Source organism: Parasteatoda tepidariorum, chromosome 8 (genome assembly GCF_982258835.1).
Source record: "Parasteatoda tepidariorum strain Cologne lab strain chromosome 8, Ptep-v5.0, whole genome shotgun sequence".
Lineage (NCBI taxonomy): Eukaryota > Metazoa > Arthropoda > Arachnida > Araneae > Theridiidae > Parasteatoda > Parasteatoda tepidariorum.
The window spans coordinates 18,808,590-18,924,544 of NC_141762.1; the positions used below are offsets into that span (position 1 = coordinate 18,808,590).

At 30.2% G+C, this 115,955-nt stretch overlaps 1 protein-coding gene across 3 annotated transcripts; it reads left to right on the top strand.

Annotated features, from left to right (window-relative positions):
- Window positions 1–44,361: 44,361 nt before the first annotated feature.
- On the top strand, window positions 44,362–112,244 carry LOC107451344 (protein C-ets-1). Of its 3 annotated transcripts, XM_043051222.3 has the most exons (9): window positions 44,362–44,749; window positions 52,990–53,101; window positions 69,456–69,627; window positions 92,234–92,350; window positions 93,398–93,598; window positions 100,270–100,440; window positions 107,496–107,717; window positions 108,956–109,276; window positions 110,763–112,244. In XM_043051222.3, the coding sequence occupies exons 2-9, from the start codon at window positions 53,000–53,002 to the stop codon at window positions 111,101–111,103; spliced, it is 1,647 nt and encodes a 548-aa protein (XP_042907156.1). In that variant the 5' UTR covers window positions 44,362–44,749; window positions 52,990–52,999; the 3' UTR covers window positions 111,104–112,244. The 3 variants fall into 3 exon arrangements, with proteins under 3 accessions (XP_042907156.1, XP_042907157.1, XP_042907158.1); XM_043051223.3 differs by lacking the exons at window positions 44,362–44,749; window positions 52,990–53,101 and adding an exon at window positions 68,338–68,484; XM_043051224.3 differs by lacking the exons at window positions 44,362–44,749; window positions 52,990–53,101; window positions 69,456–69,627 and adding an exon at window positions 77,713–78,789.
- The last annotated feature ends 3,711 nt before the right edge of the window (window positions 112,245–115,955 follow it).

Consider the following 115,955-nt stretch of genomic DNA (forward strand, 5'->3'; position numbering starts at 1 on the left):
TAACTCCAATGAAGGACCTAACATGATCAGAGTTTTTGGGAGTTTTAAATTTTTCTACTGCACTAATATTGTCTTTATCAGGAAAAACTTTACCTTCGGTTACTAAGAAGCCTAAATATTTTATTTTTGTTTTTAGAAATGAGCACTTTGACGGCTTTAGTTTCAATTTGTGCTGGCGAAGGCGTTCAAAGACTAGTTGCAATTTATTGTAATGTTCTTCTTCAGTTTTCGAGGCTATTATAATGTCATCCAAATATACGGCTATTTGTAAGGGTTTTAAACCTGATAAAATTAAAGACATTAATCGTTGGAAGCTGTTTGGGGAGTTTTTTAACCCAAAGGGTACCCTATTCCATTCGTAGAAACCGTGCTCGGTGGCAAAAGCGGTCTTATATCTGTCACTAGGATGAATTTTCATTTGGAAAAACCCACTGCATAAATCTAATGAGCTAAATAACGTTGCGTCAGCCAGATTATCCACCAAATCAGTAATGCAGGGTATGGGAAACGAATCGGGTAAGGTTTTTAAATTTAATTTCCTGAAATCGGTGCATAAGCGGTATGATTGATCTTTTTTCTTCACTAAAACCACGGGGGCTGCATATGGTGAATCACTTGGGCTAATTATACCAATATCAAGCAATTCATTAATTTGTCTATCAAGTTCTTGTTTTAGATGGTGTGGTACTTTATAGTGACGTTGCCTGACAGGAATGTCATCTGACAAATCAACTTTGTGTAACAGCGTTTCACATCCCTCAGATAAATCTGTGACCGAGTGAGCAAAAACATCCTTGTAAACTTTTAAAAATTCCAACAATCTATCCCTTTGTTCAGCATCTAAATGATCAAGCTAAAAATTTCCACCCCAACACTCAAAATCCTCTCCAAGTTGAGCTGTGTCAATGCTATTACATTTTTCTTTATTTGATACAAACAAACATTCCATTTTAACAAGAGACGCGTTTTTATTAATATGGATAGGGGTTTCACCTACATTCATGACATTTATAAATAGTTTATCAGAAGCCAAGGAAACAGTCCTTGCAATTAAAAGATTGTCTATATTTTTGTTGGGCAAAAGAAGTATTTGTTCAGTATGTTTAATTAATTTGTTTTTAGAACGAACAGGAACTGCTAACTGCGAGAAAGGGGGTACAATTATTTTCTTATTTGCATAAAAAGGAATTCCCTCCTCTGACTTGCAAGCATTACAGGTATCATTAGAATTTGCATACATTAGATTCACATTAAGCTCATCATTTTTCAAAATTTTGTTTTTACAATCTAATATCAGTTTATTTTTATTTAAATAGGGAAAACCCAATATCATATCATAATCTCTAGAAAGTTTAGGTAGGACAAAAAAATCTGCCGAAAATCTACTAGTATCGATTTTGAAACTCAAATTTATTGATTTGTTTATGCTTACACGACCTCCATTGAAATTCTGTACCTCCACTCTACAATTCTTTTGTTTACTAGTCAAACTTAATTCGTCTAAAATGTGTTCGGAGATTAAATTTACAGTAGATCCAGTGTCTAAGAGAGCAAAATAATTTAAATTTTTAATATTTACTCCTATAATGGGAAGGTTTTTATAATTGTTAAGGCTGGGGACAAACTCTGGGCTTCCAACCGAAAGTGTACTCCTTTTTATATCTTGATTTAAATTCTGATAATCTTTAAACACCACATCGGGGATACCAACAGAGACAGGTGGTGCAGCGGTCTCTCCCCCAATTAGTTTAAACCTTTATTCTTTTTAAAACAATTATCCAATGAATGTCCGCTACGGTTACAAAAGTTACAAAATGGAATTCGGCAATATTTAGCTATGTGGCCTAATTTGTTACACTTAAAGCATTTTTTCTTTGACTGAGCCTGAAGATGATTATTAACATTTCGCGTCCTGTGTGAATTTTCTTTATTTGAATGAATGCTCTGTGCATTTAGTTGAATTTGCATATCATTTAATTTTACAGTAAGCTGTTCAATTTTATCAGTAAGACTATCTATTTTGTTATCTGATTTTTCTCCTGCTTTAGCTTGTATAGTAGCTGCTAGCCCTAGCGGTTCAATAACCTTAAAATTTTCTTCGAATGTTAGTGCATGCTTCTTAAATTCATTATAGCTGTTTAAAGCTGTTGAGGCAATTCCTCTCAGTAACTCCACCCTCAGACCCTGTTTAGCAGCTGACAACAAGAGTTGTTGTCGATAATCCTCAAATTCAGTACTATTATTATTCGGTACACAGTTGTATGATATACCTTCTAAGCGGCTAAAAAATTGCCTGGCATTTTCGCACGGCAGTTGATATGCCTGTGTAAGTTTAGTGATATTTGAAGCCATGTTTGACTTCGTCTCAAACCTATCCCTTAAAGAATTAACTATTAAATCAAAATCTTTCGCTTGTTTTAAATTTCGTTGTGTGTTTATAAACTCTTGTGCTTCGCCAGTGAGGCGTAAAGATAGTGCTAAAATTTTATCATTTGCATCCCAGTTGCAGTATTCTGCAATGGAATTGAATTTGTCGAAAAATCTGGAAAAACTCGAATTCCCATCAAAATTAGGGATAACGGGTAAAAATTCTGAGATCGTGTGGCTTTTGACCACAGGAATAATATGAATTCTGTTTGCTGCAGCAGGATCCGAAGACGAAGTGTCTGACCGAGGTTCTGCCATTTTCGATAAAAGGCTTAACTAATAAAATTTATAAGAAATTTCCTACCCCTGAAACGCGCCAAAAATTACATAAACTTAAAATAAAATCAAAGGCTTTAATATTTGTGACTATATAAAACATAAAATAAAATCCTGATTGATATTACAGATGACGTTTATCTATTACATTCAATAATTAACCCTATCAATTTATAACACGTGCAATCCATGTTTTCTTGTAAAAACTCAAATATCTCATGAAAATCTAAAAACATTCCTACTACACAAAATATATAAAACAAGTTGGGATATTGTTTTTAACCCTAAACCTAAAAGTACACGTGATTGACTAAGATTATGAGGAGTTAAGATTCTATTCAATTCTCATAAAATGAACACAATTATACAATTAAATACAATAATCCTTAACAATAACAAGAGAGTAAAAATGAAGCATACGCAGATGTAGTGCTTCGACAATAATAACGCGATCATGTAGCAGTAATAAAAATTAATTTAATCAAGATTTAAGCAATCATTCATATATATACTATATATATTATTAAAAATTATTTTTGGTAATCACAATTAAATTTAGCATTATTAGTTTCATATTACTTAAAGTTAACGACCAGCAAGTTAATTTTTTAATCTTAAGCATTAACACGTGGCCGCTGGTCAACGGCACCAATTTGTTATATCTTATTTTTGAATAGAGAAAAAAAAGTAGATTTAAGGAATCAAGAATGATTTTTCAAAAAAAATAATTGCGTTGTGAGAACATTTAACTTTAACTAACAAAATTTATCAGATATAACAAGTAGAAGTAATTTAAGTTAATTTAAAACTATTAGCACATTTAAATTTACAGCAATAATAATCATGGTGATCTGGAAGATAAAAGCAAATTAAATTTTAAGGATTCACATCCAACAGCATAATTAATCCAGACTAAATATTTTTATTCAAAGAACTTAATCATAATTCAAATAAGTTTACAATTTAAAAATGAGTTGCTTCACTGCTACATAACTTACATTTTAGTTCGACAGGTTATTTAAAAATAATCATTTCTCTTTAGTTACGTCATACCAAAATTATACAACAATAAAAGAAATTACGGGCACATAAAAATATATTAAAAAAAAAAGGTAAAGGACTTATCCTAGAAGCGCGCGTGGCCGGCCACCCCGCATCCTTCCACAGTTCACGTTCGATCTCAGTCGTCAGCAGCAGGGCATACCTAAAATCGAACTGCCGCTCTTTCCTCCCGCTCATGTATTCCTCCGCACCGAAGGGTGGCGCTACTATCGCTTTGACTATTCACACCTGTGAATGAATCCATCCTCAAGTAGGGGTGAAGGAAGGAATAATGGAAGGTGTTGAAGGATAGGGGTGTAAGTGAAAATCAGATGTGGTTGTTGATTAAAGTAAAAAAATATAGATTAAAAAAAAATGAGATTATTTAAATTAAAACGCGGTGCCCAAAAAAAGAATTAAATAAAATTGTGCCCATAAATAATTAACAAAAATAACTTAAACATACCATCATAACATTCCATCCCGGTAAGGAGAAAAAAAAAATTCAAAGAAATTGTTTTTTTTTTTTTTTTTTTTTTTTTTTTTTGATTATTACTTATTTGAACTAAACCTAAACATAAAATGATTCAATGGAATATCATGACGGTGTGTATTTGAGAATCGAGTTGTTTAAAGGTCTAAAAGTTACAGGGGCATCTTCGGTTCCTTGAACCAATCAACACAGTTCAACATAATTCAAAGCTTCTCAATAGACTTTCTGCAGTAAGTCCAGAGGAAAGATTTTGTTACTCGTGATGTGTATTCTTGTGTGTGTTAGGAGTTTTTCCTTCAGAAGCCTCCCATCTGTATACTGTCTTTTATCACATTCCATGTCTTAGCTAGCTGATCACATGGCACTTTTCGATACATGTACTCTCACTTCAATAGTACTCTCACTTGGATAGAACTCTCATTCATGACTGTCACTTTTCGACACTATATAACTTAGCAGAAAATCATCTACCGACCAGGAACGGCAAAGGGCCCTTTTGCTGCCCCAGGCAGTAACGTTTCTTGCGTAGTAACCATCGTTGCTTATGGAGTGTACGTTGCTTATGGAGACTAACGTGATTTTAGTTCTGTTTCTCTGATGAGACATTTTGTACTTCCAAACACACACTTTGAACACAGTGAAATGTCCAACAGTTACATATTGTTAAATACGCTTAACAGTCTATTTAGTTGAAACGTCTTAGCAGGTAATGTCCAACAGTTACATATTGTTAAATACGCTTAACAGTCTATTTAGTTGAAACGTTTTAGCAGGTAATTATAAATCCATAGTTGCACTTCCTACCATCTATATCCCCAAACAACTCAATTCTCAAAATCACAAAAACATTGAAAAATTTAAATGACCAAAAAGAAATTTATAATTTACTCTCTTGCCAAGGATTTTAGAAAAAAAAACTTATACAATTCATGTCAAAATTGATCATAACTTTTGTGAGTTTCACTCACAGAATAAAAACTTGGCAAAATATCCTTAGATATATTTGCGACGATAATACATTGAAAACATACATAAAATTTTATATAAAAGTTAGATATATCATAGAAATATAAAAACAAAGTCACATTTACTTTCTATGTCTGAGATTATAGTTATGGGTGTTATTTCTATTAGTTGTCGTTTTATTAGAATTATCAGTGTCTTGTTTGTTTGCATTTGTATCACAAAGGTTAGGGAATACAATTTTCTCTGGTATTTTCGCTAAGCGATCTACGTGCACCACCTGTGTCCTATTGGTGTCACAAACATCCTCAATTTCAAAATTTACAGGTGATTTTTGACTTTTAACCCTAAACGGACCTTTATTGGGCTTAGCAAATTTTTTTGTTAACCCTTGTGACAGTTGAGGAGTGTACACATATACAATATCGCCCACCTGGATATCCTTTATTTTGCTGATTTTGTCCCGCCTTTTTTCTTGTTTGGAAGCAGACAGCTCTAAGCTTTCTTTGGCACATTGAAATGAATTTTTCAACCTTAGTGACAAATCATATGCATATTCATGGTGGTCAGCATAAGTAAATTTCGCATCATTGGTTAAGATATCCTTAGGAAGTTCTATTTCACGACCATACAGTAAGGATGCTGGGGAATAGCCTGTAGAAGAATGGATAGCACTACGATGAGCCATTAGGGCGAAAGGTAAGTGTCTATCCCAGTCATTATGTGTTTTATTGACAAGGTGGCTGAGTGAATTAATTAGCGTCCCATTTAAGCGCTCGACTACACCATCACTCTGTGGGTGGTAGCTGGTAGTGGAATGTTTTTTAATGCCTAGATAGTCATATACCTGAACTATTGCCTTCGATAAAAAGCTGGATCCGCGATCGGAAATGATTTTAGATGGGACACCATGACGAGAAATAAATTCTTCCAAACTACGTGCCACTGTGTCAGATTTTATATCGGAAGTCGCAAATGCTTCCGGGTAACGGGTGAAATAATCACTCATTACTAAGATAAATCTATTGCCCGAGTAAGTTGTAGGGAGAGGGCCTAAAGCATCGATTGCTATACATTCTATAGGTTTAGTTGTAACTGGTATTCTCTGCAAAGGGGCTAACCTGTTAGGTTTGTGGGCTTTTTTCCCAATACAAGAATTGCAAGTTTTTACATGGTTCAAAATATGTTTGTACATTTGGGGCCAATAAAAGGACGATTTTACTCGTTTCAAGGTTTTTGTAAATCCCTGGTGAGCAGTAGTGGGTGAATTATGACATAAATTTAACACTTCTGTCACTAAGGTTAAGGGAAGAACTAATTTATCAATGCTTTGACTTTTTCCATTTTTAGGGGTACAACATAGGGTATCATCTTTAAGGAAGTAAATTACTGGCATCTCTGACAAAATATTACTACCAGTTTCTATTAATTTAAGAATTTTAATACAATGTGGATCTTGTTTTTGATGGATCTTCAATCTTTCTAACAATGCTGGGGAAAATTGAGTGCTAACAATATTATTAGTATTTTCTACATATCTAGATAAGTAATCTGCGGTCAGATTGGATTTTCCTGGTTTGTGAATAATTTTATAGTCAAACTGTTGTAAGGTCATCACCCACCTCGCAATTCTAGATGTAGGGTCTTTTACATTTAAAGCGTAGGACAAACTAGCTTGGTCACAGTATACCGTGAAATGTTTTCCATATAAATACTGTTTAAAATGGGTAACACCAAAAACGACACCTAACATCTCTTTCTCAACTGTCGAATAGTTTATTTCGGGATTTTTAAGTTTTCTACTGGCATATGCGACGGGATGGAAAAATTGATGTTCATCTTCCTGACACAGAACGGCGCCTAACGCATATTTAGATGCGTCAGTAAATATTGTAAATGGTTTCTCGAAATTTGGCAAACTTAAACAAGGCTGTTGTGTTAAAACAGTTTTTAATTTATCAAACGCGGATTGTGTTTCCGGAGTCCATTGAAATTTACAATTCTTTTTAGTTAGTTTAGTTAATGGCAATGCAATTTTTGCATAGTTTTCTATAAATCTGCGGTAAAAACCGGTAACTCCAATGAAGGACCTAACATGATCAGAGTTTTTGGGAGTTTTAAATTTTTCTACTGCACTAATATTGTCTTTATCAGGAAAAACTTTACCTTCGGTTACTAAGAAGCCTAAATATTTTATTTTTGTTTTTAGAAATGAGCACTTTGACGGCTTTAGTTTCAATTTGTGCTGGCGAAGGCGTTCAAAGACTAGTTGCAATTTATTGTAATGTTCTTCTTCAGTTTTCGAGGCTATTATAATGTCATCCAAATATACGGCTATTTGTAAGGGTTTTAAACCTGATAAAATTAAAGACATTAATCGTTGGAAGCTGTTTGGGGAGTTTTTTAACCCAAAGGGTACCCTATTCCATTCGTAGAGACCGTGCTCGGTGGCAAAAGCGGTCTTATATCTGTCACTAGGATGAATTTTCATTTGGAAAAACCCACTGCATAAATCTAATGAGCTAAATAACGTTGCGTCAGCCAGATTATCCACCAAATCAGTAATGCAGGGTATGGGAAACGAATCGGGTAAGGTTTTTAAATTTAATTTCCTGAAATCGGTGCATAAGCGGTATGATTGATCTTTTTTCTTCACTAAAACCACGGGGGCTGCATATGGTGAATCACTTGGGCTAATTATACCAATATCAAGCAATTCATTAATTTGTCTATCAAGTTCTTGTTTTAGATGGTGTGGTACTTTATAGTGACGTTGCCTGACAGGAATGTCATCTGACAAATCAACTTTGTGTAACAGCGTTTCACATCCCTCAGATAAATCTGTGACCGAGTGAGCAAAAACATCCTTGTAAACTTTTAAAAATTCCAACAATCTATCCCTTTGTTCAGCATCTAAATGATCAAGCTGAAAATTTCCACCCCAACACTCAAAATCCTCTCCAAGTTGAGCTGTGTCAATGCTATTACATTTTTCTTTATTTGATACAAACAAACATTCCATTTTAACAAGAGACGCGTTTTTATTAATATGGATAGGGGTTTCACCTACATTCATGACATTTATAAATAGTTTATCAGAAGCCAAGGAAACAGTCCTTGCAATTAAAAGATTGTCTATATTTTTGTTGGGCAAAAGAAGTATTTGTTCAGTATGTTTAATTAATTTGTTTTTAGAACGAACAGGAACTGCTAACTGCGAGAAAGGGGGTACAATTATTTTCTTATTTGCATAAAAAGGAATTCCCTCCTCTGACTTGCAAGCATTACAGGTATCATTAGAATTTGCATACATTAGATTCACATTAAGCTCATCATTTTTCAAAATTTTGTTTTTACAATCTAATATCAGTTTATTTTTATTTAAATAGGGAAAACCCAATATCATATCATAATCTCTAGAAAGTTTAGGTAGGACAAAAAAATCTGCCGAAAATCTACTAGTATCGATTTTGAAACTCAAATTTATTGATTTGTTTATGCTTACACGACCTCCATTGAAATTCTGTACCTCCACTCTACAATTCTTTTGTTTACTAGTCAAACTTAATTCGTCTAAAATGTGTTCGGAGATTAAATTTACAGTAGATCCAGTGTCTAAGAGAGCAAAATAATTTAAATTTTTAATATTTACTCCTATAATGGGAAGGTTTTTATAATTGTTAAGGCTGGGGACAAACTCTGGGCTTCCAACCGAAAGTGTACTCCTTTTTATATCTTGATTTAAATTCTGATAATCTTTAAACACCACATCGGGGATACCAACAGAGACAGGTGGTGCAGCGGTCTCTCCCCCAATTAGTTTAAACCTTTATTCTTTTTAAAACAATTATCCAATGAATGTCCGCTACGGTTACAAAAGTTACAAAATGGAATTCGGCAATATTTAGCTATGTGGCCTAATTTGTTACACTTAAAGCATTTTTTCTTTGACTGAGCCTGAAGATGATTATTAACATTTCGCGTCCTGTGTGAATTTTCTTTATTTGAATGAATGCTCTGTGCATTTAGTTGAATTTGCATATCATTTAATTTTACAGTAAGCTGTTCAATTTTATCAGTAAGACTATCTATTTTGTTATCTGATTTTTCTCCTGCTTTAGCTTGTATAGTAGCTGCTAGCCCTAGCGGTTCAATAACCTTAAAATTTTCTTCGAATGTTAGTGCATGCTTCTTAAATTCATTATAGCTGTTTAAAGCTGTTGAGGCAATTCCTCTCAGTAACTCCACCCTCAGACCCTGTTTAGCAGCTGACAACAAGAGTTGTTGTCGATAATCCTCAAATTCAGTACTATTATTATTCGGTACACAGTTGTATGATATACCTTCTAAGCGGCTAAAAAATTGCCTGGCATTTTCGCACGGCAGTTGATATGCCTGTGTAAGTTTAGTGATATTTGAAGCCATGTTTGACTTCGTCTCAAACCTATCCCTTAAAGAATTAACTATTAAATCAAAATCTTTCGCTTGTTTTAAATTTCGTTGTGTGTTTATAAACTCTTGTGCTTCGCCAGTGAGGCGTAAAGATAGTGCTAAAATTTTATCATTTGCATCCCAGTTGCAGTATTCTGCAATGGAATTGAATTTGTCGAAAAATCTGGAAAAACTCGAATTCCCATCAAAATTAGGGATAACGGGTAAAAATTCTGAGATCGTGTGGCTTTTGACCACAGGAATAATATGAATTCTGTTTGCTGCAGCAGGATCCGAAGACGAAGTGTCTGACCGAGGTTCTGCCATTTTCGATAAAAGGCTTAACTAATAAAATTTATAAGAAATTTCCTACCCCTGAAACGCGCCAAAAATTACATAAACTTAAAATAAAATCAAAGGCTTTAATATTTGTGACTATATAAAACATAAAATAAAATCCTGATTGATATTACAGATGACGTTTATCTATTACATTCAATAATTAACCCTATCAATTTATAACACGTGCAATCCATGTTTTCTTGTAAAAACTCAAATATCTCATGAAAATCTAAAAACATTCCTACTACACAAAATATATAAAACAAGTTGGGATATTGTTTTTAACCCTAAACCTAAAAGTACACGTGATTGACTAAGATTATGAGGAGTTAAGATTCTATTCAATTCTCATAAAATGAACACAATTATACAATTAAATACAATAATCCTTAACAATAACAAGAGAGTAAAAATGAAGCATACGCAGATGTAGTGCTTCGACAATAATAACGCGATCATGTAGCAGTAATAAAAATTAATTTAATCAAGATTTAAGCAATCATTCATATATATACTATATATATTATTAAAAATTATTTTTGGTAATCACAATTAAATTTAGCATTATTAGTTTCATATTACTTAAAGTTAACGACCAGCAAGTTAATTTTTTAATCTTAAGCATTAACACGTGGCCGCTGGTCAACGGCACCAATTTGTTATATCTTATTTTTGAATAGAGAAAAAAAAGTAGATTTAAGGAATCAAGAATGATTTTTCAAAAAAAATAATTGCGTTGTGAGAACATTTAACTTTAACTAACAAAATTTATCAGATATAACAAGTAGAAGTAATTTAAGTTAATTTAAAACTATTAGCACATTTAAATTTACAGCAATAATAATCATGGTGATCTGGAAGATAAAAGCAAATTAAATTTTAAGGATTCACATCCAACAGCATAATTAATCCAGACTAAATATTTTTATTCAAAGAACTTAATCATAATTCAAATAAGTTTACAATTTAAAAATGAGTTGCTTCACTGCTACATAACTTACATTTTAGTTCGACAGGTTATTTAAAAATAATCATTTCTCTTTAGTTACGTCATACCAAAATTATACAACAATAAAAGAAATTACGGGCACATAAAAATATATTAAAAAAAAAAGGTAAAGGACTTATCCTAGAAGCGCGCGTGGCCGGCCACCCCGCATCCTTCCACAGTTCACGTTCGATCTCAGTCGTCAGCAGCAGGGCATACCTAAAATCGAACTGCCGCTCTTTCCTCCCGCTCATGTATTCCTCCGCACCGAAGGGTGGCGCTACTATCGCTTTGACTATTCACACCTGTGAATGAATCCATCCTCAAGTAGGGGTGAAGGAAGGAATAATGGAAGGTGTTGAAGGATAGGGGTGTAAGTGAAAATCAGATGTGGTTGTTGATTAAAGTAAAAAAATATAGATTAAAAAAAAATGAGATTATTTAAATTAAAACGCGGTGCCCAAAAAAAGAATTAAATAAAATTGTGCCCATAAATAATTAACAAAAATAACTTAAACATACCATCATAACAGTTAAATAGAAAAATAAAAATATTACACTAACGTGCAAAAGTTTTTGGTCAACGCGTGATAGTCATTTTAACCTTTCTATACGGTTTTTTTTTTTTTTTTTTTTTTTTTTTTTTGTGGAGATGATTTACGTTTTATTTAGTAAGTCAACGTATATATTAAACTTGATTTCAGAATTTTTACTTTTCTTGCAACTTAATAGAAAATGTAGTTTTCTTTGCGTTAAATTTAAATCTTTGCACTCAATTCAGTTTATTTCTTGTTTTATATAATTCGTGTCTTCTAAGAACTGATTCTTCAAAAATAAATGTCAATAATAAATTATAGTTAAAATCACGATTTCCGTAAATAAATATGCAAAACTTATGCTTATTTGCTAAAATTATATCTTTCAATTGTATTTTCATTCAATTCTTGGAAGTAAAAAAATACCCAACTGATATGAAAATTGCATATGATTTAAAGTAACTTTCGAAGTAATTGATAACAATGTTAAGAATGTTAAATAAAATTATTCATTTACATTTCCTATCAACCATCTATAATATTGAGTTTGACCAAAGACTTTTGCACGCTAGTGTACTTCTTGTAATTACCGAGATAATTAAAGAATAATTAAACTGATATTAATGCTAAATAACATGTTGATATCAAGATAGAAGTCTCCTATTTTCGATAATGTGCGTCTTAACTGATTACAAGGAAAAACTAAAGCAGTTTTATTTTATTACTAGCCACCTTAGGTGACTATAAAAATAATTGTTTTTCAAAATATCAAAAGCAGTGAAATACTCCTGCAATAATTTATTTGCATTTTGATATTTGGATAAACATTTCTCAGCGTTTGAAACCGGAACTCACTTTTCTCTAAGCTTTAAAATACCACTAGAAATGAAACAGAATTCATCATGAAAAGTTGGGGAAATGTTTACTTAATATTTCGTAAGATTTATTATATTGAGTGTTGTTAATTGTCAGAATGAACAGCAGACAGCTACAGCTAAAATTTAAATTTTCCAATGATACCTTAAAAATAGTAATGTAGATGGCAGCACGATAACTACACTTCATATTAGTTTTCCCTTGGTTTAGTTTTCCTAATTCTTCGTTAATTATCTCAATAATTACAAAAAAGTAATTTCCATTTCCTTGTATAAAATAACTCCAGTAAAATATCTCTGAGAGATATTGCATTAAACTGCAAATATTTTTCGCTACATATTTATCTTAGCATAGTAAATTATAGTCTATAAATCTGTAATTTCTTATTAAATAATTTTATACTAAGTGATTACTTATTAATAACTTTTTATTAAGAGAAATTTTCATTAGGCAAAATAGCCGTTTTAATTATTTTTTATACAAAATAACTGTTTTGATTTTTTTTTTTAAAAAATAAATTATTCTTTTTTTTATATATAATTTATACTGCTATTCTTAGCCTTATGTTGCTAATTAAGTAGATTAGTGATAAAGTATAAATCTATCCAAGTTATAATATAATAACTTCAAAATTCTCCTTATAGTATTCACAATGAAAATTTATATTTTATTATTTTATGAAATAAAAAAAAATCATAATAATAATTAGGAGACTCTTAGATTATTAATTATGCCTACTTTGATTTTGAAACTTTTATACAAACCTAATAAAAAAATTAATAAATTTGATAATTTTTTTATTCAAAAATAAGACAGATTTTTAAAAAAATAATTATACTTCATAATTTTTCTTCATAATCTTTCTTGTTTATCAAAAATCTAATTGATGGCGCCACCAACGCAAAATGAAATCTTAACTTAGTTTTCCATGAGTAAAAATACAGTGAATTCGCGATAACTCGAATCTGATAGGACTGACGAAAAACTTCGACATATCGGAAGTTCGACTTACCGTTAGTTTCGGTTTTGGACTTTCAAAATATTGTCGGATTATTTAATTAATTCTTATTAATCATTTTTCTGACAAGCCATTTACGATAAGACTGTTTGAATCACTTTATGATACCCTGGTCCATCGGCTGCAACTTTGCTGTTGTGTTTGGCGGGAGAAACTGCAAGTTTACTGCTTTCAAATTAGGTTGATCACTATGTACTGTGCATTTATCCATAAAGAGCACTTTTCTTTTTTTAGCGAAGAATTTCCGATCCAATTTTCTTACATAGTCTTTAAATAAAACTGATGTCATCCAAAACTTTTTGTTAGACTTGTAATCCAAAGGATACGTTTTCACATTCTTGAAACATCGGGGTCTTCGGTTTTTTCCGATAACAAGTAAGGGCAATTTCGTTGTCCCAGACGCATTTCCTCCAACTAGGACAGTCAAACGTTCCTTGCTTATTTTACCCCCTGACCAGTTTTCATCCTTAAACATCATACTCTTATTTGGAAGACATTTAAAAAATAAACCCATTTCATCAATATTGAAAACATCATTTTAACTGTATCCTTGAAGTAAATTTGGTAACGTTTCATTTAACCACTGTTCGCAAACTTCAAGAGGGACAGCTTTATCTTCTCCATGAAGAGTGCGAAAGACATTGTGAGTGTGTGTTGCAAAGGAAGGGTCAAGATATCAGCTCCTAGGTTTTTTTTCTTGCTTTAAAAAAATCCAAAAAAAATCGAGTTAAAGGGAGTAAAATTCGAGTAATCGAGAATAATTAACATGAAATTGAAGATAAAAGGGTCGGGACCTCATAAAAAAAATCGAGTTATAGTAATATTCGAGTTATCGTACTTCGAGTTATAGCGAATTTACTGTACTTGGAACCCGTATTCATTGCAGCCTATTCGCAAACAATTCAAAAGACAAGTTTATTAGAAAGATCTCTAATTTAAGAACTTACATCAATTTTAAAAAAAAGTCTTATTTTTAATATATTATTTCTATAAGTATTATTTCTATATATAATATATTAATAATATAATAATATATTATATATAATATATTATATATAATATATAATATATTTAATATATTATTTCTATAAGTATTCCAAGGGACGAATTTTGGCATGACCATATGTAGGGGCTCTCTTAGAAAATGCATCATAATTTTTTTTTTTTAAATTCTTATATTTTAATTAAGTATTCGAAATCTACTTAAATATTACAACTCTAAAAAACTGGATAATTTTTAAAAAAATTTTAGGAAGGTTAAAATTACAAAAAAAAAATATGATTCGCTCTTTTGCACTCTTTAAACTAGAAAAATAAAGCTGAACGAGAAAGAGTAAAACAAAATCATAAATTTTGTTTTGTTGACAATTCAGAAACATTGGAACCATAAATACAACTCACTAATATCAAATGAACCAGAATTCAAGATTCATTGAATTCAAAAATATAATAGCAGTTATTCTATTAATTTACTATGTGAATTATCATCATATTTGACAAAACAGCCCAGGGTGGGCCAAGGTCTTTTGCTGAAGACTCATTCTAAGCAGCCTATTTTCAGACCTCGTTCATCAGCTCTTCGCCCCAACCATTTAAAAAAATCGAATCATCACATTCATCTGCCCATGCGTGAAATGAATTAGCCGTTACAAACTTAAAAGTATACATATAGTTTTTAAATATTTTAGTAGTTACTTTAATTAATTCGCAAAATTAAATTTACAAAAATAATAATTATAGGCATTCATTAATTTTTTGTCAAATTTTTAGCAAAACAAAAAGTGAATTTCTAGAACATCTTTTTAAACATCGCCCAAATTGAATAGTGTTTTTTTGCTGGAGAGGGAAAATTCTACAATTAACTCAAGTTGATCGTATTGAAAAAACATTGTCGGAGAAATCGTAAAACCATTTTAAGAATCCTGTTTTGCAGAAGAGAAATATGCAAGCAGAGATTTATGTTTGAAAAAATATATCGCCTAATAATTATTTTTTTAACAAATTTGACATTGGGGGGGGGGGGGGCATGCAGCTTCTTTCTAACTTGTACGAAATATTTATCAGCAATTTTTTTTTAACATTTCATCAAAAGCACTCAAGTTCGAAGACCGAAAGGATGTTCAAAAGGGAGAAATGTTTGACTTCAAACCAAGTCTTAAAAAATTATAAATTTTATTCTAAAATTTTTTATTTTCCTTTCAAAAAATTTGATCCTCTTTTTTCTTTTTTTTTTTTTTTTTACTTCAAACCCCCATCAAACTGCTATTAGTCAGCGAATCTTTTATTTTTTCAGTCTTATCATCCTTTCTTTTCCATCTACAAATAGGTCACTTTAACTAAATTTACTTTTTGAATTTTTATTTTTTTTTTCATGAAATACAGTTTACTCTCTATATCTCAAAGTTGAAGGGGGCTAAAAAAATTCGAGATAGCGAGTTTCGAAGTTCATAACTGAATATGTTCTAAAAAGTGTAGAAAAATATATTCTAAAATATTACTCTAAAAAGAAGAGTCGTGAAACATGAGAATAACAACTATATATGTAATGATAGTTGACTAGAAGTTTAAATACAACAATGATAATTTTATTTTTAAAAGAAAGACAAAAATAATTATGCATTAAATAGAAAATAATTGGTTTACAAATGAACTTACATCGTGATTTTTTTTAAAAAAAATTAATTTTCTACTTGGAAACAAAATCGACACTGCAAGATTTTGAGAAGGAACCCTTCGACATAGAAATTCAAATTAACATTAAGTGGATACGTAATGCCGAGAGGAGAAATATTTTTTTTACATAACAAGGTTTTCGAAATATCGAGAGTGTACTATCGTATAACGAGATATTTTAGATTAAACATGACGGAAACAGGCACCTTAGAAAGAAAAAAGGGCTGTAGATTAAAAAACAATCGAATTATTCGCTGGAACAGTAACATACTATACCATTCCCTATCTTTCTCATTTTGCTCACGCAGAATTATTATTAAACATATATTTTATATATTTTTTAATTTGTTTTCATTAATTTTGGCCATAATATATTATATTTCGGATTTTAATAATTTATGGTAATGAAATATCGCATAAATATGGTCTTTTTCTGCATTAAATCTAAAATCTTCCAAACACGACTCACTTCCAAACGATAATTTTCAAAATTTGTTCCTTTTTGCAGTTATTAGATCTAATAGAAACAGTTATTCATCAATGAAATATCTTTAATTTTCAAAATCAATTATTGATAAATTTTTGAATATAAATGGAAAAAAAATTAAAACTATTTATTTATTTATTTTTTTGGACATAATATTTTAGTTCAAGCATAATTACCATAATCTAACAGGTTTTTTTTAACAATTATGAGACTGTTTTTAATGATTAAAAAATACCGAAATATATTTTTGCTTGTAACTAGAGCGTCAGAAAAAATACTTAAAAGGGACACCGGTGTCCATTCTACTTCAAAGGGTTAAAGTACGCACGCAATAATGCGTTTTATTGTATCACCGGCGCTGAACAGCCAAACCAATTTTGCGTTTACAAATACCTATGTTCAACTCCGTAGGCTTGTAATTTTGAACCAAAAGCAGAAGACAAGTAAACTCCTGTTCAAGTATTGGGCTACACGAAAGCGAAAACCACGAAAACCTCCCACGGTTAGCCTGATGGCAAGGGGACTCTTACGGATGATCCGTCAACCACTTAGGATATTTTACGTCAGCACTGAGGCAGAATTCGTATCGGATGACAAGTTTGTAAACATACTGTTATTTAATCAGTTTTACGCATTTAAAATTCTGAGTTCATTAGGAGTATTACATTTCATTAGGAGTTTAAAACTCCCATTCTTTTAAAATCATAAATTCTAATCAGTAAAAAAAATATTCCATTGAAATTCCAATATAAGTGTAAAAACTCTACCGTCAAGTTAAAATGAAGAGCGTATTCCTTGTATTCATGATTGAAGTGTTGAATAAACTTTCAATTTGAGCCCCATTATGAAAATGAGCATCCATTTTTCTAATTGCGTATACACACCATCTTCCGGCAAGTTAAGTTTCCGGCCATTGATAAAGTGCGCATATCCGGTACCTCATACTGTTTAGCAACTCTTCTGAATTGCGATACAATAGCATATTGACCTCAGCTTGGGGCGGCACCCAAAAATAAATGAACTTGTTCGATTGGGGAAGGGGTTAAGTTACTTTCTTATCTAATGATAACTTCTGTCATGATAATCAGTTGTTTATTTAAAAAAGTGAAAGTATTAATTGTAAAGAGGCAAGTTTCACTTTCAGACGATATCAATAATTCGCCCACTTTAAAATCGCTTGCTTCCAAGAATTGGGTTTTTCCATCTTAAATTATTATATTTCAATAAAATAATATTTTAATAAAACATTAACTTAAAAATGATAATAATACTACAATAAAATAGTATCAAAAACTTAATAATCATAATAATACTTAAATAAAATAGTAGCAATAACTTAATATAGTTATATAGTAATAATAATAAGATTGACTTTCAAACGATATCGAAAATTCGTCCTGTTTAAAAACGCTTGGTAAAAAAAAAAAAATTGTGTTCTTTTTTCCAATTTATTTTTCAATAAAAATAAAGAGACACTTTTCAAATAAAAATTTATTCCGCCGTGACAGATTGTAAATTCTCCAAATTATGAAAAGACATTTGAGCATATTTCGTGCACAAAATAGTAATGACTGAAAAACAGAAATATTAATATGGTATTCATTTATCAAAACATGAATGCAATGCTCCGATGAACTGCATTCATATTAGTTCATTGAATATTGCTCAATGAATATTGAAATATTGTTCAATGGCAGCGATGTTTTGATACTTTTTTTACGCGTAATTACTAACCTAATTACTAAGTGTCAACGAGCATCTTTAATCCAGTGCTCTTTAATAAGAGCACTGAATTAAAGATGCTCGGAGTATAGGAATAGCCCGAATTATAAAAAATTATTTTCACTTCTTGTCATATAGCCGGTATGTGAAAACAGTTTCTTAACCCACGTAATAACAGTAAGTAACCAAATTAAGTAAGTGCATAAAATTAATTAAGGCATGCATAATGAAACAAATTTGTGAATTGATGAATAAATCATCACATCAATGGATGGGCATATCAACACATCGGTGAATCAGCCTAGGTGTTTCAATTGTACATAGTACAATACTTGACTACTATTTACGCGTGTGATAGATTATTTAGACGTGTGAAGCATTGTGTTCTTTTTTTACGCTAAATCCTACAAAATGAAAAATTAAGACAATAGTAATAATAGAAGTAATGATAGTTTTAAATGTATGAAAATTACAATTTTGAACTTCATGATTATTATTAATTGTTCGAATCCTACCAGCCGAAGAAACGCCGTGTGTTAAATGATGACTGGTGCACGTTAAATCTGTTGGGGTCACAAAGTCCTCCAAACTGCTATAACAAATCTATACCTCTGGGGGTACTGAATTGGAGATTGATCGTCCTCTATTTCAGGTCAAAATTACGATATGTGATTGAATGGATGTATGAATGGGTCTGCCCTTTAAAACGGGCTGTGATGTGTGTATGAGTGGCTGAAGTCATATTCTTGGCTATAGATGGCGTCATTGAAAAACTAGAAACGTACCCTCTGCCTTAAATTCGCTTAGCTTCAAAAAGCAGGCTTGCTGGTATTGGCAAGTGGCAATAGAAGCAGCAATAACATGATTATTAATTTATAAATTATGTAAATTTTGAATTACAATTTCACTGCTGAAAACCTTATAGCTGCAAAACTATTAGTTATATTGACTTAATTTTGATTTAATCTGATTTGGCGTACGAATATTCACAGGAAACTGTGTCTGGTTTGTAAATAGGAATAACTTCGAAACTGTGCTTTTTATACTAAAAGCTTTTAACAATGTTTAAAATAATAATTCTATCGATTTTGCTTTGGTCTTATCAATTCATCTCATCGTAAAAAATACACAGAAAACATTACTTCACTTGAGTAAGTATCAACGTCATATGCGTTAATAAGTGTTAAGTAGTTAATCCTTGTTAAACTTCATTTGTCGTTATAGCAAGATGTAAGTCTATCCCCTTTTTAACTCTTTTCCTCCCTCTAATATAACTAGTAGATTTGGAATGTAAAATGACCCAATATCTTAAACTATTGTTCATAACGCGAAGGAAAAAAATTTTTAATTTTCTTCATGGTAACAAAATTTTATTTTTCATCACAAAGTAAACTTTTTTTTTCGCTTAAACGCCCGCACTATTTCATATAATTTTGCATGAGGAAAAGCTAAACAAAAGATACTGCGAGAAAGAGAAGTAAGTGAATAACGACATTTACGTCGTACAATTTAGTGTATCATCATTTCTTATTCATCACTTTGCAGATTTTCACAATTGCAGATATTCATTGTTAATATTGAGTGAAATTTTTTTAAAATCTTTATTGCTAGTTTTTGTCATTTAATCAATTCGTATAAACGTTATTGCCATTATAAATGAGTGACAATGATATTCAAAATCTTAACCCTTTCGGCCCAAACAGGACATATATGTACCACAAACGAAAACCCCATTGGGACATATGTGTCCCGTCTATACACCCCAGTGGGGCGCATGTGTCCCAACCCCCACAACTGCCGAAATTTGTTCATTTTATTTGGGCAGAATCTTGATATTTTTACTTCATTAGATCTATTAAATTCGTAGTTTGCCTTTGGAAAAGAAAAAACTGGTCTTAAAAGGGGTAAGATACAAAAGTGATATATTTTCATAATTTAACTGTGATAATTTAACTTTGATCCCCAACCAAACTCACCTCCTGATGTCAGGTCCGTGGCGATTTTTTTTATTGCAGATTTATTAAACTACCATTTTTTTATTGCAGATTTGGATTTCCCAGAAAAAAAAGACTTCAAATTGATTTACAGGTGTTGCATTTCAGTTCATAGGCGGGATTGTAATTGCAATATGAAGTTTGCGTAAAAATTGTTTAAAATGGAGCCATTTCCTGAAATACGTGTCAGGTGACGAAAATAAAAAATAAACTTATTAGGTACTTTGAAAAACCTATTTAATGAACTTGAAATCCATAGGGAAACAAACTTGACGCTCTCTTGTGCAACACCGAAGCAATTATACAAACATTCACCATTCAAGAGAGAATGGCGACATGCATTCTGGTTTTCGAGATTCATAGTAGTGATAATTATGAATCTTTAGCATGCAAGATTATCGCAAAAATCATAATGAAAATAAATAATCTGAGTTTTCTCAGAGTGAGAAAATTTCTCAAAATTATAATTATCAATTTTTGTTTGTTTTTAATAAAGTGGCAACACCTTACTTATAAAAATAATGATAAATAAATAAAGTTGAGCCGTAGTGGCTCAGGGTATAGAGCGTTCGCCTTCTAATGAGGTGAACCAGGTTCGAATCCCGGCAGTGGCTGGTCGATACGAACACCGCATCCGGCTTGAACCGACCACAGTGCTGACGTGAAATATACATAGTGGTAGACGGATCATGAGTTAAAGTTCCCTTGCCGTCAGGCTAACCGTGGGAGGTTCTCGTGGTCTTCCTCTCCATGTAACGCAAATGCGGATTAGTTCCATCATAAAATAGCTCCACGAAGGCATTTTTCTCCCATTACCTGATCCAGTAGTTCCCTTGTCTTCTGGAATGGGTTCAAAATTACAAGACCAAGTAGTTGGAAAAACCCGAAAATTGGGTCGACTGTTTAACGACGGTTATTAAAAGAAATAAAGTTATCTTTGAAAAATAAACTATTTACTTTTAATCATCGTCAAATTTGAGAAATTTAAAAATTTAAAAAAAAGTTGGAAAAAAGAAACATTCAGATTGTAAACAGAAGAAAAGATATTGCTTCAGCTGAGGCAATTTGTGCTCTGACAAAAAATGAGATAAGATTTCGTTGAATTCGAAATAAGCAAATGATTTTACCGAGCACATATCTTTATATTTTGAAATTCAGTTAAACAAAATCTCAGAACGATTGTTTGTTTTTAATAAAGATATTACTAGTTATTTGTGGGACGATAAGATAAATATTTCTTTTGAAATAAGCTTAGAGTAGATAAGAAAATTTTTTTTAACCTACATATCTATTGTTTTGTTTGTTTGTTTTTCAATTTGCATATTCGAAGTGGGATTTTTAATTTTTAATGAATTTCTAGGTAAATATTAAAAAAAAAGGTCTCTCTCACAAATTTTCTCAATTTGAATTAATTACAGTGCCGGCAATCAAAAATTTAGCGTTTCTGTGAAGTTTCATTCTTACAATTATAAATTTTATGATTTCGATTCGCTCAAAATCACATTTGTAACAAAAAATTTTAAAAAAAAATTGCAAAATTTAAAATGAAGTGCTGTTGTAAAGAACATCTTGTCAGCACAGAGACATCTTGTAAGCGCTCCTTAAGGAAAATTTGACCTCAAAAACACCATAAGATATATGGACCATAGGACACTATGAGAAAAATTTTCCCTTATGCAAAAAGCAAATTTAAGGTGAGCTTTTTCACATGGGCTATGGCATACCTTTGCCGACATTTCACCATAGCAATAGGGCAAAATTACTTTAATGGCGGTCAGTTGCAGCATTTTTAACAGTGGCCACTTTTTCAAAAATTTAAACGATTAAATTATATGTTGAATTATTATAAGTTGATATCAATAATGTCAGTCATTTCTTTTTAAACATTTTTAAAACATGGATTCAAAATGAAGAAACACTTAAAAAACAAATGAAAAATAAATTTTTTTTTCTCCCAATGGCCACCTGGATAATGACCTGTCGTCATACAGGCAGGCATCTGAAGGGCAGATTTGTTGGCCACTCTTTCAGGGGCACCATATTAGGTGGGCCAACGTTCCTCCTACAGTAAGGACAGATAGTACAGAGAGTGAAAGAGCATCCATGCCTTGCCCAGGATTCGAACCCAGAACCTTCCTGATTCAAGGGCTGTTCTCTGACACCTACGCAGGCCGGTCAGCCTCCTAACAAAGGTAATGTAATATTCAGTTTATTTTAAAATACTCAAAACTACGAAATTCAAAGAACTACGAACGATGATACCCCAATGAGGTGGTGCACCATTTTGTTGCAAAAAGACATGTGACTGAAGCTCTTCTAGTTGTGAAAATACGAAGGTATCATCGAATACGAAGGTATATGTGGGTATCATCGTTCGTAGTTCTTTGAATGTCCATTTTCCAGGAAGATGGATTGGGCGAGGAGGTCCAATTCCTCGGCCACCCAGATCACCTGATACAACGCCGCTGGACTTTTTTCTTTGGGGATTTATAAAGGACAATGTTTACAGGAGAATCGTGTCGAACATTGATGACTTAAATGCCAGAATTACAACCGCAATAGCCTCTGTGGATGCTTGCCGCTATCTGGCGTGAAATTGACTATCGACTTGATATTCTCCGTGCGACGAAGGGGGCACACGTGGAAGTTCATTGACAAGGGTCATGAAACTTTTTGAGTCTATCTAACCATTTATGTTATTAATTTTAATCTATCTTTATTATTTTATGAGTTATAAAGCATCAAAATGGGTCCGGGACTTTATAAACACCCTGTATATTAAAATTAATAATAATAATAAAATGAATTTTGGCGAAAAAGTAGCGATCGAGTGGGCGATTGACGGACAATTTTTTAATCGCCATTTGTTACATTTAGTACAGCCTGTAACTATGGAACTTCAGGGTTCCGCTGAACACCATTTGGGGAACCGCAGCTCTAACCTTTAAGTAACATTTCGTATGAAAAATTAATCTCAATTTGGCGAGCACCCAAAGGTTTGCTATGAAATTCGAAACTGTCCTTGAAATAGTTCTTAACACAATTGCGGTGAACTTTCATTTTGTTTGCAAACTAATAAACTGATAACTGCAACATCCTGTCCGATAATTGTAAAGAAATATAATCAGTTACACAACTAACGCCATTCATAGCTTTTTTAGAATAATACTGAAGTTTCAATGACAGTTTAGAAGTGTAGATAAAAAATTAATTTGTACTCCAAACGTTTCCAAGATAGTTTATTAGGGAGATTTATGTAATGCCCCCCCCTCCTCATTGTGAATAAAAAAGAGATTAAAACTTTAAATAAAATTATTAGCTGCAATTTATAACTTTCAAATTACAATTGAAAACGATACTTAAAGTTTTCTCAATAATTCTTAAAGTTTTCTTAATAATTTTTAAAACTAGCGTCAATAGTTATTTTTTCAAATTTATTTGAACCCTTTGACACAGAATTTTTATTTAACATATTTTTCATTCTTATTTTGTATTAATATTGGTCAAAATAAGTGAAAAATATTATCTGTAGCATTTAATTAATTTATGTTTATGAGATACAGCAAGAATCAAAAAATCCTCCAAACGTGGCCTCACATACGAACAATAATTTTTCAAATTTGAACCTATTTGCAATTATTTAGATCTTACAGAAACAGAAATTCATCACGGAAATTTCTTTAATTTACAAAATAAATAATTGATAAATGTTTGAATAAAAATGAAAATAAGTTTCGTCAACTACTTTTTTTTTATTTTATATTTTAGTACAAATATAATTCCAATAATCTAACAAATGTTTGGGTAACTATTAGACAGTTTTTTATAATAAAAAATTCAAAAATATATTTTTATTTCTAATTAGAGAATGAGAAAAAATAAATAAAGGGATACCAGTGTCCTAATTGAGAATAAGGGTTAACACGCAAATTTCGCCTGAGTAAAAAGCATAATTTCAAAGTGATAAAATAAATGTCTGAAAAAAGATTAAAATCACACATTAACAGAAATTTTTTTAACAAAAGGTTAAAATCACACATTAACAGATGTTAACTATGTGCAATGACAGGTAAAATTAAATGTATGGAATGTGTTATAATGACTTAATAGCCAATAGGTCTTATTGTTTCTATTATAAATGATATATATAACTAAAGGTAAGAAAATCAAATACATATGTAGTGTTATAATTTTTTTTCTTCAGTAAAAATCCCAAATATTTTTTCTATTTTAGCAAAAAAATACTTTTTAAAAACTTATATTGATATCTCACGATTTTTTTGAAGTGATACTTCTTATGCGACTTCCAACAAGGTTGCGTTAAACGTTTAACGCTACATTTTTATTGGCCGGGAAATCACGTGGTAGGATCCAGTTTTCCCTCATTCATTTCCATATTGTTTTGGTTCTCACTAGCATAAAAAATAATAAAAGTCATAAGAGTATTCGCGATCGCAACGCTCGAGTACGCCGTCTAGCGGGAGCCTGTAAATATCGGACATTAATTTATCACGTTTTCATTTAGTTCCATCAAAGTCATTGACTGAATCAGACGCCATTTTTTAGCAGCAAATAAGAAACAAAATTTCCCTAAGGAAAAGGCCGAAGAACTTGAAAAAAATCTCCAGAATATTAGTAAATCTTTCAGGAACAGAACACGCCAAACATTTGAAGAAAAATTCCTCAATAATTTTTAATTTCTATTATCAACAAACTTGCAACTGATGACTTCCGATTTCGGATACTGTTACAGATGTGTGTATTAAGGTAAAATGCATTTCTTCTGTCTTCAATTCATTACGAATTAAAGTGAAGTCAACATTGCTTTCGTCATTCCAGTGAATAAATATGAATTCAGAACATACAGAATTGTAATAGTTATAGCATATTCTTCTTCGTTATAGAATAGTATATGTTTCTGTATCCATATAATTCGGAAAACAACAATAAAAAATTATCCAAGTTACTTGAAATAGTGCCATTTGTGCTGATTCTTAATTAATTTAAATCGTTTTCTTGGTAAGTTTTTTTTAATTTTGAAAGAATAAGTTCAACTAGAATTCAGCTATTCTGTTTTTAGCTACATATTCAAATTCATATCAATTATAAAATTTTGCTGTGTAGTATGTTATCTAAAAGTAATGAAGGTATAAACTATGTATCTATTATTTGAGAATAAAGTTTTCAAACAAGGAACTTATCATTTTGGAATTCTCCGGGAATCATAAATCAGGTAAGTGCAATGATTTTTACAATAAAAAATTTGCTTGTAAATATTTTTTTTTCATTTGATGATGGTTCTCTACAGAATGGTTTTTTACGTCTGATTAAGAACTATAAGAATAATAAAAAAAGAAACAATATGAAAGTTTTTATTTCAATGTTAATAATTCTTAAAATCGTTTTTTTTATCCTAAGAATTCTTTATTTTCCGTTTTTTAGTTTATAATTTTTTGATAAAAATTGTTCTCAAAATACTTTTGAAAAATTAAATGGTATAACATTATGTGTTTATGTATACTTCTTGTATATTCCAATGTTTGAAATAATATGATTCAGAAAAGTATGGAATAAAAATTCGGTACTTACGACGTATTAACGCCACCGCCGCTACAGATTTGGCGGTTTTTAAGTGCCGCCAATCTACACTTAAAATTTTTGCGACAGTTCATAAAATAAAACACTTTATTTAAAATCAAAATAGTTAATTGGATTTCGGTGGAAAATGAGCCGATATAGAGTTTAGCATAGATTCAAAACAATCATATCGCCATATGAACTCTGATGAATAAGATTCCAAATGAAATAACATTTCCAAAACGTACATTTGCCAAGATAAAGTTTTATGTTGTGGGAATTGGTACATTTTCGTTTTTTCGGTAAAATATTTCCCTCCTGAAAAAATAAAATTGCATCTTGTTTTGTTTTTGGCAAATCCCAAAGGCGAATATTCGTAGCACTAAAAATGGCGACAAAAAAGAATTTTTTTTTTTTTTTTTTTGTTTTTTTTTTCGTCAGCATTCTTTATTTTACGTTTTTTAGTTTCTAAATAATGATTTTTATTGAAACTTGAAATTTTTTGATAAAAATTGTTGTCAAAAAACGTTGTTTACAAAATTAAATTTCATAAAATTATGAGGCTTATGTATACTTTTTGTTCATTTTAATTTTTGAACTAATATGATTCTTAAAACTATAGAATGTAAAGTTTAAATGGGCCTTTCATGTTATATCATTAAATTTAGTAATACTATTTCTCGGGCATTAGGTTTTAACTCTTATAAGAATATACATATTTTTTTCTGTTAATGTACAAATATTTTTCCGATGTGTTTTGGATATTCCTTCTCTAATAAAAAGAGATACCATTTTGTTTTCGGTTGTACAAGAAAGAAGATCAAGCATTTTTCTTTTTTAAATTTAATAAGCCACATTAAAGAAGGAACGTTGCAATGCTACACGCTACATTAACGACGTCTCCAGAGTAACTGAATGACGGTTCATATGGAAATCGCAGGTAAGCGTCTCATTCAACAACGCCCCCTATAGTTCGTTGCGATCGCGAATTGTTTTTCTATAAATATTTTAGTTTGATTTGATACACATATAATTTAATAGGGTATAATTTTTAATTTTCAAACTTAGTAGATAACAATTGTAAAAAATGAGTGAAAACAATCCCACGGACAATGCGACGGATTTAAGGTTATGTCAAGGTACGTCTCTTGTGAATATCAATTGATTGTTAGGTTTTCTCTTTTCTAATTGCCATTTATATTTCACCAAATGCAGTCATGAGGGATATTAAATTATTTATTCCAAAATCTTTATTGCCACTATCCACTGCAGGTTCACAAGCTCTGGCAGACGTTACTGGTGAAGAAATTGATTATTGTGAGCTGCCTGTGATCCTTGCAGGAGATTTTAATGTGAATTTCTCGTTACCGGAAGCTGAAACATTATTTACCTTCCTTAAAGACAAATTTGGATTGGAAATGATAAATGGTAGGAATGATCCAACAACCAAAGGGAGAACTACCATTGATGTAGTTTTTGCAAGAAATATTGAAAAAATAGAACTCAAAACATTTCGTATCTTACTTTAGTTATCATAACCCCATTGTAAATTTTATAGATTTGGATATTTCTGAAACTCAAAAATGATAATTAAAAGATGCGATCAATTGTGAATTGTAAGCATCTATCTATCTATCTATATTATATAAAACGCTAATACGTACGTATGTATGTATGTATGTATCAATAAAACCGATGATATTTCTTTTCTCGCGCTGGCAACAGTTTTCATTTTTAATTGATTGGATTCGGCGCGCAAGAGCACGTAGTGAGCAACCAGATAACAATAACCAGAGTGAGCATTATCAGGTTGTTCAATTCAGATTCATGCAATATTTAATTTAAACTCAATTAGGAATTAATTAATTAATTGAAGTGAGAATGCCTTAAAAGGCCGCTGTTGAATTGATATTTTTCTACTGGGAGCTACCTAAACGTCTAAAAAACGTTTAAGTGTTTGTATTGAATGCATTGAATTTTTTTATATTTCGCGTTTATTTATGCATTGAATTTTCACGCTTTAAAATGCAGAATGTTAGTGAAGCAATATTTGATAATTTATTTTGCTAATATGTTTCTTATTTAGCTAATGTTTTGATTTTTTCACCATGTACAATTTAAATAGCTAATATACTTTTTTAAAAGCCAATAAGAACATTGGTAGAATTCTTCTACATAAGTACAATACTATGTCTTTGATGATAAAATACTATGTCTTTGATGATAATATATTATGTCTTTGTGCTAGAACATTGTGTTCATTGGCGAGCGAGCGCAGCGAGCCATGGTTCACGGCGTGAACCACATAGGATTGCGTAGCAATTCTCGGGGGTTGGCAAGCGTTAGCGAGCAGGGGGCGGAGCCTCCTAGTATTATATAAAATGCTAATACGTACGTATGTATGTATCAATAAAACCGATGATATTTCTTTTCTCGCGCTGGCAACAGTTTTCATTTTTAATTGATTGGATTCGGCGCGCAAGAGCACGTAGTGAGCATCATATGGCTAATCCATGTTATATAAAACGCTAATACGTTTTAATTGATAGGCTTCGGCGCGCGAGAGCATGTAGTTAGCATCATATGTCTAATCGGGTGAATTCTCACCGAATTATCAAAAAAATTCTCACAAAATTATCTTCATCGAAGCCGATGCTTTACATCCGGCGTTCAGTACTATTTCATATTGTTTTACAACACATGGTTTTAACCCTCTGGTGGGAAAGACTTTAAAACAAAACTTACAACAGTTACTTTTCTCAACAACTGAAATTTAGAATAGTGTGATTAAGAAAAATATGCGAATTGTTTTCAATCTCAAATTAATATTGAAATGCACCGGTTTAGAAATTTCTACAGGGAAAAGTTTTCGGAACTTCAGTGTTAAAAAAGTATACAAAAGTTAGACGTTAAGAACGTATCCAATGAGCGAGCAAAGCGAGCATCGGATTGCGAAGCAATCCGAAATGAACTGCGAAAGCAGTTCCGGGGGTTGGCGAGCGCCAGCGAGCAGGGGGCGAAGCCTCCTAGTTGTTAATAAAGTTTGTCTTAAAGAAACAATATGATTTCACTGAAAATCATTTTCTACCCCTTCCTATTTTCATTTTTACATTACGAAGTTTCATTTCTTCCGCGCGGAGGGACTCCACGCACTATTTTTTTTTTTAAAAAAAAGCTCTAACAATGTCAGATTTTCACATCGATATACTAATTGTTCATTGATATTAAGCTCGCAGTTCTTTATTTATTTATCAGTTGTTGACAGAAAACGAAAATGTAGCCGTAAAGGTCCGAAATCGCAAATAGCCTGACTCTCCCTTTTTGCACATTTATTGAAGGTACATAATCACGATAACAATGTTTCGAGAAATACATATCTTCGATTTGAGAAAAATAAGAAAGTAAAAAAGAATTGTTTTGGAACACGTTATCAGATAAGAATCGATTTTACTGAAGCAACAAACTGAAAAGCGTAGGTTTTCCGAGTATTTTCTTTGAACGAGTGTTTCTATAAATAATCGATGACTGAATCGGTGATCGTTTCATGTTTAGTTTATGACCAAGTTAGGCTTGACAGTTTTTTTAAAGTACCTAATTTTTTAAAGAAAAACATTTTTTTCTTCTTAAATCAAAAGGAAAGGGAAATGCGCGTAAAAATATACTCAAATTGAAAATGATTAAAAATTAAAAAATTTAAAGAGCACTATGTTTTGAAGATTTATAATAAATAAAACTGAATTTTTTGTCGTAACAAATTGAATGATATTTAAATTATCTGAGAACAAATCTCTCTAAAAATAATTAAGGACTGAAAAGATGCGTTTTATGTCTGCTTTAGGACAAGTTACATTTGCCAATTTTTCAAAATACTTAAAATTTTGAAGAGAAAAACTTTTGATATTTTTTTTTTTTTTTTAAATCAAGAGGAAAGCAAATCTAGAAAAATGTTCTCATAATAAAAATGATGGAAAAAAATTAATAAATAAATGGTTCTTATTTTCTTCTTTATTTCGCAATTTCAGTTGAATACTAAAAATCAGAATAAAACTTAGTCGGAGTTTTTTGTCTTAACAATTTTACTGCGATTTAAAATTTCTAAGAACAGTTAATAAAGTGTCTAAAATTTTTATAAACAAAAAATTCTGATAAACATATCTGAATTCAGAAAAAAAGGAAATACTTGAGTAAAAATGTACTGAAAATGAAAACGATAAAAATAAATAAAATAAGTAGCTCTCAAATGGGTATAATATGAAAAAAGCACAACTACTTCCACTTACTAGGAATAACATTTACCTTTTAGTTTAATTAATAAACTGAGTTTTAAATATGCTTACTAAATTCATAAACTTCGGTAAAACAACAATATAAATTATTTCCAACGGAACTAGACTAATACAATTCCAACCTGGCGAGTAGCGACTTATAACAAAACACTTCGTTTGATGCTTTTACTTGTTGCTAGAAATCAGGTTCGCAGAAAATGCTGTTTACTAGTTAAATTTAGTAGGAATAACACGATCTGTGACGTAGGCTATAGTATACCCAATTTTGCAGATGGAATCTTTTGGAATGAATATTCCAAGTGATAATGTAAACCAGGTGAAAGATATTTAGCTAACATAATTGAGTAAAACTGGTTATTATAGTTAACGGAACTAAACTGTTTGAGTCAAAGTTTTTTTTATTAATTTCTACGTAATTTCAATTTTAAAACATTTATCATATGTAAATAAATTAAAGAGAATATCCTATACCTTATCATTCTTTAAAATAAAATCTTTATTTCGTCATTTACGACAATTTTTTTAAAGTCGTTTGCACGTTGTCGGAACTTTGTTACGGTTCCTTTATTTTTATGACTGATATGTTTAGATTTTATTGTTTTCAATCTCTTTGACGTAGCCGAAATGGATAATGAAATTATTCTTTTTCCAAAACTGAGTAATAAAAAAACGTGGAAATAGTTTTTGAGTGAAATTAGCATTTTAATGCGTTGATGTAACATAAAAAAAGTAACATAAAAAAAGTATAAACATGCCATTCTACTAACTCTTTAAAGTCTATAGAGTAACATTTAACGGAAATTCTGATTTCATATTGCCAATGAGACTTTAATAAATTTTTTAAATAAATTTTACTTTTTCCAAAATTTACAACTAATAGCTCTAAAGTAACTTGTTCCCACGAAAAAATTTTTAATGGAAACTTTTTTTCATAAACGATTTTCTATAATAATAAAATGAAGAGTTCGTCTGTGTGTCTCTCTCATAGCTCCACAATCGTTTGCTCTATCATCCTGAAAATTGAACAGCAGTGCAATTTCTGACTCGGTTCCTAAAAATTCGCGAACGCAACGACCTATAGGGGGCGTTTTTATTTGAGTCAAAATGTTCCGAGCACTCTTTGTCAGGACGGAAACGTGGATAACACGAACATAGTATAACAGGCGAATAGATTTTAAATATTATTTTCCTCTAATGTCTTGCCGTAAGGTCAAATATATGAATTTGATTAGTGAAGCTTTTATCGTTCTATATCTTCTAAAAATTATAAAGAATGTCAAAAATGATCAAAGCAGGCAACGTATTCAGGACGAAACATGGGCGAAAAACGTGGCATAATAAGACGAAACAAATTCAGCAAAAATTGAAAAGAATAATAAGAGATAAAAAAAAAAAGTGAAATAATTAAAAATAAATAATTTCTTATTTTTAGAAGAATCGCACTTCCTTCAAAAAGTGACAATATTTAATTCATTTCACGAAGTTTATTTCAATAAATTAAAAATATTTTATAACGTGAAATTACATGTATTTTGGCGCATATGTCCGACAAGTGTTACCTATTGTTTTCTTATATTGTTATGTTATTGTTAAGTTAATTAGTTATTATTGTTAATTTAAACAAACTTATTTGCTTTATTAAATAGCTTCCCTATTTAGATGTGTAGTTAGATTAGTTAAATAAATTTCTAAAATGTCTGAAAAATCTCCAATGGTTTTCTAACTTTAATTCATTTTGTAAGTAATACAATATTTTGAAAAAGTTCGTACTTCTCCCATACTGTTCTAAATTTCAATCAATAAGTATATAAATAAAATAAAATAAATTTCAGATTGCATTTTGTTCTTTATTCATTCATTTCCAAGAAATGTTTTTAAAATGGGTGAGCGTCTACCATAGCTTTCTAAAATTTCAGAAGAATTCCTGATAGCAATCTAACTTTTATTTACTTCCATTTCATATTGATCATTTTATTTATTTTTCATTTCATTCATTATTAACATTTATTTATTTTACTTATCCAAATGACATTTATTCACATAGATTAGAATATTTTGGTAAATAAACAAGTGTTTAAATTGCTCCCTTTAGATTATTGAGTTTTAGTATTATCTTATTGAATTTAAGTATTATCAATTATTTGTTTAGGCAGAATGCACATCCAGCATAGAGGCATAACCATTCCATTCCCCATCGAAAGTGTAAACAGTATCTTATCAGATGCGTCTATTAGTTCACAAACAATATTCTTCAGACTAAAAATATGTATTTATTTATGAAGAAAAAAATTCTCAGGCAGATACTTACAAGTCAGAGGGTTAGTTTTCGATGATTCTCTACTATTAATGAAATTTCATTCTTCAGTAATATTCTTCAGATAATCTACCTTACGAATGCATATGTACACGTCAATGATTCAACTTTCGATAATTCTCTAATATCAATGAAGTTCGAAATGATATTTCATTCTTCATCAATATTTTTCAGATAATCAACCCTAAGAATGCATATGTACACGTCAATGATTCAACTTTCGATAATTCTCTACTATCAATGAAATTTCATTCTTCAGCAATATTTTTCAGATAATCAACCCTAAGAAAGAATATGTACATGTCAATAATTCAACTTTCGATAATTATCTACTATCAATGAAATCTGAAATAAAATTCCGAAATTTTTAATGAAATTTGTTATGCGTAAGTGCCTGTACCAGGTGAGACGAACCGTTTTGTTTTCTGGAATGCTTATGTACCAGTGTATACATGGTTGTTGGAAAAAGCAAATTTTTAACGTTTAACTTAATTTTATGGAACATTATTCCTCCAACATTCTTCAAAAAAAGTTTTATATTGGTAGCTAATAAGCTGTAAAACAAGTAGCTTAATTTTAGCTTCTATTTTAACTTCCCAACTCAAGGTAGATAAAATGTGCATAGGTACTAAATAAAACCAAAATTATTAACAACTTAATTCAGAATTTCATCAGTCACTAATTCTTTCCCTACAGAATTAATTTATTTCATGAATAAATTTTTGGGGAAAAAACGTTAAGCATAACAAAAAGAATCATATAATATACTTCAGAATTTATTGCGTAGAATTATTTTTATTATAGCATTATTTTTATGTATAAATATTTTTCAATTTTAATGGTATGTATGAATAATGAAATAATACTTAGACTGTAAGATAAATTTTCTTATGCAATTCAAATATAGATTTTTATAGGTAAAAATATATTTTAAAAAAATTGCATATTTTGGCGAACGAAAACATACCTTACATTTTCCTGTTATGTATTTATGAAAATGGTATTTATACAATCTAAACCTAGATATTTAATAGGTAAAAAATAGGGATACTTAGACAAAAAATAAAACATAATCTACCTAAAAAAAATAATAATAAATGAAATAAAAAAAAGATAAGAAATGCATGATACAATGCACATTTAATTTTTCAAAACCGCAACTCACACTTTGAAATTTTTTAATATTTCATTTTAATAATAATTGCTAAATACTGAAAATTGTGAAATTGATAAATTGTGTTCATCAAATTAAATGTTAAATAAAATATGCAATTTACAATTCTTTTGATTCATTTTCTTTCCTTTTTTTGCCATGAATCTAATTGAAATAGAGACTGTTTTCTCAAATAAAACTTAGTAGTAGGTTTTGAAATGTGTAATTTAATATTGTTATCCCAGAATATTATCCTGACTAACACTCTATAAGAAGTCAAACGAATCTCAAGAAAACGTGTCATAGACAATAATATAATCATAGACATGCTTGCTGATACAGCTGCCTTTTTGAATAATTTGTTTATGGAAAATTCACCGCCAAGTTTGTTCAGTTTGGCGCAATAACAGGTGCACAGCGGCCTTCCAGAAATAATATAGACTCCTCCGCGAACTAAGAGATAAAACAGATCAACGGCATTCATTCATTTTTTTTTTCTTCTCTCAGTTACTTCAGCAATCAGAATCTAAACGGTGATTGGACAGAGAAATATGAATGAAACAAGTTTCTGTTTCTTCTACGATATTTTTTTTCTCTTCTCTACAACTGCATCGTTCACTTTAGGATTGAATGAAATAATCGTTTGGGAAGAAATGGCTCGAAGAACAAGAAGTGGGTTGTCATAGCACCGAAATATTATTCGAAAGTGATTTTTATGAGTCATAAATTATTTATTTAATGGAAATTACTTTACGTTGTAATCTATTGGCAGGGAATATTGATAATACTCAATATTTAATTACCGATTGTCATTATTTTTGTTACTGTCAACTTTGCTAAGGAGTCATTTTGCATTTGATTTGAAATTAAGAACTTTTCTTTTTGTTTTAAATTTCTAGAATCTGAAATATCGCTCTCAGAAATGCCACATCACTTACGATTTTAGTTATTCCTAAAAAATAAATGAATAATAATAAAATTAAATGAAACATGCATTTTTTATTCACAGCTAAAAATGGCGATAAAATGAATTAATAACGTCGTTTTTTTTCTTCCAAATACAAGTAATATTTAACTTAGTATAATTATATTATCAGTGATTGATTTTTGTGGTATTAACATTCGTACTTGAGTTAATCTAATATATATAATTCTCTTACGTGGCTCCCAAATTTTGGCTGTATTTCTTTTTAGCCGGTGGCAACGTTTGCTTTGTTTTGTTTACGTTACTATTTTTTCTTAAACGGCGACAAAAAAAAGCCTCATTACAACTCCCCGAATGGCAACGTTAGAAAATCGACCAATGATTGCAGCTGAAAATGTCACATGCCAAATCTAGCTGAGGTGGCTCAACATATAGCGCTTTTAAAAACGGAAACTGAAATAACCGGAGAGCATCAGCTGCGGCAATCTCATACTATTAAGCTAGGCAGAAGTGAGTAGTCTTTGTCAATAGATCTCTATCTTAGTATTTTGTCGAAAGCACTTTTTTTCACGAATTTATATATTACGTGATTTATTTGATGACGTCGTTTATTTGAATTCAAATTTATTTTAATGACTTAGTATTTACTAAAAAGATGTAATTTTTTAAAAAAAGAAAAGTTTTTATATGGATTTGAATGATTGCTTTGAATTTTTAGAATTTTGCGCATTTGCAATGTACCTAAGTTAGTAGCGAGCTTGGTTTGCGAAGCAAACCATATAAGATTGCGTCAATTTTCGGGGGTTGGCGAGCGTTAGCGAGCAGGGGGCGCAGCCCACTAGTATTGTTATATTTTATTCATTGATTTATTAATTTTTGTTTGAAGATGTTTTTACTGATATCAAGAATGTAGTGTTATAATGTGTTTATAATTATTTGAATTGTTTTATTTATAACTAAAGTAATTCACACCCACAACAGTCAAGGGAATAATAAGGGTTAAGACTCCAAAGTTTTTGGAGCAGCGGCAAAAAAAAACTGCAATAGATTAGCACTGTGTACAAGCTGCCATTGAAGTAAAGAGCTCGAACAACAATCAAGCACCCCCCCCCCCCCAAAAAAAAAAAAAAAAAAAAATTTTTTTTTTAATTGCACATAATTTACTAAACACATATTAAATAAATGAAAATTTAGTGAATCTAGAGCGAAGCTCCGATATTCTTTATTATCGCAATGACGATTATTTAAATGTTTATCTTGAACATCATGTCTTATGATAAATTTTGAGCTTACCACATTACTGATATCATTATACGTAACTAAAATTATGAATATCATGATCGCTACATTGAAGTGATTCGAATCATCATATTTGATGCGAACCAAATGATTTGAATTAGTCAATGAATCTAGCGATACGAATCACTGATCCTCTGAAACGGCGTGGTTGACCACCAATCCATATAGCAGATATATGGCTCGATTCAACTCCATAGCCTAAGTGTTTAATCAATGTTTTCAAAACACTTACGAAGCATATTTTTTTAAAATAAGGAAAGAAATAACAGTTTTATGAAGGTAATGTATCCAAAAAAAATTTAATGTACCTATAATTTAGGGTCTTGCGGAAATAATAGTACAGATGTAACTTAATCCAAATATTTCAAAATTATATTATTTTAAATTTAAAAAAAATATATATTCAGAAAAATTTAAAATAACGTAACACTGGAACAAAAATGACGATAATTATGCATTCTAGGTTTAATGCATTAAGTTATTCGTTTTTCTTTAGAAATATTTACTTTCAAATCGATTTAAAAAAAAAAAAAAACATTTATCTAAAATGCCAAAACCATGTAGAAAAAAAAATTTCTATACATTTCCAGTCTTTTTTAAGGCCAGGAAAAATGACAACTGAAACGTTTATGCAAAATACGTTATTTTAATCAGAAACAAGCTAGCATTAATTTAGCGTGAAGAATCTTTTGTCAAACGTAAAAATATTGCTTGTCCCCCACCCCAAAAAAAATTTTAAAAAAATAAATCTCCAAAAAAGAACCATTCTCAATTATCATGAATTACGCTTCTTTTTTTTTCTTCTTTTTTTTTTAATAACGAGACACGAGAATACGCACACGTTGTTGTGTAAAAAAAAAAGAAAAGAAAAAAAGAATTCGAATACAGAAAGCATCACCTCTGTTATTTTTCCGCAGATTTTAAGAAAAACACAAGTTTTTCCATTTCATCAGCCTTATCATAAAACTTACAAAAGGATATAAGAATAATAATGTCATTTTGAAAACTGATGTCCAAACAATAAAAAAAAAAGTTATTTTTTCTCATAAAACAGAAACCGGTTTCTTCCCTATTTTGAGGTTGATGGTGAGTTTCTCATCAAAATTACACTTAGCTGTTAAATTTTCTTCCAGGGTTGTAGGAAATAAACATCATAAGCACTCTTTTCACTTGTTACATGGAAATCGAGCCAAAAATAACCCCAAACTCTCGCCAACACGTGCGATTCCGAGATTACTAAAGAAAGATTGTTTTTGTATGCATTGATTGGATTATGTTATGAATGTAAAAAAGCGCATTCCTGGTCAAGAAATTGAACGAATTGGCAGGGCCTCATCTTTATGTTCTAATTAAGGATTTTTTTTTCTTCTTTAAATTATCTAAGAAAAAAAAAAAACTATTTGAAACGAGGATTTAAAATAATGTTCTTCATGAATATTGACTAAATAACTGATTGACTTTTTTTCATTTCATTTTTTTTTCTTACAAAATAAAGTTTTAAATTTATTTCAGGGACCATTTTTTATGTCATAAAGAGCTTACTTGGTTAACATTGAAATGAGATTTGGGGGTCAATTTGAAATTCTGGGCTTGTGCCCGAAACAGGGTCTGATTAAAAAGTAGGCACTTACCGTAACCTTAAACCAAATAGTGTAATAATAATTCTGAATAAAATGTTTCTGAATGATTTATACATTTATTAGGATACAATTTGTGCAATGAATTATGATACATTAAGGTAATTCCAGCTTAGATTTATTTCAATTTTTGTTTATATAGTTGGAATTTTTCATGGCGAATTCTATTTCACCTCCATTGATTTTAAAGTTCGGAGAAGAGTCTCTTAAACTGTGGATTTGGCATTAGAAATAAAAGAATTAGTTTTCTGATGAAAAATCGCATGTGTAAATAAAATATGGTCTCGATTTTCATTGAAATTTAATTGCCTCTACACTTTTCAGAGTATTTTTAAATTATCACTGCCTCGAATTAATCCCCGCCATTGATTGGAAAACTACATTTTTGTAGTTAACTAGAAGAACAATTACTTTATTAACAATACAGTTAACTACAACTAAAACAGTTTTTTTTTTTTTTTTAATGCTACAAACTACTTTTGAAATGTAGTTACTGCTTCACTACTTTTAGAAGAAGAATTATGCTGGAAACACTAGAACTGTTTTTTTTTTTTTTTTTAAAGATGTAGCAACTACTAAACTAGTTACTACTTCACTATTTTTCGAAGACGGATACTAGGAACTTAATTTACCCCCATGTTCAAAATGGTTTTAATACAAAATTGACTTATTTAGACATAACTAATTATTAAGAAGTATTTATTCGTGTTAACATGAGCCAGTCAGTTATTCTAAACCGGGGCGGATCCAGAAATTTTTCCTGGGGGGGGGAGTCATACACTGAGATCCCCCCCCCCACAAATTTTTTTTTTATGAAAAAAAAATTTTTTAAATATTTTTTTTGAAAAAAAAAAATGGGGTTTTTAATGCTAGTCTTCTCATTTATTTTTTTTTTCATAATGAACAATAGAACAGTACAAAAATAATTCAAAATCTTTAAATAATAAATGTAATGAGTTTTATAGAAACTTATTATTATTATTTTTTTTTTTTTTTGAAAAAATTATTATTATTATTCTTTTTTTTTTCAATTTTGGGCCCGCGGGATCGGCCATTGTTCTAAACCATTTTTTTACGAATCTGCTGTTTTAACCTTCAACTTTTTATGCCATTTTCAACGGCGAATATTCTATTTAAGAAATACAAGGTAAATATCAAATATTAGCAATTTTGTAAGTACTTATTGCTCTTTTTTTTCTCTAAAAAATAAAGTGCATAGAAAATTTGCAGAGAAAATATGTTTTCTTCCAATTAAATAACATCAATGCTTCATGTGCGTACATTCACATTTGAAGGCTGAGCTAAAGTGAAAAGTTAAATATTATTCGTAACAATTAGTTTAAATATTAGTAATAAGTCATTCTTATTAACATTCGACTACACGAACATAACAAACGTTAAAAGTAGTTGCCAAAAACCGCAACTAACTAATGCTTTTTCTTTTCTTTTTTTGCATCGCATTTCTTACTACACGACTTTCTTTTTTTTAACTTTTTATAAAGTAACACTATATGCAACGAACTACGAAAGAAAGTAACGACTACAGTAGTTGCTACTTGTAACACTCTACTTCCGACCACTGTTCCCTGCATATATTGCAACTCTTTAAGGCTTTCTAATTAAAAAAAAGATTGATTAGAGAGCCTCGAAGACAAAAGTAAAAACATTAAAAAATAAAAACAGTTCTAGTTAAAATGTTAACTGTTTTGTTTTTAACTGTTAAGCATCTATAACAGTTAAGAGAGAATCTATATCTATCTATAACAGTTAAGAAGAAGCACTTTGAAATTGATGGTGGGTATAAAGTGCATACAAATCCTGAACCTTAATTTGTAAGGTAAATTTACTTGGGCATCTAATCTTTACTGATAATAAACTAATTAAAAAAATATTATCAGCTGTTTTATTATGAATATAGGTTTTAATTGCCGTATAATAATGAAACTCGATATCTCATATTTTACGAAACAATAAGATGTTCCAAGTCTTACCAAGGATCATTTGAATCTAAATTAATGAAAAACATCCCGGGCGGATTATTTGGAATATTTGGTTAGACTTTGTATAAATATTTAAAGCTCTTTTCGGCATGGCTCAGTGTGAAACTAACTGCAAAAGAATAAGGAAAGAATTATTATTTCAGATTCTCCATTGGATTAGTTTTGGGCGTTTGAAGGTAAATACTGGAAAAAGGGGTACCTGAGGTGGATAGCGGAGGGTATTTGAAGGAGAAATTTGTATTTCCTTTTTTGGGTATTTCAGATCTGTTACAGAAGCATATCTATTCCAAAAAATAGCGCGTTACTTTCAAGATATCTGCTGCAAAATTTGTGTCGAGTCGAAACTTGCAATTAAATTTCGTGGTAAAAGTAAATATATAATTTTTCTACTTATTTAAAAATAATAATTCTAACCTCACAGTTTCCAACCAGATAGAGCTGCAAGTGGTCTCTTTATAGTCACTTTACTATACCTGGTTAATTGGACCGGATAGCCTGGCTTTGGGCTCATGTCCAAGTGCTCTTGAGTTCGATCCCCACCGATCGAAGATACCTTGTGTACTAGTGCACGTTAAATCACGAAGTCCTCAATGTCCCCACAACAAATCTTACCTCTGGGAGTACTGAATTTGAGATTGATCATATTTAGGTTCAGGTCAAACTTACAATCTGTGGATGAATGAATGGGTTCACCCTGTAAACGGATAGTAACGTGTGCGCACCCTCTATCTTAAATTCGCTTGGTTTCACCAAGCAAGCTTGCTGATATTGGCATGTTGCATTAGAAACAACATCACTACACCCAGAGCATGTTTTTATAATTATATATGCTCTAGTGTGAAAGTTACGAGGGTCATAGAGACTATAGTGGGTGCCCGTTTAATTCTTGATTGTCCCGCAGTGTTGTGTATGAATTACTTACCTTTTCACTAAAAACCTAAGTACTGTTTCGATCAGGTTATATTAAAGAGATTTTGCACTTTCACTCCGCATGTTAATCGAAACCGCAACCACAGTTTTAATCAGGCTACAATGCAGAGGTTTTGCACTTTCGAGTAACATAGACCGGACGCTCAACTGCGATTTCAATCCGACTACATAAAAAAGATTTTTCACTTACACGCAGCATTTTAATCAAAAACCCAATCGAGGTTTTAATTAGGTTATTATTCAGAGAGAATTCGCGTTATTTACCGGAAGCCTAATCGCAATTTTTATCTGGCTGCATTAGAGAAATTTTGCAGTTTCATGTTGCACTCCTCGCACTCGTGTTCTCAAATTCTGCTCTCGCTGAATAGAGAACTCAGATTATTCTGCTACCTATACGTACGTGAACGAACGGGATGCTACGAGAAGGGGAAAATTATTATTATATTTTATTTTATTTTATGTTATCCCCAGCTGTGAACAGCTGACCCAAATTTGAGTTTACGGCCACCAATGTTCAACTCCGCAGCCTTGCAATTTTGAACCTAATCCAGAAGGCAAGGCAGACAAATATTGGGAGAAATGTGCCTTGGAGGAGGACTTTTTGATTTGCGTAACATGGAAATCTCCCACGGTTAGCCTCACAGCAAAGGGACTCAAACCCATGATCCGTCTACCACTGAGGATATGTTACTTCAGAACCGTTGTCGGTGGAGCCGGGTGCGGAATTCGTGTCGACCAGCTATCGCAAGGATTCGAACCCGGGTCACCACATTGGGAGGCGAGCGCTCAAGAACGCCAGAAACAAGTTTCATGATGGCAAATAAATTAACGATACTTTACTTGTTGTTTCCTAAAAATATCGTTTATGGGAATATGTCTTAGTTTTTACGCTTCTTCCTCGATACAAATCAGTCTACAACTTGGCGACTTAAACACAATAAATCATTTTCTTCGACTACGCAACGAAAAGGAATTAAGACACCAATAAGAATGCTGAGATAAACACAAAATATGTGCTTTCGTGGAAAAACACAATAATTTATTATTCTAAAATAGTGCTGTGTCAAAATGAGGGAAAAACATGTTTATGTTTCCATTTGAAGTTAACTTGAAGCTTCTTAGATCAATCTAATGAGTTAAACAAGTAAAAGTTATGAAGCCATCATAGTAAGTAGTATGCAAAAAAATGCAATTTGTTAAAAAAAAAAAAAAAAAAAAAATTAAATTAGTTCAAATATTCGATTTTTTCGCAACCGACAGTGTATGTTAAATTAATAGAAAGAAGTCTTTTTTTTTTTTTTTTTTTTTCAATTAGGCAAATTTAAGTCAAAGACTTAGACTGAAGCTGAAGCATCGGTGGGGGCGATTGGTTAATTTTTGAATACATTTTGCAAAATTAATCACCCATTCATCCGACAATACGTTCTAAAATTATTGGTGAGAGTTCAACTTAAGCCATTTTATAGAGTTTCTGGATTATAAGAATCAATAAAATTTGAACTTATGAAATTGTAATTTGATAATTTTAAAAATAAAATTATTACTTTTAAAATTTCTTTGATAAAAATACCTCAGTGACGTGCAGATGTGTGTGGACCCGGGGCGCTAATTTACAGTCCAGCGAGCTTTAACGACTCGCGCTCTTGTTTTGGAGGAGCTTTTCCTCTTGACTGTAATTTGTACCATTTATTATGCAAGGTTTTATTTCTATTAAAATTTATTGCCTTAACTAAAAGAAGAAAAAATCAAGTTTCAATTCAGAAAATGCCAAACAGGTGAGCATGTCGTTAAAGTCTGTTCGATAGGAAAATAGCACCCGGGAAGAACTCCTCGATTAAATGCCCATAAAACGAGTAAGTGATAATTGAAATACTATATTTCACCTAAAAATTCGAAAAAAAATCACAATTTATAAAATTTAAAACCAATTTTTAACATATCAGAAACAGAGGTGTGGTAAAAATAAATGATTTACACCAAAATAATATTCCTCACCCCCCCCCTTAGGCATAATTTTTTTAATTTTACTGGTGATATTTTCTTTTATTTAATCACCCAAAAACTACGCATTTAAATTTGTTTTTAAACTATAGCACATTTTCCATATAATATTTAATTTGAGCCAAATATTTATGTCTTAAAAGACTTGTTTTTGTTATATAAATATTAGCAATAAAATAGGTTTAACATTTTAGCCTCTTTAGGTGTCGATTAGATGCACATTTCTAGCTGGATGCCTAAGGCCGTTGTCCGCTCTTTGTTTGCCACTGAAAGACCCTCATACAATCTCCCAGCTTTTCCTGGAGTTGATCCGACAGAGCTGCAAGACTCTCTGGTCTGAATTTACTGTTTGTCAACATTGTTTTGTTTAAACAAGTTGTTTTACTATACAGTCACAGTAGAGCGGGAAGGGCTCAGGGGACTGAGCATCCATCTCTCAATGAAGACCCAGGTTCAAATCTTAGCACCCTGACCCTAGTACAGGCAATAACTTACCCAAGAGTCGTGGTGGCCCAGGGGATAGAGCGTTCGCCTTCCAATGAGGTGAATCGGGTTCAAATCACAGGGATTGCTGGTCGATGCGAATTCCGGCTCGCACCGACCACAGTGCTGACGTGAAATATCCTCAGTGGTAGACGGATCATGTTTTAGGGTCCCCTTGCCGTCAGGTTAACCATGGGAGGTTTTCGTGATTTTCTCTCCGTGTAACGCAAATACGGGTTAGTTCCTTCAAAGAGTCCTCTACAAATGCTAGTTTGTCCCATTCTCAGAAGTTCTCTTGTCTAATGGGTTAGGTTCAAAATTACAAGGCTACTGAGTTGAACACTGATAGACATAAACTCAGAATCGGATCGGATGTTCAACACCTGTTGAAAAATAAAATAATTTACCCAAGTGCTCATCGGTAAGAATCTCCTTGTCATCGGACTAACCGTAGGGGTTTTCATGGTTTTCCTCGTCATGTAACGCAAATATGAGTCAGTTGTACTAAAAAAGGTCTTCCAGGAAGCCGAGTTTTTTTCTTCCAATGCTGGATTTAAAAGTTATCTACTCTTCTTGGTAGGTATCAATAAGGCTTCGGAGACTAAAATTGAATATTGATGAAGCCGCATTCTGATATGGTTCCGCAGTTCAATGCCAGTAATTAAATATAAAATAGCATTAAACAATTTTTTTTTTAATTTATATTTTTATTTATTTAATAATTGTGAAGAAACAGAGATATATCTATCAACAGTATCAACCATAATTAAATAGTTTTAAAATGTATATTTTAATCAAAAACATGATAAAAAACATTTATTACTGGTGTTACGAATTTTGTTTTCAAATGAAGAAATTTACACTCTCAACCCTAGCAGCAAAATAACTCGGGACCTAATTGGACCAATATTCATGAATCTTGACTTAATAAGTGTTCAGACGGCCGGTATTTTTCCGATATTGATCCAATATAGAATTATCAGAGTCACTCGATATTTCAAATTCATTATTTAGCCAATATAGGTAATTCTAGAACCAATATTAAAAAATCTATGCATCATAATATTGGATTCTCGGTGCATGTTCCTATAGAACACACATTGCGCTAATTTTTTGCCGAACTGGGGCTAAGGTAATTAAAATTTAATTATTTCTCAAGTTATAATATATGAAACAATATGAAATGACAATAATATAATATTATATAACTTAAATGATAAATAATGATTATGAAAGTGCTAACGAGGTCGAATTGTTTTTAACTAATTTAAAATTCGGGGAAAAAAAACCTAATGAAAGAGAAAATCAAAGAAGATAAATAACAACTTTATTTTTAACGTGATTTATTTTCAATTTTATTCATCTCACAGTTTAGGAATGAATTTGAAAATAGCTAATCTATCATAAGGATATGATAAATGTCGCCAAATCTGCAATAAATAATTGTTCTGTATCCCCCTACAACTTTGTTGCAAACCAAGCAGTTCGTGAACTTACGAGAGTGACGTCACCCATTCCCTCCCTCTTTTCCATTCCAAGCTTCAACTCTTGTCCAATCACAAGAGTTTTCTTCCCATTCACTGTCTCTTACGAAGTTCTCAACTTCTGAAGTCAAGCTGTTTTCTCAATGAGAAGGCTTAGCTGTCTTTGTATAGTTTGTTGAAATTCTACGTTTGTATACCAAATTCCGATCACCATCGGATAGATGTGATCGAAAATTCCATTATAAATGATAATATTGAATTAGTAATTTCATGTTTAATTTGATTGACGAACTAAATAGTGGTGAATAATCACACCAAGGTCGTTTGTTACGTTTGTCTCAAGTAGACGCGGTGAGTTGAGAGAAGAACGCATAAACTTCCATAACGCCTAAGGTTAGTACTTATTTATTTCTATGAATGGACTGCAATTTCTTCTAAATCATGAGTTGAGTCATAAAGTACTTTTCATTTACTTTCTTATACCATAAAGTTGTAACAGTTGTTGTATTCCTATTTTTTAACATTTTGTTTACATTAAGAATGCCTTTTTATAATTGTTATCGGCTTGTTTACTTTGTTAATCATCTTTCAAATTCTTGTAACGCATGAGTTACATAGCACTTTTCATTTACTATTTAATCATATGGTGACAATTTTTAATTTTTTTTCTCCAAATATTTTGACCACATTCGAATAATGTTTAAGAAATATTATTTTTGCCGTGTTTACATTGTTAATTAGCTTTCAGATTAATTTAAATCACAAGTCATGAAGCTATTCATTCACTAATTAAATTCTAAATTATTACACTGGAACATTTATATATTTTTAAATATTTTGACCGCGTTGGAATAAGATTAGATTTTCAATAATTGTATTTTTACCTTGTTTACAATATTAAAAAGCTTGATGCAGATTATTGAAAATTATAGTCATGAAATTACCTTAATGGTTGATTATTTATTTAATATTTCGATCGCATCAGAATTATTTGTATATAGTTATGGAAATATTTACATTGTTAATAAGCTTTCAGATTTTTGTTCATCAAACATCACAAAGTATTTGTTATTTTAAACTTGTTTCACAGTTATTTAACATTTAGACCTCACTTGAGATATTTTTGATAATTTTAATTTTTGCTGCCTTAACATTGTTAATAAGCTTTCATAATTTATGTAAATCATAAGCAATTAGATTGTTATTTTTTTAAAATTTAATATATCAACTGCTTAAGAGTTATATTTGACAATGAAAAGCTTTCAGATTCTTGTAAAGCTTGAGTCATAAAATATTTGCCATTTAAATCTTAAATGTGTTAACTGCTTATTTGTTTAATGACTTGACCACAAAAGATTGTTAATAAGCTGTCAGAGGAAGATTTCCATATGATCGAAAAAATTTTCGTATCTTTAATTCGTGGAAACTCCTGGCCGGTGGTTTACGAGAAACTACAAATAAAATCATCACACAAGGGGCCCAGATCCTAGGGTTTAATTCGTAGCCACTCCCCGGCAAACTTCTACCTGTTTTTTTTTGTTTTTTTTTTTTGTTTTATTATTTATTTGTTAAAAAATTAGCACTTTTAAAATCTATTTAGAGCCTTGGCACTTGTAGTTGGTGCATCAGATCACGATACGGAAATATCTAATTCCTATAAGTCATTAATGGCAATTCTTCTCAATTTCTATTTGTATCTAAAAGCTGAAACAGTTATTTTAAATATATTTTGACTATATCAGGATTATTTTTACCAGGGTTGGGTTTTTGACGTCAAAAAGTGGTTTTTGACATGACAAGGGTATAATACTGGTTTAAACCGTCAAAAACCCGTCAAAAATGTCAAAAACTGAAGTTTGCCAAGAAAATATATAAACTTCAAAACTACCAACAGTTGCCATGCATTATATTGAAATTTAATTATACTATAGGTAATCAGCAGGTTTTAAAATATTTTTTAATTAAAATTAAGGTAAAATAACAGATTTAAAATCTCAGAAATTTATATTCAAATGCATGTGCAGAAAAATTTTGCACAAAAATTGTTTAAATATTTATATTTAAAATTTTTTTCTTTTTGATACTTAAGAAAATTAAAAGTTTATTACTATGCATTTTTGACATATAAGGAACATATAACTAATATTTATAAGGAACTTACAAGTTATGTTGTATAAATACAAACTTGATACAAGATACAAGTGTATAAAAAAAAATTTTAATGTTATACCGAATATCTTTATTATCCAGTATATTAATTTGAATTTAAAAGTAGTTATATTTATGAATAATGATAAATATAATTCATATTGTTTATTATATTTATTTATAATTATTACACTTATCATTTTAAAACAATTTTTATCTCTTAATTTTTTTTTCTCCACTCGTATTAAGAATACAAATAATGCATATCTTGAAAGCAAGAAGTAATTATTCAACAGCTGAATATTTAGATATTCAACAAAACTATATCATATTCAGAAAAATGAATAGGCTGAATATACTGTAAATCGACACTAACTACTCTGTGTATTTAACAGAAAGCACTTAAATTTGTATTGTCTTATGTTAAAAAGATTATTAAGAAGATTTAAAAAAATATTAAAAAGATTTTTCTTTAAAAGAAGATGTCTAATGTACAAAACTGCTAATGTTTATCTTTGAAAATGTCTAATTTTTTGTATAATCTATACCAGTGGTGCGCAAACTTTTTTCGACCGCGACCCCTTTTGTAGAGAGAAAATTTTTGGCGACCCCTAGAGATAAATGTTCACAAATACGATGTATATTTCGAGCATTACTTTCGTTTCCTCGAATAAAAACATCATCATATTTGACTCATATTAATTTTATTTATAATTTTAAGAAAATACTTTTTGTATAACACAAAAATCAGTAAATTGCCCTTTAATGAGATGTATGTGGCTGCAAGTTTCTAATTATCTCATTGATGTTTGGATGTATGTTGCTAATTGCAATTCACATATCATCTTCAGGTTTTAAACGCGAGTGGTATTTAGTTTTTATTGAAACTAGCTTGCTAAATCCAGTTTCACATAAATACGTTGATGCAAATTGTATTAACACTCTGATGGCATTCTTGCATAAAACGGGATATTGTTTTTCCACGGATAACCAAAATGTTTGGCAAGGCTGAGTCTCAAATTGATTTCGAAGAGTATAATCACTAATCAGATCTATCAATTGCTCTTTCTCACTAATTTGAAGCGTTGAACTGCATATGTCAAAGGAAAATGTATCACGAATCCAACCAAGATCGTTTTCAGGAAAATCCTCGAATCTTCTCGAAAAATTTTTCTTTAACTTTTCAATGTGATTGGAAATGATGTTTTTAAATGTAAATATATCGATATTATTTTCCTTGATAAAATCGTTAAAGCAAGGGAACATGTTGCTGTTGTTTTTATTCAGTTCAGTTTGCCAGAGACTAAACTTATTCTTAAAAGCTTGAATTTTACTGGCTGTAGTTATGATAGTTGAATTCTCACTCTGCAAGCTCAAATTTAAGTCGTTAAGTTTTTCGAAAATATCAACTAAATAGCTCAGCTTCCCTAGCCAAACTTCATTGATCAAACTTGCCAATCTATGTTTCTTTTCGATTTAGAACATGTACACTTCATTTCTCAAATCAAATATCCGTCATAGTATTTTCCCACGTGAAAGCCATCTGACTTCGATGTGTAACAGTAATTTCTCATACGTTGAGCCCATCTCATTGCAAAGTATTGAAAAGAGACGGCTGTTGTGGCTGTTGCATTTAATGTAGTTAATTGAACTAACAGCGTCTTGTAATACGTTGTGCAACTCTTCATCCATATCTTTTGCAACAAGAGCTTTCCGATGAATCATACAGTGATTAAATACCATATGAGGTGCCACCTTCTGAATTAAGCCTCTGAGCCCTTTATTCGAACCTGTTAATGCTGCAGCACCATCAGTACAAACCGCAACACAGTTTGCCCAGGTAAGGGACTTGGTTTCAAAATATTCATTTATTACTTCGAATATTTTTTCTCCAGTTGTTTTTCCTACCAAATTTTTGCAACATAAAAACGTTTCTGTTATATCTTCATTAAAAATAAACCTAACGTAAATAATTAGTTGTGACATTTTAGTAATATCGGTAGTCTCGTCCAGTTGTAAAGCAAATACAGATGAATTTTGTATGCGTTTTATGACTTCTGACTCGATATTTCGTGACATTTCGAAAATCCAATTGCAATTAAACAGTGAGTGATGGCGCTTCACTCTTTATATGTACACTGTATGGTATGCAGCATGCAGGGATAATGCATTTCCTAAAAATTTGGCGACCCCCAAAAAACTTCTGGCGACCCCTAGTTTGCGCACCACTGATCTATACTATACACTAAATTTGGTTATAAATAAATTTCTTAATAATATCACTGCAGATTTTCAATAACACATGAAAATGAATACATAATATTACAAAAGATGTGAGTTTTCAAAAGTACAAGATTTTGGTTACTATTCAAAATATAAGTGTTTCTTCAAAATTTTAAACTTATTTTTTCTAGAACATATTTAGAAACACTATCCTTTAAAAAATATATAAATTTTATGTATTAATTAAATTTCACATATGAATATAGGTTTTTGACATTTTCGACATTTTTGACAATGAGGTTTTTGACATGACGGTTTAAACCATGGTTTAAACTGTCAAAAACTGTCACATGTCAAAAACCTGCCAACCCTGATTTTTACTAATTTTTTGTATGTTTAAATTTTTAAGAGACTTGTGGAAATATTTGGTATTTGAAATTATTCTCTGACTCAATTCAGGGTTCAAAATTTCAGTATTCTATTTTCATAGCTTGATTATCACATGATGGACTATCAAGGTGCCATGATGTGGGCTTTTGAGCATTATTGACATTTGAATGTATAACTAAGGTTATTGTATATTGTTTGGGTTCTTCTCAATATAAGTCACCCTGTAGTTGAAGTTTCTAATACAAATGAACCTTGAATGGATAGTTTGATATTTATGCAAGAAAATAATTTTACGAAGATGTATCCAGACTGATTTGTCTATATATACCCTATTATTTTTTTTTTTATTTAATATACTTATGATTCTTTAATTTAATGTACCCTGTGAATCTTTCATTCAATGTACCCTATAAATCTTCATTATTGGAGGTTTTCATATTTTTTTTTTTTTTTTTTTTTTGTGTCTCATGAGGATGTTGTGTTCAGAATTTTTTAATGGAATAGTCCTAGTTTATCTTAAAAAAGTAGTTTTCATTATTATATTGTAATTTGCTTAAATTGATTTAACAAATACTTTGTGTTATTCTGTGTACCGTTTTTTTCCTTCTCTTTCTGTCCCTTTTCTATGGAAACAACACAGATACTTGATTGTTTGTGTTTATATGCTTTATTAATATATCTTCGGGTATGAGGGTGTTTAAATGTGCTATGTTTAAAAAAAGCAAAGACCTAAACGCCATAATTACTTTTGACCAAATGGTTAGATTTACTCGTTCTTAGCCTTTATATTAATTTTGACGGCCTAACCTTAAATATATTAAACTATATTTGAAGTTTCAAAACCATACATAAAAACTTATATTTTTTTGATAGATTATCAAATATGGGGTAGATATCAAAATATGGGAGTAGCCTATATAGGACTTGAATAAACGACAGGCAGCAGAAAATTTAGTCTAAAGTCTTTCTCATAGATTTTTCTTGGTGAAAATCCTCAAATCTCAAATGATTTTCTTTAGTTTGTAAAAGGCTTGTTATATAATGAAAAATATATATTGTTAGTTAAAATAAATCAATTTATATCATTTGTTTCACTTTCTTATCATTCATTTTTAAATACTTGATCTTACCTTTTAGAAAATAGTTCCTTATTTCAAAATAGCTTAAGTGCATTAAGCTTTTACGAGGGTTTACTTATTTCGTAACAAACAATGTTTGATTGAATCAAACAGTGTCTTTTATTTTTTATAAATAGAGATTTCCAAAGTTCTCCCAGGGAATAAAAAAAAAGGGCAGAACGCTTCTTTTCTGAAAAGAGAAGTCACTTAACTTTGTCAATATTTATCAAAATGTGTAATATTATGTCAAAATATTACACTTCTAACAACTAAATTTTATGCTCAACAATTTTTAAATTATCCTCTCAGACTATTTTATGAATATATATCAAAGGGTATTTCTCTCTTATTATCAAAATGAGAGTAAAATTTGTTTGTAAGAATAAATAAAAGCATGCTAAAGGGCAATCTCAGTGCATAGAATTTTTTTTTAAAAGTAAACTAGCATAAAATGATTAATTGTTCGACAACTTGAAAGCTTTTTTCTTTAGTTTAAACTGAAAATTATGAGTGAGCATAAAGGTGAGTTTATTATTATTTTTTGTTGAAAAAAAGGGTATTTATTTTTAAAAAAATCGTTTTAAAATAGAACATCACTTAAAAAATCCCCCTCCCCCCGAAATAAGATACTTATAAAAATTTAAACCAGTTGGGAATAATCTTAAAGTAAATATTGTAATATAAGCAGAATTAAACCTATAAACACATATAATTTTACCAGTGTGTGGTTATTATTTAAACAGTGAATTATTTTTTTTTCAAAAAGGAATCTGAATGTAAGGCATTGTTCTTAAGATATGTCAGCTTACGTTTAGAAAGAGGGTGCATTTATTGGGATCAAAGGGCAAGCAGGGCGGGCTTTCTTTAAAAAACACTTAAAGAGAACATTAGGAATTCACTAAATTTACTCCTATTATAGAGCTAATTATTGAACAATTCCACCTTGCATAGGACACATTCATGATTAAATTATTAACGTTTTGGCTAGAAAAAATATTTTGCAAATATATATCTGCTCTGAAATGTCTTTGTACCTGATTTGAACTAAATCTAATAATATTTTTATTCTTATTTCTAAAAAACCTTAATATGTCCTAAATATCCTATATGTCTTGAATATCCTTGTAATATCCTAAAAATCCCTAATATGTCTGATTCCCCCATTTGTGACCTGCAGTGTCATATTTCACAGTAGGGGTATATTAAATAAATAAAAAAAAGTGTCCTTGTGTTTTATAAAATACATTCATAATATTCAATTCATTCAGCAATAATTATTTCATTTAGACTACTGACTTTAACAAAGATCTACAGCAGCAGTTAACCAGGGATGTTACATTTAAATCTTTAAAATATTCTACTTGATACTTTCTTCTAATTTTTTAAACATTAAATACAAAAATTTTTTAACAGTAGGAATGTTCTTTTAACTACAATTTTTTAGCAATTTTTAGACATTCTAATTCTTTAAAATTAAAGCAGTTTCATATCCTCTCTGTCACTTGTAATTAGGGGTTGAAATGTAATGTGTTCAATAGTTTTGTTTATTCAGTCTGAACTCTTTAAAATGACCATCAGATAACTTGTATTTTTACATTCTTTTGATGAAATGAAATAAATTTTTACAATTCAGAATAAAAGTTTTTTTTTAAGGGAGATTAAAATGTGTTTTTTGAACAATCTAAAACGTAATAATAAAAAATTTAATGATAAGAAATAAATACACTTTAAATATTTTTAGAATTAAAAAAATAAGTGTTGTCAAAAGGGGTTTACCTATAGTCTCATAATTTTCTAATGGCAAAAGTACATTTATTTGATTAAATATTATAATAAAAGAAATTTTGTCTATTTTTCTTTTTAAATTTGGAATAACTATTTCTTAATATTACTGTTAGCTTATATTTTTACAAATATTTGTTAACTGTTTTGTTCATTTCTTTTTTAAGCATTTTTGTTCTAGAAAATAAAATAAAAACAGTTTTCAACACTTTTATAATTCAGGGAAAAATTTCAATTTAAAAATCCAGGTAATATAATCACGGTTAAAACGCATCTGTGAAGCAGAATGCTAACACTTATAGGGTTACGGGAGAATTCAAATCTTCAATGAAATATAAAATTTAAGATTTTAAAGTTTCACCCTCACATAGCCCCCAGGGAGGGAGTGGGAGATGGAGTTGGATAGCCTTTAGAAAATATTGATTGCGTCATTTTCACTTTTTCGATCCGTCTCGAGATATTGGACAGTTTCCTAACTTTTTTTGCACCCTGTACATACTGTCTTGTTGTAAAAAATTCATTAGACTTTAAAGAAAAATTATTTAAAACCTTTAATAATTATTAAGCTTACACAAAATTAAAGAAAAATTATTTAAAACCTTTAATAATTATTAAGCTTACACAAAATTGCTGCTTTGGCAAAATTTTTCCTTCTTGAGAAAAATTTTAAATCAATGAATAATTCCAATTTTTACTCACTTTTTGAAGCCAAACAAATCAAGGTTGTAGTAATTTTGCAAATATATTTTTACAGAAAAATCTATGGCTTTTTTTTCTTCATATTGTCACTTTGTGCCATTTTTGATGGGCAAAACTGTTATTGGTTATTTTTATTGGTGTTAAGTTAAAACGGTCATGAATATGGGTTTAGAACTTGCAATATTTATTCATGTTATGTTATTTCATGTAAGATAACAAAGCTTTGATAGAACATTCTTAGAATCTTAGTAAATTTTTACCCTTTTTTTTCAGTTGAAGGAAAATGGATGTAGAATTTTACGGTGACCATAATTTGGGAACCTTCTACTCGTCTTATAATAAAAGCTACGATATGAATTTAAGCAAAAAGACACGTGTTCCAAAGGTATGTATGCTTAAAAATATTGCTTTCATACTTCATGAGTTAATTTGAGCGGTTTCTTGTGCATTTTCTACTGAGATCGATTCTTTTAGTAATTTTCGAAGTTGTAGATGATTCCTTTTTTTTTTTTTTTAAATGATATTTTCTACTGATTCGTTAAATCTATTTTAAATATTGATTCTATAATAATATTGTGCAATTATTTGGATACTTACTATGTAATTTTCATAATAATTAAGCATTTTAATTTTTCTTAATTAATTCGTTTCCAGAACTTGAATTAGTTCGATTACTCAAATGCGACGGAAGTTTTTGCATAAAATAATTTACTCTCGTAAGTAAAAGTAAAATAGTATATTTAATTTTGATTGTGAGAAAACGATTTTAGAAATTAATAACATCCTTTTATTTTTCTTTCTTCTTAAGAGTAATTTCCTCTTGTTTTTCTCAATAGTTTTTCTCTTTAAGAAATGTAATCGCACCCGAATTATTATTTCCCCACTAAGAAAAAGTTTTCATAACTTATTTATTTTAAAAAATAATATGAATCAATTAAAAATCAAGTAATTCCAATGATATAATCGTTTGCTCTAAAATCAAGTGTTTTCCCCCCATTATATCAATACTCTATTTACAAAAAAAATATAATTTTATTAAAAGAGCTCTTCAATATTTTTTTTAATAACAATATTTTCCCCAAAGTTGTATGTAATTTAATACCTAGATTTTTAGAACATTTTATATGAATCAAGTTACAAAAACCAAGCCCCATTCACATGGTACGTAGCGTTTTTAAAAAGTGTTTAAAGGTGCTTATTTTCGATTTTTAATAGCCTTAAAGGTGCATTTTTCATTGGGTATATATAATAATTTCTTAATTTTCCCTTTTCGAAAATGAGATTTTTTTTTCTTTACCATGTCGATTTTCGCAGCGTATAATGGAAAATCGTGGTTTTCACATTGTTCTATTCAACGTTTTCACAATTCATTCACCCACAATCCATATAGGCTTACCGTCGGTTCGTAACGTATGACAGCGCATATCATGTCCAATCATGTTACATATTGGATGAAATACTTGGGAGTCCGCATGTACGTCTACTGAGCTGGGTTCGGTGAGATTCTGTGCGACTCAGCTACATTTCTCAAGATGTTCTCAAACTTCATTTACCTCCCTCTGAAATCAAACCGAAAAATTATCGATTTTTTTATGGTGGCTAATATAATCAAGAAAAGAGTTCTTTGTCAGAAACTAGTTATTTTATCATGAGCATGTAAATTCTTGCAAATTTATTTTGCATTTTATTAATGTATATAGTGCTTAAAAATATTTGTTGAGTGCTTAAAAAGTACTTTAAAGTGCTTATTTTTTGTTGAGAGAGGCTACTCACCCCGATTAAGAGTTTCAGACATTATCAGTGAGTGAATGTACTACTTTTTACTGATTGACTCCTTTCACACATATATTATATTGTTGTTTTTACTTAAAGTAATAAATAATTTAAAAAAAAATTATTTTCTCTTGGAAGTTTTTTAAGGGGAATTAAAATTCGATTCTTGATACCAGACTCAACTCCTGCGGAAAATTATGTGAGGCTGATGTGCTGTTTAAAGAAAATGAAAAAAAGAAGGAAAAAATACAATTATGATACATTAATTACCTATACATTCTTGTTTTGTTTAAATACTCCTCTGATGCTACTATTTATTCAAGTTGATCAATTAATTGTATAGGGTTGTTCAATTGATTTCTGTCACATCAAGGGTCATCACATTTATGGAGACCGGATATTGTTAATTGTTACTCCGGATGCCCTGAAGTTCTTTCATTTCAGACATTTTTTTCCTGACGTTTTTTTTTTTTTTTTTTAATAGTGTGAAACTCCCCCTCCCCTCTTCCGTAGCTGTGAGGTGTTTTTTTTTCTTGTTTATACTTATCTAACTTCTCGTCTTATAATTTCATGTTGTCTAGCATTCCCCAGATACTTAACTGCGAATTTTTGTATAAGTTAAAGGAATAAGAATTTTCACAGTCTTAATTTTATTGAGTTTTTTTTTCTTTCTTTTTACCGTTTGATGAATTATATGATTTTAAGTGTGTCAATGCTACGTATTAAATTTTTAGTTTAGTTACTTATTATTCGTTGTTATCTAATTTATATTTAGTACATAGACTAATTTATATATTACATACATAAATACATTTACTAATTTATAGTTTTACATAGTGCCAACTCTACTGGATTTTCCAGTAGACTACTAGATTTTGCCAGTTTCTCCTGGTCTACTAGTTAAATAAAAATTCTCCTGATTTTTGTACATTTTAGAAAATTACCTAAAATTGATGAAGTTTCCTTAAAAATTCCCCATTGAAATAAATTTTTGTGCAGATTATTGCTTATTTGAGTATTTAAATAAGTGTCACTAATACATAATTGGGCGAGGCTCATTTATAAAATTTAGCTTACTTCTTCGATGAATTAAATGCCTATAACTATTAAAATTATGAATAAGCATAATACATAACGTTTCAAGATCATTTAATGTGAAATCATGTCTAGAAAATATTGCAGTTTTTCTATTTTAATGACTATAAAATCCCTAAAATGTAAAGTATTTAGCATATTTTGCAACAAATATATTTTATATTCAGTATATATATTATATTTAGTATATTTTACTGGATTTTTTCCTAATCTTGTTGCTGTCCCAGCTATGAGTTTATCTTATATAATCCATAATGGACTTTTTTCTTCTTCGTATTTCCTCTATGTTAATCTAATAGTTTAATTTAAATATAGCGTATTTTTTGAACTAATATATAATTTAAGTAAACTTTCATAAGCACAGAGGTTATTGCAGATTTCTTGTGAAAGGTCCGTTTCCGTGAAATTGTCAGACATCTTTCATGGTTTATCAAATTTGTAAAAATCTGTTTTTCTTGTTTTTTTTTACGAATTTGTGAAAATTCAATATTTTGTGAAAATACAAAACTACTTCAAAGACATTTTCTTTCTAAAATTTTTTGAATTATAAACGTCTTCGACTATAATTTTGACGAAAAACACTTAGTAAATGGTTTCGTTTGCACTTAATTTAGGGATGAAAAATTTTCTTAAGGGGGTGAAAATTTGTAAAAAATGACAACTGATAATCAAATTTTTATATATTTATCTGGTTATTACTGTCAGTTTAACTGTAAATTTTTTCTTCGTATGTTGAAAAAAAAATCTAATTATTTAAACGCCGCGTTGTGCATTCTCTTTAGAAAGTAGTCCTAATTACGTATTCCCAACAGATCTAAAACAAAGAACTCGTTTCCTCTTGGCGCGATTTTCACTGTCTGCTTACAAGTGACGCTTAAAATCATGTTCATTTCTTAATAAAAGTGTTCCAGTTTTTGTGATTGGTTCAATTGAATGAAAAACGACACTTCTCGTATATCAGAACGCAATTAAGGAAGTTACTTTGAATGGAATTATTAGAGCTAAATGTAGAAAACGTGTCTCAATATTTTTTGCAGCGTGTATTTTGAAGTTGCTTTTTTAACCCACTTATGTTTGCCTTTATTGAATCCATAAAAGTCGAGCATATATCTTGAGTATTTTACTAATTGACATGCTTGTTAGGAAATCATTTGCCCCCCTTTTGTTAAAAATTTTTATTTGAAAAATAATTTTGAATTAAACTTTTTTTAGAACTAATTAAAAAGATTTTTCAAGTTAAGTAGTTATTTGAAAGGAATTATTTTTATTTAATTGAAATTAAAAGAATATTTTCTTTTAAAATATAGTTTTCTATATTTTACTTTATACCAAACCAACTAAAAAAAAATTTAAACTAAAGTTTGCTAATTTATTTAAAATTCTGTTCCGAATAAACTTATCCTTTAGAAAATAATTTATATTTTATTTGAAATTAATTGAAGAACTTTCCAATGGAAAAATAATTTGTAATATAGTATTTTAATTTGTTCAAAATTAAAGATTTTTTATTTATTATTATTATTATTATTTTTTTATTGAAAGATTGAAATGAAAATAATTTTCCTTTTGAAAAAGAATTTATAAAGAAATATTTTAAATTATTTGAAGATAATTCAGAGATTTTTCCATTTTGAAGTTATTTATAAAAACTGCGTTAAAGAATAAATAAAAATATTTTTGTATTATTTATTTATTATTATATATATATGTGCATATATGTTTCTTAAAGATAATCTAATTGAATCATAATTAATTTTCAATTTTAAAAAATCTTAACAATTCAAAGAATAATTTTTAAAAATTTTTTTGTTAGGAAAATTCGCATTTTAACTAAGTATCAAATATTCGCCATTTTGAAAGCGATAAATTGCGTTTTAGAATTGCCTGTTTATAAATGGAATATTATCACGGTCTGCCGGATCGTTGCTACCTCTTATTTGGCATTGATCTTTCCCAAAAGGTGAATCGCCAACCATTATACATGGAGTGACTTAATGTACCGTTGAGAAGTGAATATTCTCGAATTTGATTTCTACCTGCCAGAATGTTTGAATAAATGGTGGAAAAAATATTTATGACCATCGAATTCCACTGGGCAAGGAAACCGAAAGTGACTTCTGTCAATCAACGATATATTCTGCAGACCTTGAAGATTGGATTCAGCCGACTTTGAAAAGAAGGACCTCGCTTGATAATCTTTACTTTCGCCGTAAGGTCTAGATCAGTGTGGCATGCAGTTCGGTCTACTTGCTACAGATGGAATTCGAATCTTCCCTTGCACTTATCTTTTTGATCTTATTGAAGCATGAGGCTTCATCTTTAGTTACTCTGAATACGCATCTGTTTGGTAAACAATTCTTTAAGTGTGTTTTTCGAAGCACTTTCGCCTAGAAGAAAACAAGAAAGCTCCTAAAATATAAATTTACCATCTTGTCGCTAAGAATTATCTGAGATTTTGAACGCGTAAACAATTAAAAAATTTTCTTTCAAAATTCAATTTTTGATGCTTTATACTATAGCATATTTCCATTTTAGCGAATAATATGCTTTTTGAAAATTGTTTGCAGTTAGGAACTGTTATTCATGGCTGTTAGGCTAATATTACCCTAGCTCTAACCAGCGCCATCTATATTTCTGAAATTGGTAAAAAAACACAGTTTGTGGAAATGAAAAGCGTTTGTGAATGCTTTTTTTAAATGTATTTAAAAAATCGCTCCAACGTTGCTTTGTTTGCTGCTCATATGTAGAAATTGAAAATTATTCATTGATCTTAATGTTCGTAATGTCTTAATGTGCGGAAAAAACTCGTCAAATCGGTGTTTTTTTTTTTTTTTAAATCTTAATAATTCATTTAAATATTTTAGCTTTTTGTCCGTTTTAAAGCCTAGCTTTTTCCCTACAGCAAAATAGTATCGATAGTTAAAAAAATTCAAATTTATTTCGAGTTAAAGACACTTGAACTGTTTTTTTTTTTTTTTCTTTCTTTCCCCATTTCTCCCATTTCCTCTGGCGAAACAGCTTCAAAAAATAGGACAGTGTTTTTCCAGTTTTTTCTCATCTTGGAAAATCAAAAAAGCCAGACTTTGTTTACGTTACGCTTCAAGCAGAATTATAATTTTGAATATTATATACCATTTTGCCGCAAAGAATAAATTTGGGCATCAGTAGGAGAAAAATATTTTAAACATTTTTCAACTTTTTTAAAAGGTGCCGATTTTGCCAGATTTTCCGACTAGATAAAAAATTACCAAAATCAATTATTCTACCCTTTTTTAAATTTTTTTTTTTTAACTAGGCTGAATGGAATGATTTTTTTAAATATTGAGAAATAAAAAGTCAAACGATTTTCATTTGTATGAAACTGTGGTTTTTCTTTACTGATGTGCCATTTTCAGGATTGGCATGTGCAACACTGGCTTGAAGGTGGCTTAAATTTAACCTAACAGTCATAAATAGTTGTTGAAAACTCATAGCAGTTATGGAAATAACGTATTATTGGCGAAAAAGCATATATCCTAAGATTGTTTTTCGAAGGTCGCATGAAATTAATGTTTTTTTGCGAATAATATGCTGTTTTCATAACTGATCTGAGTTTACAACAGTTACTCATGACCGTTTAGGTCAAGTTGAGCTAATCTTCATCCAGCATCTTCTACATTTATTGTGAAAATGGCGCAAAACGTCAATATAGAGGAGAAAAGGCACAACTTTTAGAAAATGAAAAGCGTTTGTGATCTAATTTTTTAATATTTAGAAGCTTACTCCAATGCTGCATTATCGAGGCTCGTAAAAATTTCGGATTGGTTTTGATACTTTTCATTTGTATGGAAAAATGTAGCTTAATTGGCAATTTAAAAAAAAAAAAGAAAAAACTTGATAAATTTTAAAATATTCTACTTATTAATCCGTTTTAAAGCCCAGATAATTCTTTACAGCAAGATCGCATATACAGTCTAAAATTACAGCTTTTCTTCAAGTGTAATGGCATTACACTGTGCCATTTTTTTTTTTTTTTTTTTTTTTTTTTATTGTCGAAAGAGCTTCGTAAAACCTTGTTAGTCTTATCACTCAGCGAAATTCTAATTCACTGCTTGATGAATTAAAAATAAAATAAAAGTTAAGTAAAAGAGATTTATTCCTTCCTAGGACCTCGATCCGATTTAATATTTGATTACATTTAAGTGCATATGTGATGTTGAGGAAAGGCTTTTTTAAATTGTTTTACCATTTCCATGCATCTTCCATACTAGAAAGGAGGAAGACATTTATATAAAACATAAAATAATGTCCTTTTCCTGTGTGTTGATTTTTGTCGGTCCTCCTTAGCCAGCCATCTGTGTTTTGGAATAATGGATCCAATTGAGAGTTCAGTACATTTTAATGTGCAATAATGTAACATTTCCTAATTTCCTCGCCAACGCCCATTTGGTTCTTATTATACGTTTTTATTTCATCTAATTTATCTCTTCTTTTGGGTTATACTTTTTTTAAGTGGTTTTGTCCTTTTTTTTTTCTTCTTTTTTTTAATATAAATTAATAAGTTCTCTTATCCATCCTATTGGATTTATTAAGTAAATATTTTTATCAGTATTTTTAGCATGTTCCTCTTCCGCGTGATATTAAAAGTTATTGTAAGTTCTTTCTTCCATCCTAATAGAACTTACATAAATATTTTAACAAGTTTGAAGCTGTATTTTACAAAATTCCTTTTTCTTGTGGCATTAAAATGTATTCATGAAAGTTATTCCGTTTTTCCGAATGGAACTTTAAAAAAGACGGACATTGGAAGACATTGCGAAACACATTTGTGGGTATCTGTGATCTACTTCTAGTGCAAGTACCCAGTTGTGAACATATTCAACAATAATATGTAATATTTTATTTTAAGATCATTTAATAAGATAGAGTATAAGATTCATAGTTTTAGCATTTAATCTTAAATTAGATTTTATCACTTACAGCTGGATTCGCTGAACTGGACTTTGTCTAGTCTAGTCTGAATTTGTTTTTGATGTATATACATAAACTGAAAACGAATAAAATGAGCCAAATGAAAACTAAAAAGAACTACTATAAATGTTGAGAATAGTTATTAGGGAAACATATTCTTTTTTTAGCAAATTTTGTTTGATTTAAAAAACCCAGTTGCAGTTTTTTTTAAATACGTATCTTTTGTATACGTCTTTAAATACGTATACGTATTCCAACATTAATTATGTATTAAAAAATTATGTATTTCTTTTTTTAAAATAAGTACCATTTCTTATTAATTGGCATTGCGGTTAGAATAGTTTCGTATGGGCAACCGTGATTTTAAATAAGTAATGACTTATCGATTAGATTTAAATAATGATAAAAGTACCAAAATCATTACGGATTAAAAAAAAAGTAATAATTTGGGGAACCCCTTTAACTCTTCCACGGAATCCTAGGATTTCGCGGAACTATCAGTCTTCAGCTATGTCTGAAGATTGAAGTAAGAACTTTTCCTCTTAAAATATCCTTGTAATTAAATATTTTAGAAAGAGCAAATTGAATCTTATTTGTATTTCTACGCATGTGAAATTTTTATTTGGTGTCTTTCCAAGGAAAGAAGATATTTTAGCGATGCTTTTCATATCAAACTAAAAAAGCGCGTGCAGAAATGTATATTTAAAGATGACGCAAGTTCTACGAATAGCTACTATAATAGCAGCTTATTTTTTGAAGGTCGACCGGTGTTTATCTTAAGAGATTGAAACATAGGCTCTTAAGTATTCACAAATCATTTTAACTTGACATGAGAAAAGTACAAAACCGTGGGAAACATACGTGGACGTCAAATAGATTTAAAGGTGCCTTAAATTTGGATTTAAAATGGATAACTGGACTTCAAAAGCACCGAGTTGTCAACACTTACATCTCTTTTTTCAACCTCTTGTGTTGTTTTTAGTGAGAAGATAATGATTTTTTTTTTTTTTTTTGTATTAAACTCTTCTCGAAGTCACACTTGAGCAAATTTCGTTATTACTAATATTACCTGCCTTATTATTTGAAGTTTTTTTTTCTTCTCGTCTGTTTCTCCTTTAATAAATCAAGGGCCAAGGTTAGCTGGTGTTGATTGATCGTAATGTTGTAATCAAATATCGATATTGTTGATATTATTTGTGAAGAAATGTTCGTTTTAACCTTCATTGAGTTTTTAATGTCTCGATATTTATTTTTAAAAAAAATCTAAGTTAGGTCCTTGGTGGATCCAGAATAAACGTTTTTTCCTCCATTTTGCATTATGTGTAATTTTATTTACAATATTTTGAAATGCTTTTGGTTTTATGGCTAAATTCCTAATGACTTTCAAAGGTTGGGGTTTTTTCACTTTTAAGTTTCATTTTGATTTAGCATATCTTATCTTTCTTTTTCTTATACGGGTGTTAAAGTATTTGTTGAGTTTATTAGGGCAAAATTTTGGTTTGAAATGGGACATTTTTTAAAGGTAAGATAACTTTGTTAATATTTATGCTTTTTCTGGTCATTGTATTAAAATATTTGGTTTTAATTTCTTCAGATAGAAACTTGAATTATTTACACGTGCTGAAAAGTTACCGAATTTGGAACGTTGCCTTGTTTGAACCACCTTTTGATATTAATGAAATAAATGCATTCTGACTTCAAATTAACCTATGCATTACCTTGGCATCGCTTTAGATCTAAATTCGGTAATTTTCCATTATGAATCTCTTAACTTGTTATATCGTATGCAATATTACTCTTGTTTGTTCTCGATTATATCGTTCCCAAATAACTTTTTAAATAAAGGTACGGTACATGGGTGTTTATTGTTAGTAATTTACTGTAATATGTTTTTCTCATTTTGTGTCTTTAAAAGGTTTTTATTTCACGTTCAATCCAATTGAATGATTTTGACAAGTTCAATAATTTCAAGATCAAATATAGATATAGACTAGATTTTTTTTTCATTCAAGACAGTCTTTCTCAATTACGTTGAGGTCAAAATCATTCTATAGTATTCTAACACAATCGATCTTTATGACGATTACCATCGCGGAGTAAATACATCGGAAAAATCGGAGCAAGAAAATAAATATCGATGGCGAGCTCTCGCAAACCTGGGAATGAATTGTAAACAGTGAACTTGCTATCGTCAGAGTGTAGGAGTATGTTAATTGCCGGCAAAGGAAGATATTTGTGTAGGAATTTTCCTTTACCACACACTTTTGGAATGCTTTACTTCGATTGTTATTCAAGGCACGCAGGATTTGGAACGAATCCAATTTTCATACATTTGCTGGGAGATGAAATAAATGAGGCAGACGAATTTGAGAATCGAGCAACTTTATTTTTCGCCATGTATAAATTAAGTTTATTAGCGACTTTAGTGAATTCATGATTGTCAGTGATTTTGTTCATGGATTTTCATTAATTTTTAACAATTTCGAGTATACATTTTTTATGAAATACGTTATCTTATAATAACGTGCTAAGATTAAGATCTTAGTAGAACGTGTTAATAGGCATTTTAGTGAATAAATATCAGTTGATTATGTATAAGTATTGTAATACATTTTTGTGTTTTGTCAATACATGTTTTGAGATTGTTTGTTTTAAGATTTACCCCAATCAGTTTGATGTTCCGTACATAGCAAAACCTGTTTTTAAAACAGTAAATCGGAGTGCATTAATTTGTTCTTGCTCTTAGATTTTTAACTATTGTATGACCTGTGTAATTTTCTGTAGACTTATCTCCCCCCCCCCTCTCTCTCTCTCACGGACACAGAGTTCAAAGTTAAAAATTATGACAGTTTTGAAGTTGAGTGAAGTAGCAATTTTCATTAGTTTTTTGAACTGTATATAAAGGAAATTTTTAGGTTTTTGGAATAGCAATTCTTATTGATTTTTGTGATGTGTGGAGTTGCAATTTTCAATGGTTTTGGAGCTTTGGGGTATCAACAAATTTGATTTCCTATTGGCACTATTTCTTTGTTTTTAGAACTGTTTGGCGTCGCAAATTTCATTGTTTTTTATAGCATTTTGAACCGTTTGGACAGCCTTTTACTTTCCAACATGGATGTTGCAGGGACCAAATTTTGGGGGGAGGGCGAACTTAAATTACGCAGTCGCAAGAGTTCTTTAAATTTACTTGACAAGAAAAATAATTCTTTAATGTGATAAATAAATACCTGCAAAAAGTTTAATTATTTATTCTCATTCTTATTTTTAACTTTAAGGAATTGAATGATAATTCGAGAAAACTTAATTCTTATATCTGAAATATTGAGGGGAGTTCATAAGAGATTTCTAATTATTGAGGGGGTATATACCCACCTTTTCCCTCCCTGTCAATGTCGCCTATGCTTTCAACTCGAATCTGAAGCAATTATTCGACCTGGGATTATTTTTTGTTTATTTATCTTGTTTATACAAAATTTTGATATTTCGAGAAAAATTGTAGGTGGTACAAATTAAAATTACTGATTTCTCTTCCTTAACAAGAATTAATTTTCTTAAGACTAAATTTTTTTTATAAAATTCGTGAATTATACGTAATTTTGATTTTTTTTTTTTTTTTTTTTTTTTTTTTTTTTTTTTTTTTTTAGAAAAGAAATACTTGCTCTGTAGTGTAGATTAAATGGGATAGAGTAGGAAAAAAAAAGAGCTTAGTAGCAATTTTGTGCATATGTTTAGTGCAACTTATGAGGGATGTACTTCAGGCTTATAATTTTACCTAATGTGAAAAAACTTTTACAGGATAAAACCCTTTCAATCCCAAGTAGATTTTAGAATTTGTAACTTGAAATAAAATCATCCAAAAGCTACTTGAATTAGCACTAATATTCAGAAAACCCAAAAATTTTTGGAAAGAAAAAAAAAAAAAATTCGTGCATATTTTCTGTGCCTTTATTTTGTCCAGCTTATCACATTTTATTTAATTACTTTATTTCTTGAAATTTTTTTTTTTTTCAATTTTTTATTCTTATTAGTTTTTTTTAAACTTACTGTAAAACTATATTTTATTTTCTGCAAAAGTTTACCCCTCAGATAATTTCAATGCAAATGTTTGGCAACAATGCATAACAATATATGACAATTATGATTTTCATTTATTTACTTAATTTTGAATTTATATAATGACTAATAATATTTTTTAAAAGTTATTTAGGAATGCTGAAGCATTTATTAAAAACCTCTGTAAATATTACACACGGCTGAAACGCAGACAAACTTTTTTTTAACCTTGATAAAACTTATTAAACTTCAATGCTAAGGAGCGTTTTTTTTAATCTTTTTTTTTCAATTCTTATTTAATCGTGGGTGGAGTAAAGAGTGATAGTACAGCATCGAACATTCTGAGGACAAATTTTACGTATCATGGAGAAAAAAATGGAGGGAATGTCATTTTAAATGCCTGGTGCTTAGTTTATAGTAGTCATTGTTATGTCTACGACACTAAAATGACAGTATGCACACGTTGCTTTGTCTTCCATTATACCGTTTTTCCCACGCTTTTAATTTTTACTTAAATATTCGATTGGAAACACATCACTGATCAGGAATCCATTCTGCCATTCAATCAATATCCCTAAAAAAAAATTTTCTCTGAAACTCACATTTATGCGGTTATAGTTACACATCCCCTTCTCTATTTTCTATGTTTTCCAGCCGTTGCCTTTTATTTGACCTTTCCGGTTGGCTGAGAAACGGCTCTGCGTCAGTATCTTGTTGGAAAGAACCTGCTAGTGATAGTTAATAAGTATTCAGTGGGAGAGATTTATACAGGGTCACACAGCGTTTCGCTCTATACGCCCATTTGCAAGGGGATTGTCTCTAATGTTCTTTTTTTATTATTATTTTCTTTTGAAAACTTAAATTGCATCGTTTATTATAGATGTTATGAATTCGGTTGAATTATTTTTTTTAATGGTATGTTCGTTAATAATTAATTTTATGTCTCAAATGAAACATGAAATGAATAAAAAAATGTCCCTAAGTGTAAAATGAATTAGTTATTTTTGATACCCTACTGTTAAAGTTGCTGAAAGTAATTAAATAGTTAACAAACAATTTAATAGTAGATTTCTTATTCATCAAATTTACCATCACATCTTTGTCATTCCCTAAACTTGTCAGTTTTATTATCTCATTTCCAATGCTGCGAAAAGTAATGAACTTTTCAATAATAATTAAAATAATTAAGTAGATTCTTATTTTTCGAGTTTGTTATCAGTTCCCCCATTCGCCATTGTCTAAGATTGTTATGTAAGTTTTGTTACCTTAATTTTAAAACTTTAAAAGTAGTAAAATATTATTTTAAAAATGTAAGTAAGTATTATCATTGTTCATTAATTTTGTCATCAGTATTTTCTTTCGCCATTCCCTAAATTTGTCAATTTTGTTACCTCACTGTTAATGTTGCAAATAGTAATGGTGCATAGTGAATTGATTCATTTTTAATCAAGTTAATCAGTTTTTTCATTTATCATTGCCTAAAGATTGTCAATTTTTTTATAATGTTATTAATTCGGTTAAAAGAGCACAAAATAATAAGGAAGTATTCATTTAAAACAAATTTTTTTTAGATTCATCAAGTTTGTCCCCATTTTTTTTTCTTTTTTTTCAATCGCCATTTTCTAAACTTGTCAATTTTATTACCTTTCAGTAAAATCTTCTTAGTGTAAAATAAATGTCCATTTAAAAAAGGAATATAAAAGTTAAATGTATTATTCATCATGTTTCTACACAGTTTCTTTATTCGTCATACTCATACCCTGAACTTCTCGTTTTTATTACTTTTCTATTAAAGCTTCAAAAAAGTACTAGTTTGAAAAATATTTAGATTCGTCATTCATCAAGTTTGTCAATAGTTTCTTTATTGGCCATTCCCTAAATTCGTCATTTGTGTTATCTTATTGTTAAAGCTGCAAAAGGTAATAAACTGTTGATTTAGAAAAGGAATTTTGAGTGTAAATCCGTTTAACAATTATTTTTTCTTTATTATTCACAAAAAGATTCAAGATGTTGTCTTATTAGTGGTAAATATCACACTCCTATTTTTGATTTTTTTTTTCCCTTCCATCTATCGTAAACAAACTTAGCCAAGTTTTTTAAAATATAACTATTGGCTTCTGAACAAATGCCTGGATTTAACAATTGTCTTATTAAGGAATTAATCAGGATGGTACGAATTATGTTCTAAAAACTTAGCATGGTACTTAATTTATTTTATAACCGTCGTTGAGCAGCCGACCAAATTTTGGGTTTACGGCTACTAATGTTCAACTCCGTAGCCTTGTAATTTTGCACCAATCCAGAAGAAATGGAAACTCCTGGATCAGTACCCCCAGAGGTATGATTTGTTACGGGAACATGGAGGACTTTGTTACTCGACAGATTTAACTTGCGCCAGTCACCATTTACTACTCGGAGAGTCTTCGGCCGACGGGATCGAACCCACGCCCTCTTAGACATGGGGCCCAGTGCACTATCAACCAGGCTATTCCGGACCATTGTACTTATTTTATCAAAGACTCTGAATCATTACAGTATTTAGTGTGATCACATTAAAAAAAAAGTTTTCGACATACAAGTGATAAATTCTCTTATTGCCTTTAAAAATTATTGACTTCCATTATTTATTGCATAAATTTTTTTCTCTAAGATTAGATTTTAATATGGTAAATGCTCCTATTTTCGGTTACTATTTTAGTTTTTAATAATGCTTCAATTCTTTGTTACAATTTAATTTTTAATTTAAATGCTCCGATTCTCTGTTGCTATCTATATTTTTCACTTGGTTTTTGAAAGCTCTTTCGTTAAGGAAAATAAAAGAACCTCATTTAAGTGCCTTACTCTTGAAGCATAGCTATCATTTTATGTCATATGTAACATCTTGCCGTGAAGAATTATTTCGGCTTTAGAACACGCAACTTAAATATTTTAAAAGTTACTAAACTTTTTAGCCAATTCGGTGACATTTTTCCACCAAGATGAAAAATCACTGCCTTATTCAAAAAACTCAAATGCTTTTCATTTTCACTAAACTGTAATTTGTTTCTCTCCTTATTAAGGTTTTGCGCCATTTTCAGAATAAACTTAAGAGAGCGCTGGCTTTAGACAGACTAAACTTACCTGACAGTCATTAGTAACTGCTGCTAACTCACAGCAGTCTTGAAAATAGCATATTATTAGCAAAATAGCACTGTATATGACGATGATTTTTTATGACTTTAGAATAGTTTGGAATGATTAGCAATAGATTCTTTTAATGCCGTATTAAGTTCTTTCTAATTTTATTTGTTTTCCCATATGCTACAACAATTTTCTGAATTATAGTGTTATCTTTTAAGCATGTCTTATAGTAACAGTGAAGGTGAAATTTGACTGCGATATCAAGACTAGAAAAAGATTCTTTATTTGTACAATTTTTTCATATTTAAAATGTCCGTCACTTAAATGTTCAGTTTGGACATCAAACAACACTAAACACCAGATGTGTCACAACCGTTCACCTTCCCGAAGTCAACAAAGACGCGTTTGTGGAAGAAAAAAAAAACTGCTGCCAGGTTGATCATCTACCTGCGGGTTGTTTAGGGGTGAATATCTGCATCTTGCAAGGGATTTTGGAGAAAGAGAGGGGACATATGCTGACGTGTTTTTCCCACGCCTGGGGGTTTCTTGGAGGTCATAACGTCTACCCCAGAACCCTATCGTCTGACCCCCGCCCGCCCCCTCTCTATCGTCTGGAGTGTGTATTGCTTGGGGGGGCAGATAATCCCGCTAAAGGGAGTTCATTTTGTGGTTGGGGTTATTATTAGGATCATAATTAGATGGAACGGTGGAGGATTATAAACTTGTCTACCCCACAAAAGAAAAAGAAAAAAAAGAATGGTGTTGCTTCGAGTGAAAGTAACCTGACTGCTCTTTTGTATTTGTTTATCAAAATTAAGGAAATTTAGCTCTTGTTTGTATTTCATGTTTTGATTTTGTATTAAAATATATATATGTGTGTGTGTGTGCGTAATACAATTATAATTGAATATAATACTCTCCTATTAAGATAGAATTTAGACAAACTAAGACTGTAAAAAAGTAACCGTATATTGTTATTTATGCATTGGTAGAATAGTTTTTAGGAATTGTGCTAGTATTTTTCTTTTACCAATAAAGATTGAGATTTTCAAAGGAAATAAGGCAATCAAGCTGCATAATATTTTTAACTTATTTATCTTTTTTATTAGTCTTTTATTTTATTGATTTATTTTCATTTTTCATGAATTTTTTTATTTTTGCATCGAAATCTAGACTGTTTCTCTGATTAGAGGGTTCCCTTCTACCACGAGCAGCCAACTTACGAAGCACAAACAAAGGAATTAATAACTTAAAATAGAATGCACCCTGATTGATTTATGAACTGATGATGGGTTCCTTTTGTACTTAGTCACAATCTTCATGATTTGAGAGGCGTACCTCGAATATGCTAATCTATTAGTGCAGACGATAATTTGAGCAATGAAATCAGGCACTAAAAACGTACTTTCAAAAAAAAAAAAAAAAAAAAAATCCCCCCCCCCTGCTGTTTGGAAAATATGGTTCGAATATTTCAGCTAGGCGAGCGATCACAACAATTTAAACCCCTTTAAATTTTACTTTTTTTTATTGAATCACATCTTTAAAACTGCGCAAAGCGTTACATTTTTTTAAAAATAAATCAGTTTATTTTTATTTTTTTTTAAAAGTATTTTTAAGATTTGATTTCTCAGAAACTAATAGACCGATTATCATAAATCATCATCAGATAAGACTAAATTTTACCTTTTAAGAACTGGAAACAATTGTTTGCATTGAAGGTGTGATAATTGAAATTGTTCTTTTTTCAGATTAAATTCGAAATGGATTACCATATACCAGAAGCTGATCAACAGATGAGCATAATTGCACCTGACGCAATTAAAAAAGAAATAGTTGACGATTCTTGCGTACCGGATATGCCTTACAAATCTATGAGAAAAGTTCCTTCCATAAGTGATTTGTCAGAAGAAAGTTCTCTAGGTAAGTTATTCAATAATTTAAAACGAACATTTTTTAAGGAAAAAAGATTTTTTCTGATTTTATCTCAACCAAAAAGTTTTTTTTTAAAAATAATATTTTTAAGCCAGTTTAATTTACTAAGGAGTACCAGGAAGTTTTATTAAAAAAAGAAGTCAAATTTAAAATTAAGGGTTATTTCTATAATGTGTTTTTAATTATTTAATTTGTTTATAATAAATATTTGCAATTTTTTGAGAAAAATTTACTTATAATTTTCTATATCTAACCATCTTAATATGGTGTGTGTTTTAATTTCTTCCATATTAAGAAGTTGTAGTTTTAAAATTATGAATTAATGACACCGCTTTTTGTAATCGAAGAACATTGTGAAGGGTCTATTAACGGATCCAAATTTCTCCTAATTAGACTATAGACAGCAGTAACGCTCGATTATTGCCAAGTTGCGGCGCCCTTTTGAATTTTACAACTGTTCTTTGTAGTTATTTTTTTCTTCACCATCCTAATTTTAATTGCCTATCCGAATAATTATCCGCATTATCCCGTTAAATGTGAAGAAAAAAAATATTCGAAACACATGCTGTTAACTTGCCAATGAAATGATGCGATGAAAGACAAGTATCGTAGTGGAACGATAAAAAAAGCTAAGTTGTGAATGAAAAAGTTGAAAGATCCAGTGTCTTATCAGTTGGTGCATTTGCTTACACAAGGCGAGCGAGCGCCTGACGCACCATTCTAAATTTGAACAAAGAAACCTTCCACGGCGCATGCGCGCACAGTAACGCGATACGTGGCTGAAGCGGTTTTTTGTTTTCTTTATCTTATTAAAATGTTCGTGGTAACAGCTGTAGCTTTAAAACACTTGGATTTCTGCCTGCCAAATGCCGTTTATGATCCACTGCGTTGATTGGATAACGTCTGTAAAGAATTAGAAAGAAGAATAAAAAGCAGGCTTCTGTCTTATGTGAAAAATGAAGACTCCGAAGAAAACTATTTCGTTCTTTGTAATCTTGATCAGAGAATAAACACTATATTGCACTGTTTTAGGCATCGTAAGATATACATCTCGCTTTGGAGTTTAGATACAACATCAACACTAAAGCGGGGGTTTAGAAGAAGACAGATTGCAAACGATAAATTATGTCCATTTATTGTTAATAATAAAATGTTTTATGTGCTTCGAGCTACCCAAAATTAGCTGAGGAGTGATTTAATATCCTATTCAAGCCATCAATTTTATGTTATGATCCACGGAGTCGTTTGCTAGAGTGACTCAAAAATTACGTGCAGTATAAATATAGGACAGTAAAGCTGTTTTTTATATTTTTATTATAGTTTTACCTCGATAAATTATAAAGTGACTTCTTGTGTTTTAATGAAGAAAGTGTATATGCGGCAGTATTAGAGTGTAAAAGGATATGTAATTTTTTGTGGATTTTTAGAAAAACGATTTTTTTCCCTTCGAATTTATGATCAAATTTAATGTGTTTGCTGTATTTTTATTTAAGTTTTGTTTTCATAACCGATTGAATGAATAACTACTAAAAACATGTCTACAAACGAATAGAATTTCAAGTTAATATTGATAACCCATTTTTGCCTAGCATCCTTTTAGAAGAATTCTCTTTTTTTCTTTTTTTACGAAGTTAATATAATATATAGCAGTTATGTGTATCAATATCTCAAGTTTTTCATTGTTGGAATTCGATTTAAAAAAACCAGATAATTCTGTCCAATATAATATATATATATATACATATTTGGATCAAAGCGCAGCCCTTTTTAAAGCTTAAATATGAACTACCTACCATATTTTTACAAAAATGTTTTGCATTTTTTCGGCCAGCGGCTCCAAACTTCGTTAGAAGATAACATGACTGCTTAAAAAAATTTATTTGGTAGGTGTAGATATTAACATTAGTATTAGAGAATGTAACAACCAGAAAACAAGGTGATTTATACTGATATCTCTACATAACTCGTGTTTCATTTAAATACCCATCGAATTTATCAGCTTATCAACAATAAATAAAATATATACATACATACGGGTAACTACAACATACTTTTAAACCTAAAATTTAGCACTTATCCTATCCGTTGATACTTATTCCACCAAAGCCCTTCGACTATTCAAAATACTATTGGGATTGCATTTCATCAACAAAAAAGAAAAAAAAAAGCTAACGCCCACGGCTATTTTTTTTTATTGTAATTAAAATTATTAAAGCAAATACTAATCTGAAAATTCACGGTTTAATGAAAAGCAGTATACAACAGCTTACTTCTTTCGAAACTTGATACGTTTATACTTTATGGAAAGTAGATGGAGATTTAAATAAAGTAAAATATCAATTTGAAATACAGCAACATTAATGTTTTCCTACAAAATTTACACTTCTAGACAGATAATTTTTCAATTTCTGATTATTCAGCCATTGAGTTTGTACGTGATTGTATGAAGTAAGGAAAATTCACTGGAAATTTCAGAAGAGGGAAAAAATCACTAATCATTAAATATTCTCTATAAATGAGGAGGTAAAACCGTGCGAATATAATCAATTGTGGTTTTACAATAAAATATTGCACAATGTAATTAATATAAACACGTGCGAGTTGGTGAGTCAGGCTACTTTTTCGGTTGTAAATCGTGGGATAAACGTCAAACTAAACTGTTTCTCCTAATCACGCGTCGATCTATCTCAAAAAAATTTCCTGTTAAGAAAAATAAAGTTATTTGAAAACTGAAATTAATATCTGACATTCAACCTTTTGAAACAATAACTCTTTGTAGTTTAATAATTATGTCCAAATGAAAAAACTTTTTTTTTAAATGACATTTTTCAAATGACTTTAACATTAGATTTATGCGAAATAAAAGAGGACTAGAGGAATTTTATGGAAAAGCATTCTGTATAATTTTTTTCTTATAAAAATTTTTGATTTTTGCAATATATAAACGACCTTCAATTATAGTTTTTATCGGCACAATGTTAAGAAATAATTGATTTCCTGTCCCGTTTCAAATTTGAATATTCAAAGATGTTTTTGATTAGATTTTTCAGAAATTCCCCAGAAAAGAAAAATATTTTTTTCTCAAACTTGATACATTTAATTTTTTTTTTTTTTTTTAAGTGCTTGAGGAGTTACTAATAACTTACCTCCACTAAAATCAATTATTGTGAGAAAGATTTTCAGCTTTTGTGCAATAGTTGGCGTTTCATAATAAACATTTACGTTTAGGCACAATGTTTAATTGTTTACTCCCTTGTTCGGAATGTTTTTCAATGCTTGAACATAACGTGAATATTGATATATCCTATTTTTCTCTGGCCTATTTTAATATAGCACTATGTCCTGATTTCGGACGGTTTGTTCGCCTCTTCTACGGGTTCATGAACACCGAACTTTATATGACCCAAATAATGACTTCTAAAAGAGGGGTAGAGCTCCCTTCTGCTCTTTTTCTTCCCCCCACTCCCGTGGAGCTGGAAAACCAAGAGTGGGCGTGAAATTTTGTCGGGGCCTCTGAAGCACCTGTCGTTTTGGGGGAGAGCTCAAAATGCCTGGACGCTCTAGGAATGGAATAGCTAAAGACAGTGTTGTATTCCATTTGCGTGCACAATCGTCTGCTTTCGTATTCGAGTGTCCCTCCCCCCTTGCTCCCCCCAACGAGATGCAGTTCCCACGGTAGATATTCCCTGTTGGAAAAATCTGTTTTTAGTGCTTCATGATGCTCTCTATTCTTTTTATTCGTTCTATCATTCTCCCCCTCTGATGTCGCATATATTGTTTTTAATTTATTTTTCGTATTAGTTGTAGAAAAGAATATGTAGAAAACGGTTGAATCATTTCCATATAAGTATTACTAATATTTAAAAATTTGTAAATAAAAGCCTCTATTTCGTTAGAAAAATCTCCTTGTTTACTTTTTTCCTCCTTTTTCTGTCGCCTAATTCGTTAACGTAAAAATCGTCCCAGTTTTTATTTTGGAGTTTTCAAAATATTGTCAAGTCTCAGTAAACTAGATGCTATATTTATGTATACATAAAAAAAAAAAATAATAAGGGGAAAAAAACAGCTTTTTGAACTAATTTATTTAATGAGAATAGAAAATTATTTTAATATTTATATATTTCTTTTTAATTGAAAAAAGAAAGTCACACTTCAAAATAAATTAATAAATAAATAAAAAATTAAAATTGTAGTGAAAGGAGTTTAAATTTAATGATGAAAAGATTCAATTAAGTTGATTCAACCTACCTAGATGTATTCTTCAAATTGGAAAAGTCACAAGAAATTAATTTGATTTTTTTATAAATTAATGCTAGTCATTTTCAAACCTAATTATTTTCCTTATTAGAAAATTTCTGCACTATAAAGTTGTCGCATTACAATTTATATGCTATTTTCTCACTTACACTTTGCACAAATTCTATTGAATAAATAATAATCATACAGCTGTATTACTTATTGAAATTATTAATATTTGCTTGTGCAACAATATTGGAAATTGAAATTAAAGCTGCTGAATTCCTAAATACCAGAAATTTAATAATTTATTTTTTAATTTGCCAGTTTTCGGCCAAAAGTGCTTTAACGCACCATTTCAATAAATATTTTTTCATTAACACCGTGACTTTTATTTTTAAGTAATTTTATTTTTCTGCTATTGTCAAGGATTCTGAAGTTATTTATAAAATATACAAATTAAGTTGAAGTAAACACTTTCTGTGGAGAAATTTTCAGACTACACTAGTTTTTTCTTTTTGCTTGAAATGGTTATTGACGAATTCGACTTACATGCATGCATCATGTTATTTCTTTAATAAACTATTATTTTTCATGGACGAAACTTTTTAAGTGTCTTAATGAATACTATTTAAGCATAGCTAAATGAAAATACTACCAAATTTTATTAAAATTTCTATGCTTGACCTAAAATATGAGTTAAATTGATGCGTTGAAAATAAATAAAAAATAAAGGAAGTAGTCATTCAAATGTTTTTCATCCATTTAATCTGTTTTTGTGAAATTAACATGATTACATTATAATTATAGTTGGTTAATTAAAATATGACTGAATATGGAATGAAATTTTTAAAAAAATTGCCAAATCTGAATGATTATCATTCTAAATTTATAAATTAGTGTAAAAATGTTTTACTTAATTGAAATAATTTTACTGTTTAAGTCAAGCATACATATCTTATAGAAATACGTGTCTTTAAAAACAAAAGTATTAAAAAAAAATGTAAGTAGCATCATGATATAGTATGTCGGAATGAAGAGTTAAAGGGTTAATATAACACTTAGGTAACATAGGGAAAATATATTTTGGTAACATGACTTAGGTAACGTAGCGTGGTTAAAGATAGTTTACCCACGACACGCTTTTAATACACCCTACAAGTCAAAAGTAGTTGCAATAATATTACATTCTTAACAACTTTTTCGTATAGATTATGTAATACTAAAATTCAATAGTTTATACTTTGATAGTTACATCTGGACGCTACCAAACTCAACTGTCAAAGGGGTGGAAACTGTGGGGAGAAATTCTATACCACGTAATTAATCTTGAAGAATAAGCGGATGATCGGTATTTACTCTATTCCGCAGTTTCTTTCGATACATGTAAAATGTAAGACTGTCAACCAATCAGAATATGAGATATTTATATTTTAATGCTTAAGCATGTGGTACTTTAGTTAGACTATCCTTTCATTTTTTCCGACAAAATTATGCCAGTACGTTTCTGCAGTAAACAGTTTTTGACAGGTATTTAAATAGTATACATTTACTTGTTTTTAGATTTATGATATTTCTTTTTTGTTTTTAGCATTTAAGGAATTAGCATTAGAATTTTTAGCATTTAATAAAATTAGATTTAAGAAACCGAAAGCTGACAAGCTTATAATTTTAAATTACTCGAAATCACAAATAGCATCATTTTATCAATTTTTTAGGAAAAATTAATAGAAACTCTAAAAATTATCAAACGCTATTTCTAATAATCTAAAAATGGCGCTCTTTTATTTTCTTCTACCTTATTTGAGTAGTATTATTGTCTAATAATACTATACTATAACATCGAATGTTAAGTACCAAAAATATCAAGATAACTCAAATTAAAAATTTGACCTAAAATCCAAGATGGCGAGTGTAGAGTTCTCTTAAAGATACCTTATGATAGAACAATCATCGAAAATACATCAAATAATCGAAATACAATAAATAATCGAATCTAAAATAAATAATTGAAATACAATAGTACAATCATCGAAAAAACTTGCTTATTGGGAAAAAAGGGAAGATTTTTGACGAAGCAGTGATTCTTCGCAATAGAGTGTTATTAAGAACTAATACGAATGTTGATTCTAAATAACATTCAAATGTTTGATAATTTATGGGAAGTAAGAAAATTCCAGAACATATGAGTTTTTCAAAATCTAGCTGTATCCGGCAGCTGGGTTTCTCGTACAGACTCGCCAGTTAACCTGTACCGAAACCAAAACCGGAAACAGAACCAGGCTACCTTCGTTTCTCATGATTCAAGCTTTCGTTAAGTCGTACTACTGTTATATCGATTACAAAAAAAAAAATTCTCTTTGGGGCGATAAACGGCAAACGATATTTGAGGGAATAACCCGTATGATTGTGACGTCACATGTGAAAGTCTTTGCGTTCGAAAGTGGAGGTCGTTCTCGTATAGTACGTAGTAAAGTTTTTAGTTCTTTTTTGGAAAAAAAAAAAGAAAGACGGAAACAGCTGTTTTGTGGGGTAGAAAACAGAATAGATGCTAGTGGTAGTCTTTATTTATTTATTTGTTATTATTTTATTTTAAAGTCAATCAAAGATAGTATGCAACAATTTCTGTGAAATTGTTATTAAATTTTAGCGGGAAGGGGTTAGTTTATTAGGTGGTTGAACGATTTCTTGTTTAATTCTTTAGAGAAGGGGATATTTTTTAATCTATTTTAATATTTATGATTAATAGAATTATTTCAAGAAAAATTAAACATTGACGTTCATCGGGTCTTCAGTTTTCGGCCTGTATTGTGCCTAAACGAGTATTGCTTTTGTGCTAGTACAGAGCTATGTTGCTTCGGTACTTCGTTTTATTATGTAATTGATTAAAAAACATGCTTCCACACAATTGCAATTGTTGTTTTAAATTGACTGAAAAATGAAAAAACTGAATTGTGGTACTACCATGTTTTGTAAGGCTGTTTTCTCCTATGTCACTCGATTAGAAAATGCATAAACAAAAAGGGACATTTTAGTCTTAGAGAAGCTTTTAGAATCATTTGCTCGCAATAACATTAGCTTTCTTTCTTCTTTTTTTTATTTTTTCCTTTTTTCATTTCCACATTTAATATAGATTTCATTTTTGTGGTCCAATAAAATTCAAAAGATATTACTGGCGTATTCTTTGCAGAAAATAATATGAATAAAAGAATTCGTTCGTTCAATTCGTTCAGTTTTATACTGCTAAAAAAATAATACATATATATTATAAACAGAGAGAACGAATGTTAATTTTTTAAACACCTATTTCAGTTTAATTAGCTTTGTTTGTTAAAACAGAAATTTCAAATTTTAATTGCTATAACGTTATCTTGAAAACATTTTTATTTGTTGTTGCTTAATACCAGCAAGTGACAAAGTGAACCGCTAGTTGAAAATTTTCCTTAAACATACTTAAACTCATACATACTTAAATCTCATGTCAGATAACAAAAGAATTATAACTGTAATAAAATATTTCTCTTGTAAATTGTAACTCACTACAACACATCCAATTTCTCTAAATATACAATATACAAATTTCACAGACTTTGCTATTTAAAATATTAGTTTAGAGTCATAAGTCTTTTACGCACTTACATTATATTTTTAAATAAGAGAATTGTAAAAAAAATCTCAAAAGAACGGCTGCTAACATTCCCCATTTCCGCCCATAGTACCTGCAGCTTGGTCCGCTTTTTCGCTATCTTCTCACGAAAACCACCGAACCATCCACCCCCCAAATGTAGGCCTCCCCTCCTTCCACCATACCTTTGTATGTTGGTACTCTCTCCCCTCGTCCCCTTCATCTTCTCAGAGCGTAACATCACACTGTTGATTCTCCCCCATCCCTTTTTTTTTCCAAGGAATAAAATTGGAAGAAAAAGGCTATAAAAAAATCACGCAAAGTTAGCGCACTGAGACGAGCACTTCATTCATAAACAGGAGACTGCGCAAGCTCCGTGTTTTTAAGACAACACTCCAAGATACTTTCCAATGTTTTTGTTAAAATAAACCGCACTGACTCTAGTTGTCGTGCATAGTTATCTTTTTTGACGTATTAAGTGTTTTAAAAGTGAAGACGATAATTGGTAAAATTATTAATGGAATAAAAAAAAAATTATGCTTTATATCGTCTGATTGATTCGAAAGTGAAAACGATAGTTGATAATATTGGTTACTGAATTCAAGCTAGACTGCATTAAATCGTCAGGAGTACGAAACGATTATTTTAGTTGTTTATGGGATTAAAATTTTTAAAAAAAGATTGATTTAAATCGTCTGAAATGCTACAGTGGATATAAAATTGTGTTATTTGTTTTATCGTCTGTGAAATGTGTTGACAAGATGATCTTCTAGTTAAAAACGATTTTCCCGACAATTTGAAAATGAGTTATATTTCTTTCATTTGCCTTGTTATGTGGATCTATCAAATGGGCTGAACTTTTTTGAAGTTATGGAAAACTTGGCTGTTCTTATCGAAGTGAATGCTGTGTTTGTACGCTCTGGTGCATTGAAGCAAAGAAATATGAACTAAGCAAAAACTTTTTTCATAGTAAAATTACTAGTCAATTAGAGAATTCTAGCTATACCAAAGATAAAACTCACTTTAGAAATAATTTTTATTTATTGAAAATTGTATATTATTGTATCTAGTCTCCCAGAATATCTTAATATATTAATTGAAATCTTTATAAATTAATCGATCAAAAAAAAAATCGTAGAATCTTTGATTAACTACTGAATTGTCTACCTCAGGAATTTGTCATTAAGAACACAATTTTGCTTGATTGTGATTAAACTGTGATATTATAAACTATTTCAAAATGATGCTGGCGCCGAAACCAAAACTTATCGCTCCTAAGCCACCGAAAGGTATGTATTATGAATTATTTTTGATTCAGATTTCTTTTAAAACTTTGTTAAGAATGTTTTAAAAGTTTTCGGAACTTAATCATGGCTGAACTTGCTTTTGTTCTTAACTCTTTTTAATAACAATTTTTAGTAGAAGTCTGTAGTTTTTTTTAAAATTTCTTATAATGTTTTTATCTCTTACATTGTTTTGAATCTTAACTAAAAATAACTCTTAACTCTTGTTAAGCATTTTTTTTTTTTTAATATTAAAAGTTGCTGTGAAGTTTTATTTCATTTAAAACATTTCTAAAGTCATTCTTTTGTAAAAAAAATTTTTTTTAACAGTTAATCGTTAAATAAGAAAATTTGGTAATTTTGGTTCCTTTCTAATGTCGACAATATGTTAGTAATATTTTTATAAACGTAACTGTTAAAAAAGCTTGCGTCATGTTTATTTAGAACTAAATAGGCTGTTTCTGTATTTGTTTTTATTTGACACTTTTTGGTGTTTGCTGCAGCTCTGTTTACATATCAGTCATTGCTTTCTTTAACTTAAAAGGAAATCCTAAAAGTTAAATATCCGGTTGTGGTTTTTCCCATTTTTTGTCAGTTAAAATTTACAATTCATTAGAAATTTACAACTACATACTTATTCTGTTTAATACACTGTAACTAAATGTTTAATACATAATTTTAATAACTTTCTAAGTTTTCTATTAGCTTTAGTAAGGCAGTTTGAAAAAAATTCATCTGATTTGAAGGATTATAAATTGTTCGGAGTCTGATAAAAATATCCATTATTATTATCGTTTTCTGTATAATTTTTATGAGGTATTAAAGGTTTCAAATTTTGATACAACCACACTTAAGTTAATTCTAAATGAATTTTTTTTTTTAAATTGAATGAGCATTGTCGATTAATAGTTTATTTAAACAACTTTGCTTCATAGATTTATTTATTTTTTGTTAGATTTTTCAATACTTTTTAACTTTATCAGTCTTCTAACTTCTGTTCTATTCTTCTAACTTAAGTTCGATAAATTTGATATTCCATAGCCTTCCACTGTTACTATATGCACACAGATATATGAACGGTTGGAATCATATATAATAAGCTGCATTTTCAAATCTTCTAACAGAACTTTTTTTCATTTTTAAATCATTTTTTTGGTTAATAACATCGCTATTTTGATGTGCTGTTAGTGGATATAAGGAAAACTTTCTAGATATCTAGCTGAAAACGATACTAGTGAACTGTTTAATATAAAAAGAATTTACCTTTTGAATGCATTCTATCACTAGACTGCCCATATCCCTAGCTCTTCATTACTATTATTATACAATACACACACACACACACATATATATAATGTGTTTTTTGGTGTTTATATACATGTGTAAAGAATTTTCTTTATTATATTGCGGTAATTTTTTGCTCTTAGTAATAAGACCTTGAACTTCGAATAAAATGTCTCTTAAACTCACTAATTAGCGCACTTCTGTTGCTGCCAGCTCTAGCTCATTCGCTGACGAAGGATAATAAAAAAAAAAGGAGGCGCATATAATTTAATTATAAATTCCGTTTAATTGCGCACCATATGTTCGAAACCCTCACAGTTGATGAATGACGGCAGATGTTTTCCTTGCTGTGGAGGTAATGAAACAACTCGAACGTTGTTTGAGGCTCGTGCAAACGAAGGTCACTGGTCATGAACTGTTCATTAGAGGGAGACTGCATTTCTTTTAATACACCTACACTTTTTAGTACTTTATTCAGTCTACGCTATCGGCCTCATGAGAGCTAGCTTAGTTTTTTTTCCTTCTTTTGTTCCTACATTGAAGTACCTGTGACTGTGGCTAGAACTCTTTAAATACTTGTCTATCAGAAAATCATCTACAACATATTTTTTTAAGATCTGAAATCTTTCTTATTCACTCTAGTTTAAACAACGAAAATACGGACAGTTTTGAATAAAGGACGGGGGAAAAAAATCCTTTATTATTATTTAAAATCCCTTACCCCGTAACACTTTTCTCTGTAAATGGAGAAGATCCTGTATTTTTTCTCATGCGAACTTATATTATATTAATTATTCAGTATTTATATTCAAAGCAATTTTCTTTTTAACAACTTTCTTCGCCTTCCAAAGAGGTGTCCCTGGCTCGATCCCCAGCGATGCCTGGCTGATTCGAAATCCGAACCCGGCTAGCACCGGTCACAGTGCTCCTGAAAATGAAAATATCTTAGTAAATAGATGGATCGTGGGTGTGAGTCCCCTTGCCTTCAAGCTAACCGTGAGAGTTTTCTGTTGTTTTCCTCTCCGTGTAACGCAAATGCCGGTTAGTTCCACCAAAAAAGTCCTCCACGAAGGCAAATTTTTAACAATACTTAATCCAGGAGTTCCCTTGTCTTATGGATTGGGTTCAAGGTTACGGAGTTGAACATTAGTAGTCGTAAAATATTGGATCGACTGTCCAACGACGGTGATAAAATAATGTATATACGTATATATATTGTAGTTTATATTTGAAAAAAAAAAAAAACTTGCAATTTAAGCAATAACATTAGAATCTCTCAATGTCATTTGGAAAAAATAGCTATGTACGTGATTACAAAAAAGCATGGCTTCAGACTAACATCCCTGACTTCTTAAATTTTCTCTTCTTTATTGTTATTATATAAGTAAGGTCCAGCCTTATTTATTTGTGACTTGTATGCAAATTTATAAATATTTTGCGTAGGAGAAACTTCAGATTGCCGAAAGAACATCATCTAAATTGCATAAGATTAATTTGAGATTGTAGCAAAATTTCAACATAAACATTACTTAACTGACCAAACTAACACCAAGATTCAGCAATGGATTATGTTTGTTTATGCCATGGTAGCAGAAATATGCATAATCCATTTCTGAATTTTCCATTCACTTATACAATGCTTCGTTGAACCAAATTTTGCAATGGATTATAAAAGTGAAATGAATCCCGTATTCGTAATTCATTGTAGAATTTCAAGATAAACCTAACTAACCAAGTCAGCAACGAGAGCAAACAATAGGCTGTGCATATTGCCATGGTGGTGTTGTCTGTCAATTGTTTTCGAGGTTTGATTTCCCATTATCTTAAACATTCTAGCAATGCTGGTTTGCAAAAATTATGCAGCACTATAATAGTTCGCCATTTTTTTTTCTTTTTTTGAAATAAACAATTATAAAATAAACGTTAACTGACCAAACTAACACCAAGATCCAGCAATGGATTATGTATATTTATGGCATGGTGGCAGAAATATGCACAATCCATTTCTAAATTTTCCATTCACTTATATAATGCTTACACCAAATTTTGCAATGAATTATGAACATGGAATGAATCCCATGTGCATAATTTCTAGTTAAACCTAACCTATCCAACCAAATCAGCAGCGAAATCTTGTGCATATTGCCATGGTGGCAGTTCATGTCATTAGCATTTGATTTGTCATTGTCTTTAACATTATAGTAATGCTGATTAACAACTATGCAGCTCTTTTTAAAGAAACAGTCCCCGTTTTTTCTCGTTTTCTTTTTGAAATAAACCAGTATGCTCTTTATTATCCTTGAAAATTTGGATTTTCCGAACTATTTTCCTGCTATTCTTCATCATTTAAGTTAATTGTATGCCCGACGGTTAGAATATTATGCGGGTATGTTCAGCAAGAGTTTTCATTTTTTTTCGGAGCCAGCCCTTTTGATAGCACACCTATTGGAACGTGCTTATAATTTTGTTGTCAAGCTTTGAATTGTGTTATTTTTTTGTGGTGCGTAGGCGGCCGAGATGTTTCTTGCCCTTTCAACATGCACCTGTAGTTGAAGGCTATGAATAGGAAGAAAAGAAATATTTTCAACGCTTCTTATCATGTCCCAATTCCTTTTTTCTTTTTCATATAAATTTATTTTTTAAAAATTCTTTCCTTTTTGCATTTTTTTTTGGCGAGGTTTAAAAGGAAAATCATCTAATGGAATACAGAAGCCTCAAAATCTTTTAATGAAAACCGCGAACATGGGTAACAATCTTGCAAACCTATTCACTGCTGTAAATATTTTTTAAGCATTTTGTTAAATATGTAAGAGCTTTGATACATTCCTAGACGCGTAGGTATGTGGGTAGAGGCGGAATTGGGACAGACCAAGATTATCTCAATTGAGCGTTTTTATGAATTATTTGAAAGGTGAAATTATTTGAGTTCGTAAAGAAGTAAGCAGACCTCTACATTGTGTGAAATCTTTAAAGAAATTATGTATGAATGAGCTATCGTTATAAAAAAGCTAGATGAAAAAAAATATTTGATTTAGTTGAAGGTTATGAAGTGCCCTTGTGCGAATGGTCCAAGTTTTCTTTATACAATTTTTATTTTTAACTTTAAAAAATAGTCTCTTTCTGTAAACTTTTGAATGCTTAAGGGAAAGAAAAATTCGATTTAAACTCTTTATCTAATTTGGGTGTAAGGCTAATAAATTGAAGTTTTTCTTTAAAATAATGAATTCAATATTTTGTTTACGTAGAGCATGGGTTTCATTTTTAAATAAGCTTTTCAGTAGATAAATTTGGCACACTCAAGGGTACCACTCTTCAGTCCTGAGGATTCAATAATAAGGGATTAGTTTCATTGAGAAAGTCCTCCACCAAGGAGAGTTTCTTTGTCTTCTGGGTCTGGTTCTAAAGTACAAGGTGATTGAATTGAATACTGGTAGCCGCAGATCTAATATGGATTGGGTGTAGAAACGGCGATGATAAAACCTATCAGTGAAGTTCGTGAAATAAACAAAAACCTTTTTCCAAACTTTAATTAGAGTTGAAAACTGTGAAATTTTCTGTTTGAAATAAGGGAAAAGGTTTTATTCTAAAAAGAATTAAATGCTTGCTATGTTCTTCTAACTGTCTGGTGATAATTGCACATGATGCATATCTTTCTTCGCCAAAGTGGAAGGGTATAATTTTTTATATTATAAAAATTCCGTAATGTTACTATTTACGATTGTGGCCTTCTATGCTATAGGGTATTGTAGTACGAAGATACGTATAGTTCTAGTAGCACTGTCTGCAAATTTTGAGAAATTCTTGATCAATAAATTCACACCTGCTTAGTAGGTAAATACTGAAGTTAAGTCTGCATAAAATTATTTATCGTGCTAATCCTTTCTTTAATATCTTTACCCCCTGCAATCTCCAGCACATAAACGCCTTAACATTAAAAGAGACTCACAAATTCTTGTGTTCTTTAGCCGTGGTGACTCAGGGGATGGAGCGTTGGAATCCCAGCTATGGTTGGTCGATACGAACCCGCACCCGCCTCGCACCGACCACAGTGCTCACGAAAATGTCCTCAGTGTAGATGGATCGTGGATAGAGTCCAAGTGCCGTCAGGCTAACCGTGGAAGGTTTTCTTCGTTTTCCTCTCTATGTAGCGCAAATGCCAGTTCCATCAAAAATTCCTCCACCAAGGCGAAATTGCTCCCAATACTTGATCCTGGAGTTTCCTTGCCTTCTGGATTGCGCCCTCAAAATTACAAGGATACGGAGTTGAACATTGGTTGTCGGCTGTTCAACTGACGGTTGCGAAACAAAATAAAATTCTTGTGCTCTTCCCTAGCATCTTAAATATGCACTTAATTCTGGATTTTAAATTCTCTATAAATGAAAATTATTCATAATTTTTTTTTTTTTTTTATGTAGAAACAATTATTTTATGTAATAATAATAGTTTATTTGCTCAACAAGTAATATTTAACCTAATTTTATTTGGTTTTTATCCCAATTAATTTATAAATTTTTAGAGAGGGGGGAAAAGACCTCATTCGATTGAACTGCGTACTAATATTAACTAATATTTTTCATTGTTTAACTAAATGTTGCTGCAATTTAATCGAAAGAAATGTCCTTAAAAAAATGACAAAAGATCATATTAGTTATTTTAAAGTATAGACATCTATATATATGCGCAAACAATAGAGTAACAATATTTTTGGAGAGCTTAATTACTTCGTTTCTTAATATTATAGCCGGGAAATTCATTTAATTCCTGCGATTATTTGACTACTGGTAAAATTAAGTTTTATTTCCTCCGAATTTTAATTTTTCTAACCCAAACTACGATATAGGTCACAGCGTGCATTTAATTGCTCTTCTTCATTACTAGAAACCATCCATAAAAAAAAAGTATTCATTGTCTTTCTGAAATACAAAATGAAGAGTTGGATTATTAGTTATCAGTATATGGCCTTGTAACACCGTCTTTTCTCACGATATTCTACATCCAAAATTTCTTTCCTCTTCATTTTCGTCTCCCCTTCCCCTACAAATAACACACGCACATTTGACCCCGAAATAAGTAAGAACACGTACAGTTTTTTTTCCTTCTTTCGAGTAAGAGCTGGTTCATTCATAAAAATCTATCGTAGTAGTAGAAGAGCCTTGGGGCAGGTATAAAGAAACGTACGCTCAGTTCCATTCATTCATTACGTTTTCTACACACGCGCTCACACATACGTTCGGGGAAAACTTTCATTCATTTCAGTTGTTGCGCCAGTTCTGCTTCACTCCCCTCCCCTCGCTTTTGAGGAAAGCTGCGATTGGAGGAAAGTTTGAATTGCGTGACGGAGCCTGGGAAAACAGGTGTTGACCGTTTCATCTCCCCCCCCCTCTTTTTTGGAAACTCTATGCTTCTTACCTGTTCTTTTCTTCTCACAGTCACCTTTATGGAATAAAAAAAAATCATTTTTATTGTATATAATTTTATACAGTATTTAGAACTTAGACGCCATGTTGGTTTTGATGAGTTATTTTTAAACTTTCCTCATGTTAGTTTAACATTTAATTTACAAAAGTGCTTCATAAAAAATAGGATTTTATTTTATCTTATTGTTTAAAATATGTAGATTGATTTTAAATTCTTTGAAATATTCAATGTTCATAGTTATTTTTAAAATTTCCTTATCGATTTATTTTTATATATTGTGCGGTTTTTTAACAATATTTTCATTGAAAGTTGGGATTAGGTTTATTATTTTTTAATGACAATTACCCTCTTTTTATAATAGGATTTCATTTTTATTACTTGAAACACAGAATATGATTATTTTAGTTGTTTTTCTATAAGTTTTAAAGGGAAGACAAGGACCATTAAACAACGTTATAATTTCTTGAAAATTTTGTCAAACTATAAATAGAAATCAGAATCAAAATATAAGAATCTCAGTAAGAAAGCTCATTTGAAATTTATTGAAAATTTTTAAATCTATTGTCCGGCCCCAAAACTCACCGACTTAATTATTCTAGCAAATAGAAACTAATTGCACTAACTTCAACTTAGATTCGAAATTGATAATGGTCCACCAAATCTCAACAATAGATCATTCCTTTAAAGAGCCCGCTGTCCTCATTACATTGCAATTTTTTTTAATTAATTTTTTTATTAAAAATTTTATATAGAGGGTAATCCGTATTTACACCGCTTTAATAACTTTATATTTCTTCAAAGAGAAAAAAAATATCAAAATCTAACGAAACAGTTATAATAATAGCGCTATTTAAAGAAAAATCAAGATCTGTTTGGTATTAGAAGAAGATAATCTGAGAGAATTGTTCGGCAATCAAACTGGCATTGAATTTTTACTTTCCACCTTTTACCACCTTCCTTGTTAAGGAAACGTCTGATTTTGATAACGTTTTTATTTTATCCTAGTTTAAGGCATTATTTTGCGACCCCTTAAAAGCTCCGAGTTCATTTTTGACAATGATTCTAAGAAATGTATTTAAGGCAGGGGTTGCCAAACTTTTTTGATCATCGACCCCTACATAATTTTTCGAAATCTCCATCGACCCCCATAAAAGTAATTTTCTGTTAATTAAAATAAAACTATTAGATACTGTGTTTGTACATTTATTTTATGATTTTGAACATTTATTAAAGTAATAGTACAAAGTGTAACAATAGTTTTATGGAAAATATATTAATGTTGAAATATAAATACCTTAATATTTATGAAATAATAAGTAATTATAAGTAAGTAGAAATAATAAGTAAAGTAACTACGGATCTACTGCTTCTTAATCAAAGACATGGGTGTGTCTGGAGTTTTTTTTTTTTTTTTTTTTTGCAAGGTTCGTTATATTGGGTTCAAAATTGGTCAATTTTAATCTTAAATCCCCTCGAAACTCCACATTTAATTTATTTCTGTTCTTAATTAAGATTGAATTTACGTGACTGAAACCGGCTTCAACCATATAGGAACTTGGAAATGCTATCATAAATGGCTGAGCCACTTCGTAAAGTCTTACATATTTTGGCATTAATATTTGTCCAAAATTTGCTTATTGTTAAATTTTTAAAAAGCGTCTTTGCTTCAAATCCCCATAATAATTCAGCAAGCTCATCTTGCAGGTTGATGTCCACGTTTTCAATTTGAGCAGAAAATGGCACAATAATCCAATCCCGGATGTCAATGTTTTCCAAATCAACAAAACGCAGTTTAAAATCGTCGCTCAATTTTTGAAGTTTACCTGTATATATTTCCAAGTCTTCTTCTCTTATTTCTAATTGTCACATATCTGAAAAATACTGATAATCCTTCGACCAATCGACCCTTCCGGGGCGGATCGACCCCCTGGCTCAGATCGACCCCTGCTTATGTTAAATAGACCCCTGGGGGGCTATATAGACCACTTTGGCGACCTCTGATTTAAGGTATTACGGAACACTACAAATTGCAAGGTGTGTTAAGGCGAACCGGGTTCAAATCCCAGTCGATACGAATTCCGCATCCGTTTTGCACCGACCACAGTGCTGACGTGAGATATCCTCAGTGGTAGATGGATCATGGGTTAGACTCCCCTTGCCGTCAGACTAACCGTGGAAGGTTCTCATGATCTTCCTCTCCGTGTGACGCACATGCTAGCTAGCTCCATCAAAAAGTCCTCCACGAAGGCAAATTTCTCCCAATACTCGATCCAGGAGTTGTCTTCTGGGTTGGGCTCAAAATTACAAGGCTACGGAGTTGAACATTAGTATTCGTAAACCCATAAAATTTGCTCTGCTGTACAGCGACGGTCATTTAAAAAAAAAAAAAAATGCACCGTGTTTATCATACGCCAATATAAAATTGTCAAATGTTGTCGCTGTTATCGTTAGAACTAGGTTTAATTAAAGCTTGGTAAATATGAATGTGAATTTCAGAGAAGAACATTAAGCTAGACAACTAAAGCAAGATGAAATGGTAGCGAACTTAAAATTATCGTTTTCTGAGTCACCTAAGTATCCAAACACTGATCATTTACCTCCCATAAATTTTGTTGATGTTAAAACATTTATTGGGCGTTGTTGATATTTTCCCGTGTTTGAGTCTTTAGTACTTACTTGGTATATTTAGAAATAATTCTAGTTGGTGTGGGAGTTACTGTAAACACTTTCACTAGGTATCTGGGATCCATCTTTCAAAGAATTTGTATCTAATCTTTTGTTTCCTTTTGAAACATTTGGTGAAGATAATCCCCGCTATTCTAGTTCAACTGAATTTGAGTATATTGATGAAATCTTGTCATCTTATTTATTTTTTCTTTCGTTATTGAAAAAAAAAATTCATTTATTGTTTACATTATTTTAATTTGTTAGGTTTTCTTACCAATTCTTCCTCATACAGCGGGCACGATAAGTGATTGAAATAAATAAGATAAAGAAGAAGAGTTTTAATAAAATGCATGGTATAGCTACAGCTATGGCGACTGTTTAATTTGCGTGTATATATAAGCTCAAATCTAATTCCCTGCTTGATTTGGGCAGATTTGTAAGCCACTCTTTCAGAGGCACCATATTAGGTGGGCCAACTTGCTCCCACAGTAAGATCAGATAGACAGAGAATGAGAGAACATCCATGGCTTGTCCGGGATTCGAACCTAGAACCTTTTAATGTGAGATCAGCTCCCTGACCACTTCATTATCAGGTCGACTTAAAGACTTCATTCGCTTCAAAAATATACTATTTGGACATAACGGTTGACGTGTTTAAGCTCTCACAAACGGGCACCCATTTTCAAAACTCAGCTGACGTGAATGAGAAGAAACAAAAGTGATTTGAAATATAAAACGTGAAGTTGCCAACGTAGCCGTAAGAGATACAAGATTAAAAAAAAAAAAAAAAAAAAAAAAGTATCCGAGAGGGGCAAAATTTCAAATGTCAGGGTATTATATCTCAAATAACTTAAGTTTCCTCTCATTCACGTCTGGCAAGTCTTGAAAATAGGCGTTTGTTTTTGAGCGCTTGAAATATATCGATTGCAATTTCAAGTAATATCTTACCTCTTCAGTTTCTTTTATTACTTATTTAAAATCCTTACTTATTAGAATGTGAAAAAAATACTAAAGTAGAAAATAATCTTATTCTGTGTAGATTTGATCAATTAAAGTACACACATACATGTGTAGTTAAAATGAATGGTTATTTTCTATTACACAGATCTATGTCTAAATCTAGGAAGTAGTCTCTCAAAATTGTGAGAGCATGTCTTCGGATTATCCTCTGCGATGTTTCCCACACCGTCGCCATTATGCAGCTCTTGTTCGACGTAAATAAAATACCTGTATATAACTTTAACTGTTTTGTTACAATGAAAATAATTTTCATGCATTTTCCGTCGTTTTCTTAACTCCTATACTTTTTACTTCTGTTCCCAAATTAATGTTCCCTGTCTATTGTATACAGTTTACGTTATACCCGTAGGGAAGAGTAATAAAGACTGCATTTAAATTTTCCAACTAAATTATCGCTTTAACCTTACTCATTAGTTTACTGACCTCCACACCACAGGGCTCGTTTCACACGCGAATTTCTGCAATTTTTTTTCCTTCATATTCCGCCTCAACAGGAGTGGCAATTTAGAATCACTTGACAACCTGAAATTCTCACTCGTCGTGACCGATTCTTTCTCACAGCAAATAGTCCGTTCTTGTGACTTCACCATGACCGGCGGCTATTTCTACTCCGGCGTAAAACCAGATCTTTTATTTATTTTTAATTACTACAATCTAATTTCCCACGGCAGCTAGTCTTCCATGGGGGGGGGGGGGGATTTGGAAGAAAAAAGGAATTGTAGAGATCTTATCGATTGACTTCTTGAGCGTGACTGATGAAACGATCCTTTTGCTGATTTTGCGAAATCAGTAATTTACAGTTACTTTGGGGTCCATTCGTCAGTGTTAAAAATGGGCCAGGTTCACGATGCTTTTTGACATTATTGAATTTTATTGTTGTCTTTTTTACCCGGAGGCTGAAAGTGCCCCAAAAAGGGTTGTGTCAATAAAATTGAAATGTAGTGTGCCAACTAGTTCAGAGATCAGTTTAGATTAATCTCTGATCTGGTGTCATTAGTAAATGGAAAACATTTAAGATTCTTTTAAATGTGTTATTTATCTAGTTTTCTTCATTATACATATTAAAAATCTTCCCACTCTTGCTTAGAAATTAAAAAAGCTGAGCCAGTTCAGTAAGCAGCAGTGCTAAATAGTTTATCCTTTTCTTTCTTTTTCTTTTTTTCCTACAGTATTAAAGTTGCTTACCTCATTTTAATCAGTTATTCGCTTAATTTGAACCTGCTTTGGTCTTTAGTTTCTTCTTTTTCTTTCTTCCCAGCAGCAGATCCAAACTAACTAAAAAGGAAGCGAAAGCTCATTTAGTTAAGGGATGTGCCTGGGTTTGTGTTCTGGATTCTGAAGTATCAAAATTTTGAATGAAGCCATTGGTCATTATAATGAAAATTCTGTTTTCCAGAATTTCAGTTTCCTTCTACGTTAATATACTTTCATCATTGAACGACTTTCTTAAATAAATAAATCGATGTGAAGAAGTGACCAATTTTTTAAAAAAAATTAAATTTGCCATTTTTTTATTGTTGAGTGGTTATTTTCAGGTCCTCATTTACCTCTAGGTTCTTATTTTTCTGACATGGTATGCATTGCATCCTTTCCCTATTTTATGATCTGAAAATGTGCTTGTCTTATTATATTATATATATAAAAAAAATATTTCTCATACGCCAAGCCCTTGGCAGCGATACATCGAAAATCCCTTGGTCCATCCTTTGGTGCATTGAAAAGAACAAAAAAGATAGTGATATTCTCGTTCTTGATTTTTTTTTTTTTTTTTTTTTTTTTTTTTTTTTTTTTAATATTTATTAAAAAAAGAAAACAAATGTCACTTATCTAAAACAAATGTCACTAATTGGACTTACGAATACAGATAACCACTCTAGCTATATGCTACTTAAATGTTGAGATTTGAAATCATAAATTTGATGTTTAATTTTTCTAAGATACTATAAAGATTGTTTTATTTCGAATATTCTGCCTAAATTATTTTGCATATAATTACTCAAATAAAATCTGTAAAGATTATCCTTTCTAACTTTCTATTATGTACTAGAGTGGTCATCTGTTATCTTCAGTCTAAAATGTTTTATTTAGATTTATTTTATTTCGAACATTCCTTACAAATTATTTTGCATATAATTACACAAATAAAATCTGTAATTTAAATATTATTTTCCTTAGAAAAATTTTTAATCGATTTTTTTTATACCTAATTCCTAGTAATTGATTAATTTTATTTCTTCTGATTTATGGAATTGTACTAATTTTTGCGAGGTGTGCATATAGATTATATAATTGTATAGATTCCTCAGTTAATAATGGGCATGTGATTATTTTACAACTTAAATGCGGTGCATAACATCTGAGTAGTTATATCCTATGCAAACCAAAATTAAATATTTTTATTTTATTTAAGAAAATAAAAAAATAAAACTAATCATTCAACGAAATTGAGGTGTGTTGTTTAAAACCAATTTCCTGTTAGGGTAAACTAAGACATTTCAATTCGGATTTTGCGTGATTGTAAATTTGAAGTAAGGTCTTATGATAAATTGAAATGTATTTTTCAATTACGTTTTGATTCAAATATTTCTACCCTTCGTATATATTGTTTTAAAAATCGTACTTTAAAAAAAATAAAACTCTAATTTTAATTTTAGTATTTTCTTTACGAAAATCTATTGGAGGGGGGGGGGAGTGCCGTTACTGAAACCCTTTTGAGTTGTTCCGCGTAAATAAAAATCTATATTTGAAGTGACACTACAAACAACCGCGTATCATCTATGACGAATTAAAGAATAAAATGAATTTCCCAACGCGACCTCTTTTTCGAGAACAGAAATCTTGAAATTTAATTCAAAAACTGCAGAATTTCCAACTCTGTTCCCTCCATTTTAAAATCACTAAGGCTGAGATATGTTTAAAGTTTGAGAACTTCTGGCTGCGAAGTACCTTAACATTATATTTATTATTTTGTTAAAAACACTGTGAATTTCGCTTGTGTGTAAGTGTTTGTATAACTTGGTCTTAAAAAATTATTTATTTCATATTTTTGTTCTTTTACAGATTTACCTACGCAGGTGCCACCGCTCACTCCTGGCACAAATCAGAAGATGGCACAAGCGCTTAGGGCCAGTTTTAGCAGCTGGGAAAAAGATCGTGTACAGAAAAATATTCCTAAAGGTTAGTTATTATTATTGCTGTTAATTATATCATTAAACAGAAAAATGAAATCGAGTTATTATTCCAAATTATTCATACTTTATAGAATGAAATGTGATACCAGGCATCGATTATTAGGAATTAGTTTAATGTCATTTTTTTTATACAGTGGTAGGCCATATTGTTAGACTGGTATACGAGCAATTGTGTTAGAAACACTTGCTGCAAGACTAGAATGACTACATATTTTCATGAAATTTCTGTTCGAGTTATTGCGCTGACAGAACTCTAATGCAATTCTTATAACTTATTAACTCTAAATTATGAAGTTTTCAGCGACTTGAAAGTCGAAACGTTACTCACAAATAATGCATGCGTTCGACATTTCTGACTTATATCAGATCTGATTTGTTTTTTATTTTATTATTTATTGTAAATAACGCAATAATGTGTTGTATTTATTTAAGAATATTGTCGATTATTAGGACGAAGAGTAAAAATTGATTTTTTATAAATAAGAGATAGATTTTTTATACTTTTTTTTCCCCAGCTTGATGAAAATGCATTGAATTAAGTAAATGTATTTCATTTTAAATGTTATGATTCCATTATTAATAGCCATGCTGAGATTTTTAACCATATAATTAAAGTATTTTCATCAATGAATCTTATGGCACATCAGTGTTGTTAATCCTCCAATTTTTCATTATCCTCAATTGACATTAAAATCCACTTAGAACATATATTATCTTAAAAATATTTAATTACTGATTATCGACTTTTATCTTAATAATAAATTGTTATCGCGATTTTAATATACACAGAAAAAGCTGATAATTTTTTTTTAACACTGACTTTTGGAAATAGCTAACTTAAAGATTTAGTCGTTAAGTAATTGTGTGGAGTTGTGGCAAAAAAAACTTGAAGTCAAACATTAAAAAAAAAGATGAATGTCGCCATATAAAAAGTACCTACCTTATAAAATAGCATATAATCCTAACTTATTCAAAGTATAAACTTTATATGTTTAAACCTAATCGATAAACTGTTTTTTTTCCTTTCTTTTAGATCCTCGCTTGTGGAAAGAGATGGATGTTGCCCATTGGCTAAATTGGGCTACTAGAGAGTTCAGTTTGGAGGGAACATCCTTACCTAATTTCAATATGTCTGGCAAAGAAATGTGTGCCCTGTCCAAAGAAGCGTTCTTGGCGAGGTCGCCACCATTTATGGGAGACATTCTCTTTGAACATTTAGATATTTTACAAAAAGGTGATTATTTTTCCTTTCCCTAATATGACAGGACTGGACGATAGCAAAATTTGAATGTCAGGAAATATCGTTAATTTGTAGTTCCTTTTATCATTATGTTTTTGTATTTACTAAAAACACGTTTTCGTTTTATTATATTTACTGCTGAACTTAAAAATTGTGCTTCTTTAGTTATATCAAGATAATTTGTGCATGAAAGAATCTTAATTCATTTATATTCTCCAGGGTGCGTAGCGTTTTTAAAAAGTGCTTAAAGGTGCTCATTTTCCATTTTCGTTTTTTAAAAGCCCTTTGAGGTGCTTTTTTCATTGGATGTTTTTAAAAAGTGTTTAATTTTCCCTTTTTTAAAATGAGATTTTTCCTTTACCATGTTGATTTTCTCTACGAGTTATGAAAAAAGACTACGAGGCACGCAGTTCACATTGTTCTAAAGTGCTTAAAAATATTTTTTGAGTGCTTGAAAAGTGCTTATTTTTTGTTGAATAATTTGGCTACGCACCCTGTTCTCAAGTAAACTTTTTATTTTGTATCTAGCTCAAAATGAAAGCTGAAGAAAGCAGACAAAGCTTGAAACGCAACGCTTGAAAAAATGGACACAGTTAAAAATGCACGTTAAATTTAAAAAAAAAAAAAAAAAAAAAAAAAAAAAAAAAAGGCATATTGAAATGCATGTAAAGAAAATAGACAGTAAAATGCGTGTTTCAGACATAACTTAAAATACGAAAGCCATTACAGAAAATGATCATGTCAGTTGATTTTCTAAAGCTACTGTTGCGGACTACCCATGAAATTTTAATAGAAATAAATAATATGTAATGATTGTTTGAAATTAAATTAAAAAGCTAATTTAATTTTAATACTATTTTTGAGCAGTAGTAACGTTAACATTAAAAAAGCGCTTTGAGCAATGTTTTTTTTTTTTTTCCTCCTGCACGCATTTCCAATTTCATTTATTTTTTCTTCTTAAACGGACATTTTTATTAATGTTCACTTTTTCGAACGTACGTTTTCAGCTATGGACTTTGATTTATATTTCAAACAAATAAATCACCAACGATACAATCATACTTCAACATTAAGTTAAATTATTTCTTGCAAATAAATGAATGTGACATATCATTTTTAGAACTACTTGCTGCTATATAATGCCGCCAATTAAAATCGCCATCCCGCGGTTAACGATTTCCTCTGTAGCTCTCTGCTCCTATTATGCTATTACTTTTAATCACCAACTTCTCCAAATGATCCCGAAAAACTGGGAGTTAGTGCTTGTGAATTCATTAGGGGTGCTACACACCCTCACTTTTTCATGCACCTGTTGATTTCCGGCTGATCTGATTTCGCTTGGCAACCGAGAACGTCACTTCCTGCTTTTTCTCTCATTTTTTTTTTTACCCAAAAGAATTTCAAACTGTTCTCCTCCCCCGTCCGGCGGCCTCGGACACTACTTTTTTTATTATCGACTTCTTTAGTGGACCCCGTAACAATGGGGAGGATGTGGACTGATAGGCACAAAAGGCGGGAAATGACGAAATTTTAGTATTCCAATGCCATTGAGCTAAAGATTTGGACGTGATGTGATTAAGCGAATGATGCCTATCTGGAACTGATTTCTATATTTAAATGCACGCATTAAAATGAAAAAATAAAATAAAATAATAATAAAAAATTTAAAAATAGTTAAAAATAAAAATTGCCTCTGGATATTTATATTAACGTTTTTGGTAAAGAATAATAGATTTACTTCACGTAACTGATAGATTAACTGATACCGTACCAGGTAGAATAATTTACAAACTATGACATGTAGTAGATAAATTACTATATTTAAATGACAGCATACTTATAAATTAAAACTAGATAAATGAATTAAAAATGATCTTTTTAAATTACTATATTTAAATGACAGCATACTTATAAATTAAAACTAGCTAAATGAATTGAAAATGATCTTTTTAAATTACTATATTTAAATGACAGCATACTTATAAATTAAAACTAGATAAATGAATTAAAAATGATCTTTTTAAATTACTATATTTAAATGACAGCATACTTATAAATTAAAACTAGCTAAATGAATTGAAAATGATCTTTTTAAATTACTATATTTAAATGACAGCATACTTATAAATTAAAACTAGATAAATGAAGTAAAAATTGTCTTTTTATTAAGTATTTAATGTGTATAAATGAAAATTTCATCTTGAAGTTCACACGAGTAAAAATTTTGGCATGTTTGTAAAAAATAAAAATTCAATTTCTCGTAACCTTTTTTAACTGTACCTATCTATGTAGAATAATTAACAACTGTTCAATTTTTCTATATGATGAATAAATTAATTAAAAAATTTGGCTTTTTTTGGATCCCAAATTCGCTTTTCTATCACTTCGGAAGCTAAGCAATATGTACTTTTATTTGCAAACTTTCTCCGTTTTACCCAAACATCTGATTATATTCCTTTATCTTTAAAATCTAGTTGTTAAAAATGATTTTTTCTTTCTTTAATACTAGCAAGCAAATGTCATAACATAAACAACTTCAAAAAAAAAAAAAAAAAAAGAGAGAGAACATATATCTTAACTTTATTTATTACTAATATATTTTAATTGTGAAAAAAAAAAGATTTTGAAATAAATAATAAAAAGCTAAAAATGATTTTTGAGAGGAAAAAAAAAATCGAGTTTTAGATGAAACGTGATAGTATTTTATTTTTGGTCTTGTATGTGCCAGTTTTATTTATTTATCACTGCTGTTAAAATGTAAGTTTTCGAAATAAAATATTGCCACAACTGAACAGTAGGAGATAACTGATATGAATCTGATGGCTGAGTTTAATTTACTTTAAAACTAGCTTGTTTCTCATATTTTAAATTTATTATATATTTTTTACCGTTTTCTGTTTTGAAGAGAAACATTTATTGAGATAAAAAATTATCAAAGTTAACATTCTCATTTATCCTAAATCGGTTTACTTTTCTAAGAAAGAAAAAAAAGAGCATAAAAATTCAGCGCAATTATTTAAATTTTTTTGTTACTAAAATAAGGATCAAAATTTTTAATTGAAGTAGTGGGTAACGTATTGGCTTCTACGAAATATTTATGATCCACACAATGTTTATCCAATAAATTATGTATTGTTTTAAACTTATTTAATTGATAAACACAATTTTATGTTAGAAGTTATGACTTGGTCATGATGAATTATTATGATTGCTTGAATGTTAAATTAATAATTATTATGCCATTGTTTTGGGCGAACCTTCTGGACATTAAATAACAAAGCCGAATCGTTAATAAGTAACGTGTAGAACGAATATGAATAAATAAGTTTAAAAATTCGCAATAATTATTATTATTATTATTATTTTTTTTTTTTTTTACTTTTTGCTTTAAATTTGGCATTTTAAAAACAGACGTATGGTTAATTAATAATCCCGAAAAGTAAGTTCGAAATTTATTTGAAGTAAATTACAAGTTAAAGCTTTAGAATAAATGTGCTAAAAAATTTTTTTTTAATAATTAAATATCACGATCAAATAAATACACGATCTTTGATCTAACATCTATCGCTTGTTTTGAATAAGCCTTTAAAGAATTATGAAATAATTTAATTAAGTAACTTGCTATGAAAGCTCTTATACAGCTGGAAAAAAAAATTATTAAAAACAGTTATCAATTGGAGATTGGATCATATCTTATGACATAGTTTACTGAATTTTAAAAGAAAACGATAATATCCTTTAAATTGAACGCTTATCTTTGTACCTTTAAAACTACCATAAAACTGAATTTAAAGTAACTGGTATGAATTCTTATACAGCTGAAAAAGTTATTATTAAAAACAGTTATTAATTACAGTTTAGATCATATTGTTTTACTTAGTTTAAATAATTTATAAAAGAAGAAAATATTCTTTAAAAAAAAAAAACTTATCTTTGTAGCTTTAAAATTGCCCTGAAATAGAATTATCAAATATCTATTCAAAAAAACATTTCTAAATCCTCAATTATTTTTATGCTTGTAAAAATTAAAAAGAAATCGTAAAAATCATTCCTCTTCAGCATCCCAGAATGAAGCGCATTGGAAAATTGGGCGTTTATCCATTATTTTTGACCTATGTCATCTCTCGCCTCCATTTAACCATCAGCCCGTGACAGCATCCCCCTAAAAACATATACACTATTACGTACAGGCAAGTATGCAACCATCCGTAATTCCTCCCACACACTGGATAGAAAGATCGACAGGAATACACTGTTGGACATGATCCACCTGTGCACTGTCCTTTAAGTCGCCACATCCTGACATTCCTCCTCCTAAAACAATAACAGTCTGCCTTGTAAACAAACTTCTTACCATTATTATCAATACGCGCCCCCTTCATACCCAGGAAGAAAGTACCCGTAAGTATTTCTTTATACTTAATCGCCGCTTTTAATTTAGAATTTAATAGGGTGACAGTTATAAGATTTTTCTAGAAGTTATGTAGTGTTTACATTTTTTTACAATGCTTAGAAAAGTGGCATAGAAAGATATATAGAGAATTATTCTTACCTTTAGCTTTGAATATCCGAACTAAATCGATAATATAAGAAAAATCAATTTTAAAAAATTAGCGCTATCTTTTTTACAAACGAGCTAAATTATTATCCAGAAATGATCACTAGTAGTGAGGATTATTCATCATTAATCCTATGTATGTTGAAGTAGACATCTCTAACTGCGAATTTTGGAAACTAGATGTTTCGTATTTACAATCCAACTTTGGACTCAAAACATAATTTTGATGAATACCCACTTTCGCAGATGAAATCTCTCCTCCAGAGTCACCTAATTCAAATACTTTGCTTTTATGTCATTCGATTCAGCAACATAATCCACATATTTTGTTTTTATATCTTCTGGTTTAGCAACATAATCCAAATATTTTGCTTCTATATCTTCTGGTTTAGCAACATAATCCAAATATATTTCGCTTTTATATGATTCGATTTAGCTATCTTCAAGCAATTTATCGTAAGACAGAATCACCGAATTTTGCATTCAGAATTGCAAGAATCCGCACATATCGTGATGTCATACCTAGTTCAGGCATAGTTTAACTCGAAAGTAAATAAGTTTTCTTCAAAATTGGCCTCGTTGCATAGCGTAATCCTTCAAGAAATCAAATTTCGAGACATGGTCTTAGTCTAGCTGTCTTCTCTAATATTCTCTACCTGGCACCCGTTGCTGGCAAGAAAGATCTCTTGACTGGAAATTATGTTTGGGATGTTTTTCCTTTTTTTAGAATTTTATACAACTAAAATAAAGGGGGGATGCAGGGGATTTTAAGTATTGTCGGTATTGACTAAGCCTCTTCCTTCCTCAGGATATAGGATGGCGGGATATGAAAGCAATTTTTGTCTGAATATCCCGATTGTGGACTGTCCGGGCATCCGGCGGATTCAGCATCCTTCCCTTTCCATTTCTGTGTGGGAGGATACAGAAGACAATTAAACGACATGATTTCAAGAGATTGCCATGTAGAATTAGTTGTTCGGATTTACAACAAAATTTATATTCAATGTAATTTTTACTTGTCCAACATTACCGTTAGTTGTAATCAAAGCCAACTGGGCCATTGTTTGTTGAAAACTGTTTCCCATCAGTCTCCAGTTTAGGATCAGTATTGCGTTCTAGAGTCTATTTTAACTAATATATATATATTCAGCAAAAATAAAATATATGATAAAATGAAATTTAAAAATTTTGTAATTTAAATTTTGATTTAGAAATTTCGTTTATGTCCTTTATTTTCCTAGCAGCAAAATAACTTGGGCCCTCATTGGACCGATATTCACGAATCTTGGCTCAATTACTGTTCAAAGGGCCGTGATTTTTCCGATATCGGCCCTATATAGAATTGTCCTATTCACCCGATATTTTATAATCGTTATTCGGCCAACTAAAGCCCTATATTGGTTGTATATAGTCCGGTATTGGTCCTATATAAGACCAATATTGAAAAAATCTAGACTACCCAATATTGGTCCCTCGGTGTATGTTCATATAGGACCAGTTTTAAGCCCGACTGGAACCTAGATAAAGTTGTTGCTGGGGTTTCTTCATAAACTTTAGTTATTATTATGATTATTAGTTTTAAGGTATAGTTGTATTTTCCTTTTTTATTCCGTATGAGCCTATTAATTTTTTTAATCTTATGCTTCATTTACAAATTTCTATGTGAGACTTAGTTTATGAACATCTCTTAAAGAACTGATTTTTTTCAAAAGTTTCGGAATGATTATTAAATATTTCCAAAAGTATGCTTTCTTTATACAAATAAAAGTTAAAAATAAATAATTGTAAACATACAATGATCCTTCTTTCGGTAATAAATGGAAAACGAAAAAATAAATTAAGAAAAATAGAATAATAAAATCATGTTGTTATTGCTTAAGATTTTTAATGAAAATTGTGTGGTGGTTTTTAACTCGTAGAAAAGGTGAGTTCGTGTCTATTGGAAAGGAATAATCACTACTAAATATTATGCCTGTTTTTTTTTTTTTTTTAAAAAATCGTTTTGTACCAAAATAAATCTTACCGAATATAACTATTACAAGCATATTTTGATTGTGACTTGGTGAAATATATTTCTTTAATCTAAATTAGTAATTTTTTTCTCCAGACGTTGAAAAAGACGACCATCCCAACCTGGAGAACGTACCTGCCAATCTCTACGAATCCGTATGCATGCCTGATTTCAACGAGTTTTTTCAACAAGGGGAAGGCTTCCCTCTCCAAGACAGCAAGAATAACTCTACAATGAATAACGGCAACCAACAACAGTATATGGACAGTAAGTAGTGTAGCATTAGTGCTTTGATTATTATTATTATTATAAATTTTTTTTTTTTTACGAATCGTCTTTTTATATATCAAAACTACGTGCGTGGATTCATTTAATTAGAGAAGTATGATAATACAATACTATATGCCTCTGACAAAGTTGATAAAAGGTGTCGTTGTAAATGGGTACAGAATGGTAATAGTGAAACCTCCAGGAAAAACCACCTCCATAAAGCAACCACTCTTCTCGAGTTGCAAGTACCCAATTGACTAGACTTCAGCAATTATATTAAACGTTCAAATAATGAAGATGGTAATTTGGCGAGATTTTTACATGACCGTGAAAAGCATTAAAATCAATGAAAAATTCTCAAATTTTGCATATTTTTATGAACTTAGGCCATTCAGCAGTCTTAAGTATTCTCATAAGAAATAAAGGTATCAAAAATTCTTTCTTTTCAGAAAACTGACTTCTTTTTTTTTTTTAAGTTGGCATTTATCGCCATTTTCATAAACCGCCTAGAGGGCACAGGACAAAAGTCATGAATAACAGTTACGAAATCACAAAAGTTATAAAAATAGTTTTATTATTCGAGTAAAAGCGTTATTTCATGAAACGAAGGAGAGCCTTCGGGGAACAGCATGTACTAAGATCTATAACAGGAAGCCGGCGTTGCACACACTCACTGTTTCCAGAATACAAATGCTTTTTTATCTTAGCTTATTGGTGCTAAGTAACATTTTTCTGATTTCCAGAAATCTCTGCACTGGTTGACTGGCCCTATGGGATGGCTGTTTTTGTTCATTCAAACAAGTGTTAATTTTCATTTAAAGTTGCTTCCTTTAGCTCACTCGCCATATGTTCATTCACAAATCTTCCCTCCCCTCCCCCTACCACTTCCTGTTCCCCTCACCCGTAGTGTTTGGTCTCAGCAAATCGGTATACTTTACTTCGTCTGTACTCTCTGTTCATTCATTAATAAGTTTCCGGTGTCAGTAAAAAAAAAAGAAACCCATCTTCCCCGCTATAACTGATGTTTTCATGTATTTTATACTATTTATATGAATGAAAGTTAATAATATTGCTATGTATCAACTACTATCATCGCCTTATTTTTAGAACTTAAGCGTTATTTTTTATGTGCGTTTCATTACGATTTATTTTCTAATTAAAATATCAAAAACAATTAGTTTCTGTGTGTTTTTTTTTTCCAGACATAAATTAAAGAGTTGAGTACTAGAACTTGCAAAAGTTCTGTTGTAATTTGAATGAAAATCTAGAAACTTTTTTTAACGTTGGAAAAAGAAAAAAATCAGACTAAAAGGATTTTTAATAATTTTGATAAATCTTAACTGATTTTTAACTCCTCACTATTTATGGGTTGTAGGCCGTTGCCTACCGGGCCTAGGCGTTGAGAGGCACTTCCTCTCCCGGCCGGACTCAACTGTCGAAGGGATAAAAGGAGAAAAAATTCTTAATATGCTCTTTATCCTCGTTACAAATAAATTAATTATGGATATTTACTCTATTTGGCAGCTGTATCTTTTGATACATGTAAAATGCAAGGCCGCTACCCAGTTACGATTTGAGATATGCATGCAGTTTCAGATTTCCTATTAATTTTTTCCGAAGATATAAATCCGCAATCAACCAGTTTTTGGTAGGTAGTTGTAGAGTGTGCAGTTGTATGTTTTTATATTTTTGATAAGTATCTTCGTTTTTACTCAGCGTTAAAATAAATTTTTAGCTTCATATAAATCGATTTTCATCAGTTAGAACTGAAGTAAAATTAGATTTTGTCAAATCTAAAAACTGATAAACGTGTAGTTTTCAATTCCACAGTCAAAATCACAAATCGCATAATTTTTTTGCTTTAAAATTATGGGGAAAAAGTTCTAAAAACTATTAATTGCTATTCCTCCGAATTAATAAAGCAACCCTCTTTATTTTCTACTTTTTTTTAAAAAAATATTGAGCTGCTTAATAATATTTTATTTTAAAACCGTCGTTGAACAACTGACCCAATTTTGAGTTTTCGGCTACCAATATTCAAAGCCGTAGCCTTGTAATTTTGAACCCAATCCAGACAGAAACAGAAAACTTCAGGATCAATCAAATATTGGTAAAAATTTTGCTTTCGTGGAGTTTCTTTGATGGAACTAATTTGCGTTACACGGAGAGGAAAACTACAAAAATCCTTCACGGTTAGTTTGACGGTAAATGAACTCTTACCACTGAGGATATTTTGCATCAGCATTGTGTTCGGTGCAAGCCGGGTGCGTAATTCGTATCAACCAGCCATTTCTGGGATTCGAACCCGGTTCGCTTCATTGAGAAGCGAACGCCCCATCCCCTGAGCCACCACTGCTCTGCTTAATAATATGTCATATAGTCTGTTTAGTACCAAAAAATAACAGGAAAACACAAATTAAAAAATTTAATAATAACTCCTAAATCAAAGAGGCCCCTTAATCAAGCTGTGGTTATTAATATTATTTGATACAAAAAATTAAGTTCGTTGTAATGCTGAAAGCTAATTTTTTCCTGCATCATTCTTTGGAAAAAAGTAACGAATCCTTGTTTCCGAACTTCATTACATGGAACTATTCTCGTAACGTATCTGCCATTATTATCTGAGTAATGTTTTTAAAAATCTAAATAGATAGTAATGCTTCTATTATACATAACAGTGGGCTGTGTAAATTTTATAACTTTTTCAATACACCGTTCCTAAATCTTGTCTTTTAGAGCTCCAATTAAATTATATCTGCCCTTTATTTGATTGCATAACACAAAACTTAACACCGATACTAAACGGCCAGAAATAAAATATGTTTCGACTATTCATTTCTACGGGGAAAAACAAGAGCAAAATTTCAAACGGAAACGATTCGTTACGGAGTGCGGAGAAAATTCCCCTCTTTTTAAGCGATTATATGCACAATTCCCTGGTACTGTAGTTGAACAACCATCGCTAAGAACATTAATATAGTGTGTGACACTTGTTTTCCAATGGGCAGGGTGAACTGAATTTCCGGTAAACAAGGAGGGAGTATGTACTAGAATATTGGAACTAAATTATTTGTTCCGGTGACTCATGTTTATCGAAATCTGGTTTTCTGTTTCATTTTCTAAAACTGAGCTGTTTCTTGTTAACTGATAAGGGGATTTGGTAAACTTTTGAAAGTGGGTTCAACTTGTTTAGTGAAGGTATTTGGTCACTTAGAGGATAAATAATACACATTCAAAATTGCTCTGAAAAGGGTTATTAAATTTACTCAGATAAGATGTCAATATTTATCTTTGTACTTACTACAGATTGTTTAATTCGCTTTTGGCACTTAACCCTCTGCATTCCGGTGTCATCTCTTAGGAGCCATTAACTGTCTCTTTTATACCCTAATAATTAGTTGCCACGCTATTTTAAAAATTATAAAAAACTTCATTGTGTATTTTAATGGATTTAGTGCTTATAGTATTTCGAACGGCACCTTAAAGTACTCGGAGGGCAAAGAGAAATATCTTTCCGAATAAAAACTTTCATGGCTCAAAGCTGTCCTTAAATGTCCTTAAATATTAAACATTTCAATTAACAGAAATTTTTGTGATTTTTCCAAACTTTTGTTCAAGTTAACAGGAAGAATACATATTTATCTGAGAAAGAATTGAAGAAATTTCAAATTCAAAAATTATGTTATATGCCATGAAAAAAAGTAACTAACAAAATGAACGACAAAGTCTTCATTGCTCGTCAAGTACGATAATAATTTACTTCTAGTGTTAGAGACAATTACCCTTTATTTGAGGGTATAAAAGCATTCGATGTGAGAGAAATATATAAAAAGCTCCTTTCACTCAACTCCGCCTTTATCTCCAAATCATCGTATTTTGCTACTACTAAGATTTTCAATAGACTATTTTTTTCTCCTTTTTTGGAAGAAAAAAAGTACGTAACGTTTAAAATAAAAGTGGAGGTTTCCCCGCTCCCCATTTATGTATGCGCAAGAACTAAACCATTACAGAATCAGCATCCTTAAATTGTCATTAAGATTTGACTCAATTTTGTCTTAATTTTTATATTTTAAACTTCTAGCCTGAAACTTAGGTTTTAATATGCATTCCGGACTGTAATTCAGGTTAACCAAATTTCATGTATACAGTTTTAAAAAAAGAAAAAGAGTTATTTAAATTCTATTTTTGATACTTTAATTTTAAAAGCAAGTTCCTAATTTTAAATGTGTATGCTAGTTTAATGTTCAATTCTTTCTTTATTTATTTTTACTATTTCTAAGAAATTATTAGTTAAGGAGGTGGAAGAAAATAATTTTTTTCGAGTTTTTATATATTAAATACTTTTATCCTGTTATTATTTTCCCTTTTAATCCTTAGGATTGAAGTTGGTTTTTTAAACTCAACTGATTCGTTCCTTCCGAATTCGTTGAAAACGCCTAAGAATCTTTACTTTATATTAAAACTATTGTATATGCATTTAATCTATAATCTTAATTAAAAAAAATAAGCAATGAATTTGAAATAATTAACAATAATTCCACAGACTCGAGCACTGCCTTTTACGCTACGAAAAAAAATACCTTGACAAGAAGATGGATTGTATTTTACTGTGCGTATGCGGAAAATCTGAACTTAACGAAAATATTTTTTTTTTTTAAGCTTTTAATCTAAGTTTATTTTCCTATTTCTTACAATCCAATATCTAATATATAAATACCACGCTTAATAGTTAACATTTGAAGCAAAAAAGTCCCTAAATATTCACCAGTGAAGATGCAATACAATTCTTCTTAATTTTACTGGGCGTGTCTATAAACCATTAAATCTCTCTTTGTCCCTGGTCTTGTTTGCTATAAACTACTATTTAACTCCACCTTCCAAGGTTACGTCAGGAGAGATTTATGTTCGAAGTATATTTTTCGAATCAGAGAACAATAGACTGGGCGAAACGATATAGCTAAGTGACCTTAGACATCGTGGATGGTTACTTAATATCGCGATTTCTTTTTTTTTCAAACATACCTTTTTTTTGAGGTCCCTCTTAATGTCCCATGTCCAGCACTGCTAAACTGAAGAAATAAGTTTCTGTTTTGAGAACGTTTCCGCTCCATTATTTGCGAACGTTATTGCGTAAAATATTTCACGTTTTTGTTCAAAACAAAATTAGTTAAATACTTGGAAGAACAATAAGAATTTTGTATTATTCCGTTAATTATATTTACGAAGCGGCTCTGTTTTGTGACATTTTCTGTAGCCCAAGAGTTTTATTAGATTTGCTTAATGGTTGCCTATTGCTAAAACTTTCATCCTGAAAAAAAAATGGGGTTCGATTTCCGGTGGTGGCTTGTAGCCTGCCCCGCTTCAGATCGATGGGTACCTACTCGTTTGGGAAGTAAAGACAGTCGTTGCGCTATGTTGACCCCGTTGCCTCTAGCCGGCCGTTGGTCAAAAAATTCTGCAACCTTAACTTCTGCCAGACACATTTGCCAACAAAGGTCCGTAGCTAAAATGCTTATCAAAGAAATTAGGAAATAAACACTATTTGGTTAATTTATGGAATTAACAAAATTAAATTACTATCAATTTTTGGGCCATGATGGCTCACGTACCCGCCTCTAGTTTAGGTAACCCAAATTCGAATCCCAGCGATGGCTGATCGATACGAAATTCTGCTCCACACACTCACCACAGTGCTGACATGAAATATCCTTAGTGTAAGATAGATCGTGTGTTAAGAGTCCCCTTACGTTGGGCTATCCGTTTGAAGTTTACCTCTCCGTGTAACGCAAATGCGAGTTATTTTGCTGTATAAATCCTCCAGGAAAACAATTTACATTCAAATGCTTGATCTAGAACAGTGTTTCCCAAAGTGTGGTACACGTACCCCCAGGGGTGCGGGAACAGTTTAGTGGGGGTACGCGTTCCTATGCGAAATATCTTGCAACAAACTAAAATTTCAAAAATTTTTATTTAAAAACAAAGCTAGCCATGAAAATTACAACTACGTATTTTTCTATTGGCTATTTTTTGCAGAGTTAACAGTTAATAATTAGTGGTGCCAACGGCCAGTTGTGATTTTTAACTTTTGTGCAATTTTTTTATAGTAAAAAATACATTTTTTTTATTAGTGGTACACAGCGTTACGAAAAATTTAGAAAGGGTACACAGTCAAAAGTTTGGGAAGCACTGGTCTAGGAAATAGTTTGTCTTCTGGGTGAGATTCAAAATTACAAGGCTATGAATTTCAACCTTAACAGTAGTAGTAAACTCCTAATAGGGTCGAACATAAATATATATATCTAAACAGTTTATGTTCATATTAGGAAAACGTTATATGTACCCAATTTTTCTCAGGCGGGGGGCATTTTACCCAATCTTAAATAAAAATGAAAGTTCTGAGTATTAGAATAAGTATATATACTATAGATGAAGACAAAAACGACTTTAAAATAAAGATGAAAACCTTAACATCAAGCAAATAAGTAAATAATTTTTATGAATTAATTTATTATTTGTCTTCACCTGAAATATTGGGTGTGTGGGTACTTGCAAAAATAGCTCAAAAACAAACAAAATAGTTAATTTAATACTAAATTTCATTAAAAAAAATTAAAAATAGTTTTTCCTATTAATTATGTTATGTTTCAGATTTCTTTAAGGTATTATAAAAATGTTTCAGATTTCTTTAAGGTATTATAAAAATGTTTCAGATTTCTTTAAGGTATTATAAAAAATTAATTTTCAAAAAATTTCTTTAAAAAAACAGTATTTTAAAGGAAATATAATATTATATTTCCAATTCTGTGAGTAAACAAATGAATTTATATTTTATTATTTGGAAATTAATTTATGTAATAAATTAAAATTATATGAAACTTTAAAAAATCATGCTTTAATTGAATGCAGAAATATTATTTAGTATCTCTATTTTAGGTAGTATAAATAAAGGTATAAATTTTATAATGCCGAAAAATAAAAAAAAAATTTAATGTATTTTTAAGTTTAGTCTTTATATTGAAAGTGTTTCAATTTTATCTTTAATTTATTTTTAGATGGATACAACCATGTTGCACATTCTATGCATGGCTTACATGATGTTAGTCACGAGGACATGATACATTATGATGATAATCATGACTATGGTTTGGAAACTCCCAATTCTCACGCTCATTATATAGACAGCAGCCCTGAATTCTACCCTAATCAACAATCACTAAATATTGGACAAGATACCAAGTTCCAACCTACATTTCACGGAAAGAATTTTTCACGAGGTATTTAATTTAGAATGTTTTTATGTTAAGTAACTGTATTTTTAACGTTCACCATGAATTAGTTGACAAAATCTTTAAAGAAAAACATGGTTTAAATATTAAGATTTATGGAATAGTATAGTATACACCAACATTTTTAGATAATTCCCTAACCTAATGTAAAAAACGTTAAAGAAAACATGGGGCCGTTCAAAAAGTATGTACACAAAAATGGAGAAATTTTAACACACTCCCCCCTTCGTGCATTACCGTACATAAGGTTTTACTCCCCCCCCCCTTAGAGTACGTACATTTTATTAGTCTACCCCCCTTTTTCATAAAAATTAAAATAATTATGTTTTAAATAAAAGTAAATATTTATTTAAAATAATTTATTCGTCAAATTTAAATTTGGTGTATGCTTATAATGTACGTACTTTGTATAATACCTCCCCCCTCCCCATTGTACAAAATAGCAAATCCCCTCCCCCTCCGAGATGTATGTACTTTTTGAACGGCCCCTATTTATATTTTATGAAACTTAGAAAGTATTAGAAAAGAAAAATAATTATGAAAATGTCCTGTTTATAAAATTTCTTGTCCAAAAAAGAGTATTTTTGTAATTTTATAAATTCAAGCAACTAAAGCTGCAGTGTACTGTTTTGGAAGCAAGAAAATTTATTCTAACCACGTTATTAAGTTATATATATATATGTATATATATATATATATATATATATATATATATATATATATATATATATATATATATATATATATATATATATATATATATATATATATATATATATACATATTAAATTTATGCTGCTCTGCAGATTGTTTGACACTTTCTTCAGCTTATTTCTTCACCTTCAAATCTCACTTGGGGGTGGGGGGTGGATAATTTTAAAACAATATTTTTTTACATATTATAAAATTAATTTTAAAATCGAATAATAATATAAAATGTAAATTAGCATACAGAGTGTACTTTTTAAGTGCAAATATTTATTGTCTGCAGGAGTTATGACTTTGATTTGTTTTTTCTTAAATAATTTTAAAGCTTTTCTAAAAATAAAAAAAATAATTTCTTTTTCTAATATTCTATTTCTTTTACTAATTACACTCTTAATATCAATTATTTTTGTGTATAATATTACCTTATCACTTTAATTAGCTGGGGAATTTAACATGTATTCTAACTGAACTTTGGCTTTTGGAACTGATGTAATTTTTTTTCCTTCCTTTTTTGATAGGTCGATTCACGCCACATGACTTAGGTTTGCCTGATGGTTATAATTCTCATCATTATGATTCAACATTTCAAACAGTACCATCATCCGTACCTCCTTCACCCGACCAATGGCCTGCTGACCTTAGCCATGGTACAAACAACTCTATTCCCAATGGTCATCACAACTCTCATCATCACCAAACTCATCCCGCATTTGCTACACTGCAAACTAGAGAATCCCCTTTATCACATCTGGGACATGTGCAAAATTCATCGCCTGGCCACGTGCAAGGTCAACAGGGTTGTGATGTTAAGCCTGTAATACAAGCCGCTGTTCTTGCTGGTCAGTACCTACGTGTTTAACATTTTTGAAGCATTATTCTGTGCAGTTTTTTTTTTATTAAATATATTTAGTTTTGATGTGTTTGTAAATATATATATATATATATATATTGTTATTTGAAATTACTTAAAATTGCGTAGTAATGGTATTTTATACATAATGTAATATAGTAAATCGAATTACAGAAAAATTAATTAATTTTTCGCAGTAGCTCACTATTCAGAGGTTTATGAAGGTTTAAAATAGGTTTTGTATTGTTTGTTCGTTTTGTTCTGCAACTTTTTTGTTATTAAAAATATAGCTGAGTTAAAGCTGAGTTAGAAAAATATGAAATGTATAGTCTTATAATAGATATTTAAAAAAAAAAAGCAGGAAACTTATACAATGTGTTCACAAGCTATAACTTAGTTATTAGTATAATCTAGAACTTAGGTTCCGAACATTTTTTAACTCAACGCCTACTTTGCATTATTTTTTTCAACGTCCTCTTAAAATTTTTTAGCTGACATTTACTAAACAATTTAATCGAAAAAGTTTGAAACTTTGTTATTTGGGATTTTTTTTTAGTTTGATTATTTTTTTTATAAAATTTACTAAAGAAAGAAACATTTACTATGAACTCTCCTAAGTAGAGCATGAGTAGAGAATTCTTGTAAAATAATATTTACAATTATTGTTACATAATATTGTTATATTATTAAATACAAAATGGTTATCAAACAAATTTGTTTAAAATTCGAAAATAAAAGTTTTAGTTTTAAAGGAAAAAAGTATTCCCTCAAACTTTCTAGTGTAAAACGTTTTTTGAGTAGAACAGCAAATAAAGTATCATTTACACAATAAAATTGGTCAGTAATTTTTTCTCAATAAATTTCTGAATTAAGTGCTTTAATAACATGTAATTTATGTAGAGTTAATGTTTTTTTTTTTGTGTAAAAATTAATTTTAGATTGCTCTTTATATTTAAAGAAATTTTTTATTGTATTTTACACTAGGAAATCCCACTGAAAGTCTTTGACACCCACTGTGGGGGGTGTCCATATTGAGAACCTAGGCTTCCTCTTTGACTTAAAATAATTCCTTTTATTTTTTTCATTTTAATTCTTTTTTTTTTTATGTTGAAGACTTATTGGAGACAAAATCTTAGTTTATAACTTATGGATATGTTATGTAAAATATTACTGAGTTTCTGAGATATGCTTTAAGATGCGTAGACAGACATCGTTATTCTTTTGAAAGTCACCTTTAATAACAATAAAATTAATGGATTTTTATACCTTCATAATATCTAGTAATTTAACTGTTTTTGAAACTTCCTTTGACATGCTATTAAACTCTTCTAACATTATAAGAAACAAAAAATGAATGAGATTAATATTTTAGAATGAAAATTTTAAATCAGTGTGAATAAAATTGCTACTGCATTCATATAGCTTTTTAGCATTTCCAATTCAATGTTTAAATGTTGTTTTCTTTTAATTTTCAGGAAGTGGTCCTATTCAACTGTGGCAATTTCTTCTCGAGCTTCTAACTGACAAATCTTGCCAAGGCTTCATAAGTTGGACAGGAGACGGCTGGGAATTCAAGCTCACCGACCCGGATGAAGTGGCGAGGCGCTGGGGCGTTCGCAAAAACAAACCTAAAATGAACTATGAAAAACTTAGCAGAGGCCTGAGATACTACTATGACAAAAACATAATTCACAAAACTGCTGGAAAACGATACGTCTATCGCTTCGTATGTGATCTCCAGAATCTACTCGGGTACACGCCAGAAGAACTTCACGCCATGGTTGATTTAAAACCCGAGAAGAAAGATGATGAATAAAGAAAGATACCCACCTTTTTTTTAAAAAAAAATATTTGTATGGATTTGGGCTGTAAATGAATTTATATTACGAAAGTTTTGTTACATAAATTACCACCGGAGCCCAACGACAAATCGATGGCCAACTTTATTAGAAGCCCCCTTTCTTGATGTAGTGATATTGTAAAGGCTTTGATTACATTTGCGTATGATAGGCATTTGTCAATCTTATACCTTTCTAGTCTTTTGCATAAATCCTTAATATCTCTTTTTAAGGTATTTTCTGCATATATCTTATATACTTTGCATATATAAGCAACCGCTTCATATATAACGTATATGATGTGCTAAATTACTTTTTAAGTCTACATTTTACAGAGGTATTCTTTTTACCTCATTTTGATCTCAAAATAATTTGTGTGCTATATTTTTTTTATTTTTGAACATGCTGCATGTACCAAAGTATCTTGGAAATAAGATTGCTAGGATGCTTAAAGGCAATATACTTTCATTTTTTTAAAAAGACAGGTTAGTGACTGAGGGCTGAAAGCGATTTGAAATTTTTTCTCTTCCATTCGGGGCTGATGTCGAAGTTGGCCAATCGGACTCGAGTTTAGTGTTCTCCCAGTGATTTATGTTATTGGTATATATCATGATTTTGTAGCATCTGCTATTATGCTCCTTTTTTTTTTCTTTTCGAATCCATGAATGTCGTTTGTTTACAAAGCTTTTTCCAAAGTGGCTTATATATGAGTAGATATTGTTATGTGTGATTGCAAACTGACTGCAGTATTTGTGATGCTTCAAATATGTAAAGGCTATATTGTAAATTACTATTTGTTGTTTATCGGTAATAGTATTACCCTTCAATTCAATCGAATTTAAAGCTGCTGTGAGCTAGTTCGAATACTCGGCTATTATATTAATTATTGAATACAGTTTGTGAAAATTTTTAGTTAGTATTTTGTATATAGGAGAATCATTAGAACTTATGCGTAATGTTATGTTCGTAATTAAAAAAATCCATAATTAACTGGTGTACATGGTTATTGGTTGCACCTATTATAAGTGTGTATAAAGTAGCACTTTGCTAATGCTTTGTTGTCTAAGAAGTGTATGTTTTGTTTTATAGTAATAAAAGTTTGTAACTTTGTTCATATTATTAATTTGCATCTTTACGAAGTTATGATTCATAAATGAATTTACAAAAAATCTAATAAATAATATTCTTGAAGTTTAGGATTGTATTTTATAAATTTGTGTAAACCTAAAATCAAATTCATATAAATTATATTGTGATCTAAAATAGACTTTTTTCGGTCACATATAAATAATATTTAGTGCAGAGTGATAAATAAAGGCCATTCAACTATAAGTTATATAAGATGGAAATGGATTAATTATTACAAAAATAAAAAATCTAATGTTTGAATTCAAAATGTCATTTATGTTGTAATTTAAATTTTTTTCAGTTACATTTAAGTAATTAGTGCAGAATGTTAAATAAGGGTGATTTAACTGTAAGTTATTTTTGTTCAAGTTATAAGATAAAATTAAATTGAATATTATAAAAAATTAGATTAAATATTATAAAAATACAAGATCTAATCTTGGAATTCATAATGTCATTTATATTGTTAAAATTATTTTTTAAATAATTTATATATTATTAAAATAATTATCTTCAGTTACACGTAAATAATATGTTGTGCAAAAAGATATTTGTCACAAATTTTAGTTTTTTTATTAATTATTTTGGCAAATTTCATAAAATAATTGTAAAAAATTTTTTTGTAATTATTGTGAATTTTATGTATGGATGAGTGCATGGTGCTAAAGGAAGTTATAAGATATTAACGCATAGTAAAAATAACACTTACGTTTTATTGAGTTTGTACAAAATGTAGTAAGAAATAGGATATTTTGAGCTATTTACATTTGTATTATTATTGCTCATCAGGTTTTTTTTTTAAAAAAAAGAAAGCAATATATTTTTATGCATATTTATTATTGAAATTACGTGTTATACAGAATAATTAAACAGCCTCCATTTCATCATTATTAGTGTTATGTATTTTTTGAGAATATTAAATCTTTTCATCAAAAACTTTAATTAAAATTTTGGTGTATCATTGTTTCCGCATGTGCCTTACCGGTAACTAAACTGCTGTAAGCCATAACCCCCTAATCATGTCCTTTCATTTATATGTGATGTGCTTTCTGTGTTAAGATCCGGAATTCTGTGTTTTCGAGAATGGTCTTCCAGAGATGTATTTTTTATTTGTCATCTTGAACGCACATGTAAGCTCTGGAAAAATTGATCCATCTACTTATAAAAATAAAGATAATGTGTGACAATTTACGTCTTATTATTTCGAACGTTTCTAATGCATTTTTGACACTATTATGACTATTAAGAAGAACTCTTTCGCTATGAAAAAAAAGCCGTTTAAGTGCTTTAAACTCAAAGCAAGATTTTAATTTTAAGCTATATGCAGGGTTCATAGCCGAATTTTCAAAAAAAAAAAAAAAAAAAAAAGCATTTGAAAATATTTTTAAGCATTTTTTGCAGAAAAAAGTGAAACAATAAGAAAATCAGTATAGCAGTGTTTTTAAAAAGTTCTTATTTTTGATTTACTTTTTTTAAAGGCATGCTAGGTGCTTAGCCAAATTTTCCACGAAAAAATAAGCAATCAAAAAATATTTTTAAGCTTTTTTCCAAAGAAGTGAAAAGAAAAAATCATAATAACAAGGTATGCAAGGTTTTTAAAAGCCCTTAACATAATACGGAATGCATAGCTAAATTTTCCAGAAAAAAACAAGCACTCAAAAAAATATTTTTAAGCATTTTTTCAACAAAAAAGAAGTGAAACGATAAGAGAATTATAATAGCAGGGTTTTAAAAAGTTTTTTTTTTCTGATTTACGTTTTTTTCAAACCCTCAAAGACATGCTAGGTGCGCAGCAAAATTTTCCACGAAAAAATAAGCAATTAAAAAAATACTACTAAGCTTTTTTCCAAAAAAATGAAAAGAAAATCGTAATAAGTTATGCAAGGCTTTATAAAAAGTGCTTATTTTTTATTTACGTTTTTTAAAAACCCTGAACATATTCAGGATGCATAGCCAAATTTTCCAGAAAAAAAAGCACTCAAAAAATAATTTTAAGTACTATTTTTCAAAAAAGTAAAAAAAGAAAATTTTGTTACAGATACAGGATACATAGCATTTTTAAAAAGTGCTACAAGGTGATTATTTTATATTTATGTCTTTAATAGAACTTAAAGGTGCTTTTTCGTTGGGAGTTAGAAAAAAAGTGCTTAATTTTTTATCTTTCAAAATTGCATTTTTGCTGGTACAGTCGTCCCCACTTAATCGCCCCTCGGATAATCGGTAATCATTTAGTATCATTATTATACGAATAAAATTTAATGGAACCAAATCATTTTACATTAAACTAATGTTGAACTTCCCCGTTTAAACGCTTATTTGTTGTTTTATGCCCCCGCTTAATTGCAAAAAGAAGTGGTACTGAAATGAAAAAAAATTTGTCAATTTTAGAGAAATATTTCACCAGCTAATATAGAATTTCCCTTTTTCAGTTAAGATATGGTTACAATAGGTGGTCATTTCAATAGGGACTTCTTATTATAGTAGGTGCTTGGGATGAAGTTGAAAAATTAATCACATCTTGCTGCCAGTTATACATTGAAGTAAACGAAGGGGGTTTTACCCCTCTTTGACTTACTTCACTCACACATCATTTAGTATGTAAAAAAGGGATAGAGTGATTTGTTTTTAGGTCAAGACTTGTGGTCAACTCTTGATGCACTATTAGCTTTGATAAGAAAAAGTTTTAAAAACCTAATACACTAGTGTAAAGAGTGTCTTTTTCTGAAGTGGAATAACGGCTTAATCCAGTGAATAATTTTGAGTTGGTTGCAAGTTGAGCGCGAAAAAGAATGATTTAAATTTATCGGAAAAAAACAATGATTGTTAGAAACAATAAATTTCAAAGAAATCCCCAACTAAAATAGCGCATTAATTAGGAATTTCTCAAGTTTCAAAAATTAGAAGAAAAAAAATTCTGCATGTGTTTGTAAGGAATACGCACAAGTTATAAAAATATTGTAGAAACAAAAAGGGAATATCTAATCTTGATAAATTGAAAAATTAAACCGGTATAAAAAAGTCTTCAATTATAGAATTTTTCGGATAGGTTTAAATAATATTTTAGTTCCTACATGATACTTTTTACTAACATTGATTTATTTTTATGTAACTGCAAATGACATTTTTTTATGATACTAAGGAAGAAAGTTTTAATTATAATTATTTATTGATCATATAAGTGAGTTTATTTAATCAAACCGCGATACTAAACCATTAAAAAGTAAAATTTCTTGAAAATTCAGAATTTTAGATTGAATATTGCATTACCCTTTTAATCGAATAACCCGCTTAATAGCATAGATTTGGATGGAACCGATGGTATTCCTTTAAGCGGGGTTGACTGCATTATCAAAATGGTATAAGTGCTGTATTAAATTACAAAAAAAAAGGATTTTTCAAACTTTTCTCTGCTCCGTTTATCTAAAACCAGTTATTTTATCACGATTATCTAAAGTCTTTGAAAATGTTTTGCATTTTAATGATATTTTGTATGTAAATGAAGAACTTTAAACATTAAAAATGTTTTCGAGTGTTAAAAAAGCGCTTGTTTTTTGTTAAAAATTCTGGCTATGCACTCTTAAGAAAAATATTTTCTTATTGATAAAAGTTCTTAAACTATGTGCACATAAAATTAACAAAAGGTCGAAACTTTTTCAGACTTAGCAAAACTATGATAAAATAACTAGTTTCTGCCAAATAACT

What these genes read in the sequence shown, in the direction of transcription:
- LOC107451344 (XM_043051222.3), top strand. Translation starts at nt 53,000, where the DNA reads ATGGATGTAGAATTTTACGGTGACCATAATTTGGGAACCTTCTACTCG. An exon ending in ACAGAAAAATATTCCTAAAG is followed by an intron (nt 92,351 to 93,397) that starts GTTAGTTATTAT and finishes CCTTTCTTTTAG; the next exon opens with ATCCTCGCTTGTGGAAAGAG. An exon ending in CGGAAAGAATTTTTCACGAG is followed by an intron (nt 107,718 to 108,955) that starts GTATTTAATTTA and finishes CTTTTTTGATAG; the next exon opens with GTCGATTCACGCCACATGAC.